The sequence below is a fragment of the Pyrgilauda ruficollis genome, unplaced genomic scaffold (assembly GCF_017590135.1).
Source record: "Pyrgilauda ruficollis isolate IOZ18807 unplaced genomic scaffold, ASM1759013v1 scaffold2, whole genome shotgun sequence".
In the NCBI taxonomy this organism is placed as follows: domain Eukaryota; kingdom Metazoa; phylum Chordata; class Aves; order Passeriformes; family Passeridae; genus Pyrgilauda; species Pyrgilauda ruficollis.
In genome coordinates, this window is record NW_024519206.1 from 11,141,476 (window position 1) to 11,264,875 (window position 123,400).

At 39.3% G+C, this 123,400-nt stretch overlaps 1 protein-coding gene across 2 annotated transcripts; it reads right to left on the reverse strand.

The window, feature by feature from the left end:
* Positions 1-1,295: 1,295 nt before the first annotated feature.
* OSBPL3 (oxysterol binding protein like 3) lies at positions 1,296-91,244 on the reverse strand. 2 transcript variants are annotated; one of them, XM_041466567.1, is made up of 24 exons: positions 91,114-91,244; positions 72,574-72,693; positions 51,200-51,442; positions 44,416-44,532; positions 44,164-44,217; positions 43,846-43,959; positions 42,935-43,105; positions 39,087-39,213; positions 36,181-36,284; positions 35,947-36,039; positions 35,158-35,314; positions 32,612-32,742; positions 29,939-30,046; positions 27,025-27,159; positions 26,245-26,338; positions 23,045-23,295; positions 21,064-21,201; positions 18,285-18,348; positions 15,142-15,220; positions 12,807-12,951; positions 11,378-11,522; positions 10,574-10,700; positions 9,913-10,035; positions 1,296-8,709 (listed from the first exon to the last, which is right to left on the reverse strand). In XM_041466567.1, exons 3-24 carry the CDS (start codon positions 51,290-51,292, stop codon positions 8,613-8,615), a joined length of 2,667 nt encoding a protein of 888 aa, XP_041322501.1. In that variant the 5' UTR covers positions 51,293-51,442; positions 72,574-72,693; positions 91,114-91,244; the 3' UTR covers positions 1,296-8,612. The 2 variants fall into 2 exon arrangements, with proteins under 2 accessions (XP_041322501.1, XP_041322502.1); XM_041466568.1 differs by lacking the exon at positions 29,939-30,046.
* Positions 91,245-123,400: the final 32,156 nt, after the last annotated feature.

Here is a 123,400-nt window from a genome sequence, read left to right on the forward strand (position 1 = left end):
TTCCTGCCAGAGACAACTCCCTGCAGCTGGGAGATGGGATTGTGCTTCTCCTGCAGAACTGGTTGCTGTCAGCTTGAGGTGGGGTTTATTTGGTTCTCCCACAGTTACTGTCCAGCCTCAGCAATGCCAATGTACACAATGTGAGCAATACAGTTTCTAAAAGAGAAGGAAGACCAGCTGTGTCCTGAGAGGAAGCATTATTGGGAAAGGAAACAATGAACACCCCTGGGGAAGCATGAACTGCAGTTACTCATTTTTCTTAGGACCTCATGACTGCACACTTCAATAATCATAGTTCAACATATACTCTTTCCTCTCATTCCTTTCTCCCATGATGTCAAACAACCAATTCATGTTGCTATCAAGACCAAAGCATTCACCTGAGCATCAGCTTTAGGAAGCTTTGCACCTATATAAAGTACAATGGAGCTCCTACTAGGGCTTTTTTTCCCCCCTGTGATGTGGCACATGCTCTTTTTCAGTTCCTGATATTCACAAATGGTGAGATTATAACATCCTGGAGTTCTCTACCCTGCATCACCTTTAACTGAAGCTTCAGTCTGTCTCCAGAATGAAAGGAGACATGTTAAGGAAGAGCTAGGCTCCCCATCCTTTAGTAACTAGAGAACTCAGAAAAAGTCAAGCTTGCCCTAACTGACCTCTTTGCAGGCACAGTCCTTAGTAGAAGATTTTCCCCACCACAAACTTTCATAATTTGGTATGCTATTTCTAAACCTTATAAGAAAAATATATTTTTCCATCCAAAAAACCTATATAGCTCTAGTTGCATTTACAGGGTTTGCTTCATTGGCTGAAGTGCAAGTAGCAAACAATGAATACAAGTAGTATGACCTCTTGACTTCACTCCATCTTCAGCCTGTCAATTGCCAAAATTATAACAAACCTTGCAGTAAACAAAACTGTAAATCTCTTTCAGCTATTAGACAGGTTCTCATCTACTGATAAATCTACATAATCTTCCTTGCCTTAGGCAGCAATCTAGGCATTGCAGACATATCCTCATAAAAACCTAAGGAGAGGATTTTTCAAGGCATGTACTGCAGTAATTCAAAGTTGCCTTACTGCAACCTTTATTTCTTTTTTTAAACACAAGCTGAAAAGGAATTTGTAATTTTGGAAAACAATTTTTATCAAGAAGTTTTAATAAAGACAAACAATGTTAAGCAAGCAAAAAAAGTACTTTTGAATTTTAACAGCTGGTTTTACTAGAATAGTATGTGAAACATCAGCACACAAAATCCTCAAGGATAAGTAGTACCCTCATATTTAGAGGAAGACAATAATTCCTGGAGTCTGAAATTACAGTCAGAAACATCGGATGTTCACACACAACATCTTATGTTCCAGGAATTTATTACTGTTTCAATTTATTACTGTTTCAAGAGCCTGTAAAAACTTATATCATCGAGCCCACAGAGAGAAATTCTCAGTTAACTCAAGCCTCAATTACATTCAACTCAGTAGAGCAATGTTGATTTACCTCAAATGAGAGTTTGCACAAAGTAATTTCAAATATTTCCCTAGGTACAGAGTAAGCAAAGATACAAATTCGTAAGTATACATAAGAATTTGGATTCTGGCCAGCATTTAACCCCATTTAAAAACAGATAATAACCCTACAAATTCTTTTGCATAAAACAGAGAGATCTAAATTAAAAACCAATAAACCATGCACAGAGAGCAACTTTTGCAACCTGAAAGAAATATAAGGAACATATAATTATGTATTATATATATAATACATAATTTATAGAGGCATAAAAAAACAACAACAAAAAAGCCAAGATGTGTTGGTTACTATGTAGAGCAAGCTTTGCTCAGCTGTCATTGTTTTTCCTCATCCTATGAAGGTTTGAATCATTTTGCAGTAAGCAAAATGAGTTTTAAATAGAGATTATTGTAAATGAAAAGACAACTGAGCTTAAACACAAATTGGATGCAAGTTCTACACAAGCCAAGTTGATCTTGCAGTTCTGTAGAGGAGAAGAGCCTGTTTTGTCTGGGTAGCACTGTGGGCATTTGGCATGGCATTAGCTTGAGGGATGGTCATGAGAAATTCACTCCATATCCATTTCTCTGTAAGAGAAATTCCTGCTGCCCTGAGTGCTCATGAGTGGGGCACCAATAATGAGCATCCCTTGCAACCTTCCTCTCCCTTTTACAATTACGAAAAAAATACTACTGCTTCTATAAACCAGAACTTTCCCAGCAACTTGAACTAAATGCTAGTTATTTCAGATACCAATTAAACAGTATCAGATCTCTATGAAATAATCAGCAATGAAATAATTCCCCCTGACACAATGAGAAAGTTCCAAAGTTCTTAACCCAATAGAACCGATATGGCTGGATTTCAAAAAACCAGGAGCTGATTCTGGCCCACTGTAAAGACTGTTTTTCTTTTTGGCCTCTATCCTGATTTTGCCATATTCAACAGTGGAGGATATTTTGCATGGTAACAAATGTATAGATCGAGTTTTCCCAGCTCTTCCTGAAAGCTCCATGCTCCCTCCCACCAAATCTTTGTAGACGCTGAGGCTGCAAAGTGCTGCAGACCTGCAGTCAGGAATTTCACGTTGGTCAGGAGTTACACTCACTGTACTCCCACAGTTTTCAACATCCTAGTCTGTCCCTATTGCATCTTACACACATATGGTGGGACTGTGAGACATTGTTGAGGTCTGATTGGCAGCGCTGTCCTAAATCATCATCTCTAAGGGAAAAACCAACACACTGATATCCTTCCTTTCCAGTTATTTATTTTACCCATAAATACAATGTTTCCTTGTTTTTAAAAGTTGTTTTATGGAAAACATTTACTTTGTGGTTTCTAAATTCATACTAAAGCATAATATTTATGCTGCACATCTGTATGCTAAAAACTGCTTTTAAGAATAAACTCCCAGCTGTAAATGGATTCCATCAGCTTACCCCTTTTCCTGCCCCAGTGTCTGGCACGTTAGCTGTGCAGCAGAGCTGTGCAGAGCAGTACAACTGGAACATTGCACAACTAACAGACAGATTGTTATAGTGATAAATAAGGGTTCTAGCAGATGGAAGCTCTTTCCTACTTGCCATTTTGCAAAGTGTAAAAAGCACAGATCACTACAGCAGTGAGATTTGTTTCAGCTGCCACTAACAACCTTTGAAGAAAGATGCTTACGACCCCTGGGAAAAAGTCAGGGTGCTCTGTGACCTTTTGCAAGTATGATTTATTAACATCCAACTAAATTGGTTACAGAGACAAAAATAATAAATCAAGTTGTGCATCCAGGTACTCCAATGTTATTACAAATTTTTGGAGTGAAGCAGAAAACAGGGATGGTCCTGACTACAGAGACTTCTCAAACATCTGAAAGTCAGCAATAATTCTAATACATAAGACACCTTTCCTCAATCTGAAATCAATAATGCCCTATGAAAACAAACAACAAATTCAGCACTTAGCAGCATTATTTATGTAATACCTCATACATGTGGGATCGCTTTCCAATACTGGAACTAGGAAAATACTGTTACCACAAAGTCTTTCAGATCTCAGGGATGCCAACCAACTCCAATGTGTGGAGCTGATGGACATCATCACCTCTTGTGGATCAGCATCCCAAACATTCTCATAAGCTTTAATACAGTTTTGTTTTACACATTAAAACACCAAATCCACAATTTATATCTTAAAAAAATGAACCATTTAAAATAATTCTTTAATAGATGGCAACTACTTATGCGGAAAATTTCTCTTATTGCTTTCAAAAAGCTGCAGCAAGAACAGTATCTAAGAACTGAGCAGTACAGTAACACATTTGGTGGTAGGTTACAGCATTTACTAAGTTTTAAAAGGTAAGCCAGATAATGTGCAATTCTTATAAGCCCACAGCTGCTGGAGTAAGTTGCACCCACCAGTAGCTAGAGAATAGAAAGGATGAGTTGTTGAATACTGTGAATTTTATTTATTCTAGGAATAATTCATGAATGAAAACACACTCAACCAAAAAAACCTGTCATTTTAATGTCACTCCTTTGAATAGCACCATCTTATTCTAGCCCTTGCAAGATGTATTCAGGTATGTGGACAAGTTGGATGTCATCCTTCTCTCTATGCACCATGAACCAAGTTTTGCACTCCTCTTCAGCTTGCCCCCTCTGCATCAGTCGCACACACAAAAAAGAAGCCATACTGAACAAAGCAAGATATGCTGAAAGTTTCTTGCTCTGCCAAGCTGGTCGTTTGGAGACACAACACAAGGGATTTACACAAAAACAGATGCAAGGACATTTGTAATTAGGATCTGCTGAGCAGATACAGCTGCATATTTCCATAGCACACTACCCTTACCAGGTCTGACTCCAGAGCGTAAGAAAGTCTTATTCACAATCAAAGAAAAGATACAGGAGGAGTTTATGGGGAAAAGAATTTAACTACAGCCTCTAGGTATGATTTATCATTTGTTGGTATGGACACTTGGTATGTATTCCTTTTCATCAGGTTTTTTAATAAAGAGAAAAATAGGACAGTGAAAAAGGGACCACATAGAAAACCTGAGCAGGACTGTAAACAGCTGAGGGAAAGTGGGGGGCATGGAAAAGGGTGAGGTCTTTGTTAGGTTGGGTTTTTCGAGGGGAGTTGTTTGTTTTGAGACCAGTACTGGACCATAGTGCAACATGAAAGCTGTCCCTGGCTGGGCCCTAATTTCTGGTCCTGTGAATTGATGGTTCTTTGTCCTATGATCTGGACTCAACACTAAGCTGCCAGGTAATACAGGTGAATGTGTTTGCAACTATTATGTCCTTCAGAGGCCAGATTTTAAAAGAAAGCAGCAATCCTGTTTCCAGTCCTTTAAAAAAAAACCCTGGTTGGTGTAAGAACAGATCTCTAGGATGTTTCCTTATCAAAATTTGGGCTGGTTTTTGTCCTTCTTCCAGGCATCTGACTTTCCAAGCTCTGCATAAAGAACCTAAGTACAGACTACTGGATCTGTACTTCAAAAAATGCCTAAAAGAATTAGTTCAGTGCTGGCAAACTATCACATCAGGCATATCTCAGAGAACAGAGATCCAGAAAGGAATGCAGTGATTAATGGTGAATTCTAGTTCTACTTGGTCTAAAGGGTACTTTACACTACCCAGAGTTGCCTCCTGAACAAGCGATGCTGTTTTGTGATCACAAATTTACACAAAATCAGAAACTAACCATCAAGCCTGCAAATCTGAAAGTATAGCTGTGGGTTTCTGTTCCTGTGTTTCCCTGGAATTTTTTTTTCTTTCCATGCTTTACAACTTGAAAAATGAAGCAGGGCTTCAAGACCCAAAGGCCTGAGCTGCTCCATCACCTTGATGGAAGTTTATAGAGAGGGTTTTACTTTATTAAGAGACACACAAAGAAAGGCAGAGCTGCACGAGTGCCTATCAAACTGGCCTCCAAAATCATATTAAAGAGTGTTTACAAAGTCATGAAATAAGAGAGCCATAACAGCAGGCAAGGGTCAGGAAATTTTAAGACTGGTCCATTGAGCTACACACCTTGGGGAACACAGCTGTGTGTGAAAGGAAGCAGTTAAGTTGCCTGATGCATTCTTTTTTTACCATTCAGGGTAGAAATAAAGTGAGTAAAAAGACCCTCAGTGTCAGTTATTAAGAATAACAGTTGCCTTAGTTGTACTGCAGAAAGCTAATATAATTTTTGTACTCATTAACACAGCTGAAGTTTTGGGGAAGAAAATTACCAAAATTTAATATTTTACCAAGAATAACTTTATAGAATATATTAACTTTGTGAATGTTGAATATATTTACATGCAGAAATACACAGAACTAACATCAAGACAAACTTCTTCCACTTCTTAATATACAGTTAACAGAAGTTTAACAACTAAACCCAATTGTTTTATACAAAAGTAAGCAGGGAAAACTATACTGCAGTTGGAAATGTGGGGTCAGAGGATCATTCACAACTGGTTACATTGTGTGTGGAAGTGTGTATTATAGATTTACAAAAGGAGCAATTACTTGTTCAATGATTTTGCTTCATGCATTTAAGAAACGCCCTGGATTATTCTCAGGAATTTTTATGGAGACAGTGCTAAAATTCTGGAGTTTACTTTCTTGATACAGAAATCTTGATGAAGAAGTTTTTATATAAGGCACTGCTCACCCCAATGCTTCTTGTCATTCATCCCATGTATTTTGGAACATTTGAAGTGTTAGAGAAATCAGACTTGGCACTGCCAGTCTGATTTCTCAAAAATCATGACTCACATATCCCATATGAGACTTGTTTTGTTTAATACCTGTGTGGGGGAATCCCCTCCACACACAGAATATACAAACCCAGCAATCAGGCAGTATCACAGTAGCTGCCAAATATGACAATGAGCAAGCTTAATGCAGCCTCCACAAATTTTGCTCCTTTTCTTAAAAGCTTTTATTTCCTCTACCCTCTTTTGTTTTTAAATGAACCTTAATTTTAGTATAAATTGCAATTACCAACAGCAAGGATAATTGCAATTATCAACTCATCTCTGTGCCAGGTTTTGACAGTTACTACAAGGATAAAAGACAGGAAGGGAACAAGGCATGAAGAGAACCTCATTTTTCTTGAAAAGCCAAACAGCCCCCAAAGTTTAATACTTCCTTTGGAATCAAAACCCAGATTTTGTCTTCATACAAGTGTGAACCTTGCCTTCTTTAAAGCTGCTGACATGGTAGTCAAGTTTTTCAAGGACATATTAATTAGATATAATTATGCTAACTTCTTTGGTAATAAATTATGGAAATGATGGTGAGGGAGAGATCCTGGGCAAAATGAAAAATTGTAAAAAAGCATTCATCTGCCTCTGAAACAATGAGGCTTCAAGGTAATAGAAAGCAAAGTTCAAATATACATGTAATCTGACACTACAGATTATGTTTAAAATTTAAAACCTTCATAGTATTTCCTTCATGTTACATATAATACATAGATCCATTTTTAATAGATTTTCTCTAGAACAATGCAGAACAATTGCAGTAAAGTGCAAGCTTTTCTAAGCTATTAGTCTGTCCTTCTAGGAGTCTATTTTATCCATACCATGTCCAGTTGTTCCAGTCAAAAGCCAGTTTAACATGCCAGCATTTGGGCTTGTTTGGTGTCTTTACAGTGGCAGGTAAAGAAAAGAAAAGGATGTGCTGACAGGATGCAGATCTATCACATAGAAAACTGCATTGCTGCCAGAGAGTTGCAGACACACAGAGCAGATTTGAAGAACCATGGATCAGCCTTAGGTTGCAGATATGTGGGAATGCAAATTAGTCTGTTCATGACTATGGCATTGTGATTTGATGGAAAAAAAACAACAATACTGCCCATCTCTATAATCTTCATTCACAAGTGAGGCTTTTGCTACATTTGCTTCCTGTTGAATTTCTGACCTATGGTTTAGTAGCTTCACAAATTGAACCATACATATAAAATTACAGGAAAGGGATGCAACTGATTTAGTGCAAGATGTTTAAATATTTATCTGAACTTAACAAACAAACAGAGGAAGATCAAAGACTCCATACACTTCTCCATAAGGCAGATGGTAGTTTTTTAAATATAAGATTTTAAATACGTTATTTCTTAAGAGGTAGAAAATATCAAAATACTAGGAAAAAATTTCTAGCTTAAAATAATCAGTTTGCTTGCTTTTTAAAAAGTCTTACTGTTGCAATTTTTAAGTGAATAAAAACAAATGAAGCTATGGAAGCACAGGATTTCGTGCTCTGTATAAGATTTCACTTACTGGAAAAAGAGAGAGCTTCTTCATCTAGTCAGTGCTCAAGGAGTATATACAAATGATCTCCTCTACTTGCCCTGTTGGGGGCTATAAATTTGAAGTGAAAATTTTTCCCAGTGGAAAATTTTGGCGATTCCTGACTTTCTAGCACTACATTTAACCAGGTACAGTTTATGTATAAGGCAGTAGAACCACCGACGTAAGCTCAGAACTACCTTTTCCATAAAGCTAAGAAGAGAGTTAATAGAATCAAAAGCTTACTTAAATCTTTCCTGCTGACAGCAAAAGATCATAGTCAGATTCCAGCACCAGCTGATAACCTGTTTTAGCAATTTATACCAGCCCAGAGACAGCTGAACTCCTCATTGCACTGTGGAAGCCCACCTACAGTTTGAGTTACTAAGGCTTGCACTGTTCCTCAGCACAGCTAGGAGATGCTGATGCTACTGTCTCCAATGCAAATCAGTAAGGCATAATTTAACTCAGAACTGACATTATTACACATTGAAAAAGTAGTGTAAAAGCTCCTCTCTTTTCCATCTGTTAACATTCAGTACTATTTATTAAATATTTTACAAAAGGAAGTTAGGATATTTATACATTCAAACAATCACCGCAATAGTTGAGTAAAGGAAACAAATGAATTATCAGATTCTAAATTAAGCATGATTCTGGAGATATGCACATTTGCACATATGCTCACACCACACACATTCTGTGTGTGTGTGTGTATATATATGTGTTTATGTATAGATATATAGTTACATTTTATATATATGTCTTTTAAATCAGATCCAAGAATACAGCACAGAATATCTTCACTTAGCTCCTCTTTCACCAGAGGACAGGATTGTCCAGTTTGGAAAAACCAGGTTCTTTTCTAAGGTCCATGTAGGTTCCATTGCTCACCCAGGAGTCATCACTGGATTTCCTATCAAAGATTAAACAAAGGTAAGCTGATATTTTCCATCCATATGCTGTGTAATGCAGTGCAGCACCATGCACAGATACCAAATCCAGCCCAGGAACCAGGAGCAGTGCGTGCAGCTCATTGCAGCTTGGAGAGCTGAATGGGTGTGTCTGCACTGGGCCATGGAGAGGCACCTCAATCTCATGTTCACCAGAGAACTTCACTATTGAAGAGCCAAATGCATTAACTCCTATCTGCTCTAATACTTTTGCTATATAATAATTAAATTCTATATTCCACCGTTTAAATCTACAGGATAAATCTCAACTTTCAAATCCTCATTGTAAGGATTCAAATCCTCATTCTTATTCACAATTCTCATTGTGAAGATACAATCACAAATTATGAGACTTTGCCTCTATCCACCTTCCCTTTAGTAGGTGTGATTGGCATGTGATGGGTTAGCTCACCAGCTTGTCAGAGATGTAGTAGTTTAAGCCATTCCCTTTTGCACCTATTTAAAACATTCCAGGGTTCCTCAGAAGTAGAGTATAGATAAATCCAGAAAAAATAGGATCCAAATAAATAAATAAAAAAAAAAAGATCTGCTAATTGGCCCTTACAACATTCATCTTGGCCCCAACTCTTTCACTGCAGGAGGACAGAGAAGCTGGAGGGCAAAAGACCACATCCTCGCCAGCATTCCTTTTTGTCTTTCAATGCCTGAAGTCTCCTGTTTAACTGATTTACAACAGGAAGAGATAAAGTGCCCTCATAACGATGATTCTCTCTCCATAAAATAGGGGAAACATGTTCAAAAATAGCCCTGGAAGCAAAAGGCTCCAACTTTGCACACTTCCACACCAGCCAATCCCACTGAATTCAGCAGAACTTCAGCAGAGGTAATTGAGCTAAATCCAGCTACTTCAGCTTGCTTCAAAGAATCAAAGGTGCTACATTCACTCAGGCAAATTCAAATGTAGACCAGATATCAATTACCATCAAGGCAAAAAAAAAATAAAAATTCAGGGATGCACTAATAAAAAGCTAATACGTAACTGTGACTTTTAACCAAGTTGGGAGTATTCTTCATCACGAAAGTACAAACCCAAAGTATATAGGGGAACCCTGGAAAAAGCTGGAGCCTGTCACATGGCAATTTAGAATCAGATCTATAATAAGAATTTCAATAAATGATAGTATATGCTAATTATTATCTAGTACCTGAAAAATCTAGGCTGATGCTCTAGATTGTTTTCTTCTAGCACCTTCCGTCGTTCTCGCTGTAGCTGCTCGATCCTCTGCTTTTGCATTTCAGCTCCTTCAATATTCCCTTCTTCTAGAAACCTGCAGCAGCAGTGATATGAGACAATTGGTCTCCTGCCCCCAGAAGAATCTAATCTTTCCAGCAGGTATTTCACAGTGTTTGAAAGGTAAACAGCTACCTCTGCAGACAACTGCACTATGAAAACGCACTTAAGGAAAACTGACTCTTGTAACAAGCTCAGAGTCACAGTTACATTAGATTCTTCTACTTGGAAATTTGCAAAAGTAAAAATTTCACTGCAGAAAGAAGTTTCAAGTGTCTCAGTGTTTGGCTATTCAAATGCTGTATGTATTTGAAGCACCTGAAGCACTGAAGTTTTAATATCCTTGGAAAGGCAGTTATCTAGAAGCACCTAAGAGGCAATTTTAGGACACACTTCCATAACAACTAGACCATCTCTCCATAAGTGATTACAATGTCTGTTTCAGATGCACATTAATGTAAAAATAGAAACACACTGCAGTTATCCACAGAAAATAGTCTGAGTTCAGGGTAAATTGAGTGTACAGAAGATTAAGAACTATTTAAGGAAAATATTTCAGAGTTAAAGCTTCTTACCTTTGGTCTGGTCTAAAACGTGTATCAGTGGATGGGAGTAATGACCTAGTTTGTGGGTCCAGTTCATTTAACTCCAGTGCAAATTGTGTAAATCCATACCACTGTTCAAAATCTTTAGGCATTGGATCTACAGAAGAAATGAGTACATTCAGAATTTCAATTAAAATGCTATTATATTGAGAAAGAAAATTTCAAACTCCCTCCAGTCATTTGTTTATGCCTGATCCACAGTGTCAATTCTGGGGGAACAAGAGGTTTTTAATAATGTGACAAAAGAGAACATCCCCTTTGATAATTGCACTGCAACAAAACAGATTTCTGTTCCCTCAGCTGAATCACAGCACAACTGTGATGAAGGCCATGCTATTATAATGTTTTTTCAAAACACAGTAGACAAAACCCCACAAGCCTGGGAGAAATTCAGCTATCACTGTCATTACAGAATTGAGTTTTGTGGGCTATCCTCGAGTATTCAACACTTGAAATAAACAACATTTCTCTGCACAAGCAGTAAGAGTTTATCCCTTGTTTTTTTTTTCCTCTTCCTGCTAGAGTCCTCAATACTCACTTCTTACCCAAATATGAAAATGAGGGAGAATGGAGAAAATTCAGGAAGCCACGGGATTAAGTTCTCATATTATTTAAATTATATATTCTTCTGATCTAGCTTTTAAATGCTTGACAAAAATCTAATATTCTACAAAAAAATGACAGGAAATTGGGGGCCTAGTAAAGATATGAAAACAGTAAGCTTATACTGAAGAAGATCTCAGTTTGTGTACATGAGTCATTCTGATCACTAACTTGCTCTCCATATGCAGTTTGAAGATGAAGATGTCCCACAGTACAAACTTTCATGCCACTTCCCAAAGAGTCGATGCACAACTTTCCCAGATTTATCCACGACACTGCCTTCAATCTCATGTGCATTTGGATTCCAGTACTTTGCCTAGAATTAAAAGGAACAAGAGGAAAGAAGGTGCATAAGAGCTCAAGTGCAGGGTGCAGGCCATTTTGCCATGCCAGTAGCACCAGGCTGCAGAGCAATGAGAACTGTTCATTTAGGTGTGCATCACAACACCAAATGCAAACAATTGCTGTTAGTACCATTAAAATACAAACCTATTAGTATGCCAGCTTCTTAAAGTACTAACATTGAGAATTGTATTTATTTGTTTGCCTTTTTTAGGGGCAGCTGACCCTGAATTTTGCCTAAGGACAGCTGACTCTGAGTCCTGACTTGGTTATCTCCCAGATTTGCAGAAGAGGAAGAGAAAGAACTCATATGTTAATCTCCACTTTAAACACTTTACAATATCAAAGGTGTGAGATTTGCAGGCTCTCAGTCTTCAAATATTTGAACTTTAAACATCCAGTGCAGCTCTGAAAATACATTAAAGTACTTTCAAGTAAGTATTTGGAAAAAAAAAAATAAATCACCCTAATGCTTCTTAGAAAGCACAAAGTTTTCAGGGAAACAAATAAAAATCCCCAAACTTGCTGGGGAGCATGCCATGCTGCATAGGTACACTGAAGTACTGTATTCTTTGTATCTGTATGGTCTGTTCTATGTCAAGCAGAGCCTTTCTCCATCAGTCAGATACAGAAAATGCAGGTTAAGGTAAGTCTCTTAGGATGATTTATAAAAGTATTTCTCAAGTTAAAAATTTCAGCATTGCTTTACATTTTCATTGATTTTCATTTACTACAAAGTCATCTATTGCCTAAAACTTAATTTAATTTCAGTTATAAGGACAATTCCTGAAGAAGCCATACATATTGTACTTGTACTGAAGCAAAAGCTTTGAGTAACACCCCAAGCTCTTACTTAAACTCCTCTGAGTACCTGCAAAGGGCTAGAAAAGAGCATCAGGAGAAACACCCTGCATAAGCACTGGTCCTACAGCTGCTGAATGACTGCAGCCACAGCATGTGCCTAGTAGGAGGCATGTGCTAAATCACTGTCAGCAGCCACCTTGTGCCTATGTCTCTCATCAAGCCCAGAGTAGGTTTTCCATGATATTCCTTTCCCCATAATCCCTCCATTTCCAGCAGAATCACTCAAGAAAGCTGTTGCCTCTCTTTTTTTGTCTAGTGAGTGGCAGTTCCTTCAAAGTTGGAGTTTTCAAGGAATCACAGGTAATTACAGCTTGTAAGCAGAAGTACTGAGCTTCAGCACGGAGCATCCTCCCACTGCTGTGCCTGTTAGAAAAGGCAACATTGCTGTGGTTACCTTTATGAAAGTCAGTTTGCAGTGGCACGTGTCATCATTAAGATTTTTTATGATAATCTCTCCATAGTGTTCAATCCATCTTTGCCCACTTAAGATGTTATGGATGCAGGATGTCACCTTGTTCCATGCAAAATGGTCTTTAAAACTGTAAGGAAAAATACACACAAGAAAATTGTCAAGCAATGTTCAAGTGAGCTCAATCTTGAGGAAAAACATTTGCAGACAACTTGATTAGAAAAACCAAATAAACCTTTTTTTTTTTTTTTTTTAACTAGAATGCTTCATCTTCTTGTTCCAAACCTTCTCAAAAACAAACCCTATGACAACAATCCCACCTCCCAGAAAATCCTTTTTACTTCTGCTGTATACTTTGCTCTTGAATTCAGTTGTCTCTCAATTTACTTGTCCTTCTAACCAGTTTTAAGTTTCCAGAAGTAATCATTCTGGTATCTTCTACAGTCTGAGATGCCCGTTCCAAGCTTGTATGTAACACAGTGACAATGGAAAACACAAGAACATGGGCCACCAGAGTGATACAAACATGTACTGAGAGGAATAAGCTTGGCTCAAACTCTCAAGGCTGAGCCTAATACGTGTGCTTTAGGCAAGAGCGCAAGTTCTCACCAGGCAGTTCAAGATGCTGTTGCACACTGGGAAACAGCAGACATGGAGAGATAAACAAATACCAATAGGGAATTTCTTTTTACCTTTTATGAAAGAAGCAGATGCTCTTATAGAACAGCTTTATAAAGCATCAAGGAAAGGAGAGTCTCATGAAAGGAAAGTCTCATGAAGACATACATTTATTCTGGGTATGGATGGCAAACTCACTAGAGGTCAGGTGAAATATAAACTTACAAAGCACCAGTTTCCCCACAGCAAGTGCCTCACACACATCCTGTGAAGTTACTGGAATCTTTCCCTACCTCCCCTTAATCACTTGCTTTCACTTGCTGCTTTCTAAGGGCACACACAAGGACAGTTTGTACAGACTTGCAGATATGCAGCCAATTCATCCCACAGTGACTTGTTTTTCTGCCATTACCTATGCATGTCACGTTATCATAAATGCTAAAAAAATCTATTTGTTTCAAAATGAACCTTAATACTAATGCTTAATTTTTCCCTATAGCCTTGGCACCCTTTTTGTACCCAATTCTGTATCAAATACACAGGGATACAAAACACACATGGAGATCACATATGAATCAGATTGCTTCCCAGTTCATCAGCCCATCATAGGCACTAACATATTAATTATTTTGGCTCTGAGCACTCATTCACATCCTTTCATTTCAAAGCTTAGGGCAGGTGCTATGAACATAACATGGTTTAATACATTCCCTTTTGGATACGATCTTACTAGACTACAATTTTATCCACTTGAAAAAAAAAAGGCATGCTTGACTTGATGAGTGCTAGGTTCTTGAATTCTTTGGGGTTTTTTTGTTTTGATTTTTTTTGGGATTTTTTTGGGGTTTTTTTGGGTTTTTTTTTGGTTTTGTTTTGTTTTCAGATGGCAAGATGGCAGATTAATTAATTTGGTACTCCCTCACTGGAAAACAGATTTAATTGGAACAATACTCAACCTTTAGACCTCTGGTTCTGCAAACATGATGGATATAGGCCAAATTTTAAGGGATTTTAATTGCTCATCAATAATGGGCACTCTGACAAGCCAGCATTGAAATGCTGCAGATTTTTATTTAAAAAAACAAAAGGAAACAAACCAACTATACTCAACACTTCACTACAGTGGCTGCTTCCTTGGATAATGAATACCAGATATGTAACTGGTTCTACTTATCACTTACAGTCATTATTTCTGCAGTGATGATGGTTGTTGGCCTTGCCTACAGGCCAGAGCACCCCATGGTGTCAGGTCCCTACAAATATAGTTAAAAACACAGGAACACCACCACCTCTTCCCCCAAACCCATACTCAAGCAAAAGAATTCATAGCTTCCTTTGCTCTACAGTTTTTCCCTGTGAGTTTAAAATGCATTAAGGTTGATATTCAACTGAAGTATGAAAATACCTTTCCATGCTTTCAAAAAGAAAAATACTTTTCTTTTTTCAAGGTACACAGAAGTAAAGGGTTTTTTTTCATTGTTTGTTTGTCATAACTTCTGAAAGAGTCAGTGCTTCTGATTTATGCTTCTGGTTTTGGTTTGGTGGGGTCTTTCTTCCTCCCCTTTTCTCTTTAAATGAATTCAAAGCCACCAGTCCTTCCAAAGGGCAGAGCAGAGCTTGCTGTCCTCTGAATGAACGTGGTTTCAGTGTGTGCAAGCATCTGTGCCTGTGCATGAAAACAGTGCCCAACAGCAGCACTTACGCTGGAAGGGTTACGTGTGTTGTGCCAACTGGAACAATCTCCATGGACTTCCCCCAGAATTTGTTTTTCCATCTGACATCTGGAACAAGAAGTAAAAAAAGACAGGTTTAGTCACAGGTAGGTGAATCAGGCTGTTCCTGGGCTCTACTTTATTTTCAAGAAATTCAAAATAAAGTGCAACAGAAGCGTCCAAAGAATCTTGTGGGACCTTCAAATACATGTTGGTGGGTTTCGTGTTGCTGCTGTTTGCTTTGTTTGATTTTCATCATAATATTGGTTATTTAAAAGGCAAAGTAAGAGATGTTTAACAGTCCTCTCAAAAACTTTTTCAAAATAAAGAAATTTGAATAAGCTATAGGCAGCATATACTGGTCTGCAGCTCAGTTGCTAGTGAATGAATGCAGACATTTTCAAAAACAGAAGCAGAATTTCAAATACAAAATACAACAAGAGCATCCAGAGTCAAGAGGCTAAAGAAGGTTTCAAAGGGCACAAAATGGCAGAGGGTTTTAGTCCAACTCCCTCTGTAAGTTTAACTGGTCTTTTGAAATCTTGTTTGAATTACAGAAAGTCTCATGCCTTTTCTTCAAAAATATAGAAATGATAAGAAAACTCAATGCAAGTTCAGCCAAATTGATTGAGCAAAAGCACCTGGAAGAGAAAGAAACAGAGAAGAGCATGGCAAAATGCATGTACAGTTAAACTGGGCTACATAATCAGGCAGTAACTTTCATAGTAACTTCAGAGCTCAAGGGAATAGAACCCTTCCTATTTTAGACTCTAGGAACTCCATTCCCTGCCCAACCTGAAAAAGAGGGGAAACTTAACTCTAGTCTCAAAAAGTTGCTAGCTCTAACAGAAGGAAAACAAAAAACCATTTCCTGTGCAATTCTGGGGGGGAAATCTTACACTGGTTGTGAGATGGATGCTCAAACCACAACTAAGAAATTACTCAGGTATCTCCTGAGCATGCGTGTGCAAGTGAGGAGCGAGCCACACTGAGCTGCCTACCATTGCAAAGACTAGAACGGGATATAGGGCAGAATTCTGCACACAAAGAAGTTACTTTTCTTGTCATGTGAGAAAAGGACCTTTTGGGTTTTTTGGTTTTGGAGTCTGGTGCTGGGTCAGCATCTTCAGTGACAGCGATTCTCTTGTGATTCCTACACTGCACAAGTGCTCCAAAGCTACTTCCAGTGTGATGTTGTTGAGGCAAATTCTTTCCTGGCTTTCTCTCTTCTGCACAGGGATGGAAGAGAAAGGGCAAAGGTACACTCTACCAAGTTTAACAGTTAAAATGCATCACCAGATTGTGCCAAATTCTACACTTATAAATGGAAAAGCTGTCCCACAGAGATCAGCATGTGGGAAACATTTTGAGAGCTGGGGTGCAACTTGATCACGCAATAATTTTAGGACAGAAGAGAAAAAGCAAAGTGTTATTTCAAAGCTATGCTCACACTAATTCATGCACAGATGCTGGAATAGCTGAAACTTCCTTCATTTCCACTGCTCATGTGTTGACACTCCTCTGCAAAAGCAGAGCCAGCTTCATAAGTCGTGGAAAGCTATTTCCAAACTATTGGTCCCTGTCAGAGCCCAGTCTTCAGTTCACAAGATGTGATCAGGCGATTTCTTGGTGATGGAACACATGAGCTAAGGTCAGTGCTTGGTGGGATGACAGCACTACCCTGGCAATGCTGCTGTCTCCTTTTGGGCTGAGAAGGTGACACAGTAAGTGAAAAGGTCTTTGTACACAGAAAGAACTCAGCTCACTGACAAGCTACCTCTATGATTAAATTGGTGTTAATCTTTCAACATAAGTTAATATTGCCTCATTACAAGAGGTCACAGCATTTAAAAATTGCCTTTACAATGGAAAAAAAATCACTGTCTAGCTCTCCCATAAGTTCAGCCAGCCATATTTAAAAACAAAGCAAACAAAAATCCCCAAGCCCTGCTGCACCCTGATTGAATGTCCTGTGCCCTTCAAGACCAAATCTCAGACTCTCACATTAATCAGATTCTCAGCTCTCATTAGAAGAGCTTCTTTCTCTAAATTGAAGTGTTAAAATATTGATAGCAATTGTCAAAATCTATTAAATCAGTCTCATCTATTTTTATTAAGACAGGCTGCTATCTGATCTTATTTATACAGTGTTCAAGTTACTGAATGCATTTTTTGTCATCTTAGCTTTTGGGCTATGAACAAAAGGATTCTTGTGTCCCTGTATTTGTTTACACAGCAAAGAATTACACAGAATAATAAAGCCCAGACTAATGGCTTTCAATATCTGTTCAGTATGGCTCCATCTGTAATAACTATAATCAAGTCAGCAGAGCCAATCAGGAAAAAAAATATTACAATATGGCCACATTGTGATTTGACAAACCCCTGGGTGAAGGATTTTACACGAGTTAAAAGGCATGGTTATGTTCTGTGTACACTCCAAAATTATCTAATCACACAGGTCCTGTTACTGGCTGACACCTTCACTAGCAGTACCCAGCAAACCAAGCTCCAACACACATCTTTTGAAAAAAAGCAGTAGTCAAACAGCACAAAATCTTACATACTGTAATAATGCTAGCAGAGAAAGAGAAGGTAAATGTATTTACCCTTGCTGTTAAGCTCATTTTTGAAAATTGCTTGCAGAACAGGTTTACACAGCAGAGAAAGAGAAGGTAAATGTATGCTGTTAAGCTCATTTTTGAAAATTGCTTTCAGAACAGGTTTACAAGATTTGCCAAGGTTCAGGATTTAACTTGTACTGTTTTCATGCTGTCTTCGAGCTTGTTTGTTTTATAAATAGCTTGACATGCAATTCTTTACTAAAGAACAACATCCCCTCCCCAAACAAACCTGATTTTAAAGAACAACAGATATTTGTACATGAAAATAATAATAAATTAATGTTACATGAAAAAAATCTAAACAAAGCAAAATCTCTTGAGAATATTTATAATAGCAGAAGATCCCAGTAAGAAGCATGCAAGTAAGTATAGGCTCATTTCATAAAACCTTTCTAATACAAATTTAAGCAAGGAATTTCAACTTTTCCTAATTTCTGGATATTTTCTGTTAGGCATACAATGAAAACATTATGAACACTGTAAAAGTAAATGATAGACTGAAGAGTTACCTTGCCAAAAAGCAAAATTCACAGATTCAGCATGGCATGCAGAAATAGGTGGGTGGTGACTGACCTAATAGCAAGACATGAAAAGAGAGGGGGACAAAAGATTAACATATGAACACTTGAACAGTCATTTTGGTTTGGCTTCTCTTGTTTTTTCTCCTTCATTCCCATACGCATTTACAATTTGAACAATAGTTTTCACTTTGCAGTTGTGTCCTGAAGGGGGAGGCAGTGAGATTAATAAAGGTTCTCAGACCTAAGAAACCTTGAAAGAAATGGGAAACATTTATTTTAAAAGGCCCGAGATTTTGTTCGAGTGAAAATCTAGATATATACTTTGTACATCGTCTCTAAGGTGATAATTAAATTTACCCTTAAGACCTCTTAACATTAACAAAAGATTAACAAAAATCGCACTTTGAGTGCACAGACAAAAAATATTAAAAAAACCAAAAACACAACAAAGGGCCAAAAGCTTCTGTACAGTGAATAACCACAAAACCCTGAGTATGAAGGAGGAGATAGTGATCAGCATCTCCGAGTGTGCCAGTGGTGAAGAAATCAAGCCAGGAAATTCCATCCAGCAGTTCCTACTACTGCAGCAGTGACACCCAGGTGTTTCTAGGTGAAACTCTAACCACAGGCACTGCATTTCATCAGCTTTGGCAGGACGTGCAGAAATTAGGGCAACCACCAAACTAGCAAAGCAAGGACTGTGAGTAAATAAACAATTCAGACTATTAAAATGCAACAGCAAATAAAAAAAGCACAAAGTGAAAGCAGCCCCTCCTCCTCAACCTGAATTCTCCCTTCTGGGTGAACACAGCTAACAACTGACCAGGACCAGCTCTTAAGATGTGTCATGCCTGCTGTTCCTTGGGCAGCTTTATTTTCAAGTCAAATTGCTATTTTCCACTATGAAAAATCAACTCAAAAAAGTTAATCAACTTTTACTTTTTTAGGCTTTTTTATTACTCATTTCACAAATCTCTTACTAAGCATTTTCCCCCACAGGCATCCAGTTATTTATTGAACATCCTCTACTTGGTTTAAAAAAAAAAAAAAAGGTACTAATTACTTTCAGCTATGGCCTAATTCAGCAAGAGCAACACACACTCTCTTTCTTACATACTGTACCCAGATTAACCCCAGATGTCACTATAATACATGGGTTAAACTTAGCTCTCACTTAAACTGTTATAATTCCAGAGTAAGGTCATGGTGCTAACAGGAGTTATTCTAAACTCCCTCTAGTGATAAAAGAGAATCTTTGTTACTTTTGTGTCTTCTGTCAGTCTATCCCATCAATTACATTCTGCCTCCATTAACAAGGCATCTGGAATAAGCATCAAAATGCTTCTGTTCCTGATATAAAGAAAAATATTTAATGCTTGCATGCTGCATTAAATTTCTTTCTTCCCATACTGCCCTCTGTTCCTAATATTTCTCCACCCCATATTCTTGCAGTAACTTTACCTCTCTAAACTCACCTCATTTATTTCTCATATTAGAACAACAGTTGTTCATAGCACAAGCCTGGTCATGTAGTAAAATTCTTCTTTATAAAAACTAGCCATTGTAGTGGTTTGCCCAATATTCAAGTGACAATATCTTCCTTTAATTCAGTGTAACATTAAACTCAGCACTAACTTTTATCCACCACTTTGTTACTCAAATTTGATGCTGTGCTGGTACTTGCAGTGCTCTACACACATAATTTTAGTACTGAAGTAGCACAGTGATGAACCAAGTACATGAACTTTAAATTTGATTCTTGCTTTGACTGCATTACTTTCTGTTGGGTTTTTTTTCCCCTCCTTATTTTTACTCTTGCCTGTGACATTTCCTGAGACTAAGGGTAGATCACATAACATTTCTTTTTGTCAATTCTAAAACATAATGTGCAAAATGTTGTACCATCACAGGCGGTCAAAAGCACTTTTCATTCCCTAAAGGAGGCCTCTTAGAAGTCTTTCTCTGATCAAATTTCTAGGTTGCACACCTTTGCCCACTTGCACTTTTTGTATTTTTTTTGTTATGTCTAGACAGAATAGGACAGCTTTCAGTCATTCTTACTTTGCTACCGGGCACCAGGTATTTGAGTTTTATCTCTTTTTAACATACACTTCAAGTTTAGCAATTTTGGTAGCTTGGCTGGTTTAAATTTAGTATTTTTGACCCATACTTAATAATCATTCTCCTATTGGGGCATTATCTTCATAAACACTCAGACCATGATGTGCTGTATACATCCTTCACCTGCTCAGCTGTGGCAGCAAATTCGAAAGGCTCAGCCTGCTAAGTATTTCGACAGGAAGCAGAAAGAGTCATGGTGCCATTGGAAATACTTCTGGTTGATTGGCTCACTTGAGGGATACATTTGTTATAAAAGAAGACATTAAACAGCAAAAGATATAGTATTTTTAAAGATCACACACAAAAGAAAATGACAAGAACGTAAACTTTTGTTGCAGTTGTGATCAGATTTCAACATGGGGAATTGCATTCTACTTAACTAAGTTATCTTGTTACTGGAGCAGGCAGCCTGCCAGCCTTTGCTCCTCCAGTGTCAGCTGCTGGTTGTGATGTTCCACACCAGACTTAGCAGACTTTCCTCAAAAAACAATTCCCTTTGTTTATAATTCAGCGAAGTCCCTTGGGTTTTGCTGGGCTCAGGTAATGTAATCTTGTATTTTGCCAGTAATTCTTGAGAATTCCAGCCACACATTTAGAATTCAGCAGCGTATCGAGTAGCAATTCTAAGGGCTGCAGCATACAATACCTGTTCTGCAAAGAACTGGAAACCCTTATCTTCACGGATGCATTCATAGGTTTCTCCAAGCACAGGATTAAATGGCTTACTGCCAGCTCGGTAGTAACTGGATGCATAGGCAGAGACTGCAAAGGCAGCTATGTACACCTGGGAAGTACATATTTGGGACTTAGATTAATTCATTTACAAAAGACACAAAATAAATAAAAGCAAGCTTTATCCTGATTCTACATTTTCCCCTTCATTTGCAGGCTACAAACATGCACGCCTCCTGTGAGCTAAACCCTAGTTCAGACCTTAGAGGATTATTCAATTTTCAGTCATTCAATAGGTCAGGGAGAGAATTGTTTGGGTCAGATACTGCAAATTTCATCAATTGAAAACAGCATTTCTGAAAAGTGTTTGAAACAGTTTAGCATTCTGCAACACAGCTCAGAGAAGTAACCTTAAAAGTAACTGTTAAATTTCATATAATAACTGGTTTTTATAGTTACATCTGTGACTCCATAAATGTACCAACTACCCTTTTCATAAACATAGCACAGGAAGTCTTGGATGATTTTTCGCCAACTTTGCTGTTTCTAAGCTATTTGACTTAAATTGTTTTTTATCTGCTGGGTGCTATTACCTAATCATGAAACTGTTGATCATGACTGACACACAGTTCCAAATATTTCACTTCCAAATTTTTGCTGTCAACTCAACCATAACATGAGAAATTAGAATTCAGGGTTGTTTGATTCAAGTCTTTTTTGTAACACATTTTTTTCCTCTTTTCATTCCCTTTTCCTCATCTTGTGAAAGTGTAGATACTCTCTTTTCACAGTTTCAGAAAATAAACCCACTGAGGATAGGCTCTTTTATGAGCTATTGCAATTACTATGCAATAGCTAGCATTAAATTTCACTTCAGGAATTTCTCAAAGGCAAAGGGTACACCAGTCTGAGGTAATTTCCAGATGCTTGGGTGTGGGGAGGAGGGATAAGGCTTCTTTTCCCTCCCTTTGGAAGAACTACTGCTCATTTCCTTTTCCTTTTAGCATATGTTCTCAAGAGAACAAAAAAGCTATGGACTGAAACCCCTTGTGAATGACCACAGCCTGGGAATATGCCCTAAATTGTAACCCTTGAAAGTGTCAGAATGAGGAAAGAGACTTTTCAAGCAGTATTTTTGACACGACTACCTACTCTCATTAATAACCTCATTTTGAGATAAGATACATTGAGTTGAAAAGGCTTAATTCAGTTTAGGAGAAAATCTGTATCTACCATTTAAGAGAATTTAGGGAGGATTATTCTAATCCTTTATATATGGGCTTGCATATTAAGTAGCTCTTGAACACCTGGAAGCAGAACAACCAATGCATTTCTCTCTTGTTCTTTTGCCAAAAGCAGAATTCAGGGCTCTGCACTGGAAGAGGATGACATCATTATTGTACCCAACATGCAGCATACAGCCTGATTTTGAGATCCTGAACATTTTGGATAAACACAAAAACTTCAGAAAACCAGTTAATAAAAAACATGGAGCTCATTTAGTTAATACAAAGACATCAGAGTCATGTAGGGCTGGGAGATCCAGCATCTCTATGAAGAAATGTGTAACCACATCAGACACCCTTGAAAAAGATATATTGCAGCTTTCATCTTTGAGAGGGAACTAAATTCAATCCCCTCCTCCCTTTTTGCTGTAAATTTTTAATATTAGAGAGCAAGAGCTGCAAAACAGAACTAAGCTCCTTTTTTGTTTAAACTTGCAGTACAGCAAGGTACTCAAGGAGAGAGAGACTTTCTGAAAAAGCAACAGAAATGGAACAGAAGAGTCAAAAATAGTGGCTATGTGAGTATGTACAGACATTTGGAGAGTTTGCCTCTCAGCCGAGAGAAACAAAACAATGGACTAGAACATCTTCACTTCTTCAGCACTGCTTTTCTGCTTACTCTATTCTAATTCTGCTTTATGTTCCCGAGTGTTTGGATCAGGTATTTACCATGCGCTCGAAGGGGTTTGGCGTGTGCGCCGCCTTATCCAGGAGCTCGCTGTACTCCAGCTCCTCGCAGAGGCGCTGCAGGGTGTTCAGGGGCTCGTTTAGCTCAACAGGCATGGCCACTTTGGAGAGATCCTTTCCTATGTTATTCCTCAGGATATTCCACAGGCTGATGTTACTTGTGTTAGGACATGGAGCTGGCAAACACGTTCTCCGTTTAGAATTGCATCCGATTCCGCTTTCAGAAATACAATCTGAAAAGGAAGGAAGTGGCAGAACAAATACATTCACATTTTCTTAGTTTCATCCCCCTTTGCAAACACACATTAAAATGCAACCATCTTTCCTTCTGTCAAAACTTCCTTCCACCCACGAATCATTTAAGTATTTCACTTGTGGTTTGAAGATAGCCTGTTATAAAAATGACAAAATTAAGAATCACATTTTATGTACATTAACAGAAGTAAAATGCCAAGTACAAGAGATGCATAAAAATGACCTTCTTTTCCCTCAAAGTCTATAAGAAAAGGCTCAGACTTTCCACTGAATTGGAAAGAGTAAATATTATAACTATTTTATTTGTAACAGAGACGGATTCCTATCTGTTTAGGGGACATAAAACCTCCTTCCTTGACAGAGCTTCAATTAAGCTGACACTTCTCAGAAGGCAAGATGTAACTTACAGATGCAAGGATAATAACTACTCCTACTGATCTTTTCCTACTTCTTTGCATACTCCTACCAGGGAAATTTACTGTACCATGCATTTACGTTCAGGCTTTTCCACATTGCTCCCCATAGCATTTAAACTTAGCAATGATACTTTGAGATATACCCATATATTGATGGAGAAGTGATGTGTTTTGAGGATGCAAAAGCTGAAGCAACTGTAGAGCTATGGGATTGAAAAAAAAAAAAAAGGGACTCAAGTCAAGAGTCCTTGACATGAATATCTGAAGTCTGTGTTCCTGTATCAAAGCAATCACAACAGGATAAATAGCTCTAAGTGTGCCATGACAGGATTTGTAGCAAAATCCAAACAGAGCTACAAGCTTCCACAACAGGCACTAGTCTGAAGTGATTATATTGCTTAGCTGTACATCACCTTTGTTTCAGAGAGGAATGTGTTTGCCACTACAAGAACATATTTTATCTTTCCACGTCCTCAGGAGCACCTAGGAGGCTCCTGCCTTAGGATCAGTTACTGTTCGGAGACATTCAGGCATAGCCTCAGTCTGTCAAGCCCTGTCCTTTTCTGGCTTTGCTCACACAGCTCTGTCTCAAAGGAATTAAACCCACACTGGGCTGCACATCTCTTTCTGTGCTACACATGCCTGAAGAATCCCTGCCCTTAGGTGCACTCAACCAGCACCTCCTCTTCTCTGCCACTGCCACAAGCACGGTACCAGCAGCGCTTACAGCAGTGACAGGTGACCACAAGGACAAACTTCTCCATGCCTGCCATGCCTCCCAGCCCACGCCTCACGTGGAACATTTAAAGGGCAATCAGTTGCCTCAGAGTTTTGAGGAAGGAGTTTCCATCTTCCCTGCCACTGGCAAACTCAAAGTCCTAATACCTCACATGACTGAGTTACTCTAACAAGGTCAGGTGAACTATTTGCAGCCCTTTGCCTATATTTTTCTTTTTGCTTAAAAATGGCATGGGCAGTATGGGTCCAAAAACCTACCTGAAACAATTATGCTGTTGAGAGTTAAGGAGCTTTCCCTATGGGAAGAATTTATTTAATGTCAGAAGAGGACAAAAAGAAGGATGTTCCCTTAGATACCTCAGGAATGAGGTAAATGCTAAAAACTTATCCTTGTTTAAAAGGGCTCCCAGAAATGGGATTTGGCTATGTCTTTTGACAGCTTCTGATTAAAAACAGAATAAAAATTGGCTCATTTATGTATTCGGGACCAGTCCATTAATTGAGGTAAGCTGCTGAAAAAACAGAGTGGAGCAAGAACTTCAGTACTCAGATATCAAATTTTCTAAGCAGTGAAGTTTGCCTAGTCTCCATTACAGAAAGACCCAGGCAGTTCTGGTTTGTAAGAGCTGTGACAGACAGGATGAATGCCAAAGGAGGTTTAGACATCTGACCTCCAGTTGGAGTCAATGACTTTTGAGGCCAAACTGGACCATTATCATCATCTGATCTGACCTTCTGCATTACAGTGGCCAGAGGATTTTGTCATAATCCCACAATTTATGGTGCAGCTAAAGCCCTGTAGGAAAATGACATCCAGTTTTCTATTAATGGCAGTGGCAGGCTGCCCAAAGCACAGAAATAGCAGGTACCAGAAGCATGCAGAGGTGCTTCTTATACCAAAGAGCTTCAGTGACAGTCTTTGTTAAAAAAAGATGATCATGAGATAAATTCATTTGCATTCTTTCATATCTTAAAGGAAAAAAATTAAATTTCTTCATTTTGAACAGTTACAGAATACATATCAAGCTACCCAAGCTCATAGGAATCTGCTGGTTCTTGTAGATGATCAGGAAACAGCTGCGAGTGAGAAATCACTGTTCAGCGCTTTTGAAAATAAAAATATATTGTTAGACTGGGAAGAAAATTGTGGTTAGCTGAAGTGAGTTGAAGGCACAAAGCCAATTAGGTTGCACTGACCAATTCTCCTTTTTTTGAGACTCTTTCCATTAGGAGGACAAATTAGCATAGGTACTAACAACATTGTCATGAGCAATACATGCAAGAAAGAAATTCTTATGGTCATGCACCAGAGCTGCCAGTGAGTAATTATTCTCATGTTCCTTTAAACTCTGGGTTCGGCTAAACCAACAGGGCTTCTGAATGCAGTTGCTAAATTGCAGACTGAAAAAATAGTGTGACAAAAAAACCCCCACTTTTTTGAAAAAATGAAAGCAGCTGGGCCTTACTACTTTGAAAAAGTCCTGTGGCCATGAGAAACTGAGAGAGAGTGGGAGTTGCATCAAAGAAGCCAAGAAAAGAGGTGTTTCCCTGCTGATACAGAACCACCATCCTGCTTAATCAACAGTGCCCACATAAACAGATTAGCTAGAATCTGCTGTTCCAAACCAATCTCAGTCTATACAAGAAATAACACAGGCTTCTTACATCTCAAAACCCAAAATATCAAATTATCTAGTAAGAGAAGAAAAAAATATCCAAAACAAGCAGAAACAAAATTCTCAAAACATGGCATAAAAAACTCACAGAACTTACCTAAAGTTTGTCTTTCATTCTCCATGTCATTGCTTAGGTTATCTTCTGAGACATTATCACTGATATCACTTACATATGAGTCATCATCTGATACCTGAGTGTGGGGTGGGGAAAAAAGCAAGATACATCACTCATTAAAATAAACCCAATGCATGTGGACATTATTACTTTCAGCTGCAATTATTGTTTTAATATAATTGAACTGTTTAAGCTGTCTTTCAATACTATAGAAAGGTACTACAAAGTCCTAAGACACATTTGAGTTTGGGAGAGATGGCTATAATTGAAATTTTAACTTGAGACATGCTTTAACTCTCCGTGGCTTCACAACTAAGAAGGCTTTCCTCATATCAAAAGCCAAGTTTTATGGAACCCAAGAGGGAAACAAAGACTTAACAAATTTCAGTATGCATGACATCAGCCTCAAGGTACCTACAGGTACCACAAGGACAGGTATGAATAAGTATTTTTGTGGTGCAATTCCCTGGGCACCTGTGTAATGACTCAAGGCAGACTACAATGCCTGCAGTATCTGCATACAAGCTACTTAATTGCCATCTCCCTCACTGTGTGTGTAAGACTTCTTCATAATACTTGCTACCCTTTATAGTGAAGAGACAATGACAACAAATAAATAAAAATGGCATATTAATTTCTAAATGTTTTGAAAATTTAAATTTTCTGGCAGTCTTCTGATGTACAGTTAGCGCTCAGAAAGATTGCTTGTCAATAAGCAGATAAGAAAATACATCTGAATGATGGCAATCTGCTTGCTCAGACCTCATTTTCTGAAGAACTAGCAGACAGCAGGACTTCCTGTGCATCAAAAAATTCTGTGAGAGAGTCAGCGATAGACAGTCTGCTTTCATTGGAGACCTGGTGAACCAGACCTCTGCCTTCTTCTCTTGAATTTTCCTGTTTAAAAGGAAAAAAAGTTTTGAGCAGGGAAGAAACCCAAACAACATTCATGCATGCAATTCCACAGTCTCCTAACTTGAAGGGCTGTAAAACACTGGGAGAAGATTGCACATGCTCCTCTTCAATTTACATGAAAGATAGCATGTGTTTCAAAGTGGGATTCAAAACCAAAGTAAAACAGACTAAAGAGAAGGAAAAAGGAAAAAAGGCAATGCATATTGAGTAAAACACCTAAGGTACTGCATATAAAAATGCTTTGCTATTTGAATGATTTAGCCAGATATATCCAAGTGTATCACCAAAAAGCCCATAAGAGAACAAAACTTCCATCTCTTTAAATTACACCCTAGATTCACATTCCTTCCTGATCCTAGCAAATTAATTCATCTTTTCCTGCTCAAGCCTTGCTTAATGCAAAGTCTGCTGTAGAGCAGCCTACAAAATTCAGAGGGGTAAAGTTGCTTTGTTTATAATAGTATGTTTTCCTAGCTCTTTTTCCTCACTAATTTTCTGTGCTGTGCTTTGGAAATTATTCCTTCATATCCACACCTGAGATATCTCCATGTTACCCAAAACCAACATATTATCAAAGCCACGTAACCAGAATTGCCTTTGCTGCTGCACATTTGACTGCCGGAGAGATCCTGGTAGCCCCTCGCACTGCAGGTCATTGGTGTCAGCAGAGCTCCAATAGGTGGCCTGGCAAAGGTGGGTGACCAGTGAGACTTCTCTCTCATTCTGTGGTGGCAGTAAAGAAGTTGGAGAAGCTTGGGTACTACTGTTTTCCCTGATAACTCCAGCAAGGCAAAGGAAATGAGCTGTGCTGGCCCAAATGAGTGTATTAGCTGCTCCCAAGATTTTCTGCATAAGGTGCTTTACTATCTCATAACCATGACTTCCACATCATAATTTTGCAGGAATTGTAGTATTTTATTTTCAGAACAACATAATGAACAACCTGACAAGCCCAGAATCAAGCTGACACACCTTCTTTCAAAGCTTTTCTGTTGGTAGGTTTTGCAATTGTATGGAATGTTATTTGGTACACGCTGATAATGGTGACATGGAGACAAAACAAACTGCTATACAAAAGACTTGAAAAACCCCTCCTTTTACAGCAGGGATAAAAGAGAACCTCAGAACTGTCCCTCCTGGAGAAAGGCAGTTATACTAGCCTACAAGCAAAAAAAAAAACCAACCTTACACACATAAGCATTGCTACTGGGATTATTTCCAATACTATTTTGAATCTGAGAAGGAAAGCGAGCAGGAAAGACTCATAAAAGAGCAACAGGTTTTTATATCTAACACATAAGCTTCAGTTTTTCTTGTTCCATATTCCCACTTTGGCATGATGAACTACAATTAAATTACCCAACAGACAAAACTTTTCCCTTATGCAAAGGCTTGAGATCCTATTTCATACTGCTTCAATTTTCACAGGTGGATCACAGCACCCCATGTATCATTTAGTGACAAGTTTTGTGCAGTGGACTTGTCTTCCTCAAAGCAGCACTACTGTATCACAGTCCTTACACAGTCTTAAAATGAAGCTTCTCCAGTATAAGTGATTTCATCCTTAAGTTCCATCCCAAGCCATGCCAGAGGGAATTTGTGAATGCAACCTCCAAAGGACCTTCTGAAAGCTATTTTTGTCATGTGTGTCTGTGTGTGTGTGTAGCACACAGCACAAGATTCAGAAATAACCCATTGTCATTGCAAGGACCTCCACTAAAAAAGAAAATAACTCCTGAAACTAAGTAACAATGCATTAATGCTTTTCATGCTGGATAGCAGTTTAAGGGCTGTTCAAATTCTCGTGAGTTTTAAAGCAAAAGGCATTAGAATGATCAACTACCTACAGGAAAAAAACCCCAAAACTGAACAGCTAAATATGACCAAAACACAGCTCCACTACACCAGAACTGAACCAGAAGCGAACAGATGGAATCTGTTCTGGAATGACTAAACTGTCTTTAAAAATAAAAGGAAATAATTAGTTACATAAAAGCCCCAGCATTACATGCACTCAAGTTCTAATGAAAGATTTATACTACAAGCACAGCAGAGGTTTCTGTATGAGTTAACATTTAGGAAAATCCATCAGAAATAACACAGTTCTGGCTTTCCTCACTTACACCATTAACACCTACATCTTATGACCTATAATTACACCATATCTACATGCATTCTGCAGCCAGCCAAAAAACTATCTGAACATCAGTGGAATCTCAAACTGTCTGACTGGATGTAGAAGAGTCCCTGGCTTCACACAAAGAAGACTAAATGGCTGAAAGGGCTCTTCTATGCCCCATTAACTTTGATCCTTTCATGGAAATGTCTGGTAATTGTTCTAAACCTTACATGATCCACACTGGTAGCCAACATTCTGGGCTAACAGCACTTAGGTGGGCGACAACAGATTACATAACTTAACAAAGGATTAAAAGGGCAAGAGAAACAGTGGCAGGGGGTGACAAGTGGCAGCTCTGTACATGCTGAATGAGAAGCAGGCGAGGGAGAACACCAGGAACCGGTAGCAAAAAGCAATGGAAGATGTGCTCAGGAAACCTGCTCACAAGGCAAGTCTTTGAAAACAAACACCACACAATGCATCACCAGAAATGGCTCACAACCAGGAAAGCAGACTGGCTTTGCCAACACGCCACGCCACGGGGGAGACACGGAGAACAGGACAAGAGGCAGCTACGCAGCGCTGTCTGCGCGTAGGGGCTGGAGGAACAGCACATCACTGAAAGAGGAAATCCATACCCACCTTCACCAAATCTGGGCTTGATTTTGCATTAGATGCTGAATCAATGATCTTAGATTCGGCATGTATTCTGCGTAACCGGTCTTTAAGATCTGTGTTTTGTGCTATTGCCTGGAATATTTAACAAAAATATCGGGGATATAAAGTTCTCTCAACTAACTCGAACGTGGCTTTATTGTATAAAAAGGGGCAAAGACTATTTAAAGTGTAATATAACACACCACCACATCCCTTTTTTTTACTGGTTCAGCGAATCCTTTATTATAAATGCTTCAAACCTTACTATTTATCTGTCAAATTAAAACTGTTTTTTTCTAGTGTGAGGAAACAGAGACATCAGCGGAGGAAAAAAGTCAAAGATGGCAGGGATATTTTTCTTTTCAAGCTCCTTTCCCTCACCCCCATCTCCAATATAGCCTCTCTCAACATTAGTTCTTGCCACATCCAAAACCATTTGATTTTCCCACACAGTTTCCTTTGCCTTTCAATGACAGAGAAACAAGACATAAATTCACACAGGTAACAGGTACAACTCGTGTCCTGTCAGATTGTAATGGCAATGGTCAGAATAAAAAGCCTCTATTGCAAACTCATGTTTATTACATGTTATTTACTTATTCTGGGTGCATCCAATAGACAGATGTCAGTTAGAGTAGACTTTTAGGAAGAGAGCCTAACCCTGCAATGAAAATGTCTCTGAAATAAAAGACTGTATTATTAATTTTGGAACAGTATTGAAGACTTACATCCCATTTTAGTGATCTGAATCAATACCAGGATGTGGAGAACCCTGCTGTTTACACATCCGCTTTATCCCACAAATGCTTCTGATTTTGGCAGTAATTTGCGTTGAAAATTCTCTTGGGTGCAGGAAAGCCAGTAAGCTCAATGTGATGATGGAGGGGAGAAAACTTATTTCTGGCTTTACCTATATTGGTCTGAATTTGCCATAAAGATATATATATCCCTACTGTGTCAAATGCTCAGCACTGTGTTAAATGCTCACCAGGCAAGTGTAAAATAGATCTCCTGTAAGGACAACTTCCCATTTTCACTGTTTGCTACAAAATCTTTTCTTCTTTCTGCTGTCTTCTTCCTCCCCCCAAACCAGAAATATTGTATCTTTTCCCATTCTGTATTTCCTTTTCTTAGAATGTGTGTAGGTCAAGGATACTATCTTAATGAGGGAGAAGCAGATATGCTAGTTTTGTGGTGGTTTATCCACTTTAAATCTACTCATTTTTCTTCCACTGCCAGGCTGATGGGAGCATAACAGACTTATGTTTGATAGCTTTCAACCTGTGATTTTTTTTCATTCCTCCTGTACAGAAAACAAACTGAAGCAAACAACAAACACTAAGCCAAAGTCATTAACACAAGACTCTTTCTTGCAAGGAAGTCTAAAAAAATATGTCAAGTTTATCATATCCATGCTTACAAATGTCTTCAAAGGAAGTTCATTCAATTCTCCTACAGGATCTCTGCTGTACAGGGTGAGAAAGTTTCTGTTGGCATGACATTACATATCTGCAGATTAAAAAAAGGGCCCTCATAGGTGATTACCTTGCTGAAACAGCCAAGGTTCACAAATGACTTCTGGATGGGCTACAGGACTGATTAAGCATCAGATGAAACCTAACAGAATCATTTTTTAGACATGTACAGGATAAAGATGGACAACCACATTTCACTGCCCAGAAAACAAAATAATTCATGCTGAGTGTTCACTAAGTTCAGCAATCTTAAAACTGATTTTCTGATATAAAATGGTAGACAAATAACACTGAAAAAATAAAAGTCATCTATTCAAATCACATGTGATTTGTGAACACATGCAGCTTTTGTAAAGGAAAGGGAAGTTTTCACACTGAAATAATTCTAAGACAATCTACATCACACTGATCAGTGCTAGAGAGTCTCCCCTGCCCCTGATATGGTGTTTGCAATAAACACTGAAATTTTAAGGCCAAGGTAATGATTGCCCTCATTGCCCTGGAATCAGATCAGTTTGGTTGACATTTTTAAACATGACCAAGCTGAAAAGTTCTGATCTCCACCAATTACATAAAGCACACCAATCAAACCCCCACCTTTTTAAAGAGCACAATCTTTGTCATTTAGAACTCTGCCCCAATAGCTCTGTTGCTGCTTTTAGAGGACTGAGAGATAATTGAGGTTGAGAGACAATATAAACAAGTTGTACTTGAATTTGCTTTGCAGTGTCTTGGTGCAGCATGGTGAAGCTCTAGTGCATTAGAAGGGACAGCTGAGTGCATTCAGCCTCACCTTTGTTTTATGCCAAGTCATACAGGGAATATTTGAGTGCTGCTTAGGTATAGAAAAGGAAAAGGAAACCTGCAACCCATCAGAAGCGAGTAGTAGCATGTTCAGAAAGAAAGCAGACTCCTAGTCACAGAGCAGCCCTCTGATTCTTCATCTCAAATGATACAGATTAGACTACATACCTAAATCAATCCATCAAACTCCAATGATTTGACAATACCTTTTACATTTAGCAAAGTCTCTGAAAAACATGATCTATAATAACTTACTATGATTAAATTCTGCAAATTTTAGCACACAGCTGACACTAAAGAAAAAGAAATTAACTACTCTAAAATTTAAAAGTAGTATCTGATGACAATGAAGCTTGGTGAGCTTTAGCATGTCACTTACAGATGTTAAGGCATTCTTCAAGCCCACTATTTGTGCAGATGGAGATGAAGATGCATCGTACTCCAGCATCTGCTTCAGCTTTTCTCTCTCTGTAGAAATGGTGCTGAAAGCTGACCTCAAGGTGAAGTAAACTAGAACCATTTCATAAAAAGTAACAGTTAAAAACAACTGCAGCCAATTGTATACACACCAACTATATAAAACTCCAATAAAGCATCATTATGGTGACAGAAACAAGAATTTAGGTTGAGAGATCCAGGGTGGGTTACTAAAAACAAGTAATATTAATCAAGGTTATGGGGTAGATTTTTTGTAGGAGACATGTTTATGGTGAAGGCTACTGTGTTGACTATATTAACCACAGTCAAAATTACTCTGATTCTTTGTGACAGATGGCAACAAAGCTAACTAACCACATCTGCTCTTCACTTGCTTTTGTTTCCCAATTAGCTTGAATCTTCAGATGGTCATGACTCTATTCCATATTCGTCTATAAATTCCAGTGGGGGAGAAGAAGAGACAAAAGGGAAAGAAAATCAAATAGGAAAAAAAAATCATCAAAAAAAGGTAGCCATAACACATATTGTGCCACAGATACAAGGTTAGTAGTTTCCCCACAAGCAAGTCAACTGTGGTGTTGTGGTTTGTTATCTCTTTCTGTGATAGAGAAATTTCAGCTTGTTGGATTATTTAGTGACTCAAAGGGTCAAATCCTGAATGATGTGCATGCTGTGCTGCTACTTCTACTCCTTCCTGAGGCACTATCACCAGCCCAATACGTTTAAACCAGACAACAGATCATGCAATTTTAACACCACTACAGAGGGTTTTAGAGGGGAAATGCACTTTTAGAATTTTTTTCACCAGTACAACTTTGCATCTTCCCTTTAACCACAAGGAATAAAAAATTATTTGAGCAGTACTTGTCTGAGCAGGTTTTCCATGTTCATCTGACTGGATTATTACAGGACTTCTGAGGACCTAATCAAGGCCTGTAATACAGCCATGAGACTTGCCAATGCAAAAATGAATCCATTTACAGGGAAATGAAGATAGAAAATCTGAGCATGGATGCATGAAAAGGGCAAACAACAAGAAATTTCCAATACTTCTCTCTCCTAATCATCCACTCTGAGTTAACCTGAATCTTCACCGTTTCACTGAGTAGTTATGTAACCCAATTTAATCTTCTGAAAAATGCTGCTTAAGCTATATTCCAACACTGCAAACCATTACCAAAGCTAATTCTTATACCATCCAAAGAAATCTTTAACAGTATCACAGGGTGGAGAGGGAAATATATCCACTGTGATCTATTCTGTTAGGCTTTCTTTGATATGTAGATAACATGGCCAGAATCTTCTGTGACCTTCAATGCCATTTAATATATTGTATACTAACTTTACTTTTCAAGAACTATTGCCTACTAAATGACTAGTGTTACATTTTATTCAATTTGTATCAAAAAGGTGACACAAGAGGTTTCTCCACTACTCTTTCTGGGAACTGGGGTGCTATGAAGTACCTTCAGAGAAAAATTCTTTATCCTCCTACTAAAATGATTCTGCAGTCATTACAACAAAATTAATTGTCCCTTCAAATGTGTGGATCAATCTAACCAAAATTTCTGTCACGGACAATTCCAGTAAGATGATCTTGAGTAGGTGATTTCTTTGCTCTGCTTAACAGCAGCTTTTCCCAAAGCATCCCACCCTCACTTCTTCTCTTCTTCTGGAAAACATACGTCAGTTTTGACTATAATTGGCTTTATGGAGTTTACTACTTACATACATCCCTTACATAACAGAATCAAGATACATCAGCACCAAAGAGGAACAGCAAGCAAAGAATGCTTGTTGATACCATCAACCATTATCATGTGCCAAAGGGGACAAAGCCAATACTCCCAAAAGCCTTTCAGCTAATAAATGCTTAAGTGCCTCCCTCACCAAGATCACTTAAACAATAAAAATGTTTCTGGTGCGAGGGTGATGGAACAGAGCACTCCTAATGAAAAATGATTTTGAGGGAAGAAATATTTCTAGTCAAGCTCCCCCTCTGGCTGCTTTGCATGATTTACTCTTCTGTATTCACTAAAAATAGGTTACTACCATAGCAACCCTTGCATCACCAACAAATGTTGACTCTGAACTACAGTGAAGCACACAGAATATAGAAACATAAATGTGCCCATATGCACAAATATGCACGCAAACACAAGAGAGTAAAGTCTGCTGTATTTCTTAAAGTCTGCTGTATTTCTAGCAACTGATATTCGGTATTTTACCTTTTGGCAACAAATAAAACAACCTAGCACATGTTTTTAGCACATAAAACAAGGGGTAGTTCTCTATTAAATAAAAACTGTAAAAAGTGGTGATTAAGCCACCTTTTTCAAACTACTCGAGATCTCAACACTTGCAATTTCTCAAGGAAATTAAAGAAATGGTGTTTTCTAAACAATAAACAGGAAGCATTCTCAGAAGTCATATCATTACCTAAACTGGGATGATATAACACCATTTATAAAAGACAATTTCATGTACCTTTATGTGCAACATGAAATAAGTCCTCTTGCATTTTAGTAAATTCTGATGATGTTTCAGAGCCATCAGAGTAATTTTTCTCCTCTACAAAATCTATCGTAGATAAGTTTGGATTGGAAGCATGCAGTCTCATAGGGGCAGAAAATACTGAAGGCACCTGTAAGTAGGATAGTAATTTGTGATGTTTTTATAAAAAAAATTTTGTTGTATTGTACCCACCTGAATGCCACGTTGGAGAACCAAAAATGAAAAAGTTACTGTCAATTACCAATAAGCTTTAAAAGGATGACACCTGGCAAATGAAACCAGAGATACAACTTTGCCCAAGGTGCCATAATGGGAGATTGCCAAACTCAAAAAAACAAGCCCATTGAGAGCTGTTACATATGCTAGGTTATTTCCCCCCACTTATAAGTATGTAATCACATGGCTTCTGGATGCAAATGTGCAAAAAACTGTCCAGGGAATTTGCAAAGATCTGTACTCATCAAAAAAAAAAAAAAAAAAAACAAACCCAAAACAACAGAACAAAAGAACCCAACAAATTAGAGAAGACTGACAATGGGTAAAAAACATGGCCAGTGTCCTGAAGCCTGAAGGTAACAGGACAGATTCTATTTCAAACATCAATAACATAACATTTGTGTTTTGTCTGATATATTACCACTTAAAATGAGCTAACACAGGACTCTCCTTAAAAAGGATTCGTATTTCCTGAACTGGTCATGCCAAGAAGTGATCAGTAACTAAGGTTTGGAGGAAGGTGGGCTCTGAAAGGACTGACATTACCTGTAACATTCCTTTAGCCTCTTTCCCAACAACTCTGGATCGCCACCTCCTGTGTGTTCTCTTTTCTTTCTTTGGGCTTTCAAAAGGTCCAACCTTTTAACAACACGCAGAACAAAAACAATACAGACTGACTTAAATCCAATGCTAAGAAACACCTCAGTTCTTTAGGATTTGGAGTTATTTTTTGGAATTTTAAGGGAAAATAGTTTTTGGTTTTGTTTTTAAACAACAAACCTGCATAGCATTTATAGCAGGTGCTGAATATGTCCTGTGAAGAACATCCATGCTCTGTAACAGCTGGTTCATTTCCAGTAAGTATGTGTGACAGTTGGAGAGGTCTGTTTGGAACAAGAGAATATTTTCAGTTGCCCTAAAATAACAGACACACTGACAGTTTTCTTTCTTTGTAGGTTAGTCCTGTTTTGATTGCAGCTAGCTTAAGTTATTCATTGACTAAAAGCATTAGACTGCTGGATAAAATGATTGTATCCTATAGTCAAGTTTAAATTCAAAATATTGAAATGCATCTATGTGGTGTGTATAATGATCATGATATCTTTTCCTAGCTGGATGCAGAAGAATGAGAGTAATGTGATAATTTCTGCCGTTTGAGATTTGTCAGAGCTCCTCATGGTGAGGTTAACAATGCCACAGGCATCAACACTGAATTGTACATTCAGACCTAGAGGTGAGGCTCCTCTGCATTAGAGATGAAGCTCACTGGTAGGTAGAAATTTAAAAAATAAATATCACATCGACATTGACAACATGAGAAAGATCTTCCTGCTCTTAGGAAAGCATGAAAGCAGAAGGTGACTTTGAAGTACAAAGACTTAGTACTTTTTAAGTTACTAAGTTTTGAACATCCTATGTTTTTTGAACATCCTTTTCCAGCCTAAGGATGTTCAAACCTTACTACTGAACATGATGTTCCCATATAAAAGAACATATACTGAAATGCATTGGCTTCTTGAAGAGCTGCCCACAATTGATACCCCCACATCCAAAATTACCAGTTCTTTTGCAAAAAAAGTGAGTAACCATTTAATCGACAACCACATCTTTCCTTCCTCCAGTTTCAGAGAAAATTCTAACAGTAATGACTACTTAGTGTATAATACTCTCATTGTTAAGGAAAAACTAGGGGAAATATTAGGCTACTTTCAATTTTCTTCAAATGTAATTACCTCTTGAGCATTTTTCCATGTCTTCAGAAGACTGTAGCCAAGATGAAATCCTGGACTCATTACTCGAAAAAGAAAACGACAAATTACCTCCAGTTGACGTTGAATTCTGTTTGGTCAAGCTGCCTGCCTGTTTCAAAGAAGAACAAGTGAAGCATTAACACACAATATTTTAGTGTTTTATGCACAAATTCTGGCAACCAGCAGTTGAGGACCATGACCATGGACAAGGACTGAAGGCATCAATTACATGGAGGGGGAAAAGTGTATGATCTAGACTAGGTATATAGTCATTGAGCACGATGGCATGATAACTAATGTAACTGCTGTCCACAAGCCGTAGAAAAACTCAAGGAACCATGAAAATTTGCTGAAAACTGTATTTTGAGGAAGGGAAAAGTTCTGTGTTCAACTTAACACAGTCTTAAGCTGCGCCAAAGGAAATATAGGTTGGATATTAGGAATAAGTTTTTTATGAAAGAGTGATAAAGTACTTGAATGGTCTGCCCAGGGAGGTGGGGGACTCACGATCCCTGGTTGTGTTTTGAAAAAAGACTGGATGTGGCACTCAGGGCCATGGTTTAGTTGAGGTGTTGGGGCATGGGTTGGACTTGATCTTAAAGGTCTCTTCCAACCTAGTAATTGTGTAAAATAATTAAAGTACCATATCTGAAGAGGACCAAATTCAGACATTCTATTCCTCCTCCATGCTTCCCAAAGAAGCCCCAAAAGTAACTAAGATGTAACACACTAATTTGTTAACGCTATTTTTCAGTGTAAAAGCAAGACATCATTTAAAATTTTGGCACTAGATGTCATTTAAAATTTTACACAAGGTTGAATGATTTCAACATGAATTTGGCTCAGCAGTCCTTAATACAGGGATGGCCATACAGCTTATCTGGGTAAAGACTACCCTTTGACAACATCTCAGTAAACATTTTCACACTTAGTTGAATTTAAGCTGTGCCCATCATCAGATGCTCCAAGAGGTGATGGAAATTCTGCTTAAGAGCTAATTGAGGAGTATAATTAAATAGCTTCCAATGGGAAGACATTTTTACTCAGTATTATTACCAATTGATTGTGCCCTATAATGCTGTTTTCTTCTCTGATGTAACTACAAATAATAGCCACTCAAATACCTAATTATTTGTAATTATCTTACTAAACCTTTCATTTTCAATAAAACCCAGGTCAGTAAGATGCACAAATCACATGGTTTGTCAACATCTTGTTAATAATCAGTTTTAAACTGTTTCATCCTAGTGCCTTTACACAGCCATTTTACTTATGGTTATGAGAAAAGCTGACTAAATTGTTTGGCTCTTCTCTGAAGCATACAATTTACAAACTTGGTTACAAACTTGGTTACAACCTCCTGCTCACCTTATATCAGAACTCCAGCAGTACTAATTTTAAATCTATTAACAAGAAACTTCATCTACATCTCAGTCAGCTGCAGCTTTCTTAGCTAGCCTTTTTAAGTTTACAGCATAACTACCAACCTGAGTTTCAGAATAAAATAAAATGCACCATCCATGTGATATCATTTGGTATTTGGTGAATATGCAATAGCAATAAGCATCAGTGAGCACACTTGTTTTTAAATTAATCAATGCAGCTTAGCTGGTTTACTCCTACATAAAGCTGTCTGAGCTTTAGCCATATATTTAGACATATATATACACACACATATATCCAAATAATAATCTCATCACCTTTAAAAGCACAACTAAACTGAATTTAATGATGGGCAATTATATTGGCATTTTGTGAACCAATTCCACATTTATCTCTTCATTGATTGGCCTCACCTAACCAGCTTTTCCAGAACTCATATACATAAGTGAGATGAGCTAACAGTAATGACTACTTAGTGTATAATACTCTCATTGTTAAGGAAAAACTAGGGGAAATATTAGGCTACTTTCAATTTTCTTCAAATGTAATTACCTCTTGAGCATTTTTCCATGTCTTCAGAAGACTGTAGCCAAGATGAAATCCTGGACTCATTACTCGAAAAAGAAAACGACAAATTACCTCCAGTTGACGTTGAATTCTGTTTGGTCAAGCTGCCTGCCTGTTTCAAAGAAGAACAAGTGAAGCATTAACACACAATATTTTAGTGTTTTATGCACAAATTCTGGCAACCAGCAGTTGAGGACCATGACCATGGACAAGGACTGAAGGCATCAATTACATGGAGGGGGAAAAGTGTATGATCTAGACTAGGTATATAGTCAATGAGCACGATGGCATGATAACTAATGTAACTGCTGTCCACAAGCCGTAGAAAAACTCAAGGAACCATGAAAATTTGCTGAAAACTGTATTTTGAGGAAGGGAAAAGTTCTGCAAAATTAAATCAACTTAACACAGTCTTAAGCTGCGCCAAAGGAAATATAGGTTGGATATTAGGAATAAGTTTTTTATGAAAGAGTGATAAAGTACTTGAATGGTCTGCCCAGGGAGGTGGGGGACTCACGATCCCTGGTTGTGTTTTGAAAAAAGACTGGATGTGGCACTCAGGGCCATGGTTTAGTTGAGGTGTTGGGGCATGGGTTGGACTTGATCTTAAAGGTCTCTTCCAACCTAGTAATTGTGTAAAATAATTAAAGTACCATATCTGAAGAGGACCAAATTCAGACATTCTATTCCTCCTCCATGCTTCCCAAAGAAGCCCCAAAAGTAACTAAGATGTAACACACTAATTTGTTAACGCTATTTTTCAGTGTAAAAGCAAGACATCATTTAAAATTTTGGCACTAGATGTCATTTAAAATTTTACACAAGGTTGAATGATTTCAACATGAATTTGGCTCAGCAGTCCTTAATACAGGGATGGCCATACAGCTTATCTGGGTAAAGACTACCCTTTGACAACATCTCAGTAAACATTTTCACACTTAGTTGAATTTAAGCTGTGCCCATCATCAGATGCTCCAAGAGGTGATGGAAATTCTGCTTAAGAGCTAATTGAGGAGTATAATTAAATAGCTTCCAATGGGAAGACATTTTTACTCAGTATTATTACCAATTGATTGTGCCCTATAATGCTGTTTTCTTCTCTGATGTAACTACAAATAATAGCCACTCAAATACCTAATTATTTGTAATTATCTTACTAAACCTTTCATTTTCAATAAAACCCAGGTCAGTAAGATGCACAAATCACATGGTTTGTCAACATCTTGTTAATAATCAGTTTTAAACTGTTTCATCCTAGTGCCTTTACACAGCCATTTTACTTATGGTTATGAGAAAAGCTGACTAAATTGTTTGGCTCTTCTCTGAAGCATACAATTTACAGACTTGGTTACAAACTTGGTTACAACCTCCTGCTCACCTTATATCAGAACTCCAGCAGTACTAATTTTAAATCTATTAACAAGAAACTTCATCTACATCTCAGTCAGCTGCAGCTTTCTTAGCTAGCCTTTTTAAGTTTACAGCATAACTACCAACCTGAGTTTCAGAATAAAATAAAATGCACCATCCATGTGATATCATTTGGTATTTGGTGAATATGCAATAGCAATAAGCATCAGTGAGCACACTTGTTTTTAAATTAATCAATGCAGCTTAGCTGGTTTACTCCTACATAAAGCTGTCTGAGCTTTAGCCATATATTTAGACATATATATACACACACATATATCCAAATAATAATCTCATCACCTTTAAAAGCACAACTAAACTGAATTTAATGATGGGCAATTATATTGGCATTTTGTGAACCAATTCCACATTTATCTCTTCATTGATTGGCCTCACCTAACCAGCTTTTCCAGAACTCATATACATAAGTGAGATGAGCCTGAGGAAAGAAGTAGGGATTGCCAAGAAGCAGACAAGAGAGAGCTTGTGTAGCTCCAGTTTTCATAGTTTTGCTTTGGATCAGCACAGTTAAGCTTTAGAATCCAGGAATTCCACATAAACATGTAGATACCTACACCTGTCTCTCAACAACAATAAAAAAAAAATCTATGTGAAAACCAATCAGGTGTTGCAAAAAGTAAATAAAAAATGCAACTCAAATTTCACTTGATATATATTTCTCAAAATAACCTAAGTGCTGGAGTGATATCAACTAACACCAAGCTAAGGCTGGTGTAAATTGGCAGACTTCCATTTAGCTTGAGCACAGCTAAGGTGATTAACTGCAGCTTAAGAACTATCCCCTTCTATTTTTCACATGAAAATAAGTAGGGCTTCTTTGCAGTGCAAATCTGGATTAATAGTCTGAATTAAAGTCTTTCATGCCAAAGAAGAAATGGTTAGTTTCCTGACAGTAAGCAATAGATTTTAGATCTTATGCTGCTCACATAGGTTTCTTTGGTTTGTGTTTTTGGGTTTTTTTCTGAGAGCATAAACATACCATGGACTTTGCAATGTTCCACTTCTACCCTTGATATTCTCCCCCACTTCTATCCCTGCTGTCTTTCAGGAGAAAATAACTAAATGTGCACGGGAGATTTGCCATTCCCCTGCAGACAGTGCCTGAGGAGAGCAGGCTGTCAGAGCCACGGAGCTGCTGCTGGCACACGAGATGCGTGCAGACGATTCTGCAGAACGGCCTCGTGACCGCAGGGTGAGATATTGTTCCTTCAGCTGCCCGCTCACACTGACCCCCTCCCACTCCACCACCAGCAAAAAGCTGCTCAGACACACGGCTGTGTTTGCTGAAACTCATTCTCAGTTACAGGATAAAGCGAGGAACTGCGGGTAGTGGGGAACAAGCCTGCGCAGATCATAAGGTAATTACACCAGGGAAAAGCAAGCCTTGGGTGGAAGGAGAACAAGAAGGGCATTGCTGCTTAGGGATCATTCTGGAGCTGACAGAAACAGTTACTACATCTCCGCTGAAGTAACACAGAACAGTTTTTTTTTATTCTCAAATGCAACCAGTGATTCTACACTGGAGCAGAAGAGCTGCTTTCTTTGGGTGAAGGTCAGCCAGTCCATGCACAGACAGCTGAAGGCACAGAGGCTGTGTTCAGGCACGGAACACACACTCCATCTTCCATGAAACTGCAAGGAGGACATTTATGGGGTTGGACTGAGCACTTGCCAGGCCATTTGTGAAACTAATTCACAGACTTTACCAAAAGAGAAGTACACTGCTGACTGGACCCATCCAGACTACATATCCACCCACAGCATAGCCCTTGGATTGAACTGAGTAATGCTTCTGCCTCAGTTAAAATATAAATAATGGTCTTCTTGTACAATTCCTTGCATATATAATATATATATATTATGTATTTATACATATAAATATATAAATAATACAATATATGTATAATAATTCCTTGTATGTATAATTTCTTGTATAATATTGGCTTCTTGTATAATTCCTACATACTCCTTAGTGAAGTAGTCAGCTTCATTCAAATAAAAGGGGAGATGGTTTATAAGCTAAAGGATATGCAGCAAAATGCTAAAGGGAAAAAAATACCTAGCTGAGTACTCTTCTGTGACTAGTATTCACCAGCACATATCAGACAAATACTGATATATGTCCCAAAAATTATGGGGATTCTAACTCAATATAGTTTTGAAATTCACAGTGAAAGTACAATTTACTGGATTAAAATAGTGAAAAACTACTAAAAAATTAACAACATCATAAAGGAAAGTGCTCAGGTGTAAATTAATAAATAATAAGCTATGTTCTAAAATGTCAAGAGGAAAATTTAAGTGCCACCACAAACTTCCCTTATGCTCTTTATTTAATGAACACAAATTAGACTAATTTAATCCCTTATGGAAGCTCATTATTTATAAATAAAAACTATTACCTTTCTACCTGGTGTAGGATCACAGAAACCTGGGACAGAGTCCGTGGTAGTAGACACAGGGAAGAAAATGTTATTGGCATCGTGAGGAAACATGGAGATTTCATTCTGGCGGTACATTCTGTGATGGCGAAGTTTCGCTACCCATTCATCAAACAGCTCCTGGGACTTCACCTACACAAAATTTCAAGGGTGGATGACGTTCACATTCAAAATAACTAACAAAGAAATTATGGAATTTTGTGCTCATTAGATAGCTAGCCTGGCTGACCTTTGCCTTGCTTACTGGCAAAGTATCAGGAAAGTTTTTCCAAGGATGCTCCTACCTTGCACACTGTGTGAGCTTAGGCATGAAAGAAAATCAATCGCAAGATAAAGTCAGAGAAAAAAGAAACTACAGTTAGCTATTATGCTTCCAATGAAGAACACAATACTAGAGCAACTTATAGATTAAAAAAACCCTTAAAATTTGAATAAAGCCCCTCACATGTATCATTTCTTAATTGCCATAGTTAAAGCTAGGTCAGTGTTTAATTACAAACAGAAATTTGATTTTGTCGATGTATTTCAAAACAATTTATTCTGCAATTATAAATCCTCATACTTGACCAGAGAAAACACATCTTATAGAAAAGACAAGGATGAAGATACTGAAAATAAAAGCACTTGTGCAAGAAATGAAAAAAGCACTGCTAAACATGAGACTTCTGTTCAGAACAGGGTTACTGATTCTGGGCCCTAAAACAATACAATAAGACCCCTCCAGTTATTAAGTGCCAACTAATCTGATGAGACTAAAAAGTTATTAGTGCAACTGACAAATCTCTTGCTATATATAAAAAAAAAAGTGCTCCAAACTGCACAGCTAACTGCAGTAGTTTGGGAGCAAGGTTATAACAATCTTGAAGACCTACCTTCAGGTGGTATATCTGCTCTTCTGTATCCAAATCTATACATTTTGTTGATTTCTTTACAGACATGACAGAAAGGCCAACATCAATACAGCCATGAAGTTTTCCTCTCTCTATCTGCAAAAAAGTAAAGTAAAACCACAATCACTCCAGGTGAAAGCAAAAGGATAAATATTACCTTCTGTAATCAGCATTTCTTCCCCTTTCAACCTACTGCTTAGAACTACTGAAAACTATTTCTCATTGCCATCAGTAGGGAATTTTTGTTATTTTGGATACTTGTTACTTTATAATGGCCTTAAAGGGTTTCAGATCACTTACATCAGCTCGGCATTTAGAATACTTCAAAATCCCTCTGTCCAAAAAGAAGTATCTCTGTAACAGAAATGTAGAGATTTAAAACCAAACAAAACACACACACAAAAAAGCCCCAAACAGAAAAATAGCACAAACACATCGTCCCCCCTTCCATTTCTCTGGAGAACACTTTCTCTGCTTTTATGCAACCTTTTTGTCACAAAACCACACCAAGTAAGTCCCACTCAAGCTTTCAGATTCACATTCCTTTCCTACCTTGTGCCAGCCTTTCAGAGGCCATTTCCTCTTTTTCAGCAAGCAGCCCTCCTGCTTCTGTGGCTCCTGGGTACAATTCATTGCTCCCCGCAGTCCTTCTACAATTTCCCAGCTGTCCTGCTTAAACAGAAAATCCAAATGTAGATCTTATTTCTTCCAAATAACTGAATTGTTAAGAGAGATTCAAGAAGAAGACTATAAGAAAAAAAGACAAAACCCAATTGATGTTGAAATATAACCAAGGATCCATCTTTGCACTTTGTTGTGTACCATCAGAGAGGTAAGGTCCTTTTTAATTGTGATAGAAACAATACCACTAAACAAAATACAATTTTTATGACATCATCCTTCATTGAATTTTATGTATCTTTTCCTGCACATACATACACACAGTGCATAACCACAGCATAGCCACAATTTAGCAAAAAGCCTTCTGTCATTAGAGACAGAAAATGTCCTATGTTAAAAGGATAGGTTTTGTAGGTTATGAAGCAAAAAATAAAACACTAAAAATGAAGATATTTTTTCTATAAAACTCTTTTGTTACTCGGTAACTCAAGGTTTTGTGTTTGGTGTAAATTGCAGTCTCCCTGAAGTAAAAATAATAAAATAAATCAAACTAAACTGAAAACAATATAAAAATCCAGGGAAGTAGTATGAGGAATATAACATAAATGGAAACTACAAGAAAAACAGAAGTCATCCTTCACCAGATTATACCAATTAAAAGCGAATCTCTCTTTTTTGCTACCACGAACTCTAAAATGAAAGACTTTGCTGCAACAAACCAGAGAAGAGTCTAAATCTCATAGTATTTTTAAAGCTTTTATTTATGGAACAACTACAAATGACAATGTAACATGAGTTTCAAGGTTTCTGATGAGAGATCTCATGCATTATTTATTGCCAGGATTTGGCAGATGCAGCATTATAAATAACTGACAGGAAATCGTATGTGCTAGCACCATCCCCTTATATTTGAAAAAGATAAAGACCAGCAAGTGTGCTAGCTGTCCTCATTTATCCATCTTTAGAATCCTTAAAATTCCCCTCTATAAACCCAGAAAAAAATTACATCAGGTAATGTGCTCATTACTTGTGTAATAAGGCATTACAAGCGAGCCATCTTTGGAAAGGCATCTAACAATTCCACCACACTCCATTATTTCTGTTACTCTCCCTGTGCCTCATTTAACAGAAAAACTATACTTTAATACATAGAGTATGATAACAGAAAAGGACTAGTATGAAGCACATTAGGGAGAAGAGAACTATTCTAGGTAGATAAGTACTCTAGGTAGATAAGTACTCAGTGCTCCCTGTAACAAAGGGAAGTATTCCCAAAAAGAACTTGGCTGCCTCAAAAAAAAAAAAAAAAAAAAATTTAAAAGAAAAATGAAATAAAATAAAATAAAACCAGCAAGTGTGCTAGCTGTCCTCATTTATCCATCTTTAGAATCCTTAAAATTCCCCTCTATAAACCCAGAAAAAAATTACATCAGGTAATGTGCTCATTACTTGTGTAATAAGGCATTACAAGCGAGCCAACTTTGGAAAGGCATCTAACAATTCCACCACACTCCATTATTTCTGTTACTCTCCCTGTGCCTCATTTAACAGAAAAAACTGGTAAGCTGCTCTGCTTTCCTGCTTTGAGTTTAGTGTGCCACACTCACCACACAATGAGCCACAAGCAGTGGAAATGTGGGGCTGAGCAGCTCCTGACAACCAGCACCCTACAGACCATGCAATGATGTTGTACTGCCTCAGCACAAGTCCTAACCAAAGTTTTTATGAGGGAATATGTTTTGTCATATAATTCTAATTAAGAACTAACAGCAGCAGCTATGATATTAAGAAAAATGTTGTGTTTATGGCTTTGTTTCTTTCTTCTTGAAAGTATCCAGAAGAACTTAAAAGCTGCTTCGCCCAAATACCAAACAAGCTATTTCCCTTGTCTTCCCAAAATATATTAAATTGCAGTACCCAAGCATGTAACTTTTCTACTGAGAATTAATCTGGTAGTAGTGAACAGTAGATCCTTTTCAATATTTCAGTGTTGTACCTAATATAGGAACTCTCTCCAGCTTTGGGATCAAGATTCCACAGTTTGGTTAAGCACAAACACAGTGTATCTTTGATTGCAGGAGACAGCAGAAATTTGATCTCTATCAAGGAACTTTTACAGTATCATAGATCATCTTGGTTTGGAAGGGACCTTACAAGACCATCTAGTTTCAACCCCCCTGCCATAGGCAGGGACACCTTCCACTAGACCAGGTTGCTCAGAGCCCCATTCAACCTGGCATTGAACACTGCCAGGGCTGGGACATCCACAAGTTCTCTGAGCAGCCTGCTGCAGTGGTATCACAGCTTTCACAGTAAAAAATCTCCTAACAGCTAATCTAAATCTCCCTTCTTTCAGTTTAAGACCATTTCCCCCTGTCCTATTACTATGTAAAAAATCCTTCTCTGTCTTTTTTATATGCTCCTTTAAGTACTCAAAAAGGCTGCAATGAGTCACCACGGAACCTCATCCTTCCGTAAGGATAAGCTTAGAAAGAAAGGGACTCCTGAAATGAGACAGACCCATGATACTGTATGTGTGAGGTGAAAAGAAGCAGCTGAGAAATAGCTCAGCCAATTACACTCATCTGGAATAAATACAGTGTTAATAGTTTTGATCAGAACACAGTTTTCTTTATTTCTTTTTAGTACAGAATACAACCTTCCCTGCATTACAACTCAGATTTTACCTGGACCTCTCCTGCCGTCCAGACACAAGGTGTCTCTCACATTCCTGCAGGAAAGTCACATTTATCACAGTTCTTCAGGTGAGCAATGTGGCCTAAGAATGTGCCTGCTCAAATCAAAAGTGTGAAAATGGGAAGAAAATCTGAAGTGGAAGCACTGCTTCCCCTCAAGCAGGCTGGACAGCCTGCCAAATCTCAGGCAGAAGGCAAGTCTGCTACTCATCTCTCACCCTGGGAACCTCACACTTCAATTGTCAGCTGTACATAAAGGTGGCTGAGTTGACTTAGAAATGGATCCTGTTAAAAGCTCACAGAATTAACAATTTGGGGACCTGCTGGATACATGCAAGGTGCCATGATTCGTTAACAGAATCTGGTCCTCTTCCATATACGTCCTTCCAGATGAACCCAACCTTTCCCACCTGAACAAACTCTCACATTTTTCGAAAACTCTGCTGCTGTGACTGGCTTTGAATCCATTTGCTCAACCCAGACCCTAAAGTTCTTGACCAGGCTTTTTCTTTTGCAAGAGATTTGACACCTCACTGAATGAGGAAAGAGCATCAGTTGGCTATTCCTGGGAGCAGCTGCAGAAGTGAAAGAAAACTGCTTACTCTCTAAAATGAAGGCAAATGAATCAGGCTGGTCGATTATCATCTCTACTCATCCCTCTGAAATAGCAGAGGAGCAAACTGGAGACAAAAGATTTCCTGAAAGCGTTCAGATTATACTCCTTTTTGCTTATTCTTACCCCACAATAGGGAACTGAAAGAGATAGCCCAAAACATGGCACTAACTTGAAAAAAAACAACAGCACCCTCCCAAAAAAAGACCCCAAAACTCCCAGATGAATGGCATTAACAATTCTAGTATAAGTTCTCCTGTCTAGATTGGTTGTGTTTTAAGATTATGACACTACAAAAGATTTTTGCATCATTATGGGTCAAAATCTACCCAAAAGATCAACACTGCATTTGCTGCTCAGGAAGAAATTTCACTTGAGGCTAAGGGAGGAACAAAATCTTTATTTTTCTTAGGTCTAGAGGCACTCATGAGCACGGAAAAATTCCCCTGTACACACTCCTTGATGCACACTTGGTCTATGACTGAGGAAAAAATAGACTTTGGTCTTAAGAGATGAATACATTTACCTAATAATGGACTTATTTTCTTTTTTTTTTGTATAATAAAAGCCTTCTCATTTTCTGCAATATTCTGCACCATACAGCTCCTTAAGGCAAATTATTTCAGGGGAAAGTATGAACTAATGATTCTGAATGGCTCTCAGACTGATGCTTGCAGTTGCAGCTCCCCAAACAAAACAGATGAGAGTGTCACACTCTCTTCCAGTGCAAAATGCAGTCAGTTGTACCAAATATTTTAAACTGCCAAAAACAGAAACCTACTTTGTGGAGAAAAAGGGTTGGCATCAGCTGCAACTAAGGCATTTGTTACAGTTCATAAAATTGGCAGAAATTTTCTTTTATGGAACTTGAGGTTTTTTAAAACAGTTCTCCTGTCACAAAGCTTTTCCCCAGTGGATCTATTTTAAAAGTTAGTTAACATATTAAATTTAAAAATAACTAGCACAACATTGATTCTTTTGATCACAGGTCAATTTAAATTTAAGGAAGGTCAACACCAGTTTTCTTTCCTCACAAAACTGAATTTGAGTTGTGTCTCTGTGGAAGAGATCCCTTTCCATAACTGAAGGAGAGGGGAACAGAAAAGCAAAGAGGGGGGAAGTGGCAGTAGCCTCCAACTTTTCACATGGCTTCAAAGTGAAGGTGAATGTAGTGGAAGAGGATTAAGGGTTCACCTGTTCAGTTCACACAGCAGTGTACTACATCGGGCTGGAAACAAGCACCAGATGTAGCAAAGGAAGGAGTGGATCCCTCAAAATCCTGCAGCGCCGCTTAAGTCAACTCCTTTCTAGCACAGTAGCTCATTTTCTGCATCACAGGAGTCATGCTTCCCACAAACAGCGCTCCAACTTTAGTTCCCTGCATGGAACTAAACTTTAGCAGACCCAGCAGCCTGGCACTACTGTGCTTCCATATCCCAGCCTCAGGTCACTTACTGGGTGCTGGCGTACACCAGCAATAAAGTCTGCATCTAGGAAATCAAGAGAGGCTCAGAAACCAGATCCTGCTATTTTCTGGGCAAATTTCACCCTGCTCCAACTCTTCTTTCCCCCACAATTTTCTGATCTTCTTTCTACTTAATCAGATTCAAAGAAGGACTGCATCAGAGCAGCAGCACAGAGAAAAGCACCCGTCAGGAAGATCTGTCACTAACCCACCAGCCACGAGCACAGGAGATGCAAGTGTTTGAAGGAGGAATAAGAAGGCCTCCATGGAGCTGGAATATGAAGGAAAGAATATCAGAATCATAGCATGTCACACCCTAAGCAGCACAGCACTTTGCAACATAATTTAAACTTTCAGGACACTATTTACAAAAAAGTATCAGTAACAGTGTTACATCCCGCTATTCTACCAGGATTTTGAAACAAACACCAAAACAAATCCAAACAAACGAACAAAAGCTCCTGAAGGTTATTGTACATGTGGTCTTTTTTTAATTAGGGGATTCTTAACAGTTTCATACAACTTTAAATGGTTGCTGTTGTCTTAATAGAAGACCTAAAGTATTGTAATTTAAACTAATATACAGATGGAAAGGGCAAATAAATGGCATAAGTATGGTTCCTTATATTGGCTGCATTACACACCAGTGGATTTAGTCATACTCATGTAAATCTTATTATTTACATAATACATGATAACACTTGATAGACATGAACTGTTGAACAGACAATACCAAATCTTTTAAATTACACTTTTCAAAGGTAATCTCATATGGAGAATAAAAAAATAATATTTCAGGAAAACAAAAAAGACATCCTGAGAGCAAGGATTTTATTTTTCAGTATACTAGAAATGCACAGCATTTCTCACAAGCACAGCACTTTAAAAGTCATAAATTGTTCAGACATTTGTCTGCCTTGCCAACTGTATGAACAGGGCCAGGAGTCCTAGAAGAGCAGGTGCTGTTTCAAAACACAGCTGAGGACTCCAAAGCTTTTGGGGGATTGGGATTCCAATTAAAATTTCTGCCTGAGGCAGCTTCCAAGAGCTCCACTAAGCCAGCACTTGTACAGATAAAAGTTTATGTTGAGCACTTTGCTCATGACTTTGCAAACGTGAATTGAGCACATTCAAGTTTAATTCTCAGTGCAGCTGCAGGTCAGCATTTCTTGCCCACAAACAAAGCCATCTTCAGCAGCCTCACCTGCCAGGTGCAAACACTTGTAGACAGGTCTTTTCAAAGTGAGAGGTTTAAAGATTAGCAGAAAACGAAACAACCTTCACGTTTGGCACGCAGAAGCCATCGTGTTACACAAATGCTCATTTTGCTATCTATGGTTCTACAGCAACAACCAGCACACATGGGTATTCAAAGAAGCCCTGTGTCAAGTTCATGAAAAATAATCTTTCACACGTGCATGCACACCTTTCCTTGGAAACTTGAAATAAACAGAGCAGTTACACAATATTCTACAAACAAAAGTAGTGCCTAACAGAAAATATTTGGTATTTCAGGATCAAACCACTGAGACCAAGATGCTACAGCAGCTCTATTCCACTATAAAGACACCATACATACAATAAGAAAAAAAATCAAAATTCACTGTAAGCATTCCAGTTTTACACATGCCTGTTATTCAGTAATATGTGTTCAATGCATTTGACTCAAAACAAAATGCTGCTACCAACAAAAAAAAAAAAAAAAAAAAAAAAAAAAAAAAAAAAAAAAAAAAAAAGAGGGGGGGGAAAAAAAAAAAAAGAAAAAAAAAAAAAAAAAAAAAAAAAAAAAAAAAAAAAAGAAAAGAGAGAGAGAGGAAAGCAAAGAAGTGATGAAACACAACAAGCAAGCAACAGGGAAACAAGGTTTAAGAGATTTGCAGATTCGAAGAAAAAAAAGCAACAGCCAATCTTAGCAATGCTTTCAGCTTGGTGAAAAGGTACCTGTCGACTTCCCTGCTTGGAGGAGCAGCTGCTAGTGCTTCTTGAAGGAGACAACATTTTCTGGGATGCACCGAAGTTCTTCTCTTCACTCATGATCCAATACTATTTGTTCCACATAAGCTCTCTTAGAACACCACTAAAAGGTAATTTGGAAAATGTGTTGGAAGACTCCTCAGAGAAACACTGAACTCATCCTTTACCCAAATGCAGTCCAGTGGCATGATCTGTACCCCATGGAAACTCCTAGAAGGGAAAAGGAAAAAAAAAAGCCAAGTTAGCAGATGCTGTCTCTTGCTGCCATATTCTAGCATGAATCATAATAAAGCCTTTGATTAACACAAGCTGACCACATTACTGTATTTTTTAAGAAATAAATTAAACAATCACTTTAAGATAAATTTGCAAGTCTCAAAAAGGAATGACATAAATTTTGAATCCTAAAAACATTTTAATTGCTGCTATTTATTCAGAGGACAAAGTACAGTATCAAATATATTTTTACAGATTTAAATTAATTTTAAAAATTAATAAAAACTCACAAAGAAAATCATAAATATCTATATGAAATGGCCCAAAATAGATCCAAAGTGAGAGGCAAACATCCAATAAAATGCCACCAAAAAAAGGTGCACCAAAAAGGTGTAATTAAATAAATTTCTCTTTTTCTCTGTTCCTTGATAATTCAAACAAGTAAGCATGGTTTCATGTTATAACAAAAAAAAAAAAAAAACATAAAAGAGTAATTCCTAAAAGCAGTGATCATGAAAACTTAGCTGCAGAGAGCTGTGCATGAGCACTTTTACCTGGAATCAGAAAGCTCTATCTACTGTCACATCAGTTGTCTCAGCAAGTGACTGGAAGAATAATTAACAGTCTGTTTAATAACAGTGCTCCCTGCAGCACATGCAAATACAAGCCATGCCAGGAACTCCCGGTAACGGAGTTCCAGCGTGGGTAAAAGTTGTCATGGTAACTGAATACCTTAAAAAAAAACAACCAAAAACCAAAACCAACAAACAGAGGACATTACAAAAGAGTGATGCTTTCCAAAACTTGAGGTGGTTGTATAAATTGAGTATCACTTCACATTTTATTGCCTCAGGCAAAGAATTCACAATTAGGAAGAATCCATGAACAATCAGTGATAAAGGTAAGGAAGTTTCCTTAGAAAGAGAAAGAGAGATTTCATTGCTGAAACAGGGAGGCACTACCTCACAATTCCCTCACTTGCACTGTCACAACAGTCCTGAGCTGGGATCACTGATTATTGAAGTTTGCCATTCATTTTTTCCTTGAAGAGCCTTAAATTCTATTCTGAGAGAAGCAGTAATTTCAGATCCCTAGTAAAGCATTTTGTGCATTTTAAGAATTCATTTTCCTTAAAAACAAAATGAAACAATACATCAAAAGCCACAGACAAGAAAAAACCAACCAGAACTTAAATGTGGCACCTGGTTTTAATTTTAAGATGAAGACAGCACTCTGCAGCAGAAAACCTCTCTCCCTACAGCTGTAGTCTGAAGCATCCAGCTTCTGAACAGAAACCTTTTCCAACCTACAGCGCTTTCTGGCAATATAGTTTGCTGTAACACTTCAATCAACATGACCTCTTTTCACCTGAAACACAATCTCTCCTTATGGCATTTACTTTACCTAGTTAGAAATACTCCAGAACAAGTCTGTTATACAGCCCCGACCTCCACAAGTGAGGTGAGAAATGAACTCTCCTGGGGCTCTTCCAGAAGTGAAGATGAGTCAGCTCGGTAAATATTCCAGTAACCATCAGAGAGATACAAAGACAGTGAGCCCAATGAAGACCAAAAAAAAAAAAAAACCCCAGAACAGCAATGTGACAAGCAAGGTCTATGTGATTTGGGCCCAACACATGAACTTGAAACTGAAGTTGTGACTGAGATTAGGAGCTGTGCATTTTGGAGAAGGTATGGTTCTATCTGGAAGATAAATCTGTGTGGCATTTCATTAAGAACAAGTACTTTTAACAGGTTTAGATCTCTTTCCATTTTCTTTTTAAAGCAGGTTAGAAGCATCTCAGGTTTCTAACTATGGAGTAAATATAAAGGATAACTTTCTTATTTACTTGCAAGCTCCATTCAGCAAAACAGTTTAATGGTAATGTCTGTATTTACAAGAAGAGGTCAAATGCTCTCAACAGCAACAGAAACACTCTTCCTGCAAACTCATTGTTCAGATACCCCCTTGAAACCAGGCAGCAAGTGTTTTGCTTCTGGAGCAGACTTTGGTCAGATAAATCCCTGTTCTCTTCACTGCTCTCGTTCAGAAGGAGCACCTTCAGCTTTCACTGGTGACTATCTGGCATTTTGGCAGTGATTGGCAGAGTTCATGGCAAGAAACAGGCTCTAATTTGCAGCAAAAAGCACTGGGAACTTTTGCAGCAAAACGCACTGGGTATATCTCCAGGACACACTACATTTAAAATATACAATGTCCTTTGCCTGGTCAAACATACAGCATAATAGTTGTGATGTCCTAGAAGTGCCAAGTAACCAAAAAAACCCCTAGAGGTCTCTTGGACTTCAACACAGAGAGAAGCCCTATAATCAAGGAATCTTTCTATCATCTTGTTTCTGGTGTGGAGTCTAAATGAACTGAAGGTTTGGCTACACAAATGTTCGAGGACAGAGCAGAGGGGTACTTCCTCTGCAAATCTCCTGTAATAACAAGGTTTGCACTGCCGGGCAGTCTTGGAACAAGGAAGCTGAATCCCTTTTGGATTAAATGTGCTCCAGGACTGCATCCAGTGTTCAAAGTATTGACTAGAGCCAGTCCTGATGAGTCTTATGCAGGGGCTGATGTTAGGTCTTCTTCCTAAGAGATTGACTACAAGGATCCAGTTCTACTGCACTGCTCCACTTGCTAACATTGATGTCAGAGAGACACAGACTTACACACCCCAAGAAAGTACTTAAGATCTCCTACAGCAATGTCATTTGTCCTTTTGGAATCAAAGAGAGTGAGATGGGCACATTTCCAGAACTCAAATGAGCTGAAGATGACTCACTACCTAACAAGAGGTGCTTGAACAAGGAGCAGGTGACAGGTGAGGTAAATCCGGCAGAGCGCACCTGAAGGATTTTGTCAGTCTACTTCTGAAGCTGGGCTTTTGAATTTTCCTTCATTCCTTCAAATGAGTTACTGCATGGGCTGGACAAAAAGACTTTTCTTACCAGCCTTGAAGAATTTAGGAGTGAAAAATGTGTCCTCTCTCTCAAGTGCTTCATTCTATTGGTGTTTCCCAGTAATTTAACTTATTACCTTGAGACTTCCAGATCTGAGCATGAAAAAGTGTATGAGAATAACTACCATGGCCCCAAATCCTCTGTAAAAACTGCTGTGCATTCCAGCAACAACTCTTTAAAAATTCTCTTCAAGTTTAGAAGAGAAAAAAGAAAACTGTGGCTGCCCTTCAACAATAACTCACTTATTCTTCCAGGAAGGTGAGAAAACACTGATCCTGCATCCCAGCTTGACTGGCTTTCAGCAGTAGTGACTGGGCCTCTCTAGGGCAAATGATATTTTGCAATAGCTGTGGAAATTAAGGTCACCAGGTATAAGAGCAATTACAACTTTAAAGCAAGCATAAAAAACAGTGTTATGCTAATGAAGTGAAGATTGCAACCAAAATTGATTTTTAAGGTCATCATAATACAATTGCTTCAGATTCATTAAAATTTGCTCCTTTCCATGCCACAGGATGGCCTCAGAACTGTATTTGTTCCCACATTTCTCTGGAGCATACAGGGCCACTTACTTTGGTCTACTCCAAAAAGACAACTCCAAGGTGTGAGGCTGAGGCAAATCCAAATAAATTGAGGACAGTCATTTTCTCAAGTGCTAAGTATTGCCCTAATTCTTTCCTATAAAGCCAACAGCTGCAGAAGTAGGCCAAGAGTACCTCTGCAAATGGCCTCACCAGGTGCATTTTGAAAAAAATAGGAATACATGAGTACCAAATATTAGTTAGAGCTACTACACCATTAGATGATAAACAGCACTTATCTCTACTAATCATCTGCTACTAAGAGCCTTATTCTACATCAATTAAAGATAATGTAAATATATGATAATATGTAAAACAGGAATACAATTATTTTTTTTAAAAAGTACTATCCCAGGTTGTCCTCAAACCTTTAAAATTGCACAGGTTCAAAGCAGCCTTGCAGTATCCTTTCATCTCTCACAACTCTGAAAACAATAAGCTTACAGCAAAATCAAAGATTTTTCACATCTCACAAAAGAAGAGAAGGGAAATTCAGAAGAAAAAATATGTATCACTGCATTTAAAAAAAAACCAAACAAAAACAACATCATGCAATTATTTTTGCCATGGTTCTGGAGGAAAAGTAAAGCCTTAACAGCTGCTTCAAAGCTGATTCAGCAGTGAAGGAACACTAGAGACTTTGAGAAGCAAAACTGGAAGTGTACATCTCATTCTGTAGTCAATTAAGGTTTTTTGGACAGAAGAATAGTAACAACATAAAGCCTGATGAGAGTCAGGTGGATACAGCAAGCATGGAACTCAGCAAGCCAAATCAGAGTTGCATGCAAAATTAAGTGACTTTCACAGAATTAACAAAGACTTTGTGCTGAAACCTTTGCTCTGCAGCTATTATTAAATTACATTCACTCACATCTGCCTGGATAAACAAAGCAATAGTCTTTCCCTAGTATTGCTTTCATGTCTCTCTCTGTTAGAGTTCAATTTGCCAGCTTTAATCTATGCCAGTGTCTTATCTGGCTCAAAATAGGAAAGAATTATTTATAGGCTACAGATACACCACATACAACTATGGGAGATGTCTTTTCAAGGCAGGTATTTGCTGTTCCTCAATTACTGCGAGATTCATACTACTGAAGGTAAAGCACATGAATCCTGTTCTGTTACTAGCTATTCTCTTTACTAAAGAAAACTTGCGGAAACAAACACAAAGCAGTTTAAAACAACTCTTACTGATAGGTTATTAAACCTGGCTTTGAAAGCAAAGGTTCAAACAGCTCAGGGAGACTAACAATAACAGGAAGCATTTCAGAGCTGCCTTCCATCAGATAAGAGCTCACCCAAATCACAACTTCTCTTGAACAGATGTTTTCATCAGCCATGAAAAAATGCTACCTGGAAGCAGTCTGTGATGCAAAGAAACATCTAACCTGTCTCCTTAAGGAGGCTTTTGTAGCAATTTAATCATGCTATGTCACTGACCTAAAATACGTAAATTTAGGTCAAAGAAAACTCTCCTAATTGTTTAATCGAGAGAGACAGACAGAGAGAAAGGGGAAAAAGCTAGACAAACAACAACCACACTGCATTTAACAGGAGATTTAACAAGAGATTGCTTATCATGTAAAATATTCATCACTTGATGAAAGAAAATCCTGTATATTCCAGTGCATGGAAAGCAAAACACCTCAAAACAACAGAAACAGAAAACAAACTACACAACAAAATCCCAGAAACAATCCAGTAGAATACATCCAAGAAAGACATAAAAAACCATACTTTGATGTCAAGTCTAATTAAGCTTTCCAGAAGCAAAGCAAATATTTGCTGTTTCACTAATAATTCAATCATTACATTATAGATATACAAGATAATTCAATCCTTACGTTATAAAAATCTTATTTAAATTTAGAAGCAGGTCATTCAGCATCCTGAAATATGAGTACATATAAAAATACCACCTTTTCCTCACATCCGCCACAGAAACTGTCTATAATACTGCACATGACACAATTCATTTTAAATGCATACTCTTGACACGTTTTCCATCCCCCCAGGAGATCTATGATAGATTGCACTTGTACCAAAAACCCAAACTTACTGGGTATATAAACTAGACAGACGTGTTAAAGGTCTTGATGACAAGTGATACAGAAAATACATGTGGTAATAGCAGTATTTTTACAGTAATTAATCAGCTGTCTTACTACCTTTTTCACCCAACTTTCAATCACAGTTGAGAATCATAACTAACAGGTCTAACCTAGCCCACAACCAGGTGCTAAACAATTCATATTCTTCTCCCTGCCCCTTCCAGAAGGAGTCTTGCCAAGGGCTTGCCTGGCAGCTCAGGCTCACCAGCGTCACCGAGGGAGCCGCACGCGCCCCTTCCAGCTCTTGGCACGGCTCAACACTTGAGCAAGCAGCCAAAAGCTGGGGGACCACCAGAAACAATTGGCGACCCACTAAAAGAGGGGTCCACAGTCTCCCTGCCAAGAGGGTGGAGCACAAAACAACAGCTCCTGAGCTGGGATCAAAGCCTGGTGAGCACTGCACACAGCAGTGCTAAGGAGGCACAGTCCCCCCTCTGCTCAACCAACAAGCCAGGAGCAGGTCTGTTTGCACTGAACTGCTGCTCAGCCAGAGAAACCTTACAAAAGATGATCAGGCAATAGAAGAGAGAGACAAGCTTATTATAATTTTCAGTAAGGAAAAGAACAGGCACATGGTATCACTTTACAGCCTGTACTAAGAGCCTTGGAAAGGCCCATCTCTTAGTGATAACATCCCTGAGTGGGAAACATTTGGCAGGAGCTTGGTTGTCTTTCATTTTTCTGCTCTTACTACTTAAAGCTTTGCTTTGTTCACTAAAACAAAGATATTTCACTGTGCCCTGAGGCTTATTCCTTTTCAAAACTGCAGTCATTATTGCTAAAGTGTTGCTGAAATACACAGTGTTTGTTGTCCTGGATTCAGTTTTGATAGGCACAATGTTAGCTCTGGAAATATCTGTCAGTCTGCCAGCATGTAGTAGATCAAGATCTTCAGACAGAACTGTCTGCACATCAAGCAAAAGACGCCACTTTTCTGTCAAATCATTGAAAGCATCAGTGTAACTTTGAATCAGTCTGGCTCCTTGTGACCTGATGAACTGCATAATGCTGTAAGATGCATAAATCCATCAAGGCCAACATAAAACAATATATTTTATTAAACCAGCTGACATTAATTGGTTTAACTACAGAGAAAGAAACACAAACCCAGCCACCTCTGGTTTCAAGTAGAATAGCAAATAGAAATACTGGAAGAGTTTTGGTGGCCCAGGCATGATCCTCACCAAAGTCTGAAGCAAAATATCATGAGAGTGCTATGACCCACAAACACAATGCATGTCCTTTATCTCATGCAGGAGAGCTAGACATATTCATTAAAGAATGGCAGGATCAACAAACCTGCTTTGTCCTCTTTGATGTGCTCTTTTACCTTTCACACTTTGGCATCATCTGCTTTCTAAATTAAAAAAAAAACAAAACAAAACAAAACAAACCATGAAAAACATCAAACAAAAAACCACCAAATGAACCAAACAAAAATTTTGATCCCCCACTCAGAAACCTGTTTTTTTATGATACATGGGAATTGCCATTTGTCCTGTGTATCACTAATTGCTAAAAGAAAAAAGGTATAAAGAAACCAGCACTTCCCTTTGGGAATGTTTTGTATTTTTCCTTTGTAAGCAGGCCTACTACCTCAAAATTTGAATCTTATTAACTTTAATAACTGTGGTAGCAAGATTCAGTTCTTCCTAGGATGCATAGAAATTTGTTTTCACATTTTATAAAGTGCAACAATGACAAGCTATAAAAATCTTGTATTTCTTCTTAATGTCTTTAGAGGCTTCTGTCTCTAAGTCCACTCCAGGATGCCTTTTTCAGTGTACTTTACAGCATTAGTATTTATACATGCAGCACTACAGCTTTCTTTTAAATATTATGTAGATTTTTTTTTTTTTTTCACAGGTCTTTCATATTAAGAGAGCTGAAAACCACAAAAGATGTGTGTGGTGTTCTGAACAAGGTCAGGTAGTTGTTAACAGATCAGTGTTAACTTTTTTTAACACTACCTTAGGTGAGAGGCCACTAATTTCTTAATATTGTGTTTCTAAACACACAATGTGCAAACAAACATCAGCACTTTAGAAATGCATTGTAGGAAATAATAACATATAAAGTATCCTAAGAACAATTAGTACTTTATTAACGCCAAAAGGTAGGAGTTTGCTAATTCCAAGTTTTCACTTAAAAAAAAAAAAAAAAAAAAGCCAGCATGAAGGAAAAAAAGTAGACAGAGAACTACAGAATCATCAAATGGCTTAGGCTCGAAGGGACCTTAAAGATCACCCAATTCCAACCCCCTGCCATGGGCAGGGACATCTTCCACTAGACCAGGTTGCTCAGGGCTTCATCCAACTTGGCATTGAACACTGCCAGGGTTGGAACACACAATTTCCCAGGGCAACCTGTGCCAGTGCCTTACCACCCTCACAGTAAAGAATTTCTTCTGAATATCTAATCTACAGCTCTCAGAGAGATAAGTTCATTTTAAACACAAATTAAAACGGTTCAGGCTTCAGCAGGAGCTCCTCCAGGACAGACAGGAGGATGCCTGCAGCTGTCCTTTTGCCTGGAAACACACACCACCCACACACATGCATGCTGGTGACAGGAATCATGAGTCACAGATGCCAGAACCACACTCTTGGAAGATTCTGCATCACATCTAATCTTAAATCCATTCATATTTATGCTTGTAATGAACACCTTGACAATGGGAACCAGGAAAGCGGTCCCATGGATCAAGTTTTCTGCAACATTATCTTCATGGCATAGGGAAAAGATGAACTGAAAGAGAGCAAGAAGCAGAGAGATGCGAGATGTGGGAATCCAGATTATAAATCTGAATGCCTACACGCAATGTTTTGCCTAATTAACAAGAAATGGGAAAGTATCAATCACAACAGCTGGGTCAGACAAAAAAAGATGCAGGTCAGAAGTGAGGGTCTCTGACTGGTTAACAGGGCAGTTCTTGAACAGGAAAGAACCATAAAGGGGATCCTCTCCTCACCTCAAATGATACAATCCCACCATCACGTCCTCCTCTGAAACACTGGAGGGAAAGACAAATCCAACTAGGGCTCAACCACAAAGACTCAACTTGGACTGAGCTGGTAAAGGAACTTCTGCCCTCAAAAAGGGAAGAAACGAAACACAAAGCTGTAGAAGTTGCAAACTTCTGTTTGGGAAGATCAGAAGGTCCATCTCAGAGTGAGTGACTTCATGTCAGATCTTGCCTTGCCTCTGCCTAGCTACAGGGGTACAAAATCTAAAAGCAAGTTCAGAGATTAGCCAAAAAAAGAAAACTCTGACAGACAGTCCAGAACAAGGAAAACCCAAAGAGTTTTAATGCACTAAGTTTGTTTATACAAGTCTACTACAACATGACATCCCAATGTCAAAATATGGCCTGCCTCCAGCAACAGAGCTCAGAGTTAATACAAAGCTGCTGAGAACTTTTATGGGTCTCAATAGCAGTTCAGAGTTCCTCCATTGATGGGTTAGAGGTCAAAATCATATTAATTTTCAAATCTGTCAAAGTAATTAAAGAAATTATTGCTCCCAAGCAACTTGTCACTGTCCTTTCCTGGAGATCAGTAGTTTCCTTGACAAAAAAAATAAGTATTAAAGATAAATAAGTATTAAAAAAAAGAATCACAGGAGCTCTCCCTGATCCACTTCAGTAGAGCAAGATTTTTGTCACAGCAAGTAGTTCACACGCTCATTTCTGGGATGATCACCACCAGCTGGTGGCCAAGAAAGTGGAAGCAGTGTTATTTTCAATTGATCCAGACAATTCTGTCCCCAATTTTACATTTAGATTCAGGTTAGTGCAAGCTAGCAGCTATCTATTTGAATTTAATTAAATACAAATTAAATACCCCGTGATTAAAAAAAAGCTTTAGCTATGCTCTCATTCTCAAGTATTTTAGAGGTTTAAAAGATGGAAGGTTTTAATTAGGATGCCTCAGCAATAAATGAGAATGAATAATTCACACAGAGATTTATTTGAACTCAGTGAAAGGGTGGTACAACTAAACTATCCACATTTTTTATTTCTAAGGAGTATATAATTTTTTAGTTCAGCTCCAGTCGTTGGAAGCAGGCCATAGAAATGGCAGACAACATGAAGAGTTTCGTAATGTGTACAGTCCAACATTTTGGTTGCTTCATAGCATTCTTGAGGTTGGTTATACTTGAACAGCAACTAACAAGTTGGATTTTAATTTTAGGCTATAAAACCAGGAATAAACAGAAGGTTTCACAAGTGATGTAGATTCCCCTTAAGCAGCTAAATATTAAAAGAGTTCCACCAGTCTTTGCCTTCTCTCTCTCTACTCTCCTTCCAATCCTTCATCAGTTTTGTGATAGTTTTTAAACTGCTGACATATGGCACTGGCTTTGCTAGACCATCAGGACTTGCAACACAAAAACAAATCAAAGCTGTGGCTGATTACGGATAGTGCATAAAGTGAGTTCTCACAATACTTAACAAGTTTTATTTAATATACCTCTCTTGATGAATTTCTGAAAAGGACAGTAGAACAAAGCAATTTCTTAGAAGAACACACTAAAAGGTTTGGGGTTTTTTAATAAAAATGTCTAAAATGACTTAAACATCAACATATGAAGTTGCAGGAAACATAATACCACGAGCTATTTTCCTAACAGATGGCACTCACGCCTACTTCACCCATGCTGACCTACATCTTTTTTCCTTAACTTTTACTAATATTAATCTTTCATTGAATACATTTTTTACAATTTTGCCACCAAGCGATACTTTTAGCATTTCAGATTTGAGATACCTATTTGAGAACATATTTCTATCAGTATAAAATATAGAATGCATAAAGGAGGAAAACACCTTTACAAAGCTCAGGACATAAAATTATACTTCTGACATAAAACTGTCTTCTCAAAGGCTGTTCAATATTGAAACTCTATGCACTAAGTTTTCATCCAGTCGTGACTGGAAAACATGACATTTGCAGACATTAAAGCATTGTCATAACTCACACTGCCTTGTAGGAAAAAAAACACCTGTGCAATACAGGCAGTTAAAACAGAACCATTGAACTGATTTTCATTCTTTTGTTCTACACGTTTAATTGTGAAAAGGTAGAAAAATTAAATGTATGTAGAAAACGAGGAGGCGGAGAAGAAATGTGAAAAAAATTTACAGTCACTGGTAATTTAAGTAAAAAACCCCTAAGATTTCCATACAAAAATGCACCCACTTATTTCTCCTAATATGTTATACTGTTTTTGAGATCACATCATAAAATATGTCAAAATCCCCAAAAATCTTTAGTGTTGTTACACCAAAATAAGAAGGATTTACATGCAACATCCCATTAAAAATAAATCTGGGAATGGCCAACGGCAGTTGGAAGTATGGCATTTGGAGAAGTCACATTATCAGCGTTTGAAGTTTGACAGTCTTCTCTTCTGTACTCAAAAAATAAGCAAATCAATCCGCTGGCTGTTCTAGCTGCAAACAAACAAGGTGGCCACGAGAGCTGGCAGTGCCCCAGCTCTTCTCTAACCTGTTACTCACCAGCCCCATGATACTGCTCATTATCATCATCTTCCAGAGCAGGACACTCACACTAACAGTGAGAATAATAAAAGAGGTGTTGTTGAAACTCTTCCCGTATGGTTCCCAGGGTGACAGAGCAAAAAATTGTTCTCTAGAGCGATTTTACAATACCAGTTAGGCAGAGCACAGTGAGGGTGATCACTGCTTCAAGTCACTATTAAATATAAAACACAGTGACAAAACAAGCAGGATCTCCTGCCACCCTCCAGCACCACAAGAGATGATTTTGGGAATAGATTGTTTCTCATGTTGAATGGGTATCACATTTTTAAAAGGTGAAAGAAAATACAGTACAACATAAAGCATTTCTTGGGCACCTGGTGCTGTATTCCAACTGGTCATTTTGGACAACTGAATTAAAATACTACTAGAGCCACACAACAGTTCATTTTTAAGTGCATGCATAAAAATATAAATAATTTATATTTGTGTCAAGTACAAAAAAGTTATTGAATTACTCAGAGAAGAATATTCCGATCCCTCTCCTTATGTTTTTCTCCTTTTAGTACATGAGGTTTTGAAAAAGGATTTTGAAAATAGGAAAAAAGGTAGCCCCATGCCAGGCTCTGAACAGCATCCAGTGAAAGCTGATTGCATCTTTGTGCTTCCTAAAACAGCCACCCTAAGGTGAAGTTCATTTAGACCCAAACCTGCAGTAAAAGCTTTCACACCTCACAATTTCTTTCACATAAATGATAGCATTCCCAGAAATACAAATTTTGTCCTATTACCAACCGCCAATCTAGTCAAAATTTCAGTATTGTTTCCAAAATTGGAATGTAAATTTGCTTCTACTCCCCATGGCATTCAGCAACTAATTTTGAATAGTCTGTTATTTGTTCTTGCAGGTTGTCCATACAAATCCAGCATACAGTGCTTTAAAATAATTAAAGCTTCCAATAAATGCTGCTGCCTTGTGCACAGGAATCTGACTTTATATTAATTTTGCCTGGGGACTTCACTAATTGCTCAGAGTTCACATCTCCTTTTACCAGTCTGAACAGCTCAATTTCTCTCTGTCTTCCTCCCTGCCCCATTGCCCATGCCAGGGATATTTTTCTGGAGCTAGGTGAGGACATGGAAAAAGCATTAGGCATTTGTAAGTTAAAACCAGCAGCTTAACCACCTTACACAGTAAATCTAAGGAGCTTAAACTCACCAACAAGTGCAGGAATTGTCAAGTTGGATGTTATGCATTAAGCATGAGAAAGTAAATACATGTGACAAATGCGTTACTTCCCCTGTGAACATAATGATTATAGTTAACATACCTAAATTAAGTCACACATTAGTTATGTCTGAAGAGAGCAGAGTGATGATTAACATTTTGTACATAAACAACCACTGTTTTTTAGATTCAGAACCACTTTCAGGGATGCTGCAGGCCTGATTTTTCTTCAGCTGAGCAAGCAGAGAGACATTATCCCAACAACATTAATAAGCCTCCATGTGCCCATGGACAGAAACAGGGTATTTCACAGGTTACAAATTAAATAAATCAGGTGAAAGCAAACAGTCCAAACTGAGTTGCCACAATTTATCCAAAACCATAAACAGTCTTCCATTTGATCTTCCTTTTAACACACTGAACCAAAAGTTCTTTGCAACTGCAAACTTAAATAGGTAAATAGCAACAATTTTTACAATCATTTCAGAACACTCTGAAATTCAAATACATGCAGTAATATGGATGCTTTTGTGATAGCAATAAAATATTCTTTATAAAGGAAAATACATCTTCCTTACCCTGCACTTTCTATCATGTTAGCCCTTGTTCACTGCTATCTAATGAGAGGAATTTTACTAATTGTCATTTGTGGCAGTAGCAGCTTGATGCCACAAGGCCAAAAGGCAGTTAAAGGTCACTGCCTATTAGATTACACCAGACTGATGGCAGAACATTTGGAAGCAAAGGCAGAAGCCCCTGAGCTCTGACTCAACTGCAGAGACTCAGATCTGGACATTTTGCTCAGCACCGGCAGGGCTGCGTCTTCTGAGCTGGCCCTGTACTCAGATCAATCAGCCTGCCATCTGCCTCAGGTGGGCACTCAGGGGACTGCAGCCTTCCTCTCTACCAAATACACCTTCACCAGCTCTGTTCCATCCATCAGGCTAAGAACTTCTGCTGCACTTTCCATGGCAAACCCCATAACTCTTGGTGGTCATAAAACTGTTTCATTCCCAATACCTGTGCACAGTACAGGCATATTGATACTCGTGTTTTCTATATGTGCATCTAGTGATACTAGCACCTTGTTCAAGTGTTAATGATCCCTTTTTAATCAAGTCTTAATATGCACATTTATTTTCTCTATGACAGTGCCTTTCTGTTTTAAATGCACACATCATATCAAGTGCCTTACCATCAGATTTCTGGGCTATAAGTTAAATGAAATGTGTTGCATGGTTATGTCACTGAAAAAAACCCCATGAATTTATCTTCCCACAAGTGACAACTGAATCACAGAATACTCTCAGTTGGAAGGGACCCACAAGGATCGTTGAGTCCAAGTCTTCAGTGAATAGCCTGCACAGCACAGCTGGAGCATCCCACACAGAGCCAGCCATCCAGGCAAAAGATGCTATTAGTGGCTCCTTATTTCTTACAAGATACCATTAAAAGGGCCTCCAGCTTAAAGCCACAATCCCATTTCAGAAGTATTCCACAAATTCTGTGACCCCACAGGGGATGCATGCTGGAGCAGTTGAGGATGAACTACAGCACCTGAAAAGGAGGAATTCCTGGAGGAGCATCTCCCATGGGAAGGACTCCACACTGGAGCAGGGCAAGAGAGTGAGCAGTCCTTTCCCAGGGGAGAAAAGAGGAGCAGAGAAAATGTGTGATGATGTGACTACAGCCCTCATTCCCTGCTCACTGGGAGGAAGGAAGTAGATTTGGAGGCTGAGCCCAGAAAGAAGGGAGGGGTGAAGGGAAGGTGTTTTAAGATTTGCATTTATTTCTCATGATCCCATATTTGACAGCCATTAAATTACATTGATTTCCTTCAGTCAAGACTATTTTGCCCATGACTGGGCAATTGCTCAGTGATCTCTCTGTGTCCTTATCTTGACCCATGAGCCTTCCACTATATTTTCTCTGTCCCATCCAGCTGAGGGGATGACAGGGTGGCTTAGGTGGCACCTGGTGTCAACCCACCACACAGCCGTTGTGGCAGTCCCTGGTTACCTGCACTTCTTTACCAAGGATTCTGCAAATACAGGAGAGATTGAGATTTCACAACTTACAGTGGAAGCTAGCTGCAGCAGGAGATGCTGAATCATGCCTTTAACAGCTGTTACTTAGCTAGCACCACCTCTTAATTAGTGGCTTCTTTTAGATTTCCTCAATAGCTATATAGCACCAAAAAAAAACCCACAAAACAACAAAAAGAGGAAAAAAAAGGCAACCCAGCAAACAAAAAACAGACAATTCTAGCTCAAAACATAAACCACATGTAAAAATGTTAAAGGTGAAGTACAAATCATAATTTGTGTAAGTAGAACAAACAGCCAACTACAGGCATAGAAAATGTTTATTTTATGCTCCCTCATGACAAATCAAAATTCATTGAACTTTTAAGTTCTAGATTTTGCAGCCTGCCTCACTCCATAGACTGGAAAATCCAATTTCCTTCAGAGTCCCAAAGCTTGAGCTAAACAATGAATGCTTCTCCTATTTCTCCTGAAACAAAGGTTTTCCCTCAAGAGCTGCTGGCCAGATGCTGAATGGTATTTAAGGGTAAAACTGTAAACCAGCTTTTCTTAGGGTGCATTTTACTTTGCTAACCACCTGTTACTATGATCTTGTCCAGAGGTGGCAAAAAAAACCCCAAAAAGCAGGCAGGGAGTGGTACATGACTCATCACACTGTGTTAAAAACAACATTAACAGTTGAAATCTTGAGAAGCAAAGAGTTTCTGCCCAATAAAAGTTGGCACAGAAAATAAAATCACAAAGAGACAGGGCCATTCTCCAGTCCTCCTTGTCATCACCAACACCAAATTCTATTGGTGTCCCTCAACCAGAAACACACAGCTTTTTCAGTGTCACCACAGTGAGCACTGCTGCCCCTGGAACTTAAAGCAGCAGAGAGTTTCTGCCTTTTAGCTAATGTAAGTGCCCCCAAGAATTAAAATTATTTCTTTTTGGAGCATTTGACAGCTTGCTAGAAGTTCCAAACAAATGCTGTGCTGCAGAAAGACTAGTGTCAACATTTTGATTAATCCTTTATTATTAGACTTCTAAAGTAGAATAATACCTTGAATTTCTTTGATTTTTCTGAAAGCATAATTCCTGCTGTTTAAAATAAAGTACAGCTTGAAGCACATTCAAGCACACCTGTGGACAGTCATCAAATAGTTCAGATATTTAGGCACTGGAAGTAAAAAATATTGGAAGGAAAAAACATTTTCACTTGAAGTAAAAAAGTTCTGACCATGGTATGTTTGTCCAGGGGACAAACATACCATGGACAGAACTTAAGGGGAAAAAAAGACATTTTTTGCTACTTTTCAAGGTAAAGCATCATATGAAATCTGGTCTTAGATCAAAAACTTTTCCTTTTCTTTAATAACTTGCTATCCTCCAAAAATACAGCAGCAGAGCCCAGGTCTCCTCCAGATCTGCAGACAGAGAAGTCACCTGGACTTCTCTGAAGAGCAGGGAAAGTCACAGTGAAACATGCTGCTGCACTGAAGGCTTCTTAAAGCTTTTTCATCATCTTGTTTTATTATCATCAATTTATTTTCATCATTTCTCTGATGCTCACGATTGTGTCTCCAAGTTACCAGCCAGTGTGTTTTACTCCCTATCAGGTAACACCTTTCCTGGTTTTCTCTCGGAATGCTAATGTTCCTGAAAGATACGTTGATGTGAGAATGTACTTCTATTCTGAAAAGTTCTTGCTATGGTTTGGTCACTGAAAAGGACATGTCTCCAAAACAGACATTTTGTGAATGAGGTAAAGTTGGGTAAGTTAAAAAAACTCAATAAACAAATACTAGGAATTTTACATTTTCATAAAAACATCTCTGTTTATTCATCACTATTGATAATTATACTTCATCAGGTTTGACCATTTTTCATCCCTCATATGTGGTTTGATGAGAAGTGCAACAAAAAAATCTACGACATTGCATTCTTGGGCAAGCACACAAGGATAAAATAAGATTAAAACACATTAATGTAACAGAAGCCCACTGACTGAAAGAAGCCACTCAGCTTTATACATGTAGCTCAAAAAAATTGCACTGTTAACATTTTACTCAGTCTTTAATATTTATTTCTCCTTGAGAAGTAGCTGCTTCAATAATGATAATATTTTTCTGCTTAGCAGGAAGCTTTTTCCAACCTAAAGAAACAATTTCATTTTCATTTTGTCTTCAAGTACCTACAACTCCGAGAACCTGCCTTACGAATTAAAACATTTGACCTTTTCTCAGAAGCAGATGTGAGTATAAAGCATATAAACTAGGAATCATATAAACTAGGAATCAGTGACCAGAGGCCAAAGCCATCCCTCATTCACTGTTACACATGGCAGGGTTGGGGATTCAGTCTCACAGCCTCATTGTCACACTAGAGGGGCCCACCAACAACTGCAACCTTCTCTTCCACCCTCCTGCATTTCTCTTGCACACAAAACCTTTGCTGTGGCACAGCTGGAAAAGAGGGGCCCTGAAGCTACACAACTATGCAGCTGTTGGTCACAATCGATTTCTAAGGCCACCTTTGAAATATGGCAAGTCTGACTTGTGATGTATCTGTGGCTTTATTTCTACTCTTCAGCTGGTGGACAAATAAATTACCAGAGTCTACACGCGCAAAGACAGGAAAAATTTACCCCATCTTTCTTCAAAAAGATAAGGCTGGCAAAAACACATGTTCAAGCTTATACTAAAAGACAGAGATGGTCTCTTAAAGCTACTCTTAAAAGAAGAGGCAAGTTTCTTTTGGCTTTTCCAAGCAAAAAATTATGTACATCGGAGGACTGAGTTCATGAAAAGTGCATGCTTCTGCTCAGTGAGGGTGTGATGAAAACATTTTCACTGGTAGGAATATGGACTATCTGTATCACTTTCTGTAAGCAAAATGCAGAATCTCACTTCATAAAATCCTCACTGTAATGTCAGTAAGAAGGCAACTAGTTCCCTTGCTAAAATGGGAAGGGTGACCCAGCTGATTGTCTCTGGACCAACCAGACACGCGGTAGTTGCTACTTTTCTCTGCATTTAAGCTTAAGGAATCTAAAGTTTCCATAACAGGAGACAAGACTCATGATCTCCTAAGTTACTTTTGGCTATGCTAATTAGCTATTTCAAGCACTTAAAGTTCGTAGTCTCTGCCAAAGTAGGAAGCAGTAACTATTAAAAAGACCTGAATTTGCATGTGTGTGGCATACTCTGCCCTGAATCCAGGGAGAATGGTCTGTCACCTTGGCACCACAGGGCTGGGGAGCTCACAAGCTTGTCACACCACCTCAAGCCAAACATCAGCTTGACACGTTTGGCACAATCAACAATTTGCCCTAAAAGAAGCATATAAATGATAAATAATATCATGCTGTATTAATGAAACTGTGCCTGTATATTTCATTCACCTTTTCATAATTTCACTTATTTTCTACTGAAACAAGTCCTAAAATTGACTTTATTCTGAGATCATATAAAATCAGCAGTCTGCTTGTTTCAAACAGTTCCTCTGTCTAAGCAGGTGTTTTCTGTTTTAGATCAAAATATCTATGGCTAAAACAAAAAGATACAAATTATGTTTCCATGAGGTTGGTAACCTGCTTATTCACCCCTCCCAGCCACAGATGCCATCCATGGTACTCAGATGTAACAGTTTGTTTTGGTGTTAAAAAATAACAAAATAATTCCTTTCAATAGCAACTAGTAAGACAATAAGTGAACAAACAGCCTTTTTCTTCTCTCCTTCACTTTTTTTTTTTTTTTTTTTTTTTTTTTTTTGGGGGGGTTTTTGTTTCAATAGCAACTAGTAATACAAGAAGTGAACAAACAGCCTTTTTCTTCCCTCCTTCACTTTTTTTTTTTTTTTTTTGCAGGGGGTTTACCTATGCTACTATTCACTGGACAAGTTAGTGCAAATATTCATAGCTAATTCCAAAAGAAACACACCTGAGGGAAGTGGCTTAAATTTGTAGTCCTGAGCTTGTACACAAAAGCTAGGGTTGTACATTCATTATTTTTGCATTTACAAGGGTATGCATGCTAAGATTTGGCCTCTTTTTCCTTCAGAGGAAGTACTAAATGACATATTTTAACACAGAACTTTGTTCTGTATGAAGAGTTTTTCATATAACACTATTAGTAAAGAGCCAGCAGACAGCTTTGAGCTGCCACTATTCAGCTTAAAATGTAAAATTGAATACCTTTCACAAGTGAGATAAAACCACAGATTCAATGTACGTAATATTTGTACCAAAGAACTCAGCTTGGAATTTTGGGTAACAGAAAATACCAACAAAGATCAGAAAGGTTGGCAAAACTAACAGAAAATACCAACAAAGATCAGAATACACAAGGTTTCCATGAAGTTTCTTTAAAAAAAATGTATGTGGACTGAGGATCACTTCTTTCACTGTATTTTCCTACATTCAGGAGAGCAGTAAAGAATTCCTCTAAAGGCTCAGTGACATATGGAAGTTGCTTCTGTAACAGCCATAGATTTAATTTTCAAGCTTGTAAAAATGAATTTAAGATAGTCACTTAAAGGTGAATTCACTTTGAGCACCAGCTGCTGTTTCTTTCCTATTTTAAAAGATACGGAGCTGTTTAGTGAAATTATACCAGGTGTTAATGTGAGATTTATTGTATCTCAAAAAACAGGGTGTTACAAAGTACTAATGCATTCCTAGAACATACACCAACAGGATTGTACTACATCAGTATGGAAATGGAAGTATTACTGTTAAAGTAAATCCTAATTCTCATTACAGTCTTCTGCTGCTGTTAGAGGAGCAATGAAAAATTCCCTCTTTCTGGTAACTGTTCAAATGCTGTCAGTTCTGTATCCCTGGAAATCTACCACCCTTGCTATCAAAGTTGCCTTTCAATGGTGAACATCAGAAAGATTAGGACAAGCAGATAAGATCTTGGCCAGACTTTTTCACAGCTTTCCTGCACGACTCCATGTGAAGTCACAAACCTATCTGCTCCACAGGAACCCCCTCTGTAAATAAAATCACCACATGCTGCACACTGGGGTGGGGCAGGTCTGTGTTCACTTCTGCCTCGTACAGAAAGTTTTGAAAGTCATTAGGCAATCAAAAAACTTTGCTTTGCTACTTAAACATAAAACTTCCCAACTTTATCAGCGAGCTGTTTTGTAATAGTGTTGATAAGCTCCACTATCTTCATAGGTAAAAGGATCCTAGAGCAACTGGGCACCTCCCACTGGAGCAGTATGGCAGCACCTACCAACAGAAATAACCAAGTGAAAGTATCTTCCACTCCTTGCTCTCCTCCACTGACACCTTTACAGCTTCTAATTTAGAGAAGTTGAAAACATATGCGGTTTTTAATGTGCTTTACAGCAGTCACACCTAGCAAAGATTCAGTCCTTGTGCCTGCTCCGTACTTCAGTTCTCATGACTCATCTCCAGCTTCCCAGAGGAAAGTAAGTTCCTGCTGGGCATCACAGAGCTAGTGATACCTTTTACATGCTCACAAGAGAAACAGAGATTCAGCCTAAAAATTCACCAAGTTTAAACAGTGATTAAGCCTATACAAACACAGGTGCAAATACAATAAGAAAATAGTGCAAACAGCAGTGCTCTATTCTGGTTTATAAGTATAAGATCCACATAAGTCTATCAAGACAGACTTTAAAAACATCAATTTATACACAAGAATGTAAGAACTGCAAAGTTCAGAACACCAGCATTCCAAAACTGCAATCAAATATCTAAATTACATGCACATAAGGCCTACAACATCCTAACCATCCTATGTGCTCTAAAATACTAATCTAGTCCCTACATGTTTAAAAGGACAAGAGTAGACATGTGTGTAAACACACTCACAAATACGAACATTAAAAAGTTGAGATGCAGCAAAAGCAGCTAGCCAGAAAGTTCAAATACATTACCAATATTCCTACATCAAAAGAGAAATTGTTAAGTATTCAGAATGCATTGTGACTACATTTACATGCTATTTACATACTATTAGAGAAGATAAAATGCCACAAGTGCTGTCACTGGAAATATGACCCAGGACAGAATTTTCTCCTAATGCTAAATCTCACAATTAGTGAACACTCAGGCAAAAAATCCCACCAGCAGGACAAGAAGTTTTTCAATGCCACCGATAACACAATCTCAACCTTGCCCAAGTCCTGTATTTGGCTGCAGTCTAGAGAGAACATTTCAGAATGAGACACAAACCACAGTCCAGTGGAGCAATGGGTGAGAGTCCCCTTCCTGACTTAGTGGATGATCAGTGGAAACCCCAAAGCCTTGGAGTGAAGGGAACCCAAACACAGTACAACCTAACAAATGGTATTTTTGCCCCATTTCCCTCAAAAGTAACACAGTTTTGAGGTATTTTTGAACAATTACCCTTGTCTAAGCAGAATAAAAGGTTATATTAGCACAGTTTCAGGTTTGCCTATTCCATTTCTTTGTTACTTTCTTCTATTCTTCTAGACATCTAATTAAGCACCACTTATCCCAAAAGGGGACTGAACTGCTGCCCCTTCTCAGCTATACTGCAGAGCTCTCCCATTCTCCACTGACTGAGTGATTCTTCATACCAGGAAGCTTCTTACACAGCTTCTTTGATCATGCTCTCTCTAGGCTAGGGCAGGCTCCACACCAATTTAACCTCTGCTTTCCCAGAAGGAGGGCAACACAGCTGTGAGAGAAGGATGACTGACTTACACTGAGTGGGTAGGATCACTGCCACCAGGAAGAATCCAAATCTCTTCTCTTACAGAAGTGCAAGGATGAGCTATTCCATAAGGCAAGATGTGGCAAGCTCACATGAGTCTTGTGTCAGATCTGAAAAACAAATCAAAAAATCAGATGAGAAACAAAACTTCCTGCTGCATTGTCCTTTCATACCTGAGAAGCATAAAGGAAGTAACAAGTTGGGTATATGAATAGCTGAAAATTTTTCTGCCTTGATTTTTGTGCATTCTCCCCTCCCAAAACATGTCCTTAAAATACAGCTGACATTTTTCTGAAAGATATGCATTAAAAATTCAAGTTACCCACATTCTCCCACATAATTAAGCAAGTTGAATTTTAGTCTACTAATACAGTGTGAGAACAATGCCTTTTGTAACAGAAGCCCTTCTTGCTCCAAAGATACAGAACTCTGCACAAGTGTGTAACTCTACTGAGGCCGTGGGGAACCCACCTAAACATCTTGTCAGCACAAAAACAAGAAAGAAGAATCCTGAACAGAAATAGATGCTGGGGTACTACTCTTTGACAAGCTTGTAACATTATTCAGCCATTGCTTTGAAGCAACTAACAAAGGGCTTTGATGTGTAGTCAAATGCACTTTTTCTGAAGACCATCCAATTTTACAGTTTTAGCAGCCTGCGAGACTTCTCTGTACAACGTGAACACTACCAAAAAGAAGTTATGACAAAGTTTAACGTGCTCCATTTGAGCTAAAAAGCAACAATGGTTTAGTCTGCCTTTATATTCATGGACTGAATGGTCATTCATTCCAATTGTTAGATTTGAATTTCTATTGCCTCAAGTCAGTTCCCATATCAGCTTGCTGATAAATTTTCCAAAAGTCTGCAATCAATCAGCCCCAGACAAACCAGTGTCTGACTACCACATACTGTTTATTAAAACTTGCACATTGTTAAGCTTTCTCTGAGGCTGTGGCTTTCCTGATCTTTTTCCAAAATCAGAATGAGAATCAGAGAATTCTTCAAATTACTTGTGACAACAGTTTTGAATTTAGATTACTGTTGCAATTTAACTTTTTCTTAGCTATTACTTCTACATGCTGTCAGACTATAGCTTTAATTCAGTAAAGAAATTAAATTCTTCTGCATTTTTTGAATTGACATTACTGTCCTTATTTAATATTATTCTTAGTCTTAGCATATTTTCCAAGGAAAAAGGAAATTCTTTTCCCTGTTTTCAACTCAGAGTTTTGAGCTATACTTCTGCCTTCTCCTATCAGCTGTCTACATTTAATATCTCCTAATTTCACATTTTACATTCAATTTCTTGCTTCTTCTATACTGATTCCTAAAAATGCCACTGTCCTCATCTGGTTTGTAGTTTAAACGTCTGTGATTTATTTTAGGATAATTCAACACATGAACCTGTGTATTTTTAATCCTCTAAGTATTAAGGGTGGAAATTTTTTAAACTAGAGTAAAAAAGAACACTTGAAGTGTCAACTTCGATATTTTTGATTAATCTAAGGTTCTTTCATTGTACTGCCTTTTAAGATTAGAGTCCTAAAATAGCTATTAATATAAGAGCCTATTGACATTTTTAGCCTGCAGGAACATGCAGTGGGCAGAGGCAGCTGAAATAACAACATATTTGAGCGATGAACCAGCTTTATGATTTTATTACTCAGACTTTCCCAAATCTATGGCTGGCATTTTTCCCAGTAACTCAAAAATTAAGCTGTTCTACATTTGAAACATCCAACTGATCATATATTAAAAACTTCTCATGGTTAATACAACAGAATAACCTTATAAAAAGCCTTCAAAAAAAAAAACAAACCAAAAAAACAAAAACCAACAAGCTAGATCTGAAAAATTTGTGCCTTTAATTCTCTGTGCTATTTGCATGAATATTGTAAGAAAAACAGGAAAAAAATATCTGATACAGGTTACAAAGAACTGTGTTAGTTACTAGGAGTATATTACATATCATATTGAAGTAACAGGGTCCCTAAAAGGACCCCAAAGGAAAGTGACAGCTATAAGGAGACACAGCCTAAGCATCCTTCACTGGGCACCTTAGGTCATCAGCAGTTCAGGAAGCCAAGGCTTGTATCAATCACTTAGTCACCCCATAAAGCCAAGCAATGCCTTTGCTGTTCCACAATCTTTCCACATTTTTGCATAGACATCAAGTTTTCCTTGTTCCAAAATGAAATTTTCCCCGCACTTTGCTGGTCCAAAAAAGGTTCCACGTTCCCCCTTGATCCCCAAACCACTGTACCCAAGATATCTCTTCTGATCAGTGAGCATAAAGAAGCACTCCTATGATTTTGTTTCTGAATATTTTGCAACACAGGTACACAAATTCTAAAACCATGTGGGAAATCCAGATCAGCTTAATGCACTGTTGATTGATTTTTAACTTTTTCTGTGCCTGTGTAATAAAAAAGTAACCCCTAGTTGTACAGACATACTCAAGAATATTAGACCTGAAAAATTTTAGAGCCTGATGCACTGGAATAGAAGGACAAACTGAGCAATAAACATGTCTCACAGTGGGTGGCTATAGATCACGTGAGCATCATAGAAGGATGTTCATTTAATGCAAAATGGTGAAAATTAATTATTTGGTACCCAAGGGAAAAAAAGAATGAACATGCAATAAGTGACCTTTTAACAAATCTACAGCAATTAATTAAGCTGGTTTGTACTGTATTAGTCCTAAGGAAGCACTAATATTTCTAACTGTTTCCAGAAGAGACTACCAGGAGTGTAACAAAGACTCAGCCTGGCAATAGACTGCAATTTGGTGTGAGTCTGCATCAAGCAGAACTGGGCCCTTGGGAGGAACCAGCCAATTCTCTCCCTTCTCAAAGTCAGCCATTTATCCCCAGAGCAAGTTCTACTAAAGCTGGTAGCAACATGTCTACAGAGAGAAATTAGAGTGGAAAATTAATTCGATTAATAACTGAAGAAGGAAAAAGCCAAATTTTTAGCCACAGTGTTTGCAGAGTCATTTCACTGCACCAACATGCTGCAAGCATAAAGATGATGAAAAGAGCACACCAGGCATCTGCTGACTGGAGGGTAGAGCAGAACTACCTCTTTCAAAAGCAACATGGGAGTACGGGGTTTACACTGAAAATGGAAGTAGGAAAAAAATGGGAACAGTAAGCAAGCAAATGACTTCTCCAGAACAACCTGCACCAGACACACCTTCTAAAATGCATAATTTAATGAATGTAAGCAAAAGTTAACAGTAATGCCAAGTCTGACTGAAACCAAACATTAAAGTCTTACTGTTTGCCTGATGGATAAGCTAGTCTCAAGTGTCATTACACAGTGCTAGCTTTAATTGCTCCCAGCTAAATATAGCTTTCAGAATGTAATAGCTCCCCCTCAGCTTTTCTGTCTTTCAAGGAGGGAAAAATCTTCTCGTTAGAAAAAGCACCCAGGCATATGCAGTGGCATGTTACCACAGCAGAGCAGGAAGCAAACCATTAAGATGATTACATTAGTCTCCAACACTCACTCAGAACTCCTGTTTTTCAAGAGACCAAATGTTTCCCTGTTCCACCACTCTGCTTCCAGTTTACAGCAGGTGATGGAAGCACGCATACCTTTTCAAACTAAGCCATTTTGCTGCTTTATTAGCAGACTGTAAATCTTGCTTGCCCTCTGCTTCCAGTTAAAGATGATGTCTTTGCCAGCCAGCTGCCGTGGTGCCCATACTCTTCTTCCTGTGCTACCTTGGTGGGCACCACGGGGCAGGAAGAGGAGCAAGGCTACACATCCATACACAGCCTGCCCCTTCCCTGCAGCCACTGGATTGGCACAGCTTACACGAGAGGGTCCGAAATCTGCTGGAACAGCTGAGACTGCAGCACTCTGATAAAGGCATGAAACAAATTCTCTCTTCTGCCTTCTCATACCCAAAAAAGATCTCAAAAAATGTAACGAAAAGTTCCATATATCAAGCTTCATTTTCCCTTCTCCAAGCTGATAACGGGTTTCACTCAGAAAATTTGGCTGACAGCTAGAAATGTGTTCTATGAATTCAGCATTTCTGTTCACCTTCATTTTAGAGGTCATTATGTAATTAAAGTGCTCACAGTTTTTCTACAATCCATGAAGTTAAATTAAAAGTAACCACTGCTGCAATGACAAGTCTTCCCACTTTCCCTCAGGCCAAATCTCCAAACTTTGTTCTCTCCCCTCCAAACCATCATCTGACCATCTTCCTGTTTTCTCTCTGGTTTCATCCATCCCCTTCTTTACTGAGTGGGGGAAAGAAGAATCATGCTACTTATGGAAAATAAAGTATATACCAGTATATGAATCACCAAATGTCACATTACCTGGCCCTTCGCTTGAGCTGTAAAACTCCAGGACTGCCTGTGTTAGAGCTGTGCAAGCACTTTAGAAACACTGCCTGGAGGGCTGCCAAGAAGTACCTTCTACACTGAACAAGACCAAAGGTAGTATGCCACTGATTTTCTGCCCTCTGACCTACCATTTCTGAGGTGCAGAGGAGGCTGAATAGAACAGGTTAAAGGAACTATGTCTGTCTGCTGTTTAGGAGAGGTTTTAAGTCAAGCCTCCATGACACTGTTCTGCACGGGGCTATCTGTGCTCCACTGCTAGCTGAGCTGCCCCAGAACTGAAATGCTCCCTACTGTCAGTGCAGGCACAGACTTCATTTACCAACCTCTGGTAAAGCACAGAATCATGGCACTCATTCCCATTAAGAGTCTTCCTCCTGAAGTAACTAATCAAAGTGTGGATAAATAGCATCAAAAATAGGGACGGTACTGGAGGCACTTTGCATACTAGATCTGGTTACTCTTACAGAACACGTTTTTATTTTAAAACTCTGCTGATCACAACAGACTATTTGGAACAAATGAAGGTTAAAAAATCCCAAAGTGTACAAAACATCACGCATGTAGCGTGGATAAATATAGTCCTGCAGCAGCTCTGATAGCTGCCATGAATCAGAGCTCAGTGCCCCAGAACTTCATGGGGCTCGTCCGAGCTGAGCTTTTGCTCTCCTCTCCAAAATTGGAACATGTACAGTGTAACTCCTTCCCCTCTTAAGAGTCACGTGTACAAAAAAAAAAAAAAAAAAAAAAAAAAAAACAACAAAAAAAAAAAAAAACAAAAAAACAAAAAAAAAAACACACAAAAAAAAAAAAGGCATTATCAGCCTCAGGTCAGGACAAATGTGGCCTAAATATTCACAAAACTGTCATGAAAGCATTAATTCAAAAGCAATCACATTAAAACAACAAGATCCATCACAGTAAATATATGACATCCGCCAGAATAAATAAATACTATCTTCAGAAGCTTCAGCCTAATCACAGTAAGTTCATTCAGAGACATGTTCTCGAAGAAAAAAAGAACAAAAAAAAAAATAAAACAGATGTGACCAGTCAAAATGTCGACAAATTCCAGAATCTATTTCTTTACCAGATGTTTTCCTCTATATCTGATGAGCTGCAAATTTGCCTTGGCTGTAGCAATAGCTGCTGATAAACCTTGGCAACAGCTACTACTGCATTTATGACTGAAAGAAAATGACATATAATAATTTTCAGTTTCTTATTTATACTCAAATGCAAAATGAGGCTTTTTTATGCTTATAAAATACAAAAAGTCACATTTAAGTGAACAGTTTCACATACATTGGCTTTCCCCTTCTCCCTTGCTCTTTATGTATTTCCCTGCTGATTCAAAGCTATACTCTACCTGGGTGTACAAGGTTACTTAAGGAGGGGGGACAGACTCTAGAGATTATTTATATGGCAGGACTTCAAACAATTGATCCAGCTATATCTCAAGTGACTTGATAAAGAGGCATTAAAATAATGAGCAGAAAGACAGGTGAAACATTACAGCATTTCGGAGTCACTCAGCAGGACTCTCCTGCTCAAGGACTCCCAATTATGAGACAAGGACACTGACCAAGAAGGACAAGGTGACACACCCAGGAGGGAGTTACAGATGAAAGTGAGAAGTGAGAGTTGGTGGGCACCACACAACCTCCACATCCAGCCTCCATGCACAAGTAAAGGAAAATGAGAATGTGACCAAGAAGGACTCTTATCTCTGATTGTTTGATAAAGGGCTGAAAGTCCTAGCACAGATTAGAACAGGGTTCAGGCAGACAAGTAGTCTGCCCGGGTAAACAGGCATGATGAGATAAAACATTCTAAAGTATTTGTGTACTTACAAAAAAAGAGGGCTCCACTACAAAACTGATGCACCTGAATTAAATACAACATTAAATGTCATGGGGACAACAGCATCTTAGTGGCTAAAACATAATGAAATGCACATGCTATTCAAAAAAAGCCCATAGAGGTAGGGGGTGTTCAAATATACACAACTTAATATTGTGATAGATTTAAAAAAAAAAAAAAAAAAAACAACAAACACCCCAAACACATAATTCCAAAAGAACTTACAGAATGCGACTGAGTCAAAAGAAAAATAAAACAAAAAACACTAAACCAAAACCAACCACACTTAAAAACAACAGCCTTGCTCAGAGTCTGCAGTAGATTCAAAGAAATCAGCCTTGCTACAGACTTTATTTTATTAGAATAAAAAATATGCCAGTGAGTTGGGCATTACAAGAGATTAACTTATGACTCACATGAAGTTTAAAGTAGTCATGTAGATTGAGGAGTTCAGACTCTCTAAACTGAAAATGCTGAGTTGCTGCTTCATTAAATGTGCATAAACAAATCTGGAAATGCCTCATGGGATGCAGCATGCAGTAGATAACTTGAAAGATGAAATAGCCCCAACTAGATAAGCACTTCACCACAGCTCCCAAAAGGCAGAGAACAGGTTGATTAAAGAAGTTGCACCTCAGATATTAAAATACAGGAATAAAGTTAACTTAATATAGCTTTATTTTTTTTATTTAAAAGATATTAGAAACTAAATTCTTCAACACCTCATAGAAACTATGCGAAGTAGTAACCTGGAAGTGAAAATTTCTTAGTAAAGAAATAAATATAGGATGTCAACTATGAAACAGATTTGGAAATTATGAAAACCAGCATGAAATTAAAAGTAACATCTTCCTGAGCATGTGTGAAGAAAAACAGATGAAACCACTACAGATTTCTGAAAAAAAAAAAAAAAAGGCAGATTAAATTGTATATAGAGTTGCAAATAAAACTTTGATGTATTCTCAACCTTTTGTGTCTGCTTCACCTCTTTCGTGCCTACTTCAGCCAATAAAATAATTTAAAACTTACTACCTGTATTTCTAAAGCCAACAAAAAAACCCAGTTGGAGATGATGGCAGGAGAACAAACAGAATGCCTGTCTTTAGAGTTGAAACAGAGGGGAGAAAAGTAAAAATACATCAGCTATACTACAATCAGTACCAGGCAGTCAATAGTAACAGAGTAACTTTTTACAAAAAATTAAAAACAGGAGAAATCTTAGATCACATCTGGACTCAACAACAGCTGCAAAAGCTGCAACAGCTGACAAAAGCTTTTAAAAAAAGTTGGTAAGGATCTTATTTGGTAGAAAAATTGCAAAGTGACCGGGTGGCCACAGACAAAAAAATATTATCAGGCTGGACATGGATCACCAGAAGAAGTTGCCAAGAATTATCTTGGAGCTAGTTTAATTTAATTTAATCATTTAAGTCCTACTACTGGGAATTAAGGGGTCTACCAAAAATTGCTGCTGACAAAAGGTACAGAGACACATCTGATGCACTGAACAACTAGGACACCAGGTGAGAGGAGCCACATGAACAGAAGCAGTGACAGAGAATGCAGCTTATCAGCCCTGGAGGCAAGGTCACGGTCCAAGGAATAAACCAAGCACAAGATCTGCTGAGACACTGGGAAGTGACCAAGGAGAGGAAGGCACTCACATGCATGGAATACATGTCTCAATAACTCATTACCAAATTAATGAAGGTATGAAAAGAGAAAAGAGCTACCCATTACATAAATTAAGGCATTTCCTACAGAGCCATGTAGGAAAGCATGAAAAAAAGGCACTGCCAGTATCTAATCTGGTCAGAAAATTTAAAAATAGCACCTAAGACACAGGTGAGAAATATGTAAGTTTATGCAAGGAAGATTGACAGCATAATATTGTTCTGAAATGAGTACCATAAGCATACCTAATCAGCTATATCACAAGATTCCTTGCATCTCTTCAAGTCTAAGTGCCAGTCTCCTAAACTGACTGGGGGAAAGAGTCTCCCCTACAGCAACAGGGAGAAAACCGCTTTACAAAGGGTGCAAATGCTCTTGTAAATATCAAGAGAAAATACCAATTTTATCCAACTGGACATACAAGGTGGTTGTGGGTGCTTTTAGCCAGAATCCTGGAATAAAGTTTTAGTCCAAACACATAAGTTTTCAAATAATTTGTTAATGAGACAAGCTTTGACTACTATAAGATGCTTGAGAACTTTACAAAAGGGAAAATACAAATGCATTGACTACAACAAATACTGAACATGAGAATCTAGGAACTCTCTTCCAGTTGTATTATGTGCCAGTACAGCCACCTTCTGCAAGGAAATCTTTATATATCACTTGCCAATGTTATTATCGCTGATTTAATCTGGGCTGAAAACTGACCTTGCCTTAATACTCTTAGGTTTCCATTAATAAAAATAAATTACTTCATCTTTACTCGCTTACATGTATTTCTTCCATGCAAAGTTTTTGTGTGTCTTTATGGGTTTTTTTAAAGGAATATAATTTTTAAAAGTGGCAGATGAAGGAAATGGTATGTTTTAGAATCTGTGTTTAGGCTACCAGTCATAGGTGGCTTCAATTACATCAATTCTGACAATGAAAGTTATGCATATTTTCTAATGCTTTGCATGTCCTCGCCTTTTCAAAGACAACTACACTGCCCAGACACAGAGAAACAAGCTCTTCAGAATCTCAATGCAAGGAGGAAGTAGGAGATTATAGAACAATTCCCTTCTTCAAAGTCAATCCGAGCACAAATCCAGCCCATCTATGCCTTGCAATTTTTTTTGCACTCCTCCTACATTTCACAAAGCATTTTTGCATGCAAATGTGTCAGTGGCATTCAAAGACTGAGCAAAACAGCTTCATAAGATGACTTGGCTGTATTTACTCAAAACACCCTCACGATTTTCAAGGGCCAAAAAAACCCACAAGGAAATAAAAAAGCAGCCGGTAAACCAGAATCAAAAGAGAAGAATTTAAGTTTTGTACATTAATATTTAAGAAAAAAATAGAAAATCCTGTTTCCCTGCCCTTCATCCCCAGTTCCATTACTTCATACCACCGTTACTCTCAGCTTTAAGTGCATTATGCTGGGCTAATAGAAGACATGATCTTATCAATAAATTAATGCACAACAAATGCACAGCATATACCATCTCTCTTCTTAAGTAAGCCATCAGAAGGTAGATCAAGAAGCAATGCACTTGCAGAGTGTTGAGTAATGATATTAAGAAAGAAATCCCTCAAGAGTTCTAGTTGTGCAGGATGTGAGTGCTGGGAGACAGGCCATAATGAGAAAGGCATTGCATCTTTCTAATGGTCAAGAGACAAACTTTTTTTCTTCTTAGCTTAGAACATAAAATTCACTTAACAGCAAGCAAAAATGATCCTTTTGTAGAAGGGCTCTGGAGACTGAACTACTATTTAAATCTGAGCAAACAACTCTCATCCTGCACAGAATAGAAGGGTGTGTTTATGCTAGCCAAGCATTCTAGTCGTATTAAAGTAAATAATGCAAACTCACTGGACAAGGAGTGTTTGGTAGTTCGATGCGACCTGTCATGTCTGGAATGGCAGGACTGAAATGGCATCCACGGTCAGGAAAACATCAATGTTTTCAAATGCTGAGCTGTGCCCCAGAAACCAAGATTTCCCAAGCCTCTTCAAATAGGAAGCTGTTATCTCCCAAAGTGAGAACAGTCACTTGGTGTCACTGAGATACAGCCACTGTTCTAGCACTGAATTACTATGAGATTAAGAAAACCACTTCTTTAAGAACAGAGGTGGCTGACACTACAGCCAGAAATAAATGGGAAGTTGCATTTTCCCTGTTCAGCTTATCAACGTAATCAACTAGGACTAAAAGCAGATTATTAAACTTTTCTGGTGGAAACAATTACTTGCATGCATTTAAAAACACTCAATGGTGTCCCATTACTTGAAACCTGATTTTTTAAAATGTAATATTATCTGCAAGGGATCTTCAGTACACCAGCAATTGCACACATATGACATGGCAGAAGAAAGTGATATTGTATACTTAAGTGTTCCGGCAATAAAGCAGAAAAAAAAGAATTTATAAACCACACTTATCAAATATGCCATTTTGTCAAAGCCTGACATTACTTCCCTTTTCTTCTTTCAAAATCAAGCAAACAAACAGCAAGTGTCATCAGCCAAAGTGTTATCCTGGCAATGGCTCTGTTGTTGATTTTCAAGTGCAAGCATTGATCCTGCTGAACTTCAAGTAGTAAAGTGCAATATAGTATTACATACAGGAAAATGAGCTGTAAAATTGTGTCCATGTGTGGAGAGAAGACTATGATTCAGCCATCCTGTGGAAAAGTCTAACCTCTTATCTCTGAATCTGAAGTTCCATATTTATTCAGTGAGTGAAAAAACATTATTTCAGCAAAGCATTTGTATTCTTGTTCTAAGAAATAGGATGTTAGAAAAGCTTGTTTCAACAAAATGAACTGGCTATCAGCTAAAAGGCAAGAACTTACTTTATCCACAGTAGCACTTCCCTCCCTCAGCAAGTTCTCCTTCCTCAATAATTTGACACTGTCTAAGCACTGGGAGATATTAAATAAGTGAGTCTTAGTTTTACAAGATTTATAAAATTATAATTATGAGTGCTTCTGGTTTAATGTCTTACAGTTGAAATTGTTGGAATTGAAAGACATTAAGAAATCTGCATGTGAACTCACTCATATACCTTTTTTTTTATTTATTTTTAAATAACAGGAAAGAATGAATGTGTTTTATACTTCCTGAATTTCAGCAGCTGTGGCAGTAGTGTAAGAACTATGAATTGTTAACTTCCTACTTAGGTCACTCAGTAAAACAATACCAGTACCATTCAGTTAAGGAAGACAAGAATCAATCATAATACTTTGGCTTGATATTTTTGGCACAGAAATTTTCCTGGAATCTAAACCCAGCTGGTTGCTTTCTCAGCCTAGAAGTGCTACAGATATGACAGTTGTAGGCAAATGAGGGTCTATGATACATTTTTGTTGTCCATCATTCTATTCACTAAACTGTATTTGTTGACACTAGCAAGAGCACACCTACTGAATTCACATATTAAAAACCAGTACCTTTCTTGCCAAGACATGACAAAATCCTGAAGACCAACACCTAAACTCTTTTCCTTCCATTGTTTGACCTTAATCAGAAAGCAAACAAGAAATATTAACTTTTCTTTCCTAGCATGGTTGCTACTAGAGTTCAATAACAGGATGAGATCTAGCCTAGATTCTCCTCTCTTCATACACGTATTGCTGTTACTTGACTTCAGTATCAAGCAAATTAGAAAACCCCAGTAGCTCTAGCTCTTTTAAAACTCAAATTGTCTCAGACAGACATGACCAATCCTCCACAGGAAGCCTATTCCAACAATGGATGCACCCTGTTGTATGAGAGATGACCTGTACCACAACCACAAGGTTGCTTATTGACTTTAAGGCACAGCCAAGACTAGAAAAACCACCAAGACTCTAGCTGGCTTTTAAAAATTAATTTGTTCGTCTAAGACTTTGAAAATCAGAATTGCACCATGCTGAGCTTCAAAATACCCTAGTAAAATTATCACAGAATGGTTCAAGTTGGAAGGGACCCCCCCAGTTGGATGCATCTGGTCCAACCCCCCACTCAAGCAGAATCACCTGAAATGGGTTATCCAGGATCACATCCAGAAAGCTTTTGATCATCTCCAAGGAGGGAACCTCCATCTTCCCTGGGCAACCTGTGCCAGTGTTCAGTCACCCTCCTTTTCAGTGAAGGAAAAGCTTCCTGATGTTCAGATGGAACCTCCCACATTTCCATGCCCATTGTCTCTGGTCCTCTCACATACCTTAAGTGACAAAGCCATTATCAGAATGTTATCTTTTAAGGAAACTGAACATGGCTGTTCTGAATGATGCAGCTAACCCTATTTAACAGGAACAGCAAGTAAGATGGAGTTCTGACAAGTTCCCAGGGTAGACCACAGAGTCCTATGAATTACTCTTATTAGCAAAAAAAAAAAAAAATGTTAGGGAGAAGCCTTCTCTTCAGGCATAGCCTTAACACCTTTTCCTTTTTTTTTTTTTTTTTTCTTTTCAGGCATAGCCTTAACCCTTTTTCTTTTTTTTTTTTTTTTTTTTTTTTTTTTTTTGTTCCTTTATTGCAATATTCCTTATTTCATAAGCAAATACCTTCAATCTTTCAGCAAAAAATGTCAGCTCCAAACAGCCTGATGCACTCTAGGTGGCCTACCTTCTTTGGAGGAGGTGAATCATTGCTAAAAACATGGACCTGCTAGCTAAATGGCTGCACAGTTCCCATGAACTAAGAGCTCACGTGCCTCTGTGCTGCACACACAGATACATGCGGTTAAGGGGAAAACCCCACACAGCTACCAAATTGTGGAAAGGCATCTCTCAGCAAGTCCCAACCTGCCTTCCTTTGGCAAGCAGCAAGGTATCAGGGAGTGAACCTGAGAGAGCCACCACAAACTCCTAACCACAGTCATCTCGAACTAGCAGAGACTCAGTAGCCCACATCCTTTGGAGCTCGCTCATCTGCTCCCAAACACACAGAACATAATCACTTGCCTGTCTTCAGGATCACTGTTGCTACTGATGATTTACACATTGTTATTTTAAATCAGTCAAGCACTACCACAGAAGATTAACAGACACTTGCTGTTTCCTTTTTTAAGGTCTACGAGACTGTCGGTGACTGAATCATGTTCATAGTGAAACTTCCTCCCATCATAAATTGCACCTGAATTCAGATTTTATGCTGTCAAAGCTTTGCAGGGCATCTCAGCACTAGTATCTGTCACAAGCAAGAGATATTGAAAAACAATAGAATCATTCACCCTCCTTCAGAATACAGTATTTTATCAGACTATTAAACAAACTTCTTCTCTGGCAGCACAGTTACAGCTGACGTAGTCTCAGCTGCCAGTATGAGCAAGATGCATTCCACATCATATTCAGGGCAGATGCCATGGTTATGCCTCACAGCCTGAGGTAGCACCAGAACTTTTTTGACAGAAACACTTCGCAAGACTGGTCTTGAAGTCATATGTTGTCACTGCAGACAGGACAGAAAAAGTCCTGTAAAAATAAGAATTGTATATTTCACTTCAGCAACTATGAGCATGAAGTAACTCTATCCCTCCTCCAGGCTGTTTTTCTAGGCACACGGACAAAGCAGTTATCTTGGAGAAGAGGGAGATATTGCAACAAAATGTTTTTAACATAAGTGACTGGCAAGATGGAAGAAAGTAGTACCAGAGACCTATATCCTACCCTGCTCACATGAAAACTTGAAGGGCAGGACTTGACCTTCTGTAACAAGCAGAATTAACAGTGACACAGATGGGCTTGTGCACTGAGAAGGATAAAGTCTCCGGCACACATGGTTCTCTCCCTGATTGCCAGGCTGTTCAGAAATTGTCTCTCCAGGGGTTTCAGCTACTCTCTGGGCACAGTGTACACGGGAGGCAAATGGAGTACATCCACACAGCTGCTCCTTATCAGAACCATGAACACCAGGAGCTTCGTTCATTTTCACCAACAACTATATGAAAGTAGAACAGACTAAAATTGGAACAGTAAAAAAGTGTTCACTAAGACGAGGAAAAGCCTCCAGAATCACGAGAGTAAGTAGCATCAGACAAGACAGAAGTGACCTAAAAGTGACCAAAGTGACTGGCACAAGAGATAGATTACAGTTGTGATAACAGACTCTGCAGTATCATCATTATCAATAATAAAAGAATTGGCTGTAACTAAGAAAAGTATGGGAGAAAAATATGACTACATTCAGTAAGGGAAATATTTCAGACTTTTACCCTGAAAACATTCACCAGAGGATACACAGAATGGCCAGAAAGTCCAAAACTTTTTTTTTCCCAATGATAATAAAAAAATCACTACTGAAATTCAATAGATACCACTACAGTAAACACAGAAACACAAATAAGGATGAGTTTCTCACCTTTACTGCTTTGTATTGTTACTGTCTTTGTTCTAAGTACAGCAATTACATACAACTGCTGCACGACAACTGTAGCACCATATACTACCATGGTTTTGCTGTGATGTTTTTCAGGATTAAGTTCAGCTAGCATGGAGGCAGAATCTGAAGATTCTGAATTGAAGATTCAATGAAAAAGTTGCTAATATGTAAAGATGAATCAAAAGAAAAATGTCATTAATTCTCAGCCTGTGCATTACATTGGAAAGCTGAGGAAAGGGAGATTTGTTTGCACACTCATGTTAATATAATTGCCAAAGAAAATGTTCAGAAGGAAATAATTAAGTGTTGACATGGCAGCAGCTGTGTTTGCCAAACTAAATATGATTCAGGTATCAAACCCCCACAACTTAAAGACTAGAGAGGAAATGTTCAGTTCAGGTTCTTGTAGTTCAACAACTGCACTTAAAAATGACAAACCTAAAACCACAGATATATACACACACCTCACGGCTGCACAAGGAATGCAGAGCTTGCCTAGTATGCTTTTCAATGACTTCAAAGGACAAGTTTTCACATTCAGTCTAAGCAGTTACAACACTGACAAACAGAGACACATAAAACATCCTATCTGCAGCCTTTCTCCTGTGACTTACCAGATGCTATTAGGCAGCCACTATCTTTATGTCAGGATGTCTGTCTCACAGCCAGATGTACAATTATTTAGTTTAGAGATATCTCTAAGAGCTAGATGCACATAGCAACTCTCTATGTGCTCCCTAAGCTTAGGGCTTAGATGTCAGTGAAAGTCAGTTCTCTCTATTTGTTCCTCCTGTTGCACATGACAGGGATTCCTGTCAAGTCTTGCTTATCAGTACGTATTTTCCACAATTCAAGAGGCATGTCTAGAACAGCCTGCATTCAAAGACTGAGAATCATTAGCAAATACCAAACAGACATTGCAAAAACTGCTCAGCACCTGCCAGATTGAAAGCAGCTCAACTCTGTTTCTTTACTTTCATGGTTAACATCGTGGAGTGCCCAGACACTGAAATAGGATTAGGCCCTGCTGTGCTCAGAGCCTCACACCAACACGTGACTTCTACCCTAAGGAGCTTGCACGGAGCCAGGCACACCAGACAGGCTGGACAGGAGAGGCTGAGCTGCAATGGCCAAGTACATTTATCAGTTTCAGCTAGCATTCCTAGGGTCCTCGCTGCTTTCAGTAGCAAGGCAGGTACCAGACTTGCCATTGAATTTGTATTTTAGGAAAAAAACCAAAACAAAACAGAACCCGAACAAACAAACAAGCTCAGCAGCCACAACAAATCAAATCATTTAAAAATTATCTCAGTTGTAACAGCTAAATACAGAAAATCCGAAAGAATTTGTTCAAGTTCTCAGTTTTCTTCCCCAGCTGAGGCTATCCTCAACTTTATTTTTAAATGTTTCCAGTGACTTGCAACAACGTGCATGAGCTTCATGCTGACAGAGTTCCAAAACCCCAACGCTGTTCATTCATGTCATAACTTCATATATGATTGAATCTATTTCTGAACATATACCCTATGTGAAAGCCACAAGCATCTTCAAGAACTCTGCACCAGTAACATGCTAAAACAGATTTAAAGGAGGAGTTACAGATATCCTGCCTCCCAGGGTCAGACCCAGAGCTGTGCTTTTCTTAACTATCATGCCTACAACTTTACCTAGGCTATCATAGTCATTAGCATCAACACCCACATCACTCAGCCTTGAAGGCACACAGAAAACTTCCCTCTAAGGTAATCAGAAATTAACATGGAGGAGATACATTTTATGTTAGTAGAATAAAGACAAGTACCCACAACAGGACAGAATGTTACAATAGCCAAAACCTCCTTGTCCTTCAGATAAATGACAAACTTAAGCAATGAAATATGTATTTCAAGGCACAGTATTCAAGGACGTTGCACAAGTGACAGCTGCAGGAGCCCAAAAACAGTGTCTGCCCCCCAAAGTATAATGTCTGAACATAATCACTAATGCACAAGACAGACATGCAAATCCAGCATCTCAAAGAGCAGAGCAGGGTAAATTTGGAAACATATTAGTCCCGGTCCAGAGAGTTGTTTGTCAGATCTCAGTGTATCTGCATCCTATTATCTGAAACTTGATACAGAAAAAAAGCAATTAGATTCTCCTAGAAGTTTCTTTGGTACCTTAGTAGCAGTGCATCACAGTATCTATACCGCAGCCTTTTACCAGCAAAACTTTGCTACTTTGGTAAGTCAAATCTTACCTGTACTAAAGTAGATTAAATTTAATGAGATCAAAATATGCTGATACAGATAGTGCACTGCTTCTGACATGTAAAAGTACCCCATGCACAGTAATATACTCATTCTGCGGCCTCATTCATCACTGCATGTTTTGAAATGCACTTTGCAGCAAATCCAATTTAAACCTAAAACATATTAGTACTTTAGATATGAACGAACTTTTCTATAGAGAGGCTTTTCTCATTCGGTAGCTAAGAGCACCATTTGCAGAAACTGAAAACTCAGCTTTACATTTAGAAACCATAAGGTCCGGGAAATGCCACCTTTGACTCTTATTTTCTCCTCAGTATGTAACAAGATCTAGAGAATGCAACAAATGTGGGAATTAAGCTGACACGCATCTGTTTATAATAGATGTGGTTTGAACAAGACCCAGTTCTTTACAACAATGTAGACACATCTACTTAAAGAACCCAAATAAGGTTTTGTATAAAATACAGCATACTTACATTTGCAACAGTGAATGAGCTAGCCACACACAGAGTGTTGCAACAGGCAGACTCCAGCAGAGCCTTATCATCATTTCCTGTCCTTGGTGAACACACTAATAATTTCAGCGCAACCACAACTGTTCAGTGCAGAACATCTCCAACACCTAAAAGTCCCCTCCCACCTTTCCTGCATGCAAACCAAGATACTATACAAAATTATAAAAGAGATGACATAAGTGGGCCTAATGCAATGTGTGGGAAAAGCAATATAAGAGTAAAGAGAAAGAAAATCAAGACTTGTGAATGCTGTTGCTTTGAAAATGGAGCCATAATGGTATTGGGAGTGCAGACTGGGGAGTATTATTTAAAGATATCTTTTAAAAAAACATTTTAAACAATAAAAAAACCAAAGCTCATGGAAATTAAAACTGTCGCTGCGCAGGGCTTTACAGAAAATGTCCATGAAAACACACGCTTTAAATACCCAAACCGGACTTACAAGCTCTGTTGAAATTAAGTAGAGTGAAACACTCTGAACTCTATGAGTGAAACACTCTGAACTCTATGATTAATCGATGAAAGTCAAGGGATGAAGCAACTGCTCCCTTTGTCCCTTCTCAAGAAAACAGAGAAAGAAAAACACGGTTACCATCATTAGCAGCCTAGGACAAAAACATATGGCAGAAAATTACCTCACACTTATTAAATGTCTTTTTCTCTAGCTGTTCTAAATATCCTCCTAGTAAAAATGAAACAATCTCAATGAAGAGTACTTCACTGTCACTGAACTGTGAAGAACTGTACATCAAACAGTTTTCAAATAATGGAGTATTTAAAAGCTCATATTGCCTAATTGGTCCTCAAATGGAAATTAAATCAACCTAGAAACAAGCTGGATTTAATTAACCTATTTAAGATAGAGGCAAGAAATAATAATAATAATAATGGTTGCTTTTTTATTTATTTATTTATTTTACACGAGCACAGAGAACCACAGATTGAGCAGGGATCGATGGCTTTGCAAACACGCCCAAGATTTCTGAAGTTCCAGAGATTTCACAGCCAGCCGGCTGCCGGGCGATTCCCCCGAGCCCGCAGCCGCGGGGAGAGCTGCTCCAGCCCATCCCCGGGGCAGCGGCTGCCCGGTGCGTCCCGGCTCACCTGGAATTCGCTCCGGCTCGGTGCCACATGGAGCGCACCGGCAGGAAAATAAACCCCTCAGCAGCACCCTCCCGGAGCAGGGAAGGTGTCTAAGTTGGCTGTCGCTCCGGAACAGCCTCGGGGGGCTGTGACAGCGCGGCGGAGACCCGAGGGCCGCAGCAGGAGGCTGGAGGGGCTCGGCGGGATAAGGCGCTGCACCGCCGCCCGGCAGCCGTGGGCGCCCTCGCTGCCAGCCGGGCGTGAAAGGCGCTTGCAGGGCGCCAAAGCGACACTCTTCTCGCGTGCCGAGTTCGCCGGCTGCCGCCCCCCGGCCCGCCCCGTCCCGCGGAGCCCCGGCTCGTCCCGCAGCGCTCCGGCTGCCAGCCCCGCCAGCCCGCCCCGTCCCATCCCTAGGGCGGACACCCACCTGAGCTCCACACCTACGGCCCGCCGGGCGCCTCCGCCATGGCGCCCCGCAGGCAGCAGCGAGGAAGGAAGGAGCCTGGCAGGAGCGATAGCCAGCATAAAGGGCAGGTCCGGGTGAGCGCTCGCTCCGGCTGGCAGGGAACACCCAGGAGCGGGACCGACTGACGGCCGCGCCGGCCAACGGGAGGAGCCTCGGCTGCCCCCGCCCCGCCGCCGCCCGGAGCCGCCGCCGCCGCCCGCCTTCCCGGCCGGCGGGCGGGGGAAGGGGTGTTTCCATGATGTCACGGGCAGCGCCCGCGGACAGGTGGGGAGCGGTCCCCGAGGGGACGCGGGGACAGGAGCCCCGGGCTAAGCTAAGCCGGAGCTGAGCCCCCGAGCCCGCCTTAAGCAGTAGGGGCGGGGCGGGCTGCGGGCACGGCAGGGCACGGCAGGCGCGGAGCTAATCCCGCAGCGACCCCGAGGGAGCCTCGGGAGCGATGGCTCCCTGAGCAGCCTGGTCCCGAGGGCGCGGCTCCCCGCGCCGCCGGGGCGAAGTGCGAGCGCCGGGTTTGTCGGGGGAGCGCCGCATCCACAGCAGCCTGCGGGCATCACTTCCCGCTCACGGCGAGCGCTTCCCGCGCCCCACCTCGCCATCCGCCTCGGGAAGTAGGAGAACCACCCCTCCCCGCTTCCCCCCCTACCCCTTCCCTGAACCGGCATCCTAAAATTATCGTGTTTCTCTGTACCTTATTTAAAAATAAACATCTTGAATGACTAATTAGATCCGAGCCGTTAGAAGCGCGCTGGACGGCTTCCATGAACTCTTAATGTGTGCACTAAATCTTTCAGAAATTGTTACTGCTTGCGAGGAGGCAGACGGGATGTGACTTGGCACACCATTCACGCTGTCTTTACTTACAAAGTGCGATTTAATCCACAATTAGGAGAAACGGAGAGGGACGGGAAGAACCACCCCGGTTTCTTTACTCAGACTCATATGCCCAAAACTGATCAGCTGCTTCTCAGTTCCATTCAGAACTCGGTGCTTTTCTCGACTGGAGGGAAACAGAAACCTTTTTCTTCATGAATACCATTCATACAGCATTAAAAAAGAGCAGAAGCATTTGTGAGAGCAAGCTTAAGTGACATCCCGAAAGTTAGGAACGGTATTCACAGACTGGAACTTGAGGTAGCATAACCGAGCACAGTAGTACACAGCATCTTGAACGAAGTCTTGTAAGGGCATGAGAGAGGCTGCAGAATATAAGTTTTAGTAAGGACAGTATCCACTGTAGGCTTCCCAAACTATCAACATCAGTGTGACCCAAACACCCTGAAAGCTGCTTTCAGAGCTGGCCTGTGCGATGCTACATCAGGGAGGGCTCCTGCTGTTGACTGCAGCTGTACACTTGATGATGGCTTAAGGAGGTGCTGCCTACACAATGAAAGCTCAAGCAACAACTTTTTAGTCAGCATCAAGCATCAAAGTCAACGAAAAACAACAGAAAGTAGTTTTAGTTTTCATAGTATTTTTTAATGTAGCTCCAAGTCGCTGCTGTATGGGAGTTCAGGCATTGCCAGAGGGTACATATCAGTTTGCAAGCAAGTGGAGTTTAATGATATTTAGCAATTTCTTGGGTTTCAGATTTTATAAAAGTTTGATTTTATAAATCCCGGTTTTAGGACAAAATTAGCAGCTCCTGTCATTTTAAAGAGCACAGTTTTTGAACTAAAGGCACCAAACAGCCTGCAGCATCCAATCAGTTAAGGAAAAATTAGACACCTGGAATATGTTGATGGTATACCTTTCTAGTGTTCCCATGATTTAATAGCACATTGTTAGGCAACAGCATTTTTCCTATGCATGTGTGGCCTCTTCCAACTTCCATTGAAATCAAGCTCAGACCATCTCTTTATTTAGAAAGTAACTGTGTGTCTACCTGAAAATGTACAATCTCCAGATCCTGCAATAAAAAAGACACAAACTGCAAAAATAAAATTCTCTTCCAGATCAAAATCTCCATCTTGAGTCCTGCTGTATAGATGTTGCCCTGTTTGAGTTTCCTGAAATATTTAGGACTACTATTGTTCCTGTGTAAAAAACATGGACTGGGTGCATCCATGGGCTGTATTACATTATTTCACTCGAGTTACATCGGGAAGGAGTTTGATCTTATGGATTTAGGGCTTCATTTCCTTTCCTTTTGTTCTTCCCTTCTGTCACACAGAAACAATGAAAAAATATTGGAGTGCTCTGTTTTCCTGTGCTAAAGAAAAGTTTAGAAACAAAGTAATAACCTGCTTTTTGAAAGCAAGGTCATTGTTTCTGTTAGAAAAGCAACACACAGAGAAATAGTGACAGTTCATTATCTGAGATGGCAAGATACAATGTGGTTGTACACATTGGGGGAAATGTATGAGCAGAAAGCCTCTGTGTGAATATAGATTGCTGTTTTTTTGTTCTTAATAGATCCATCAACACAAACTCATCCGGTTTATAATCATAAAAGGAAGGTGGTTAGGGTGTTCCCCAGCAACATGCACTTAACCTTCGATTTATCCTTGCTCTTTGGGTTTTCTGATTGATGGAGCCTCATGACACAGTAATCTTTTCAGAGCTATTAAGAAGAGGAACTCCATTCTGCATAATCCAACAGGTATTTTTTTTTAATTCAGTCTCCCTTTGATCTATTGTAATTCAGAATTAAATTACATGGTCTGAATGAAAACTCTACCAAAATGTGTGTTCTTTCAGCTTGCTCTTTCCTGTGGTTTTGTAGACATTTCATAATAATGTTTCCAGTGGTGCAATGAAAAGGATTGTCTTTTGATTTCCAGCTTGATTTTTGTCCTTTAATTATTAGGTAAAAATAATTATTGCATCCCCATTGAACTCAAAGACAAGCAATGATGTTTCCTGTTTAAGCAATCTTAGTCTGGTGAGGGAGCCAGGTTCCATTCCATGTATATGGACCATAAAGAGAAAGGCTCATTATGAGACACAAATTTTGTTCTGCAGTTTGAGCTGAACAGACAAATAAGTTTGCAAAAAGCTTCTACATTTACAGCAGATGGATTTATCAGTATTTGTGTGGCTGAGGTGTGAGCAGCACAAGTTGTGCACATTGCAAAGCTATTGGATTCATCTGTCTAACTCTTCTGATGACTATGCACATATATCTTCAGTCCTGGGCAGGAGTTATCTATCTTGAAATTCAGAAACATCTTTCTTCATGCACAAAAATAAATCTGTCCTTGAGAGCTTTCTTCTTTCCACCAGCCCTCCCTATGATGTAATTTCTGTCCTTATGCCAGTACTTTCTATGTTATTCTTGGTCACAAGAGGAGCCTCTATCCCACTGACAGTGCTTTGGCAAACATTGCTGCTGTCCTGTTGCACTTACTGGCTGGTATTATGGAAGCTCTTGGCACCACCTTTCATGTGTCTTTCTTGCTGGTACTTCTAAATGCTTATCTCCCTGGGCTGCCCAGGCCTCTTTTCACATGACCATGGTTACTGGGTCTTCCATGACTTGTCTGGCTTCCCAGCTAGAATTAGCCTTGTTAGATTCCCTTTGGAGACCTTCTGGATACCTCTGAGGTAAAAGCATATCATATGTGTTGCAAAATTCATTGATTTTTGCAATACTTTTAGCAATCTTGACTGTGCCTTACCATTTGTATGGTGATAAGAGCTCTACAGCTGTGGGGGAAAGCAGTTCTGCTGTCACAGCATCCTTTACTCTTTTTCTTTTTACAAACTGCTATATTGATTTTTGTTTACTTATTCAGATGAGGGCAGAGAGAGAGCAGGAAGGCTTGTAATCTTTCCATGTTGGCAAAGCAGGGGGGTGGGCAGAAGGAAGTCAAAATAGGAAGATGAAAAATTGAAAACTAATTAATATCCACCAGCTGGGCACTCAAAGAAAGTTCCTGTGCCAAATGGTCAAAGAAGTTTGACCTGGTCTGAAATTTGTAAAGCTGGATAGGATGAACCAGGCAGCAAACATTAAAAAGATGCACAGATTTACTGTGGCTGCCATGACCATGCATAGTGTGTACCTGTGTAACAAGACACAACACGACATACATAACATGACATGATAACATAATGTGGCTTCACAGCCTCTTTCCACAACACTGCTGATCTGTCCCACAAGGCACCAGTGCACACCAAAGGAATAAGAGAAGGCATGCAACATATGTTGCTCAAAAAAGACCCAAAAGCCAAAAATGCAGACTCTTAAGAACCCTGTCTTTTGTGAGTGTGTGTGTTTTTGTGCATTACCAGCCACAGTACGATCTGTGGACTTGGCAATCACTGAATTCCAAATAGTAACGTTCATCATGAGTATTAAAAGTACTTCTCTTGCTGTTGGTTTGAGTTTTATTTGTCTATTTTACTTAGCTCCAGGGAAGCTGTGAGGGCCCACTTGCATTTGGTCTGGTTCCCGAGCTTACTGCATTTGAGAGCCAATTTTGAATGTCAGGTGGTCACAGTGTGGTGGATGAGTAACATTGAGACCTCTAGAGAAACAGGGAATAAAGAATCACTGAGATTCTTCTTCACACAGATGAGGACATTTTTCAAGCAGTAACTTAATACTGCCTCGGAAATGAGAGGAAACTTCAAGGTTTTCAAGAGAAAGTTATTCTGATTTTTTTTTTTTTTATGGTAGCATTTTCCCTTCAGAAGAGAAGTTAAACAAACTGGCAATTGTAGATTCTGGATTTCTCAGTCTTGTGCTGGTTTCATACATACCAGATGCTGTTTTATAACATTTATCCTCCTCCCCCTCATTGGTGACTATTACTCATTTGTCCCAGTGTTCTGGGATTTTAGTATTTATCTAAAAGGCAGTCAGATGAAAAAAAAAAAAAAATGGTCCTAATTTTTTTTTTTTAAATTACTTAAGGCAAAAACATCAGAGTACATGGAGGTTTACCATATTTAGCAAGCATGTTTACAGAGATGTGATACAGGTCTCTGCAGAATCTGGCAGCCAGATGCTGTTCAGCTGGCAGAGGGCAATGCAGCCACTGGGCAACAGTGGAATTCAGTGCACTGCAGGCCAGATTATCCCTCTCTGCTGATGTAGGCCTGGTTATTCAGATTGCTAATGAGGGGTTCTGCCTGGAGTAGGAGAGACAGAAACCTCCTGTGGGGCACAAAGGATTCGCAGAGATACTCCACACCCATGGGTCCTTCAGCTTTTTAGAGTCTCGCCTAGATGCAGATGGAAGACTTAATATTGTCTATTGCAACCAAAGTCTCTACTTACTTTCTGGACTCTGGTTGAGGCCCAGGCACACCTCTTGTGTTCTTCTTTCCCCTTTAAGTATTGCACACGGCATGGAGCACTTCAAATCCAGAGGATAGGTCCCTCTTCTTTTCTCAGAGGATCTGCACACAGATTCTTTAATTTTTGATGACTGTCATGCTTTCTTCTCTGACACTAGGATCCCAGTTTTTCTTATTAGTATTAGCTTTGCTGTTCCTTTCCTTTGAATACACACAAGAAGAAAAAAATGCAGAAACACTAGTGCACAAAACCTGCTGATGCCAAGTTATTTAATTCTTTTGGGACCACAACACAGAAGGTAAGATAAGATACTGAGTTATTATCTGGAAGACCATGGCATAGATACCTTTGCATTTAGCTTTAAAGGAAAGTAAATTGTATTGCTCAAACCTTGTAAATTGGACCTACAAGGTACATTTCCTGCCAGTATGAACAAAGTTTTCCATTGTGTGAACTCCCTGAAATTGCTAGTACTTCATTTGAGTGCATGTGATACTCAGCAAGTGCCAATAATGGCAGTAACAAGCATGACCTCGACAATGTGTGCAAGTCCAGCTTTACAGACATTAAACTTAGCAAACAGTTATTCCTGACTGGCATCAGAACAGAAGAACAGAGAACCAACTCTCCTCATACTCACTGAAAGTTAGGCTTCTGGCCTCCAGCCAAAGAGCTGTTCCTGCTCCAGTGATCAGACAGTCTCCTGATTCTCAGACTTGCCACAGTTACACCCACTTTGTGCCTGTTGATACTTCGCACCCTGTCGTGGTTTAACCCCAGCCAGCAGCCAAGCCCCACACAGTCACTCCCCCACTGCCCCACCAGTGAGATTGATGGAGAATCATAAGGATAAAAGCCAGAAGACTCATGGGTTGAGATAGAGACAATTTAATAGGCAAGGAAAAAGCTGCACACACAAGCCAAGCAAAACAAGGAATTCACTGTTTCGCAAGGCAGACAGGTGCCTTTCACAGCCATCTTCAGGAGAGCAGGGCCCCATCATGCCTGACACATACTTGGGAAGACAAACTCCAAATGTCCCCCTCTTCTTCCTTCTTCCCCCCACTTTATATACAGAGCATGATGTCACATGGTCTGGAATATCCCTTTGGTCAGCTGGGGTCACCTGTCTGTGTTTCCTCCCAGCCTCTCATGCACCCTCAGTCCCCTCACCAGCATTCAGTATAAAAAGCATAAAAGGCCTTGGCTGTGTGTGAGCCCTGCTCAGCAACAACAAAAATGTATCTCCTCTATCATCACTGTGTTCACAAATTCAAAAGACAGCCCAAGTGTAGCTACTGTGAAGAAAATTAGCGCTACCCCAGCTAAAACAAGCACAACCTGCCAGACCTACACCTCATTAACACTTAATGAAGCAAAACTATCCACTGTCACAGCTGTTAGACACATGTACATGGGTCAGAATTTCACCAGATAACTGTAAAAAGTATGCCTGTTTCTGCTGTGAATGAACTGCTCATGTGCATCAGGAGATTTCCATCAGGAAAACTGTTCAGTCTGACTACCAAGCTACTGTTAGCTGTGGGAAAAACTAAACTAGGTGGGTTGAGTTCTGCTGGGGTACAGTAGCAGCCTCTCCCCTTTCTGTACTGCAGCCATTGGTGTCATGGTCTGAGTTTTAAAACAGTTCAGATGCATACTAGTAAGCTTACTTCCCGTTTTTACTGCTCCTAGTAGACCTTATTTGACAGAAAAATATGTCTTCAAAGACACCATAACCCTGGCTCCACACAAAACAAGTCAATAAGTCCAGGCAGACTTTATTTTTTTATTTGCTAGAGGTCAGCAATTGTTCCAGGCAGAAGGAACATCCAAGAAATTAAATCTTCTGCTTTATTTGAAGTAACATTACTGTTCCAGGCAGCAGCATCAGACCATATCTAGAGCTGTTGAAATCAATGGAAAAATCATCCTTTAAGTTCAATGAGTTTTGTGTCAGATGCCTCACCTAGTGGATCAAAATGCTGAGTGGCTGTGATTTTTCCCTTGCATCTCAAGATATTGATGAGAATCCAGGCAGCTGTGGGAAGACAAATACTCCCCCCCACTATCGCCTCGTGGTAATTGAGGCAAGAAGGGCCACACAGGCTATTGCTCAATGCATCCTTTCATCCATGCTGTTCTTCTAAGAGTTTACTGCTGAGAATGGGTCTCTGTGGTTAAGAAAGTTTTGACAATGATAAAGCAATGAGAGCTTTTAATTGAACTCAAAGGTGATTGCTGAGAAAGAGAAGAACAAGAGTATTATGGCACTAGAGCCACACTTTGACACAACTGGCTGACAAAGTAAAATAGAGGAAAAGCAAACCTCCCACACAGTCCACCTTGGGCAAATACAAATATAGAGGTCATAAGCAAAAGGCATGAAAGGAAGTTTACTCACCTGCAGCCCAGGTCTAGCCAGTTCTTCAGTCATCTCAATCCACTCAGTTGCTGCTCAGTCACTTAGCACAACTTCAATCTCAGCCATGACAGAGATGTGCAGCTGCCTTTCCACTTTTCTGCCTCCAGAAAAGGTGTTGGAAAGAGATATCTGTGTAAAGTCAGCCACTTCTAAAATCTCTATTTGAATACAAATATTTACCAGCTGTTAAGATTTTTATTCTAATAAACAGTTATTTTAAATTAGAATTAAACAAAAAACAAAACAACAAAACCAAATAAAAACAAATATTTTCAAAAGTTCAGCAAATATTATACCGAAAATGTTGAGGTGATTGGTCTGTACACATTTGAAGGAACTGAGGATGAACAGGTGTATATTTAAAAAGTATACACCTGTATATTTTATACCTTTTATACTTTGTATAATCTTTAAAAACACCAAGTCCTCCATTCATAACTGAAGAAGGAAAACACTTGGCAGAGACACAGATCTGTTTATGCACACTCATCATCCCCCAGGGTTCAGCACTGGGGCCAGTTGTGTTCACTATGTTTATCAATGACCTGGGCGAGGACACGGACTGCCCCCGCAGTCAGATTGCAGACAACACCAAACTGGGCAGGAGTGTTGATCTGCAGGAGCGTAGGGAGGCTCTGCAGGGGGACCAGGATAGGCTGGATCAATGGGCCAAGGCCAAGGGTGTGACATAGCAGGGTGAAGTGCTGAGTCCTGCACTTGGGTCACAGCAACCCCAGACAGTGCTACAGGCTGGGGGCAGAGCGGCTGGAAAATGGCCAGGGGAAAAAGACCTGGAAGTGTCAAGTGTACCTTGACAGCAGAGCCAACGTGTGCCCAGGTGGCCAAGGCCAGTGGCATCCTGGCCTGTATCAGCAATAGTGTGGACAGCAGGATCAGGGCAGAGATTTTATTTTTCCCCTGTACATGGCACTGGTGAGACCACACCTCAAATCCTGTGCTCAGTTTTGAATTCCTTTCCACAAGAAAAATATTGAGGTGCTGGAGAGTGTCCAGAGCTGGGGAAGGGCCTGGAGCAAAATCTATGAGGAGTGTCTGAGGGAGCTGGGGGAGCTTAATCTGGAGAAAAGGAGACTCCAGGGAGACCTTATCACTCTCTACAACTGCCTGAAAGGAGGGTGTAGCCAGGTGGGGGTCAGCCCCTTCCCCCAAGTTACAAACTATGGAATGAGAGGAAACACCCTCAAGGTGCACAAGAGGAGGTTTAGATAAGACATTAGAAAAAATTTCTTCACCAGAAGGGTTGTGAGGCATTGGAACAGGCTGCCCAGGGAGGTGGTGGAATCACCACTCCTGGAAGTATTTCAAAAACATGTAGATATGGCACTTTGGGACATGATTTAGAGGTTTAGGCAGTGTTGGGTTAATGGTTGATCTTAAAGGCCTTCTCCTGCCTCTAGAGTCTATGATTATCACAGTAATTAGTAAAATCAAATGGCAGGAAATAACTGCCTGTGGGGAATTCAAGGTTTTCTTGGTTTTTACAAGTAATAAAGGCAAAAGACTCCTGGAGACATCTTTGGAAAGGTGAATTAAATCACATTACATAACTGGGAGCAGGTGACATAAGAATGTCTAGAAAGAACTAAAATAAGAAACATCTGAATTCAAAAAATCCATCCCACAAAATGAAATATGGCCTTTGAATTAAATGGGCTGTTAAACTGACCTCAAAATGCTAAGACAATGTGTTATGGCAAACATTTACTTTGCAAGGAGAAAATGAAAAAACAGTATTCACGCTCTAAAGTGGAACTCATGTTGATTTTAGGAATCACACAGGTTACAGATTTTTAATCAGTGTTGAGGTAAAGAATTAAAGGTGTATTTCTGAGGCTGCTGGGGGACTATTATAGACTGGAAGCAAACAGTCATAACAATAGGGGGAGAAACACTAGCAAATATTCCTCCCAGGCACTGGTTTTGATAAGCCAAAATGAAGTAACTTACTAATGGCAGGAAGAGCATTTATTTTCTAAGATGTAAACATTATTTCAATATAAAAATACTGGCTAGTGAAGGAGGAAGAGATTAAATTAATTGAGAGCCTTGAAACACTGTCAATAAAGTATTTTTCCAAGAGGCTGTAAAGGAACTTGACAATCAGACTTGAAAGGTAAAGTCAGATCATGAGTTAAAAACTGAGAGACAGAGTAAATTACTGCCTCTTAAAATGGAAAAAGGTTAATAGCAGAAGGCCCCAAGGACCTTGGCTGGAGCCCCTGTTCTGTGCTGTATTCAGAGTCTGAAAGGATGAATGGTCTGGTAGTAAAATTTGCTTCTGATACAGATTATTTGGGTTTGGCACAGTTTGGGAGGATTATGAAGAATACCAGATGGATCTAATAAAGCTACTGTAAACGTTTGGAAGCAATATAATTGTAAATGAAATACCAACTGTCATGGTTTAACCCTAGCAGCAACTAAGTACCACACTTCCACTCACACACTCCCCAACCCCAGTGGGACAGGGAGAAGAACTGGGAATGGCAAAACTTGTAGTTTAAAATAGTAGCATTTCATAATTGAAATAAAGTCAAGTATAATACTAATACTACTAGTAATAATGAAAAGGGGGAGAGAGAGAGAGAAATAAAACTCAAGGGAAAAACCCCAGTGATGCACAGTACAGTCACACACCATCCACTGAATGATGCCCAACACATCCCTGAGCAGAGATTGCCCCTTCCGGCCAACTCCCCCCAGTTTATATACTGAGCATGATGTTCTGTGGTGGGGAAAATCCCTTTGGTCAGTTTGGATCAGCTGTCCTGGCTGTGCTGCTCCCTCACAGCTTGGTTGTGCTTCTTCACTGGCAAAGCACGGAAAACTGAAAAGTCCTTGATTTAGAGAAAGCACTACTTAGCAACAACTAAACACCAGTGTGTTGTCAACATTATGCTCACACTTAATCCAAAATACAGCATTGCACCAGCTACTAGGAAGAAAATTAATCCTGTCTCAGCCAAAATCAGGACACCAACAAAGAAAGTTCAAGATAAGGCTGGATGGAAGCAGTGTAAGTTGTAACAGTTGTGTGCAGTGGGCTCTGGTTGAACTGCAGTCTCCAAGGACAGCCCTGAGCACAGCTGGCAGGAAGACCATTAAAACAGCACCAGTAGAACTGCCAGTGTGGTTGCTGTCATCTCGAGACTGTTTGCAAATATGAACGGACTAGCCAAATAGTTTCAGCAAGAAAAGACCCAAAAAATGTCAAGGGCCAGATTCAAAAAAGTGAAGTAGTAACTGGAGCACTTGGAAAAGATGCATGAGAACCAGTTTCCCTTCCTTCCTGTAAGGGAAGCCCATGTGTCACGGGGGAATGCCACAGGGCTACCACAGCATGAGCTGTGCCAAAGGGTGCAGATTGAATTGTTTCATTTCCTTGCAGAATAAAAAGGAAAAGAATGAATCCCTGACCTTGGCAGTGATTAAGCTATTCCTAAGAAGATGCAGTGCTTTATTGTCTCTACCAATGCAGTGTATTTAATTAGTGGTATTCCCCCACAAAAAGAAGCCTTGATTCCTGTCAGGAAATGCTTGATTCTCAGAAAATGCTTTAGACAGGAGGTTAGGGTTCCCACCACATGCTTACTCACTGAAGAAGCAGGAACAATTAAACTGGAGGGTTAGACTAAATTTTCTTCTATTTTTCTTCTAAGCAAAGTATTTCTCGGAGGCTGAATGGAATATTTGCATCAAATGAACCAGTGTTTTCCAGGGTTTCTTTTGACAAGAAGATAGACTGTAGTTTTGATTGTAACCACTTTTTGTTTAAATTGTCCAGTTTAGCTGTCAAATCAATTTGTGGTGCTCAGGATGCAAATGCATGCTGTCAGTTCATCGAAGACATCTGCTGAGTGTTCAGCAATTGTCAAGAAGTGAGTGAAGTATTAACATTTTTAAGAAGAAAATGAAAGGTAATAGACAAACCAGTATGATATCATGCAGCCTTCTTTTGGTCTTCACTTTATCAATTAACAACAGGCTACATCAGAGCCCTTGAAACTTAAAGGCATTTTTCAAAGACATCCCACATTGCTTTTTTGTGTGACTTTTTGCATTTCCACTCTCTCACTTCACCACTCTCTTTTCTCTTTTGTTCCTCCACCAGACTCACACATACCTTAAGTGCACACCCAAACAATTCTTCTGCTATTTTTCCTTTTTTTCCCCCCTCTCACCTCCTCAGGTGGCCATCCTATCACTTCCATATTTGAGGTTGAATTTGAAAAGCCCTTTTTGCTAAAAATCTCTATGCTTTCAATTCTTGAAATCTCCCACCTAAAAGAAAATTATCCAGACATAACCAGCATGACAAATCATAACTGTCATCATAAAAGATCCTCAGTGTCAATGTGAATTGTATATTCAGTATCTGCTCCCCAAAAAATAAGAGGAAGGAAAGTGACACAAAGTGTTGGGCAAAGAATGGATGTGCTGTTCGAGCTTCTGTGAGCCTGAGCAGCTCAGGGAGGAGGTGCCCAGAAAGGTGACTGTCTTTTTATTCAGCAAATGTAGGCTCAATGGCAATGACAGACATCTTCAAACTGGCAGCTGAAAAGATCTGAATCACTCAGGTGAGATTTCAGAATATAAATGAAAGAAAAAAATTCAGAGTAAGGAACATCAGAGGGAAAGAGAAGACAGTATGATATGGGCAGCAGAACAAAAGAAGTTTGCAGTCTTACAGAATTGTTTCTCTATATTTCTCACAAAGATATTTCTCACAAAGCTCTACTCAATAACCATGGATTTCCCTTCATCTTGCAAAGTTTACCTACATGTCCCTCAGTTCTCCTACAATAGTTTCACCTCACTCCAGGTCCTCTAATTACCAGGCAGGGAAGAGGCCAGATGTGCTGCAGCTGAATTCAAGCTCAGCATCTAGTCAATCAGTAACAAGATGAACAGGTCAGCCTGCTCTCACCCAAAAGAACAGTGCCTGAGTGCCTCCTTTTCCTGCATCATGAAGGAAATAATAGGCTTTTCCTACATAACTACAGGGTTTTAATGCAATTTGCAGGAATGTTGCAAATTTGCCAAATCTGCCTGAAATCAGTCTGATGTTCACAGTTATTAGAGCTAAATTGATAGATGGGTGAACAAACAACTTGGCTGAGCAGGCATTGCTTCCTTAAGAAAACAGACTAAAAATAGTTTTTTGTTGTGAATGCCCAACACTCTTGGGCCTCTTTTCACAATGAACAGACTTAAATAATTTTCAGCCATTTTAAATGAAGTGAAGCTTAGCTATCTGATCCAGCTGAAATAACTTTGCAAAAGGAAATTAGCTACTGGAAATGCAGAAGAAGAAAAAGGCAGAAGAGTCTAATAAAATCTGCATTGAAGTACTGCAAATATGAAGCACATTTGCAGTAAAATAATACCATCCTAGCCACCAGATTAATTCTTGTCTTTTTTAGCTTGTAAGAAATACAGGCAAGTGGGCTTTAGTTTATATTAACCCATCCAAACCCAAAATAATGGCAGTCTCCTCCTAGTCAGCTGGTGGAGAATTAACTAGGTGGCATGGTAACTCTGCTCACAGCGTGATGTCCCCAGGGCTCCATGTGAGCTGGGTTGTATCTTGAAGCAATACAGCCATGGTCTCATGAGGAAGCACTCTAGGACTTACTGCATTGAGCTTAGGCTAGTTGGAAAAGCCTTGTAATGCAGAGTTGACTACTCTTGGCGTGTGCTGCTGTCAATTTTTACCAGTGTTTTTATTAACTCTGGTATTGTCTAGTCTGACTCCTCCTAACACCTCCTAACACCTCCCAAATGACTATATTTTCAGGATTATGCTGACTAACTTTGCAGGATTGTGCTGCTGAATCTAGTTTGGCAACCTAAAAGTGACCTTCAAGGACTGCCAGAGAAGACAGAAATGTACAAGTTATTCCCAGCTAGTCTCTTTCTTCCAATAGAACCCAGGCAGGATTCAGCAGTGTTTCTTCAGCCAGAATCCACTTCAGTATCTGTTTGTCCTCAAAAATTTGCCCCAAGAATTTAATCCTAGTCCAAGATAACACTGGGTGAGGAAGGTAGAAAGTCTCTGTCCTGTCTGCTCTAGGCGAAAAAATGACAAATTTTGAAAGCTCTAGGGGAGAGATATTTGGGTGTACGTGTATGAGGGAGAATGTCTAAAGCTGAACTTCTGCACCATCAAGCTCAGCCTAGAAGCCAGCTACTAACTGTAACTGGTCCAGGCTAACAGCAAATTTTGGTAATACCTGTTACAAGGCTGATTATATGCATTGTGCTTCAGACTACTGAGACCAGGGAAAATGGGGTCCTTGAATTTTAAAGAAGAGCTGGTGATAGAAGGACATGTTCCCAATAAGAAGTGGTCTCAATAAAAAGAAGGTGGTCTGCAAAAAGAAAGGAGGAGATCTTGGCTGGAGGAAAGATTCTGAACATGGAGGAAGTTCCTGGAGACCTGGGAGCTGCGTGTAGGTGAATGCCAGGGGATGGCCTTGCTGGTTGAATAGTGATGATCCTGCTGGGAAGTGAAGTTGAGACTTAGAGGACACAACACCGAGGTGACAGTAGGACTGAGTATATGAAATCATTAAGAAGGGTAAAAATTTGAATCTTGTTGGTTTTTAAGTAATGCTCAGTTCCCAGATCAATGGTGGGTTGTCATTTGCTCTGTCTCATTCATGACATTGCCTTATTTAAAGCAGTCTGAATTTCCAGGGCTAGCGATGATGTCAGATCTTGTGACTCTTGTGCATTTCTTTGCTATTGTAATACAAAAGACAAAAAAAGAACATTGTCATATAATTACTGTTTCCCTCCAAAGATTTCTCAGCTGGTACAAAAGCACTCCAAAGCACACCTCTCAGTGGGAAAGGAACACTGACACTTTTAACCTTGAAAGCAGGCACCTGAACCAAAGTAATGCAGCATGAAAAGTAGACACTGGTCTGATTAAAAAAAAAAAAATGCTGTTATTTTAAGTATGTGTGCTTGGGAAGGGCCTTTTTTTGGATGAAATTTAAAAAATCTAATATGGAAACTCATCAATATTAAGGAGTCTGTAAACTGTTAAAATTTGTGCATGTAAAATTAAATTATCAGGAATACAATTGATTTACAATGCAATAAAATTGACTGGTGTGTGGCTGAGTCATAGTAATATTTATTTTTCAAAGAAATTGCCTGCACCTAACAATGAATATTCTTGAGTGACTACGCCCAAGTCCTTTTTGTGGTGTGAAGTGAAGCACTGGAGATTTGCAATGACATGCTATGTCTTCCCTTGTTTAATGCTCATCTAGATAATAAGCACTAGCCTTGTATTAGCAATCTGCTTCTCTTCTCTCCTCTGTCTCCACAACAAATTCTTGATAACACTTTCTGAAGGTCAGATATTTGCTTTAAGGGCATGTTAAGCTGTTCATGTGGATGTAGCAGTTTTTTCACTGTTTTCAACCAAGTCTTGTAAGCAGAGCTGAGAAAAGTCAGAGATCTCTGGTTCCTTGATTACAAAGAGCCACCTTCTTTGGCAGCTCAATACCTTGCTCAGGGCAGGCATTTTCTTCTGACAGCATTCCAGTCATGCAATCATAAAAGCTGCAAACAATTATCTTCTTAGAGAGTTTCTGAAACTTACTAGTTGTGAGGGCAGCAAGACAAAGTAGTGAGGACACTGACTGTGATAGAACTCTTGGAAGGAAAAAGATAGTGTCATCATTTTGACATGCAATTTCCATTTCACTTTTTACTGCTAGATCTTCACAGTCCTAGATTAGGAAAATAAAAAATGCTGGCTGTCTTATTTTTTGCAGAGTAAACTTGTGGTCTTTTTATGTTCTAGACCATTTTTTTGCAGACTGGGCCCATTGTCTATCTACAAAGAATACTCTTGCAGCATCTTTCAGCCTAGTGGAAAAAATACCGTGCAAGGCCTCTGATTTACTCTCTGACACCAGGTTTTCCAGTGGCCACTGGCTTCCTGACAAGGCACAACACTTTCTTTTACAGGTCCTACAAATTCCACAGTCAAATCACATACATGAGGAGTAACAGAGATCCTGGAAATCCGAGGTTAATTACCCAGTTTTCACTTTTTTGTATCCCACTACTTCCCTGGAGGCCCACAAAAATATTATTGGTGTTGTCTTTTGCCTTAGGACTTCAAGAAAACTCAAGTCATATGAGAACATAATAGTGAACTGCAAAAGGGTGATACCACTACCTTGACAAAGGGAACAGTGATAAGATGTATTGCAAGTGGTATTCTTGGAATTAGGCAACAGATCAAGACTTGGTCTCTATTTGGTACTAACTCTGAACTAGGCATGCTGCCAAGTGAAAAAACTGCAGTCACCAAGGAAGTGGCAGATTGCTCTGTTGTAGACTGCTAGTGACTTTTCCACAAGCATTGTAACAGCAGAATCTGGTTTCTTGCATAGCAGCAGCTCTTTCAAGGTCACAGCTTGATAAGTCCTATCCATGTTTGCAGAACACCCACACTAAACACATCAGAAATCCAAGAGTAGGAAAAGGTGCTGAACACTACACTTTGGGTAAGCTCTGCTTCATGAGCTGGCTCTATAGTGACTTCTGCCTCTAATTTGTAGAGATTGCTGCACCAAAAAAGAGAACCAGTGCTGACACAAGCACACACACACTTTAGAGCTGTGGCTCTTCCATCTGCTAACTGTGGTTATTCAGGAGATGTTCCCTGGCTAGGAAACACTCTTTTTTGCCACACAAAAATTTCAAGCTGCTGTGGAGGTTTGTGTCTGCCTTCCTAGTCATTGTTGATGGGGGAGCTGATACAATGACGAAGCTACAGCAATTGGGACTAAAGAGGGAAATAACTTATTCCACTAGCAAGAAAGCAAACTAAATCTAACAAGCTACAAATGTGTGTTACATGTCCTGAGCCATAACAAGTGTTAGTAATCCATCTCTCACCCACATTTCATGCAGTACTGCCATCACCATGTCTCCAGTTTTTGTCTCTCCTAAATTCTACTCACTCCAAACTCCTCTTACAGTCCCTCATTCTGTTGGTACAGCACCCTAAGATCTACTTATGTCCCATATTTACAGCCTTTGGGCTTTCTGCTGAGCACAAAGGAGTAAAAATGAACACATGGTATGAAGAGCTATGGGCACAGTCACTGGTTAACCAGCTGCTGTCAGAGAGAAACCTCAGCTGAGTTCCCCCTGCTGCTCCCTCTCTCCTGCTCCATCCAGTCATCTGTCAGACCTTCACATCTCAGAGATTGCTGCTCAGCCATCCCTCTTTGACACACACTTTATTCCTTAAGATGAGTCAGTGAAAAATACAAACCAGCTTGCTCTTTCTTTCTCTCTCTAAGAAAAACAGCCCACAAAGAGTGTGCACACTTGTTATCCTTATACACTGGACAGGGAGAACCTACAGAAGGGAGAACCAGGTGAAGGATAGGAGGTGTGTGCTGCTCCAAGTAAGAGAAGAACTACCAAAAATCTAGGGAAGAAAACTCAGATTCAGCTCTGTATTTCTTTCTAGCCAAGGCCAAAGTGTCATTTATGCCCAGTGATATAAAATATGAGTGGGACTGCATTCCTGCTGTCACCCTGGATTCCAGGGGGCGATTGTGGCTCAGCTGCAGCAGCAGCACTGCTCTGCAGCGGGGGAGGTGTGGGGTGACATCCAAAGCATTACTCACGTCCTTCTGTCTGCAGATAAGTGATGATGGCAGGCCCTGGCAGCTATCATCTGAGGAGGGAGGCACCGTGCAAGTTCTCAGAGTCTCAATTCTGACTTCTCCCTACACAGCCTTGCCAGAGCTGCAGATGTCATCTAAAAGGCTACAGATATCTCAGCTGTTATCAGTATTAACAAATCTGGGCAAATTTTGGTCCTCCAATACTCCTGCAGTCTACCTCAGCATGATGGGTGGCAATACAGAGTGTTGGATCAGTCATCGTAGGGAACCTGAGACAGCCACACAAAACAATGTAACAGCTCCCTAGAGCTCTATACAAATACATTTGCTAATTTCAGGATAGCAGTAGTGTAGGTGTGAAACTCAGGCAACAACTGTAAAAGCCACTTACTGGTCACAACCCCAGCCATCAGACCAGGCGTGGGACAGCAAACACAATCTCATTGCTGGGAGAGATCAGAAACCCTACAGCTAGCATCAGGGAGGAGGAAAATGCAGTGATGTTGATTCATATATATGATATTTCCTATGGAAGTGTGTAGGAGTTCAGCCTTTTACCATAACCTAAAGTTTAATAAAAGCAACAACTTGTTTCCCGTTCAATAACACAAGCATATGACATTTTATATTAGCCTGAGAATAAGGGAGGACAGAGTATGATGTAATTTTTCTCTTTGATGCTCCATATTTTGCAAATTCATGATATTTATGTGCTATGTTAAGCCATTTGAAGGGATGTTTTCATTCAGAAGCAGCAAATAAATAAGAGTGGAAGAATATATTTGGAGAGTCATAAGGCCACCTTATCAAGACTCCTAACTAATAAATATAGCACAGCTATGATCAGATGTTTCTAAGCTGTCATATTCTGACTTACAGAAAAATAGAATAGACAAAATTCTCAAGTAAAGATTGATATGAATAACTGGATTTAATGACCTGACTTGCTTAAGCTGCAACAAAGAAGTAGATAAGGTCTTGTTTCAATGCACATTTCAATCCATAGATTCTGCACCAGAAAGCTGGGCCACAAAGATTTGATTTTCTCCTCTTAATGCTAGCAATATGATGGCTGAAGCAGATTTTAGGTGCTTCATTCTTTTTTGAGCACTGGCTATGATCTCCTGAAAGATGCCAAGGAAGACCAACCAATCTACACAAACCAGAAATCTGCCTGTAAGGAACTATAAACAGAAGCTGTGCTGTAGGAGACTCGTGATATGAAGCTAGGGATGACTGACAGGGTGGGAATACAACATCCAGCAGCACCTTGAATTTGAAACCTGTATCCTGATTTTTATTAAAGGTATATAGCCTTTTTTTCTGTGTTCAAAAACAGCCCTCCAGGAAAAGAAGCTGCAATGCTAGCAAGAAGGGGGGAAAATCAAAGAAATTTTTCAATGTTCCTTTTTCTCCATTGCTCAGTGACAAAATTACAAATCATAAAGTGTTGGTCTGTGCTGTTGTATTTTCTGGTCATTCAGTTCTCTACAATATGGAGCAATCTCATATTATCAGTCATTCCAACTACAACAGAGACACCCCCCATTCTACACAGCTTCTCTGCTGTAACTCCACGAGTTATAGCCAAGAGAGCAACTACAGAAATCTAACTTTAGATCATTTGTTCTGAAGCTGTGCTGCTGCCAGCAGAAATTCACTGAAAGAAAGCTTAAAAGGACATGTTTCTCCTGATACTACATATTTTTATAATTTTACCACTCATTGCCAAATGCAAGAGTTCAAGCTATTGTAGCTCTGGAAAGCTAATGGAGAGGAGCCAGTTTTTACCACTCAAATCCTGGCTTTATTTCCACATTCCTGTTCACCCACTTGTTCTGCATTGTTCCATAAAACCACCTCATGCCTGGGCTATTTATTTTCAAATGCATTATGTTACTCTCTAATTACAGTGAGAGAATAGATGGACTTGTTATTTCTATGTGAAATATGGTAATTGTAGCATCATTTAAATAATTTTGGAAAAATTATCAGCTCTGAATAAAGAACACAGTGAATGAAGAAGTGAAACACAGCCACAAAGTAGTCCTGACAACTCAGGAATGTGAGTCAAGTGTATCGGAAAGTATGGAGATTTGGGAAAATTGGTTTCAGTACAGAGCCCCCTTCACCCCTCCCAAAATAAAAACTCCTCCAGGCTACTTGCTAATGCAGTTGAATAAAATTTGTTTCTTTATATAGCTTGCAGCATACAAAACTTGCAAAGAGAGTCAAGAGTTGCCGGAAGGGATGAGTCAGTGACTTAGAGAGGGAACGAGGATTGTGCACACGTGGGGTAGCGGGCGTGATGCAGCAGTCCTTTCCTGTAGGACACGGCAGAAGTGCAAAACAAAGGAGACCTGGAGTTTGTAAGCAAAGGGACACACTTTAACAAGTTAAGCCAATTTATCTGTCCGTGGAAAATCAACATGCATTAAAGCCCCAAATGGCTGTCCTTGTTTGGGATTAAAGTGGTCCTAATGTGACTAAAGTGGTCCTCAATCCTTGGGTATTTAGTCCTTGATGAAAGAGTGCTCTGAATTGATTCAAAGGCATTTTGTAGAATAAAATCTAAATGTGCAGGTTTCTCCCTTCTCAAGTTATGTCAACTGACTTCATACTTCTCCTTGACTCACCATGATGTTGCTGATTTTCCCCATGAAACACAACCTTAATTTGAAACATGAACATTTAGAGTGACAGGACAGAACTTGTCTTGGGAAAATTGCAGCCAAGGGCTCTATTGGGAGCACTGGAGGCTGAATAATATAATTCAGAGAACAGGTAAAACCAGGACAAAACCACTAACCTGACTTGCCATGAGATAAAAATTTCTAGGCAAAAGCCCAGAGGTAGCCACTCTGGGCCAACAGCACGCAAGACACTGATCCCAGGGTAAACCACCTTTACCCCCTAGGAATCACCTTGTGTTTGAGCTGCAGTAAGCCAGCCACGGCAGATTTGCCCTTAGTTCAAGAAAGTTTGTCATGTCCTTTAGGGTGGAAAGGAGAGAGTTAGGGTTTCCCAAAGGTATTTCACCACTCAGCATTAGTTTAGTTGTAAGAGAGTCATGATGACGCTTTGAGGAAGAAAGCAATCCCTGCCATGGGCACTTCCCCATCTGACAAAAAGACACTGCAGTCATTAGAGATGAGGAGAATTACATTCCTCCAGATTTCCCCCCACAAATCCATCTCTGCAAGGCCTAAGAAGATAAAGCCAGAGGAAGGCAGGACATGCAGATCTCCAGGGCATATCCAGCTTTCAGCCCTCTGCATTCAGCTTCAAGAAGGGATGGGATGTCAGCACCAAATGCGTCAGCTTGTGCAGAGCAGCACACATCTGCTAGACCCTGGACATGCCTCAGGTTAATTTTACACAGCCCCAGCAGCTGCTCCAGGCCAGTGGCTTCTTATGAACAGCCAGCAAATTAAAATTGACATAATTAAGGGAGGAAAATCTCAATCCAATCTCAGTTTCCAAGAACACTGGCAGCAAGGAAAACATGGGGATTATTCCTGACACGTGCACACCTGCTTCACTCTCATTTAAAAATCTTCCATTGAAGAAAATACAAAAACATTTATTTTTCAATGATGAAAGCAAAAACTCTGACACTGACAGAAACCATATAGACTGCCTCAGTCTTTGACTCTTTTGGCATGCTTACCTAATCTTGTAACATGCATTTCCTGCAGTTTGGGATTGTCTATGGTCTACTTGTGCTATCAGTCACAGCAAAGCTTTTCTGTATTCTGACTTCTGCATGAGCTGAAGTGTGGGAAGATATTTCCATCTCAGCTTCTAATGTTGAAGAATTAGGCCCCAGGCTCTGCAGATCTGTGCTAGCCTCCTCTAATAGACATGTAAAAGTGTCCTATCAGTGCTCTTATGTAACTATATAATGATTTCTAAGTAAAAGATATTTGTCTGGCAAGTGCTGAGCAAACTTTGGTGGTAAAAGAGGCCAGGTGAATGAGCAGGTCTAGCATAATAATATCTCTGAACGACAGTAACAGTGACACACAGTTTGGAGTGCTGAGTTCAACAACCACAGTCTTCTCAGTCCTTAAGACAGATAGTGAGACAATTCAGACAAAATACTGATGTACAGGTTCTTTACAGAAAGGGGAATAAAACATTTGCTGGCAGTCCCAATGCACAATGGGGCTCCTCAGCCACAAATTGTGAGGGATGCTCTGGATCTTGTCTGTTTTTCATGGGGTGGGATGTCACTGGGCCAAGGTAATCATATGGGAATGAAAACTTCATTCCATCATGCTATAGCCTGCTGGTGTGATAATCAGGACCAAAGGGATAAGAAATATGAGGTAGGAGGCTATACATGTATTAATGTCCGTGTGTGTAAGACACAAAAAGGAAAGAAGACTTTGTTTGCTATGTATTAAGGTGAATTTGTCTGGTCTAGCAGCAGTGAGACAAAAATCCTTACTGATGCACTTACCTGATCATCCAGTGGCTGCATCCCAGCATGTCTGAAAAGAGTCTCTAAAAAAGAAGAACTGACAAAGAGAGAGTCATTGAGAAATTAGCTGTGTTTCTGCATCAACAAAATAATGTAGAGACAGCAATGTGAAAATGCAGGAGATAAAATGAGGCTTGTGCTGCTGCAGCACTCCTTGTACCCTTGCAGCTAGGTTAAACCCACAGTCTGTGAAATCTGGTGAGCTGGCATTAGCATTCAGCCTCTTTAAAGCAGAGCTTTCTAATCCAGCTGTCATGGAGGTGTATGGTCATACCTGCTCAAGGAGATGGAGAAGGGTGAAGAAGACAAATGGAAATGGGACGGGAGGAAGGAGAATGCAGACAGGACAGACTGGCAGAAGAAAAATGAGTTTCAGGTATGAGCTAAAGCCAGTGGACATAATGGTGTTTCCAATGAATCTTTCTTTTTCTTAGCAAAACTAGGATGACAAAATTCCATCTCTCAGGGAAAAAAAAAAAAAAAAAAAAAAGAGAGATTCAAGTTATGTAACAGAGCACTTCAGCAAAAGGTAAAAGGTAGAGTTATGTTTGTAAAGCTGGACTATGAGTGACAGCTTGGCACTTCTGGCATCAGTACCAAAGTGCAAACATAGCTAGAATGGTTTATTGCCTCTTTCATTTTTTTTTTTTTTCAACAATAAGGTCTTATTTCAGATTTACTGGAGGAATCACATTGATTTCTTGTTAAGGCACTGTTTACCAAACATGATCTCAACACAGGTTTTAGACAGTATATTCTTTACAGACTAAGTACTTTTCTTTTTTTGCCTTTAGCTTTTTCTGACTTTTAAAAAAAAGTTCACAGAGCAAGCAGAATTCGACCTTTGCTGCTTAATACACCTTGGAGTGTAGTCCACAAACACAACACTAGCTCTGCCCTTTTCAAGGACACTCTGCCCAGGGTGCAGCACAAAACTGCCCTAAGAAGGGCTGAATCTGGGTCCAAATCTTGCAACAAACAGCTTCAAGAATAAATCACAACCATTTTTATCTCATATTTTTGATCATTCTGCTAATGTCTGGAACACTTGCAGTGTTGCAAACACTTGCAAAGTCCTGCAGAGGACATTGGTGAAGGTTAAGTAGAGCTACATCATTTTGGACAATAAGTTTATGAGACACGGGGAAGAAGACATTACTCTTTTTTTTGAACTGCCCATTACACCACTATGTCTAAACATTAATTGCTGTTGTCTAGAGGAAGGTGATTTACCTAAAGATAAATCCAACAGCCTGTGACCAGCAAGTTATCAGCTCAGTGTTAAATTAGATTCTCAAGTTTATTTCTGCACTGCAAAACTTGCGGTACCACAGTCATATGATGCCAAAAAGCATTTCTTGTTATTTGGCTAAAGGAAAGTGAGTGTTCCCCAGTAAAGACCTTCATTACCGAGTCCAATGACAGTACATCCAACAAGCAGGCCTTGTGCTGCTTGAATCATATCTCATGCATAGTTAAATACCAGTATTGCTAATTTAGCCTCTCATTTGCCTCTGGTTCTAACAAGCCAAGCACTAAAGCTGATTTATAGAATTGCACTCACTCAGTATGAAACTTGGCACAATAGTCCTTCTTTCTCAGGACAGGCAGAGCCTGGCATAACAACAGATTTCCAGCAATCAATCAGAAAGGTGATATACTGTCCTACCACATCAGGCCTGGCTAAACCCATGAGCTCCCTGAACAGTGTGTGGAGGTGCAGGAGAGCCTTTGCAGACACTTTTCTAATGCAGCTTTTAGAAGAACAGAACCTTGACTCAGCTTGAAGATGAGAGAACAGAGCAAAATCAATAGTAGTGTTCCTGGTGCTGGACAAAACACTGGCTATAATGACTTCAGAGCCTCCCCAGGCATTCCCAGGGGCACTTGACACATGCTGCTGCTTCAGGACCTCGCACAGGCAGTTCCCTTAGAAAGGAGGGGATCCTGCTCTGCTTAGGCAAGAGAAAGAAACCAGTCAATACCCAGATCGATGTTCCCAGGCAGCTGCTGCCTCTTCTCTCCTGGAGGAGTCGGTGGGGGGGTCAAAGATGCAAAGGTCTCTTGGTCTCTGTGTGTCACCCCTGACTGAACACATCCTTTGGAAGGCCATGGAACACCAGGCACGGATTGTTAAGAGGCAGACTAAGCTGGTGAATCACCAGGGGAAGCGGTCAGGGCTCTCCCCATCAGAAACACTGCCTGTGTTTCCATGCCTGGACACAGTGCCTGCCTGTGATGTTAAGTGCCAAACAAGGGGAGGCATCCAGGGTAGTTTTTCAGCTGGAGGACTTGGCTCTGATGCAGTGCTCTGCTAATGCAGCTCTTCTCTCTTTGCTGCCAATGATAGCTCAGTAAGAATTAGCCTGCAAATCTGTACACTGTGCTGGTTTGTACAGCACAGGTGCACCTATCTCGAGAGTGGAAAGACGAGCGGGCTTAGAATGGAAGAGAATAGCAGAAGCCCCCATTTCTGCTGCCACCTGGGAGTACAGAAAGGTTGCTTCCTAAAGGAGCTTTCACTTGACTGCTAAACATCCTTTTACCCAGGCCATTTCCTAAGCACACATTTAAGAATAGAGGAAGCTGATCAGAAATGAAAATACTCTAGTCAAAGACCAAGTAATGTTCTTGGCCTGTCAGGCACAAAAACCTCTTTAAAACTTCATTTCCAGTTGAAATTAAACCTGTGCTTCAGATGGTCCTAGACTTTTATTTATAGAAACTTTCTATGCATTTATGTATAGTCAACATTTTAGTTATTACTGAAATGTAGGCCAATATTATTAAAAGGAACACAAACAGAACTTGGGTAGTAATTTTCCCTACTCCATATTTCCAAAACAACTTTAATCAGAAGATGACACTACAGGACTATCAATTTCAGCAATGAAAGATGCTTCCACAAATTGCTATTATTTTATCTGTTTGCAAATAAGTCTTAGCTAAATGAGCTATTTAGTGCTACCAGTGCTATTCTATGCTCTGAAATTCCTCCAAAGAAAGGGGAATCATGGGTGCTCTTTTTCTTCTGTATAAGAACAAATTAAAGGAATTAGAGGATTCATATCTTTATGGACAAATAAGATACAAAGTTTAAAATCATATGAAATAAATAGAACATAGTTTGCCTAGGCATTTTGGTAAGTATGGTTTCAACTGAATAATTTATAATTGTTTCAGTGTAAATGTAGTCCTGTTATGTATATTCTACTTACTAATGAAGTAACTACATAATTAATAATATGAAGCTTCTCCACACTTTTCAGTTGTTACCACTCAGTTATTACACAGAATGAGACCATAGGCATATGAAACTGCTCAGCTGAAGAGCTGATCAGAGTGAAAATTAGACCCCATTCCTGCAGCTGCTGCCTGTGGAGGCACAGCAATTCGCTATTGTAATATTGCTTTTTGCTGTAAGATTACTTTTTTTGAATTTTTATGGACTTTCAGCTGTATGAGTGCAAGATCAGGCAGCTTTTCAGAAGGAAGCAAAAAGAGAAAGGTGTAGGCTGTATTGAGAGAAGTAGAATCTAGGGAGAGAAGCAAGCTATTAGTCACTTACAGGGCAGAATGTTTGATGGGCCAAATACTCAATAAAACAGAGTCAATAACATCCTAGTCCTGCTCTGATTCTTACCTTCTTTTTCTCCACCACCATCCTTTTATGTCTGGATAAGCTTTCTGTAGTCTTCTTCATGTCTCACTCTTTTAATGGAAATTCTTTCATTCTTTTAAATTGGATTTGCTTTGCTCCTTCTTAAAGCTGCCTGCTTTTCCTGTGACTGTCCTCCCTTCAATGCTGTCTCCCTGATGAATGTAATCATGTCTGCCTTCCTAATTTTTGTGTGAGCACTTCGCCAGCTTTCCTTTCCCTTTATTATCTCCAGTCTTTTATTCCCTTCTTCCCAAAGAATGGGAATCTTTGGGACCTTCTTTCTACCACAAAGCCTCTTCACCAGCTCCTCAGCCCCTTCCACGTTTCCCTTACTCCTTTCTGCAACTAAATTTTCATCCATTTATATAAGTGCCCATGCATTTCTCCATCTAGGTGCTGGATATGGAGCACACAAAAAACACTTGTGTAAGTTGTTCTTTCCACTACACACACTTCCTAAATAAGAATTATGTACTCAATTTTTCAGTGACTTGAGGAAACTTTGCTTGTTTTGGTGACATTGCAGCTAGGTCAAGGATGCCAAAGCTCCTGTTGGTAAGTGGCAGCCAGGACAGACACATGCATCCAGTGCCAGTAGGTGGCCACAGGAAGCAGCTCCTTGGATTGCTCAGGCAGTTCTTCAGTGCCACAGGGTGGTCTGTAGTGACCATTCCCACAATACAGCTTTTGTGTATTAAATGTGTTGCTGCTTAATGGCCATTTTTCTTGAAAACATTAGTAGAAATTTAGATGTGAGCAAATAAGTGAATATTCCATGCACTTCCCGTTCCCACTGTTAACTGGCATAGTGCCCTCTGCCTTCCCTCCAGAAATTTCTGATTTCTTCTCCCCACTCTTCTCTCTGTAATGTACTGAGCAGCAGGCTCGATTTTACCCTGACTTTGCTTACTTTCCTTCTTTCTTCTCAACTTTCTTTACACTTCATTTTTTTAATCCTCTTTAATACGACAGCAAGAGCGTCCAGCTCCATTACAGAAAAGGCTGGTGGCTCTGTTGAGATGTGGTGACAGCAAATGAGGCTTGCATGACTTCTCTAACTGCCTGGGAGAGAAATTTCCTTTATGCCAGTTGCTCCCAGGCCTGGTCACAGCAAAGGCAGGTCCTGGTGGCTCTGCAGCACCTCAGCCCCTGGGTTTTCTTGGGTATGGCAAGGGGCATTTGGTCTCTGCAGCCAGGCAGAACCAAACAGGACACGGGAACAGCGTGTCTGCCTTTCCTCTCCTGTCCCACTCCCTGGAGGTGCAGGGAAGGCTTGCATGATACGGTTATGTTCCCCTTCTGTCTGTCAGATGTCATGTCTGTACATCTTGCTGTCTGAAGAGGCCTATTTGGAAACAAAGAATTGCTGCAGGACTGGGAAGGGGCATCAAACCAGCTACCTCTTGTACTTCCCTGCAGGATGTGAGTTCAGATTCCTGTCCACTTCAGATTCATGGACTTTCTGTCTTTGCCTTCTCTGCTTTGAAGATCATGCACTCTACCTGCATCTAAATATTCTCTTTTTGCCCATCTTAAGCCCAAATTCTTTCTTCTCCCCCCTGCTTTACACCAATCTACATTTACATTGTGCCTAACATTTATACCTCATTTGTGTCACTATAAAACAGAAGAGAATCAAGCCTTACATGTGTAAACAAGAAATCCACAGAGAAACAATAGCATTTCTACCCACTTTGATTTTCTTTTCTTCTAAGTAAAAGATAATTCAAGAATCCTAATTAAATTTGATCTTGATTTTCTGAAACATTGAATGATGCTGCCCTAAATCAAAATTATAGCAGCTATCTTTTTAGCAATCATGAGATTGAAGAGAAAGAAAATAACTGTCAAAACAGCTAAGAAATATTATCAATATTGGTTTGCTGGCTCAGGAAACAATACCAGTCTTTGAACTGCAGAGTTGTATATTCTTATTCAGATAGGTGGCTTGCAGCAATCCAAGAAATCTATCCTACTGTTCCCAGAAGGATAATGTCACAAAAGCTAAACCTCAGCATGGCAGTGGCAGTGGTAGCAGCCTAGGACAGGACTCACTGCAGGCTACATAGAAACAAGAGCTCATCAACAAATCCTGCCAGGGCTGAAGGAAGGAATTATGAGCATTTTTAGGTTTTATGTATAGAGGTGAAGATGGAGGAGAAGCAGAAGGAAAAAGTACAACCTTCCCCAGTCCCAAAATTTAGTCACCTGTAAGCAAAATTTTAAGTCACAAAGCAGCAAAATGTACAATACGTTTCCTTTTCTATGGTGACACAAAAAACTCAACCCCCCATCCAAAACCCAACCAACCAAAAAACTCAAACCAAAACACTCTCCCAGCCCTGCCCCCCAGCCAAAAACTATATTTTAGAAAGACACTGGGCAACATAATTAGCTAGGAGACACATTTGTGCCTTTACTTACATATGAACATTAGTATACACTAACACTCAAGAAAATGTCTTTTTAGAATGAAGAAAATTAGTGCAATAACAATTCTTTATACTAAGGAACACTCCTTAGTATAATTTTAAATGCTTTTAGACCTGCCACCCTAAACCAGCTGTCAATGCATTTCATTTGAAATATTGAAGAAGCTGTTGTCATTCACTGAAATATTTGCCAAAGTAGAGCTTGCCTTCCCGTAAATTATAACTTTTAATGCTGCTAATGAAGTCATGCTCTGCTAATGCATTTGATATTTTCCTTGGAGTGAGAACTAGAGCTTTCTGCATTTCAGTCTGTAGCTGTTGTGCCATCCTTTTTGATTTTTATAGCTACTTCTAAGTTGTAGAGTAGCCATTAAACTCAACTGCAATGACAGTTTTGGAAAGATAGTAATATTGTATGCTGGAGACAATTCACAAAGCCTTTATTACTTGAGTGCTTAGAAAGAGAGAAGCACTGTAATGCCTAAATCCCACAAAAGCTGATTATTTTCCTCCTGAGCTTCAGGCACAAATCAAGAAAATGCATCTGAATAGGAGGAAAGATGCTGCAAAAACAGGATTGCTGAAAACATTGTCCTGGACTACATATCTTTATCCCACATCCTAGTTATGAGTTCTGAATTACTAGGGGTCATTACTTTAAAAAAAAAATTCCATCACTGCATCCAATCTGATGCACTGATGTAATCATTATTGAAATAATTTATATGCTGCAGACTTTAAATTTCTTGTTGTCTAAAAGTTATCTTCTATATCTTTATTTTCTATAAACTGTGAAGCAGCAAGAGATTACAGGACACACACACACACACATATATATATATTTGATATAGTAATCAATGAGCAAACAGCAGAGCAAAACGAAGACAAGGCTTCATTCAAAGGGAATGGAGAAACCACAACTCTTTCAAAAGGAGCTGGGCTGGGGATGGTGGAAAGCTCAGCATCCATTCATGGCAGACAAGCTCATCCTGAATGGACTATTTAATGCTGCATAAATGAAGGATGAAGAGTTGATCCCTCTAGGGATATAAAGGACATAAATCCAGGATTCCACATGGAGGAAGTCTTTTTAACCAAAGTTTTTGCTTCAGTCATTAAATTAGCTTTTCTTGCTATATGAGATTCAATAAAAGAGCAGCAAAATATTCACTTCTGTGTAATTATTGGGCTGCCTCCTCTATGTCTTCCATAACATGGATTTCCAGTAAGGAATATAACTACTGGCCTCTAAACTTTTCTGAAACAGCCTTTGAAGCTACAGAGAAACAGTTCAGGAAAAGACACAGAATCACAGAAGTAATCAACACTGAAGACAAAATCCCAAACCTACAAAAATATATATAGATATGTATATATATACACATATAATATATATACACATGCACACTAGTCTGGCTTGCAAAACAAATGAACAAGCAAACAACAACCAAACAAACAGCCCACCCAGGAAAAAGAAATCAAAACCACTCCCCAAATCTTAGAAGACCTTACAGAAAGTGAGGATCCCAACAGTTTCAGTTAAAGCAGATGAGTGACTGGATTGCTCCAAAAGCCTGGAGAAATCTAAAGGTTTCTGTTCTTAGTGATCCTAAGATCCTGTGCTGCTCTTTAAAGTAAGAACCAAAATCTGTAACCCTAAAATAAGAAAAAAAGGATGTTTGGAAATTTTAACACAGTAGAAAGAAAATTCCCCACACCTGGAAGACCAGTGGAGACTGCCCCCCTTTTTTGAAGAAGTCAAACCATTGGCTGTGACCCGGTTACTGGAAGTTCCTGCTGCAGCCATGCAGGAAGAGAAGTTGCACTGAGAGGACTGAAAGGTAGTAGACGTTATTGGTAATGGGAAGGTCAAGATTTAAGATAAATCTGTGTGAAAAAGCATCTCTTGGCATACCATCCCAAACTGCAATCACAGTGCCAAAACTGATGACAGTTTCTATCTCTCCCTCCACCTTTTCAGCCACAGTAGCAAAGGGCATGGCACCCAGAAAGGCTTTCTAGAGCTACAGCAAAACACTCCAGCTGCCAGACACCAAATTGTTGTGGGTGCACAACTTGGGACGGTGCTGTCTTTGGGCCATGGTGTGAAGCCCTGGCAAGGGATTATCCCAGCTCACTCAGGCAGCAGGGGAAGCCTTCATGGAGACCTTTCCCTCTCCTGCTTTCCTGGCAATAGCACCAGTTGTATACACAGCAGTGATTTGATTGTATGAGAAAAATAAAACTAACTGCTTTAGCAAAGGAATAGCTTTCTTGAAATCTTGAGATGATAAAAAAGGTTATTGGAAACCATTTTCTGAGAGAAAAACATAAATTTGGCTAACCTGATCAGTCAGAGTATCAGCCTGCACTACCTAGAAACTGAAAACTGCTGTTAAAGAGCCAGACAGGCAAAGAGCCAGACAGATGGCACTGCAGTCGATGTGGATTCACTGGGCTTTTTATCTTCACTTCTGGAGACTTTCATGATGACTTGACTTTCAACTGCATTCTGGATTGGCACAGAGCAGCTGAGAGAACTATCATCCTTAAATTTAAAATAAAATATATCAGCAATGTAAATGTAATTTAAGCCAAGCTCCCCATCAATACCTTTTATATATTCTGGCTAAGGAACAAAGGCTCTTTTTCATGCTGATTCTACTGTATGACTACTCTCTCCTGTGCTAGAGCCCTGCTTATTATCTTTTTATCTACAGTATGTTCACTGCATCTTCTAAAGATTATTGACCTGTACTTTTCAGGTAAGATCTGAAGCTGGAGTGAAACTTAAAGCTATGCCACCAACTGCAGTGTAACTCAAGCATGTTGTGTAAGTGGGGACATTAGGCTTTGGTGTTTCTGAAGAATCAGAGCTGACAGCCCCACAAAACATCATTTGATATGTGCACTGAGTAAACATCACACCATTTCTCAGCTGGCTGATCTGCTAACGTGGGACATATATCAGTAAAACCAGTGGAAGTGAAGTGCAGACTGCTGGAGCCAGGTGGCCTCAATTGGATGACTTCAATTAGCTGAAGCAAAATTAAACGCATCCAACCAAAGAGATACTCACTGAACACACACACCCACGCCCTCTAAAACTTCAACTGAAGATACACAAGTTTGGGTTTTGTTGTTTCTGAGTTTCCACTGCTTTTCCCTTCGTTCTGCAATAGGTGAAATCACAGGTGCATTCTTTGTCCCTGTTGAACATATAGCATGTCACCCTGCACTAACCTTGTTTAATTTGCACTTTGCTTGCCCTTTCTTTGCTTCATTTGTGTCATCTTGATTTCTATCCTATGATCCAGTTCATTTGTAGAAGACTACCCTATGTTTTTGATAGATTTTCTGATGTGGAAGTATCTTTTATCTGCAAAGCTCTGCCTTTGATTGCATCTCTCTTTGGGAAGTTTTTTCTGATGTGTCACTGGATGCTGGTACAGAGAGAGATGTCATCTTTCTGAGAATTCAGAGTGAGAGCAAACACATATATGAGCTAAATTTTTTATGTCTGATCAAACTGCTTCTGGTAGAGTTAGGCACTGCAAAATAAGCTTAACTTGTAACATACACATTGACCATGAACTGACAGGACAAAAGGCAGCATGGTCTTTTGAAGAGTTGCAAAGGCTTCATGATCAGGTATGTGCCAGAAAATCCATACTGACGGTTAAATTAACATTGACATCCTCATAAGAAATATCCCTGCTAAGTAAAATTCTAACTAAATATTAGAAATCTTAGTTTTCCTAGGATCTTACATAGTATCAATGCTAGTATTTAGATACACATGTATTGTAAAATATCATGGTTTTCATGGTAATTTGAGACTATCACCAAGCACCATCCATAAAGCAGTATTAAAAACAGACTCAAAAGTGCATTTTTGCTAACAAAAGTCACAATGTTTCTGCCTAACAGCTAGTGGAGAATCTATATTATATCTATGTATATCCATTTCAAGCTTAATACTTCAACTGATGACATCAAAGTGAGCTCCAGAGTAGGAACAAAGCCAGAATACGCATTAGAGATTGCCACTTTTGATTTAAGATTCTTTTGAGCAGTCAGAAACATTTTGCTTTCTAGCTGAATCTTTTACCATTTGAATAGGTTGAAATTTAATACAGACTGTTTCAAACTTGAGCATGCCTGATGAAATATAAAACATGAATAAGTTTAAGACTTCAGAATACCACAGACTTATTGCAGGGATATCACTGTATTCAGCTGGATAATCACCTCCAGCGTTTTTTACTGAGCACTTGCATTAAAATTGCTTTGTGTAAAAATGAAATTTG

What these genes read in the sequence shown, in the direction of transcription:
- OSBPL3 (XM_041466567.1), bottom strand. Translation starts at nt 51,292, where the DNA reads ATGAGTGAAGAGAAGAACTTCGGTGCATCCCAGAAAATGTTGTCTCCT. An exon ending in AGGCTAAAGGAATGTTACAG is followed by an intron (nt 35,315 to 35,946) that starts GTAATGTCAGTC and finishes TCCTACTTACAG; the next exon opens with GTGCCTTCAGTATTTTCTGC. An exon ending in CTAGTTCTTCAGAAAATGAG is followed by an intron (nt 26,339 to 27,024) that starts GTCTGAGCAAGC and finishes CCCCACACTCAG; the next exon opens with GTATCAGATGATGACTCATA.